The sequence below is a fragment of the Cavia porcellus genome, unplaced genomic scaffold (assembly GCF_034190915.1).
Source record: "Cavia porcellus strain 051 isolate PalLab524CR breed Dunkin Hartley unplaced genomic scaffold, mCavPor4.1 scaffold_22, whole genome shotgun sequence".
Classification (NCBI taxonomy): domain Eukaryota; kingdom Metazoa; phylum Chordata; class Mammalia; order Rodentia; family Caviidae; genus Cavia; species Cavia porcellus.
In genome coordinates, this window is record NW_026947505.1 from 14810494 (window position 1) to 14950764 (window position 140271).

At 49.4% G+C, this 140271-nt stretch overlaps 5 protein-coding genes, 2 long non-coding RNA genes and 2 pseudogenes across 7 annotated transcripts; 2 read left to right on the plus strand and 7 right to left on the minus strand.

The window, feature by feature from the left end:
• Positions 1–21544: 21544 nt before the first annotated feature.
• Positions 21545–32096, minus strand: LOC134472158 (transport and Golgi organization protein 1 homolog). The gene is made up of 8 exons (XM_063233309.1): positions 31953–32096; positions 25719–25790; positions 24540–24662; positions 24326–24440; positions 23053–23102; positions 22876–22939; positions 22621–22759; positions 21545–21887 (listed from the first exon to the last, which is right to left on the minus strand). Exons 1-8 carry the CDS (start codon positions 32094–32096, stop codon positions 21782–21784), a joined length of 813 nt encoding a protein of 270 aa, XP_063089379.1. The 3' UTR covers positions 21545–21781.
• A 16705-nt stretch (positions 32097–48801) lies between these two features.
• On the plus strand, positions 48802–65820 carry LOC100725332 (proline-rich protein 36-like). Its single transcript, XM_063233310.1, has 23 exons — positions 48802–49101; positions 49756–49890; positions 51732–51753; positions 52411–52499; positions 52718–52794; positions 52882–52993; positions 54185–54256; positions 54428–54529; positions 55312–55437; positions 55538–55652; positions 56908–56960; positions 57077–57140; positions 57257–57395; positions 58130–58231; positions 58878–58938; positions 59057–59092; positions 59180–59247; positions 59340–59440; positions 59526–59669; positions 60536–60609; positions 61004–61169; positions 61240–61701; positions 62088–65820. The coding sequence occupies exons 1-23, from the start codon at positions 48991–48993 to the stop codon at positions 65432–65434; spliced, it is 5778 nt and encodes a 1925-aa protein (XP_063089380.1). The 5' UTR covers positions 48802–48990; the 3' UTR covers positions 65435–65820.
• An 825-nt stretch (positions 65821–66645) lies between these two features.
• On the minus strand, positions 66646–68955 carry LOC134472229 (uncharacterized). Its single transcript, XR_010042120.1, has 3 exons — positions 68802–68955; positions 67249–67376; positions 66646–66954 (listed from the first exon to the last, which is right to left on the minus strand). It is a non-coding gene; the product is annotated as an uncharacterized LOC134472229 (long non-coding RNA).
• A 20998-nt stretch (positions 68956–89953) lies between these two features.
• Positions 89954–92134, minus strand: LOC134472230 (acidic proline-rich protein PRP25-like). The gene has a single exon (XM_063233475.1). The coding sequence runs from the start codon at positions 90576–90578 to the stop codon at positions 89970–89972; it is 609 nt and encodes a 202-aa protein (XP_063089545.1). The 5' UTR covers positions 90579–92134; the 3' UTR covers positions 89954–89969.
• A 2103-nt stretch (positions 92135–94237) lies between these two features.
• Positions 94238–99716, minus strand: LOC111755174 (transport and Golgi organization protein 1 homolog). The gene is made up of 8 exons (XM_063233311.1): positions 99699–99716; positions 98413–98484; positions 97234–97356; positions 97020–97134; positions 95746–95795; positions 95569–95659; positions 95314–95452; positions 94238–94580 (listed from the first exon to the last, which is right to left on the minus strand). The coding sequence occupies exons 1-8, from the start codon at positions 99714–99716 to the stop codon at positions 94475–94477; spliced, it is 714 nt and encodes a 237-aa protein (XP_063089381.1). The 3' UTR covers positions 94238–94474.
• Positions 99717–99889: 173 nt separating this feature from the next.
• LOC111755178 (uncharacterized) lies at positions 99890–101045 on the minus strand. The gene is made up of 3 exons (XR_002789764.2): positions 100939–101045; positions 100193–100281; positions 99890–99974 (listed from the first exon to the last, which is right to left on the minus strand). It is a non-coding gene; the product is annotated as an uncharacterized LOC111755178 (long non-coding RNA).
• A 731-nt stretch (positions 101046–101776) lies between these two features.
• On the minus strand, positions 101777–115282 carry LOC100722811 (pre-rRNA-processing protein TSR1 homolog; annotated as a pseudogene).
• Positions 115283–124589: 9307 nt separating this feature from the next.
• LOC134472191 (trace amine-associated receptor 5) lies at positions 124590–125603 on the plus strand. The gene has a single exon (XM_063233355.1). It carries the CDS (start codon positions 124590–124592, stop codon positions 125601–125603), a length of 1014 nt encoding a protein of 337 aa, XP_063089425.1.
• Positions 125604–133781: 8178 nt separating this feature from the next.
• LOC134472192 (trace amine-associated receptor 6-like) lies at positions 133782–134812 on the minus strand (annotated as a pseudogene).
• Between the last annotated feature and the right edge of the window lie 5459 nt (positions 134813–140271).

Consider the following 140271-nt stretch of genomic DNA (forward strand, 5'->3'; position numbering starts at 1 on the left):
AGAAACACGTGCCTTGGGGCCTGGGTGGAACAAAGGGAGGGCTCCGAATGTCACCCCCTTGGTAAGCCTGTGGGAATAGAGCTGCCATAGTTTAGTCAGCAGATAACAGACCCAGGTTTGTACTTGGAACTTTCCAACCATTTTTTTTAATGCTGAAAAAATAAGCTTCTACCTCTACTGCCTTAAAAAACTGATCACCACAGTCTTTTATTATCAGGATAAATGGAAAGGATCCTGTTTCCACAAGCAGTGGACCCTTGTCTTACAAACTCGTTCATTCTGAGGGCTGGTTGTAACTCAAACTGTTTGTAAGTCAAGATTATTTTTCTCATGAGAAAGAATGGAAATACCCATATTGCATTCTGAACCTCCCAAAGCACCCCTTAACAACCCTTTCATAATAAAAATGGTTGTATAATGTGCGTAATGTACCAGAAACACCAATTGTTTTCCCAGTGTATCCACTGGGAAGATATAAAATGTGCCTAGTTTACCAGAAACAACAGCTTCATACTGTACTCACTGAAAAATCTTTCCAAAAGATGAGAAGTATAAAACAAAAAGCGGCCTTTTTTCTTGAGGATATGGAGAGAGATGACCAGCACCTCCCACCACTGGCGTCCGGCAATCGCTCCTGCGGAACACGTGCAGTGAGGCACATAAGCAGCCTCGGTGTGGGGTGGAACCTAAGGGGGGCATTAGGGATGCACAGGTAGCTCTTTGGTCCTAGGACTGGCGCCATAGGTAAATTTCCAGGGTTGGGAAGATGGCATCACAGGTAAATTCCTAGAGGTGGGGGAGATAGGGGTTCCTGCTTTAGGTTGAGGCTTTCCTGACTACAGAGTCCTGTCTGGGCCACAACCCTTTCACTCACCTTCAAGTTGACATCTTTGGCTGGTGGAAAGGGAGGATGAAGTGGGAGGTGGGCATTGTTTGGAAGCAGAGTTCCTCTACAGCCTCAGGAATCTGTTCTCGGGTGTCTTTTCTCTCTTGGGAGAGTCTGCAGCCCACTAGGCCTTGTTTCTGGCTCATTAGGTCTCAGCCTTTTCAGAGCTAAAAACTGGCCTGTGTCTTTCTTTTCTTTTTGGTCTGGAGTATGAAATGACCTTGTCATTAACAAGTAAATAAGCGATTGGCTTTTTCTCTATCTGGTGGGCCTTCTCTACAAATGTTTAAAACTCTGTGCATTTTTTCAGGATTTCCCTTATTTTAGAAGAAGAACTTTGCCAAACTGGTTGTTGATGCCCCCCACCCACCCGTTCAGAAAGCTCCTCACTGCCATTCTCTGCTGGCAGCCAGAAGTTGGTGCAGTTCCTCCATAGGCAGTTCCCCGAGTGTTCCTCCACCAGTTCCTGGACGCGACCACTGTCCACCAGCAAGCCTGCGGGCTCTGCTGTCATGACAGAGTGGTCTATCACAGGGTCACTGGAAGGCTCAGGCTCCTCTGTGTACCCTTCAGAGTCTCTCCTGTGTAATTTTAGGCTACATGTGGTTCCAGGCGGATGTCAGGGTCCTGAGATAAACAGTGGCCCAGGATTTCTCAACTAGCCCCACACCGGAAAGGATGTAATTTTCCTTCCAGAACTCTTTAAAGGTTACACCTGTATCTGAGACCACCTGCAAGCACTGCAGGCACAGCTTCTTGGTGAATCGATACTGAAAGCTCACTATAACCTGCTGCTCCACAGGCTGCAGTGGAGGTGTTATATTAGGTGGGAGGAACTTGACTGAGAGCCACGGGAATTCTTCAGCCAGTTCCTCTTCCAGATCTCATGGGTGAGCAGGAGCATTGTCATGATAAGGAGAGCCTTGAATGGCAAACCTCTGTCCTCTAGATATTGTTTAGCAGGACAGAAAGCCTCCCTGATCTGCTCAAGAGAATGTACTCCTGTTACCCAGGCTTTTGTGTTAGATCTCCACATGACCCCGAGCCAATTCATCATGACTTTTTGTTTTCTGAACAGGCCTGGGGTCTCAGGGTAATCAACCAAGAGAGGCTTTATCCTGAGGCACCTGCATTGGCATCTAGCAATAATCCTAGCCTGTCCTTCACACGCTTATGGCCTGGCATTTTTCTTTTCTTCCTGAATAATGTACTGTATGTTCTCCTGGGCATTCGCTTCCAGAAGAGGCCAGTTTCATCACAGTTGAAAACTTGATGAGAGCAAAAGTCATTTTTCTGTGTTGTCGTTTTGAAGTGGTGCGTGTAGTTTTCAGCCGCCCTTGTATCAGCACTGGCCGCACAACCATGCCTAGTCATGCTCTACACCCCAGTTCTCGTTTTAAAATTGTGAAACCACGTCTTACTGACACAAAAGGTTTCACCATTATCACTCATGAATGGATTATCCTTTGTGAAATCTGCATTTATAGCTAGGTCCAGCTTTTTCACAAATTATAGGCTCAGGCAATATAACTGGCCATCTGCCTTTCATTTATCCACACTGATAGCCTTCTGCCTTGTCTAACACTCTTGATTGTGACTTAATGTAACGCCTTTTTGTGGGTGGGTTGGGGTACGGGGAATTGAACTCAGGGCCTCACACTTGCCAGGTAGGCGCTGCACCACTGAGCTAAGTCCCCAGCCGGAGTGACATTTTTGGCAACACTAGCTTCCTTATACAGATCTTTTCTCTGTAACATTGTGGAGATGGCGAATTTTGACATTCTATGCATATTGGTGAAATTGTTTACACAAAAGCCACTCATATTTCTCCACAATTTCCTTCTTCTTCTCAATTGTGATTGCTTTTTCCCCCTTCCCTTCCTTCCTTAGCTTCTTTTCTTTTGCGGGCTATTTGACAGCAGTACTTGTAGTGATTATACAAAGCACTGACTGAAATCAGCCCCATGAGTCTCTGTCCTTCTGCAGAGCCACCCTCAGAAGGATCCCAGACCTGGTTAATCTCTTTCCGTAAGCCCCATGATGTGCCATGGGAAACTTCCAAAGATCCCAGAGACCTCACCATTAGCCTTAAGAAATGGAAACATTTGACCCGGAGGATCTGAGGAAAAAATAACTTACTTTCTATGGCAGTACTGTATGGCTTCCACATCAACTCAGAAATGGCGAGAGATGAGCACAGAACAGCAGTCTATAAGTTATAATGCTCTTCTTCAGTTAGATCTTCCTCATAAAAGTCAAGGAAAGTGGACTAAAGTCCCGTCTGTCCAGGTTTTCATGGTTCTATCTGGAAGCATCCTCTGCAAAGGCCCAAGAGACCCCTGAAGAAGAGGCTGAGATGGCTGATGATTCCTTAGGTCCTGCCTATCTCTCAGGGAGACGTGGGTCTCCCCTTCATGTTTCATGAAAACAGCCACACTGGAGGAGGGGTCTCCCGAGCCACCTCCTTCCATCCTCAGGCCAGTAAATCAGGGCCACCCTCTCAAGTGACTCAGAAACTCCACCATCTGCCACTCTCTAGAAAGACCCAGGACTCCTCAGACCCCTCCTCCTGCTCCTCACATGGCTCGGAGCCCCACAGGACACATGCGGATTAGAGTTTCCTGCCCTTGCAGCTCACATCCTGCTCCTAAGAGACACCTGGGACTACTCAAGTCCACATTCCTCTTCCGTGGCAGGTTTCTAAAAACGCAAGGAAGAGTCAGGCCGATTTTCAGGAGATCCTAATAGGTTTGGAGATGAGCTTCCATTTTTTTTAAACAAGCTGTAGCAAGTTATATCAATGAAGAATTTTGCGTGGTTTATTTCTCCCCAATGTGTACTTGCATGCTTCAAGTGATAACGGAATGACCTGGATCAGTGATCGCCAGTGTGCGTGCTCTGTAGTACTTTCACATGCTGTGCCCAGATCAATATTATGCCACTGTAGTGATGGACGCCAGCTTTGGCCAACATGGCCTAGTACTCTTCAGAGTCTGCTTTTACCCCACTGTGCACTTTCCACTTTTCATGACAAGCTGGAGCCTGGAGCTGATGGACTCCAGAGGCTCTTTCATCTTCTCTGCAGCCACCATCTTGCTGCTTTATGTGGGTGACTGTCCCAAACAAAGAGCAGCCCCCAAGAGGCCCGGGAAGCAAGAAAGTGGGGCTTCAGACTTCGACCCTTGTCTTTGACCTTGCATAGCAAGATGTCCAATTTGTCCACTTTCTGCACCTAATTAAAAATATGAGGACTCCTAGAGGCGGCTAAGACATATGCAGATTAGCAGTGTGCTGTGGAAAGAGCAGAGTCGCCCCAGAGAGGGCACTGTCCTCCCAGTAGAAGCAAACGGGAAGGACTGAAAATGAGGTCTAAAATAATTACTGCTCTTATGGGAATAAAAACATGCATTAATAAACATGTTAATTAAGAAAGGGTGAGAGGGGTCATGCAGGGCAAAGAGGACAGTCCAGCTGCCTCTCCTGGTCGATTAGTAGAAGCTTTCCATAAATCTATGAACTCAGTTCTGACTCCAGAGGAAGGTCAGGTACCAGTGGGACAGCGTTTCTCACTATCAGTCAGCCCCAGCCATCTGTTCAGCACAAATTTAAAAACTTCAGATGAGTTCCTGGACCCTTGGGACCCCATTGTGAAACTCATCCTTGATCTAGAGGAGGATAAATAGGAGAGGAACCAACAGCAAAGGCAGGCCAAAATTGTACTGTCATGAGTGGCAGTAGCTTAAGCACACCCAGGTTGTCCAAGGGAAACCCAGGGCCAATCAAGGAAAGAGTTCAGGTTTTAAACGCAAGGAATCTGGACACTGGGCATGCAACTATATTAAGCATCCACTGGGGCCCTGCTCCATGTAGCAGGTGGCTGGTGTGAATGAGTTATGGCACTGGAGGATTGACTGTGCCCACAGCTTACATGGGCACCAGTACTGGGACTCCTGCTTTTTACTGGGTAATCTTGCCAGGGCTGCATTCTCAGGCTCTTGGTAGCCTAATATCCCTTCGCAATGCTTTCCTGTCCACAGAACACGTGGAAATAAAACTCCTAGAAAATGTCTCAAATAATACAAGGAAAAACACTGTCTTTTTGCTGGCTCAGTCATAGTACACTTTTCAAGATAGAGACCAAGAAATATTCTGACCTGCTCTTTCTCATACTTGGCTCCTGGCTCTTAAACCTGGTAGTAAGATTTGTCCATTGAAGGTTTCAACAGATCCATCCTCAGATGATGATCCAGTTCATGACTCTCCTACAGCTTTCTCCCACTGGCCAGGCAGTTTGACAGTTCCTGACATGTGGCCACTAATTCTTCTCTTCTTCTCTCTTTCTCTCTTTCTCTCTCTCTCTCTCTCTCTCTCTCTCTCTCTCTCTCTCTCTCTCTGTGTGTGTGATTGAACTCACAACTTGCACTTGCCAGGCAAGCACTTATGCCACAGAGCTAAATCCTCAGCCCTTTCCTTTTCTTCTGGCAAATTCTTGCCAGCCCATCCAGTGAGCCCAACATCCCAGGGTAGTCAGAGAGCACAGGTCCCCCAGCAGCAGGTAGGGCCTGCAGGCCTTTTCAGCAGGAAGCAGCGTTAAGAAGAGGCCAGTGCTGCCTCAGCATCCCATGAAGAACTGGAGATTCTGTTCCTCAGAGGGAACTGAGGTATATTAGGGCTGGGGAAAACCTGCTGGGAGGAAGCTGTCAAAGTCTTGGAGACTCAGGGCACATGCACAGAACACAGGCTCCAGGATGACCCTGAAGCACCTGCGTCCTGCACACTGAACCAATCAGAAAAGCCCTCTTTGCAAGTCTTTATTTACATCCGCAGGAAACCAAGCAAGTCTTCCATAGGGCAGTTTAAACCTGGCTTCAGCCCCAGTGCATTTCTGATAGGACAATGTCCCAAAGGCTTATTTGCATGAGAAAGAAGTCAGTCCAGGAATTGCAGCTCCAAAAGCCCCCTGCCCCTGTGCTGGAGCTGCTAGGAGTCTGACCCGAACTATGCTGTCCCTGCAGAGCATGTGTCACCACCCTTCAGTGAATGTGTACCTCGCTACCTTTTCTGTGTCTCACTCAGTTCTCTGTTCCGGACCCCAAGATCCTGGTGAGTTTCCCCCTGGACGCACCTCCGGTACCAGTCAAATTCTACCTGCAATTTCACCACTTCCCTGACAACTTGTTTTCTTTCTGTTTTAATTGATCACAGACGTCCTGATAGGTGACAGGCTGGTGACTTTTTGTAATTCATGTTCCTTCATTAAAATGAGTTTTTTAAAAACTGACAACGGATTTGTTTGATTTCAAAAAAATGAGAAGCCCAAACTGAATAAATAAGTGTTTCCCTAACAGGATTGGGATATAGAGTCAAAATTCCCCAAAGTCCCTGCTCCAGAGAGGTGAAAACTTCAGTTCCCAGCAACCTGGCTGTTGCTGAGTTGTGTGCCCCAGGAGGCCTGAATGAACTCCAAAGGCCCAGTGCCTGGGCTCAGAGGCGGGCAGGCGCGCCATCTAGTGGTCATTCCTTGCTGGTGTCAGTGAATAAAAAAAGCCCGCCTAGGACACATTTCAGTATTGCAGTCACTGTTGAAGGCCAATCCAGTGCATTGGGGGCTTGGACTGGCTCCCGGCGCGCTCTGTCCTTTGATGTCGGTATGCACTCTGCCTTCCTTCCTTCCCAATCATGCCATTTCCATAGCTGGCTTGCTGTTGTTCAACATTATTTTATTTATTTAAATTTTACATATTTATGGAGTACAGTATGTACTAATGCACAGTAAGAGCCTGGCATGGTGGTGTCTGTCTGTAATCTCAGCTACTGAGGAGGCTGAGGCAGGAAGTTCTTGAGTTCGAGGCCAGTACACATATACAATGTAGAGCCATCAAATTGAAATATTTAGCAGTTGTAGCCCCTTAGTCATTTGTTTGTGCAGGGAACCATCCAACTTCTCCCTTTTAGATGTTTATACAATATATGTGCTGTGAAAGACTAGAAATAGAACTTACTCTTCCTATCCGTGTTATATGTGTTTAAGTGGAGGTCTTGTATGTTGCCAGTCTGCTTTGCAGACTATACCGCAGCGCGTGCAGCTGCAGCTGTATAAACTCCCACCTGCCTGGCCATTTGCTTCCTTGCCGTAGCTCCATGGAAAACGCAGCCCTTAGAGCAGCAGAGCTAAGTCATGAGACGCAGAGGTGTGCTCTGTATGTGGCTGGGGCTGCCGAGTTGAATTAAATCCACTGACTGTATAAAGTTAAATGCAAGTTCAGTTGAGATGTTTGTGCTCTGTATGGTATTTGCTGTTTCATTTTAGAGATACAAGAAGCTCATTGAACCCTTTTAGTGTGAATTTTTTCTCCTCTCAGAGTAAGAAAGAGAATGTGCCGTTTAATTGACTGTACTTGGTTTGGAACCATGCTGTCCTGGGCTGTAAGCCTCACTGGAAAAAACTTGTAAGATTCTAGTCATTGAAAGTGTCATCAGGAGGGAGGGCAGGGAAGACTGAAGAGGAATCAGCTTGTTTGGTATGTGTGCCAGCTCCCACGATGAGTGTACTGTGTATAGCACTGACGTACCTGTAAACATTGAAAAACAGAACAGAAATGACATCGAACAGCAAGAGAACATGTAACCTTTAGCTTAATCAGATAGAGGAAAGGATTCTTTGTTTCTCTGAGGGAGGACCCAGGGTTTCAGTGATGACTAAGCTGTGCCCACATTATTATGCAGTTTGGTTCTAGGATAATGACTTTTTATTGCCTGTATTACCATGAGTTTGAGGCCACCCTGGACTACACAGTGAGACCTTGTCTCAAAAAGCGACAAAAGGAAACAAAACTCGCTAATAATGTTTAAGACTTAATTGAAGACTTTTTTTGCATCTGTTGACAAGATTACAAAAATTTTTCTCCTCGTCTGCTAATGTGAACTACCTTGATACATGTGCTAAGCTAACCACATGTTCTGGAAAGTAGTCCCTGGTTTGTGGAGATTTTCCTGATCCAGTCTGTAATGTTGCTGCATCCCAATTGGCCCAGCCATCCGAAGATCTCAAACACGCAAACTGCTTTTGTGGTGTCGTGTGACATTCTCTGTGGCAGGAACCTCTGTGAGCTTTGTCAGACAGAACAGGACAAAGAGAAGAGAAATGGGACTGAAAAGGCCTAACTAAGTATAACTGGTAAACTTCAAATGACGTTCTTTATCACGGCAACTAAAGGATGTGTTGATCTGACTGAGTCTCTGAGACTTCAGGACAGCAAACTATTTAAAAAGCATCTTCCTCACCCTACCAAATGCTGAGATGTAAAACCTATGGCATGTCCCCAGGTACATGCAAGAGGACACCGTAGCTATTCTGCGGTTATTTATAACTGGCTTCCTTGACCTACTGGAAGTTTTCACCTGAATTTTCCTTGATTGAACTTGAATTGATGTCTGCCTTAGGATGATGAGATGTGGACGTGTACGTCACTGTTGTGTATAAAATACATCTGCAAAGAAGAACAGCGTGCAGGAGGCTTGCAGGCCAGACTGCATCGTGCTTGCCTGGTTACGGGTCGAGAGCGGGTAGAATATTTCCATGTTTGCTGACAGGATTTACTGTGCAACTGTTGGCAGAGCTGGCTTTTCCTGGGGCTTCCTTGTTGCCAGGTACTTTAGTACCATGGTTGCCCTCAGAGCCGGGCACGACACTGTTCACCATCACAATTGAGAAGAGTGGCCTGAAGGATGCCGGGCAGTGCATGGATCCTTACATTACAGTCAGCGTAAAGGGTAACAAGTTGGGTTTTCCCTCTCTCACATTACTCCTAACTTACCGCACTCTTGAGGCATGTCTTGTATCTATGACAGCTCATTTTAATCTACTTTACTAATGAGGCAGAATTTCTGCAAGAAATGTTGCTCCATCACTAACCATTTCTGATGAGTTTACTGAAAATAGTTTGCTTTTCCTTTTTTGTAATTTGCACCCTTGCTTGGGAGATTGTCTGTCTTTTGTTGTCTTCAAATTTACTGTGACAGCCTTTTCTTTGGCATGCACGCTTTCATGAGCCCTGTGTGGGGTATGCGGCAGTTCCCTTCCTTGCCAGGAGTTGGTCTGTGTGTGTGTGTGTGTGTGTGTGTGTGTGTGTCTGTGTGTGACAAGGCCCTGTTCTCTCCGTGTCCCCCATCTGCTCGCCCCAGCCTCTAGCTCGTCTTGCTGTTCTTCTGACTCTGGGGTGCTGACCAGAACCACACAGTCTCCCTGCCAAGGGCTTCTGCCCTGTGAATGTTGTCAAGCCCTTACCTCCTTGGCTGAGCCCTGTGCTCTGTCTTCCCACCCTTCTGTCCCTGAGGCTTCTGATCCCAGGCCCATGGGTGCACCAGGCCTTCAGGGCATCTTTAGTGGGGACAAGGAAGCAGGTGCAGCCCAGCAGCATCCAGCCCTGAGCACTCCTGCCGTACTGAGGAGGTGACAGGCATCTGCTTGGTACTTGCTCTCCCCATCTCTGGTGCAGCAGTGCACTTATCCCAGCAGAGAGAGGCCAGCGCTTACACTCTTTTGTTGCTGCTGAACATATTTGTACATCACTGAAGTTTTTCAAAAAATAGTTACTGGTTGTGAGGTCTGCAATCCCAGCTCCTCAGGCAGCTAAAGCACTCAAGGATCACTTGAGCCCAGGGGTTTGAGACTGGCCTAGGAAAAACAGTGAAACCTGATGCTAAAATTTAAAAAAACAAATCAAGTCATTCCACTATCCAGAAATAACTGTGCAATACAAGTACATTATGTTAATCTGTAGTTGGGGGCAAATCAGAAAACATCGAGGCTAAAGTTAACTGGAGAGAACTTTTATGAGTCCTAGAAATAAGCGCACACCCATAGGAGACAAAAGGAGCCCGAGAGGTGGCGGCAGGTAGTCCTCGGGCCCAGCAGGCGGTGGTGGGTACTCCTGGGGCCCAGCAGGCGGCGGTGGGTAGTGCTGGGCCCCAGCAGGTGGTGGTGGGTAGTCCTGGGGCCCAGCAGGTTGTGGTGGGTAGTCCTGGGGCCCGGCAGGCGGTGGTGGGTAGTCCTGGGGCCCAGCAGGTTGTGGTGGGTAGTCCTGGGGCCCGGCAGGCGGTGCTGGGTAGTCCTGGGGCCCGGCAGGCGGTGCTGGGTGGTCTGGGGCCTGGCAGGAGGCAGTGGGTATTCCTTGGGCCCGGCAGGTGCCGGTGGGTACTCTTGGGGCCCGGCAGGCGTCGGTGGGGACTCTTGGGGCCCGGCAGGCGTCGGTGGGGACTCTTGGGGCCCGGCAGGCAGCAGTGGTTAGTGTTGGGGCCGGGCAGGTAGCGGCAGGTAGTCCTGGAGACCGGAACCTGGTGGTGGGTATTTTGGGGCCCAGCAGGCGGCAGCGGGTGATCCTCAGGCCCTTCCCAGGGTGGTGGGTAGTCCTGGGGCCCGGCATGCGGGGGTCGGTAGTCCTGGGGGCCGGCAGGCGGCGGTGGGTAGTTCTTGGGCCCAGCATCCAGGGGTGGGTATTCCTGGGGCCCGGCAGGCGGCGGTGGGTGGTCTTCGGGCCCATGCCAGGGTGGTGGGTAGTCCTGGGGCTTGGCAGGCGATGGTTGATAGTCCTTCGGTCCGGCAGGCAGTTTTGCGTAGTCCTCGGGTCCAGCAGGCAGCGGTGGGTAGTCCTTGGGCCCGGCAGTTGGCGGTGGATAGTGTTGGGGCCCAGCATGCGGCAGTGGGTAGTCCTGGAGATCGGCAGATGGCGGTGGGTGGTCCTGGGACCCGGCAGGTGACAGTGGCTAATCCTGGGCCCTGGCAGGTAGCGGTGGATAGTCCTGGGTTCTGGCACATGGTGGTGGCTAGTCTAGGGCCTGGCAGGCTGCGGTGGGGAGTCCTAGGCCCTGACAGGCGGAGGTGGGTAATCCTGCGGCCCGGCAAGTAGCAGTGGGTAGTCCTGGGGCCCAGCATGTGGTGGTGGCTAGTCCTAGGGCCTGGCAGGCCGTGTTGGGTAGTCTTCGGGCCCCGGCAGGTGGTGGTGGGTTGTGCTGGGCCCCGGGAGGTGGTGGAGGGTAGTCCTGGGGCTTGGCAGAGGGCGGTGAGTAGTCCTGGGGCCTGGCACGTGGTTCTGCCTAGTCCTGGTCCCGGCAGGCAACAGTGGGTAGTACTGGGGCACGACAAGAGGTAACGGGTAGTCCTGGGGCCCGGCAGGCATCAGTGGGTAGTCCAGGGTCCGGGAGGTGGCGGTGGCTAGTCCTGAGGCCTGGCAGGTTGTGGTGGGGAGCCCTGAGCCCCAGCAGGCTGAGGTGGGTAATCCTGGGACCCGGCAGGCATCGGTGGGCAGTCCTGGGGCCTGGCACGTGGCGGTGCATAGTCATGAGGCCTGGCAGGCGACGATGCATAGTCATGAGGCCTGGCAGGTGGTGGTGCATAGTCCTGGGGCCTGGCACTTGGTGCTGGGTGGTCCTGGGACCTGGCAAGCGGTGGAGGATAGTCCTGGGGCCCGGCAGGGGGCGGTGCATAGTCATGGGGCATGGCAGGCAGAGGTGGATATTTTTGGGGCCCGGAATGTGGTCCTGGGTAGTCCTGGGCCAGGCAGGCGGCGGTGTGTAGTCCTGGGGCCCGGAACGTGGTGCTGGGTAGTCCTGGGGCCCTGCAGGCTGCGGTGCATAGTCCTCGGGCCTGGCAGGCGGTGGTGGGTAGTGCTGGCGCCCGGCACATGGTGGTGGGTAGGTCTGGTACCCCGCAGGCAGTGGTGGGGATTCCTGCGGCCCGGCAGGTAGCGGTGGGTAGTCCGGGGCCTGGCACATGGTGGTGGCTAGTCTAGGGCCTGGCATGCAGTGGTGGGTAGTCTTCAGCCCTGGCAGGTGGTGGTGGGTTGTGCTGGGCCCCGGGAGGCGGTGGAGGGTAGTCCTGGGGCTTGGCAGGGGGCGGCAGTTAGTCCAGGGGCCTGGCACCTGGATCTGCCTAGTCCTGTTCCCGGCAGGCGGCAGTGGGTAGTCCTGGGTCCCAGCAGGCGGTAATGAGTAGTCCTGGGGTCCAGCAGGTGACAATGGGTAGTCCTGGGGCCCAGAACGTGGTGGTGGGTGGCATGGGAACTGGCAGGCAGCGGTGGGTAGTCCTGGGGTCTGGCAGGCAGTGGTGGGCAGTCCTAGGCCCTGGCAGGCGGAGGTTGGTTATCCTGCGGCCTGGCAGGCGGTGGTGGGTAGTCTTCGGCCTCAGCAGGTGGTGGTGGGTTGTGCTGGGCCCTGGGAAGCATTGGAGGGTAGTCCTGGGGCTTGGCAGGGGGTGTTGGATAGTCCTGGGGCCTGGCACATGGTTCTGCCTAGTCCTGGTCCCGGCACGAGGCAGTGGGTAGTCATTGGGCCTGGCACATGGTGGTGACTAATACTGGGGTCTGGCAGGTGGCGGAGGTAGACTTGGGTTCCGGCAGTCGGGGGTGGGTAGTCCTAGAGCCTGGCAGGTGGGGGTTGGTAGTCCTGGGGCCTGGCAGTTGGCGGTGGGTAGTACTAGGGCCCAGCATGCGGCAGTGGGTAGTCCTGGAGCCCAGCAGATGGCGAGGGGTATTCCTAGGGCCTGGCAGGAGGCAGTGGGTAGTCTTGGGTCCCGGCAGGCGGTGTCCGCAGTCCTGGGGACAGGCAGGCAGTTTTGGACAGTTGGGGCCCGGCAGGTGGCTGTGGCTAGTCCTTGGGCCAGGCAGGCGGTGTTGGGTAGTCTTCAGCCCCGGCAGGTGGCAGTGGCTTGTCTTGGGCCCAGCAGATGGTTGTGGGTAGTCCTTGGGCCCGGCAGATGGTGGTGGGACATCCTGGGTCCCAGCAGGTGGCGGTGGGTAGTCTTGGGGCCCGGCAGGTGGTGGTGGGAAGTTTGGGGCCCAGCAGGCTGTGGTGGGTAGTCCTGGGGCCTGGCAGGCGGCAGTGGTTAATGTTGGGGCTTGGTAGGAGGCGGCTGGTAGTCCTGGGGCCCGACATGTGGTGGTTGGCATTCCTGAGACACACCTGGTGGTGGTCGGTAGTCCTGGGGCCAGGAATGTGGTGGTGGGTAGTCCTGGGGCCAGGCATGTGGTGGTGGGTTGTCCTGGGGCCAGGCATGTGGTGGTGGGTAGTCGAAGGGGCCCGGCACGTGTTAGTGGGTAGTCCAGGGGCCCGGCACGTGGTGGTGGGTAGTCCTGGGCCCTGGCAGATGGCGGAAAATAGTCCAGGGACCCAGCAGGCGGCGGTGCGTAGTCATGGTGCCCGGCTGGTGGTGGTGGGGAGTCTTGTGGCCGGCAGGGTAGCAGTGGATAGTCCTGGAGTCCGGCACGTGGTGGTAGCTAGTCCTAGGGCCTGGCAGGCGGTGGTGGGTAGTCTTCGGCCCTGGCAGGTGGTGGTGGGTTGTGCTGGGCCTAAGGAGGCAGGGGAGGGTAGTCCTGCGGCTTGGCAGGGGGCAGTGTGTAGTCCGGGGGCCTGGCACCTGGTTCTGCCTAGTCCTGGTCTGGCAGGTGGCAGGGGTAGTCATTGGGCCTGGCAGTGGTGGTGACTAATACTGGGGCCCAGCAGGCGGCAGAGTTAGACTTGGGTTCCGGCAGGCGGGGGTGGGTAGTCCTGGGGCCCGACAGGTGGTGGTGGGTATTCCTGGGGCCCCCCAGGCAATGGTGGGCAGTCTTGGGGCCCAGCAGGCGGCGGTGGGTAATCCTGGGGCCCGTAACATGGTGGTGGGTAGTTTGGGGTCCTGCAGGCAGCGGTGGGTGGTCCTCAGGCCCCTCCCAGGGTGATGGGGAGTCCTGGGGCTTGGCACGCAGCAGAGGGTAATCCTGGGGCCCGGCAGGTTGCTGTGGCTAGTCTTAGGACCTGGCAGGCGGCGGTGGTTAATCTTCGGCCCTGGCAGGTGGTGGTGGGTGGTCTTGGGGCACGGCAGGCCGCAGTGGCTAGTCCTGGGGCCCAACACATGGTGGTGGCTGGTGGCAGTGGCTAGTCCTGGGGCCCTGCAGGTGGTGGTCGGTAGTCCTGGGGTCTGGAAGGCGACGGTTGGAAGTCCTTCGGTCTGGCAGATGACAGTGGCTAATTCTGGGCCCCGGCACGTGGTGGTCGGTAGTCCTGGGGCCTAGCAAGTGTTGCTCGGTAGTCCTGGGGCCAGGCATGTGGTGGTGGGTAGTCTTGGGGCCAGGCATGTGGTGCTGGGTAGTCCAGAGGGCCCAGCACGTGTTAGTGGGTAGTCCAGGGGTCCGGCATGTGGTGGTGGGTAGTCCTGGGCCCTGGCAGGCATCGGTGGGTAGTCTTGGGGCCTGGCAGGGGGTGGTGGGTAGTCATGGGGCCTGGCAGGTGGCGGTGTATAGTCCTGGGGCCCGGCACGTGGTGCTGGGTGATCCTGGGACCTCGCAGGTGGCGGAGGATAGTCCTGGGGCCTGGCAGGCAGCGGTGCATAGTCCTGGGGCCTGGCAGGCAGTTTTGGACAGTTGGGGCCCGGCAGGTGGCTGTGGCTAGTCCTAGGGCCTGGCAGGCGGAGGTGGGTAGTCTTCGGCCCTGGCAGTAGGCGGTGGGTTGTCACGGGCCTGGCAGATGGTCGTGGGTAGTCCTTGGGTCTGGCAGGTGGTTGTGGGTCGTCCTGGGTCCCAGCAGGTGGCGGTGGGGAGTCCTGGGGCCCAGCAGGTGGTGGTGGGTAGTCCTGGGGCCCGGCAGGCGGCGGTGGTTAATGTTGGGGCCTGGTAGGAGGCGGCAGGTAGACCTGGGATCCGGCATGTGGTAGTTGGCATTCCTGAGGCCCAGCTGGTGGCGGTGGGTAGTCCTGGGGCCAGGCATGTGGTTGTGGGTATTCATGGGGCCCGGCACGTGTTTGTGGGTTGTCCTGGGGCTCAACTCGTGGCAGTTGGTACTCCTGGGACCTGGCAGGCGGCGTTGCATAGTACTGAGGCCTGGCACGTGGTGGTGGGTCTCCCTGGGGCCTGGCAGGCAGCGGTGTGTAGTCATGGGGCCTGGAAGAAGGCGGTGCATAGTCCTGGGGCCCGGCACGTGGTGGTGGGTAGTCCTGGGCCCTGGCAGGTGGCGGAAAATAGTCCAGGGACCCGGCAGGCGGTGGTGCATAGTCATGGGGCCCGGCTGATGGTGGTGGGGAGTCTTGTGGCCCGCAGGGTAGCAGTGGATAGTCCTGGAGCCCGGCACATGGTGGTGGCTAGTCCTAGGGCCTGGCAGGTGGTGGTGGGTAGTCTTTGGCCCCAGCAGGTGGTGGTGGGTTGTGCTGGGCGTAAGGAGGCGGGGGAGGGTAGTCCTGCGGCTTGGCAGGGAGCAGTGTGTAGTCCTGGGGCCTGGCCCCTGGTTCTGCCTAGTCCTGGTCTGGCAGGTGGCAGTGGGTAGTTATTGGGCCCGGCAGTGGTGGTGACTAATACTGGGGCCCAGCAGGCGGCAGAGGTAGACTTCGGTTCCGGCAGTCGGGGGTGGATAGTCCTGGGAACAGCAGGCGGGGGTGGGTAGTCCTGGGGCCCGACAGGTGGTGGTGGGTATTCCTGGGGCCCCCCATTCAGTGGTGGGCAGTCTTGGGGCCCGGCAGGTGGCGGTGGGTAATCCTGGGGCCCGTAACATGGTGGTGGGTAGTTTGGGGCCCTGCAGGCAGCGGTGGGTGGTCCTCAGTCCCCTCCCAGGGTGATGGGGAGACCTGGGGCTTGGCACGCAGCAGAGGGTAATCCTGGGGCCCAGCAGGTTGCTGTGGCTAGTCCTAGGACCTGGCAGGCGACGGTGGTTAGTCTTCGGCCCCGGCAGGTGGAGGTGGGTGGTCTTGGGGCCCGGCAGGCCGCAGTGGCTAGTCCTGGGGCCCAGCACATGGTGGTGGCTGGCGGCAGTGGCTAGTCCTGGGGCCCTGCAGGTGGCGGTCGGTAGTCCTGGGGCCTGGAAGGTGACGGTTGGAAGTCCTTCGGTCTGGCAGATGACAGTGGCTAATCCTGGGCCCCGGCACGTGGTGGTGAATAGTCCTGGTGCCTGGCAGGCAGTGGTCGGGAGTCCTGGGTACGGCAGGCAGTGCTGGGTAGTCCTTGGGCTCGGCAGGCAGTGGTGGGGAGGCCTGCGGCCTGGCAGGTAGCGGTGGGTAGTCCTGGGGTCTGGTACATGTTCGTGGCTAGTCTAGGGCCTGGCAGGCAGTGGTGGGTAGTCTTTGGCCCCGGCAGGTGGTGGTGGGTTGTGCTTGGCCCTGGGATGCGGTGGAGGGTAGTCTTGGGGCATGGCTAGGCGCGGCGGTTAATCCTGGGGCCCGGCACATGGATCTGCCTAGTACTGGTCCTGGCCAGCGGCAGTGGGTAGTCCTGGGTCCCAGCAGGCAGTAATGGGTAGTCCTGGGGCCCAGAACCTGTTGGTGAGTGGCATGGGAACTGGCATGCTGCGGTGGGTAGTCCTGGGGCCCGGCAGGCAGTGGTGGGCAGTCTTGGGGCCCAGCATCGTTGGTGGGCAGTCCTAGGCCCCGGCAGGTAGAGGTGGGTTATCCTGCGGCCCGGCAGTTGGCAGTGGGTAGTGCTGGGGCCCGGCAGATGGCAGTGGGTATTCCTGGGGCCCGGCAGGAGGCGGTGGGTAGTCCTGGGGCCCAGCATGCGGTGGTGGGTAGTCCTGGGGCCTGGCAGGCAGTTTTGGACAGTTAAGACCCGGCAGGTGGCTGTGGCTAGTCCTAGGGCCTGGCAGACGCTGGTGGGTAGTCTTCGGCCCCGGCAGGTAGCGGTGGGTTGTCTTGGGCCCGGCAGATGGTTGTGGGTAATCCTTGGGCCTGGCAGGTGGTGGTGGGTCGTCCTGGGTCCCAGCAGATGGTTGTGGGTAATCCTTGGGCCTGGAAGGTGGTGGTGGGTCGTCCTGGGTCCCAGCAGGTGGTGGTGGGCAGTCCTGGGGCCCGGCAGGCGGTGGTGGGTAGTCCTGGGGCCCGGCAGGCGGCAGTGGTTAATGTTGGTGCCTGGTAGGAGGCGGAAGGTAGTCCTGGGGCCTGGCACATGGTGGTTGGCATTCCTGAGGCCCAGCTGGTGGTGGTGGGTAGTCCTGGGGCCCGGTACATGGTGGCTGGCATTCCTGAGACATGGCTGGTAGTGGTGGGTAGTCCTGGGACCAGGAATGTGGTGGTGGGTAGTCCTGGGGCCCAGCATGTGTTGGTGGGTAGTCCTGGGGCCCGGCACGTGGTGGTGGGTATTCTTGGGGCCTGGCATATGGTTGTGGGTTGTCCTGGGGCCCGGCACATGGTGGTGGGTATTCTTGGGGCCTGGCACATGGTTGTGGGTTGTCCTGGGGCTCAACTCATGGCAGTTGGTACTCCTGGGACCTAGCAGGCGGCGGTGCACAGTCCTGAGGCTCGGCACGTGGTGGTGGGTAGTCCTGGGGCCTGGCAGGTGGCGGAGGATAGTCCTGGGGCCCGTCAGGTGGCAGTGAATAGTCATGGGGCCTGGCAGCCGGCAGTGCATAATACTGCGGCCCGGAACGTGGTGATGGGTGGTCCTGGGACCTGGCAGGCGGGGGGGGGGGGGCTAGTCCTGGGGCCCGGCAGGCGGCGGTGCGTAGTCATGGGGCCTGGCAGGCGGCGGTGGGTATTCCTGGGGCCCGGAACTTGGTGCTGGGTAGTCCTGGGGCCTGGCAGGCGGCAGTTTGTAGTCATGGGGCCTGGCAGGCAGCGGTGGGTATTCCTGGGGCCTGGAACATGGTGCTGGGTCTTCCTGGGGCCTGGCAGGTGGCGGTGCATAGTCATGGGGCCTGGCAGACGGCGGAGGGTAGTCCTGGGGCCTCCATACAGCGGAGGATAGTCTTGGGGCCTGGCAGGCGGCAGTGCATAGTCATGGGGCCTGGCAGGCATCGGTGGGTTGTTCTGGGGCCCGGGAGGCAGCGGTGGGTTGTCCTGGGGCCCGGCAGGCGGTGGTCGGTAGTCTTGGAGTCCAGCCGGTGGTGGTGGCATTCGCGGATCCGAAATGAAATACGCTTGGGCACCGAGCGGGCCTGGAGGCCTGAATGGCACAGGTCCCGGCAAGAACTCGCTGGGATGTAGAGGCAGGTCGGGGCGTCCGGGCAGCATGCCGGGCGCATAGCCTCTTAAGCCCAGTGGTGGGCCCATGCGTGCGACTGGAAAGCAAGAGGGACATGCGGACACGTCCTGAGGAGCAGCCCAGGTCTGCTGAAAGGCTTTCCCTTCCCCTGCGCCAGGAAGTGGAGTGATGCACTGGACTTCACAGATAAGGAAAACTGAGGCTCAGTAAGGCTCAACCACAGCCTGACCCTCCCTTCTCCCACTGCCGGCGGCCTGTGGCATCCCAGGTGACCACCCCGCTGAGACTGGCTTCGGCTCTGCAGAAAAGGCCCTTCTGGTCCAAGCAGCTGTGGAGGCTGCACTGGGCTCAGAGTGCTGGGCTTCGTGCTTCGAGTCAGGCGGGCTGCAGCTGCCAATCAGGACAGGAGAGGAGAGAGGACAGGGTAGGCGGTGGTGCCAGCCCAAGTGTCCTACTGTACCGAATGGTGGCGGTTGCCTAGGAGACATTGGCCGAGGCCCGAAGGGCCTGCAGAGCGGTGATGGCGGCGGCGACCCATAGCCCATGTGGGGCGGCATGGGGCCTCCCAGGAATGGGGGACCTGGATGGGCTGGGGGCCCCTTCACTGCCATGCTCACCTGCGAACAGAAGCAGGCCCAGTTTCGAGCTCGGCAGTGGCACCGGGTGCCCATCCCGAGAGGAGTCAAGGGATCCCCAGACCCTGCTAGGCCCTCGTGAGTAGCACACCACGCAGCGAGCATGGTCACCATGCTGTCCCCACTCGCGTGTGGAGATGAGCTCCAGAGGTGCCAGCGGAGCGCTGCGCCAGCTCACTGTACTCAGCCAGCCTGAGCATTGTCCTGGGCACGACAGGGGCGACACAAGGGCTCCCAGGGTCCCGGGGTATCTGGGGAGAACAGGAAGCTGCCTCGGCCAGTTGACACTGCACAGGGAGGGGCTGGCGGAGGCGCCTGGGCCTGGGCTGCTTGGAAGGCAGTCCATGGAGCTCTGACCATTGCAGGTGGCCCCATGCGGTGCGAAGGCTGCCAAGGCAGCAGCCTCAGGACCCAGGAGGCACAGCAGCCTGGGCCACCCGGGGTCGGATTCAGGGGGCCCTGGAACCGGCTTCCCACTCCCACAAGAGCCCACGCCCACCTCATCCGGATCATTGCAAGGGGTCTGCCTAGCACAGAGCCTGAGGACCCCAACAGCTGCTCCCAAAAATCAAGCGCACGCGAGTGTGGCGATGCACACCGGTCATCCCGCACTCGGGAGGCTGAGGGGGGAGGACTGCTAGGGAACTGCAGGTGGGCTCTGGGTACTGTGAGGTCAAGTCCAGCTTGAGCTGCATAAGGAAACCTTGACTCAAAATAAGTACCAAACCAAACACTCAAGGCAGGGGCATGAGGTGTGCTGTGCTCCAGCACTCAGCACGTGGCCCCAGCCTTAGTGAAGGCCCCAGTCAGATGGTGACCTAGCCAGCGGGGTCGCCACGCCCAGGCCAGCTGGAGAACAGAGGGAAACCGAGGACCCATGGAGCAGCGGGGGCCAAGGCACGGGCTCCAGGTTCACCTTGGCGTTGTCCATGTCCTTCTCTGGGCAGGAGCCACGGGAGCTGCTGTTGGCCACGGGGCCAAGGCCGGGATCTGGGGGCAGAGAAGGCACTCAGAGGACTTTCCCAGGACGAGGACGAGGACTGGGACGAGGGCAGGGATGAGGTCGGGGACGAGGATGAGGATGAGGACGAGGGCAGGGATGAGGTCGGGGACGAGGACGAGGATAAGGACGAGGACGGAAGAGGCCTCGGGCATGCCCTCGGAAGTGCCCTTGGGAACACTGCAGAGCCCTGCGGACTGTCCCTGGAGGGAGCAGAGGCATGGCTGCCTCTGACAAGCAGCTGCAAGGCCCGTGGGAGGCAGGAGGCCAGGGAGCCCTCGAGTGGAGCCAGAGGTACCAGGCTCACTGAGCAGGCGTCAAGTGGGGGTGGGGGTGGGGGTAGGGGGGGGTCGAAGGAGGCCTCAGCCTGGGCGGGCTCCACCTGGTCAGCACTTCGCTGACCTGGGGAGCTGGGAAAGCTGCGCTGTGGCAACCCAAGCCAGAGGCAGAGGCTGCATTAAGTCTCAGGCTGTGGAGGACGAAGACAGGGCCACAGAAGACTGAGCCCACACACAGTGGCCATATGATTTGGGAGCAGCACACAGAACCAGTAACACGCGGACCTGCCTAGCTCAGGAGCCGTCCCTGGTGGCCCAGAGGTGAGTGGTGACGAAAGTGCGCCCACTCATTGAACACTGTGCAGAGACTAAGAGGGCGACACTGTGGCCTCTGCCATGCCACAGCCAGAGAGGGTTGGGAGTGACGGGGTGGGCGACTGCTCCCAGGACCGTGCTCCTGCACTGCAATCCAGGTGGGCCTGCACAGGGCCCAGGGCTAAGTGGAAACCCGAGCCGGGAGTGCCCAGGCTCTGTACCAGAGCTCAGGGAACCATGCCCGGGGCAAGGCAGCATGGTGTCCCTGAGTCCGGGACTAGAGGCCCTGGAGAGGCTCACCCAAGTCGGCTCTCACAATGTCACAGCGTGCCAAGTTCAGGCTCGCAGATGGCGGCCATCCAGGGGGCTCTGTGCCTGGGGGCGGGGAGCACTCACCGCCATTCACAGGGGACTGCCCAAAGGAGCCCTTCTGGCTCAGGGGACCTGAGGAGACAACACATGCGCTGGTTACCACTTCTCTGCAGTGGTTAAGTTCCCCGAGTCCCACTCAGAAGGACAGAGTGCCCACCTCTGTGGGGCACGTTCTGCACTCCAGGACTGTCTGGCATCCACTTAATGATCCCAGGCTCCTCTTTAAGCATATCCAGCTTCTGGGTAATTTCCATCAGCCTGCACACAGACACAGTAGGGCTGGGGGTGACCATAGCCACACTGAGTGGTCTAAAACGTGGGCGCCACGCATCGCATCGCGCCACGCGCTGCTAACCTCTGCCTCAGGTTGGCGGCCTGCCGCTTCTCATCTGCCACCAGGCGCTCTGCATTTCGAGCTTTGAGCTGTGGAGACAGAGAGGCCAGCTCAGCACAGTGGCTGAATGAAGCTGGAGAGGGCGATGCGAGGCAAGGCGAGGAGGAGGCTCTTACCCAGTTCTCATGGGCTTTTTTCTTCTCCGTAGCAAGCTGCAAGAGAACACGGCAAGACTCAGGTTGAGGGACCAGTCACCGGGCTGCAGCCCTCCATGACTCCTGTGTGGGGGATTAACGGATGCTGTCACCACAGCGCACTCTATTCCTTGCCTGGTTTTTAAATGAGCGCTCCGTTTTCTCTAATTCTGCTTCCACCTCACGGATTCGCCGCCTAAAAATAATACTTAGCAGTTAGAATCAAATAAATTCTGAAACAGTCTGACCATGTCTGACCTTTAAAGACTTCATCATACAGAAACATTTCATAACGTGATGAGTGCAGTGTGAACCTCAGTTTCCTGATTTTTCATTTAATACCTAGAGATTATGAGTTGACAACTTGTCAATTTCCTTAACTGTCCTTGAATAACAATCTCAAAATAATCTGGCTAAGGCTACCTTCCCCATAAAGGTTTTCCCCTCAGGGACTGGGGATTTAGCTCAGAGGCATAAGCACCTGCCTTGCAAGCTGGCGGTCGTAAGTTTGATCCCCGGTACAGATAAAAAAAAAAAGGTTTTCCCCTCAAATTATAGCCACAAGAAATGACTCAAAATGCTGCCCCCGGTCTGTCGGAGCACTGAGACTCTGGTGGGTGTAGACGTGTGACAGAAGCAGGCCGACTTCCTAAAAATGGGCACAGGACACATCTGCAAAGGAGCTTCGCTGTTAACAAGCCTTGGTCTGTTAATGTAGAACCCCTCCCCGTGTGAGTTAAATACATTCCATTCTTGGGCTTCTCATGTGCTTCTGTGCCCATCTCTTCTATGTAACAAAGCAACTCAGCCCAGTTCCTCTTTCTCGGACGCCACACTCACTTGTAGATTTTCACCTCCTCTGTGGCCGGCACCACCTTCTCATCCACAGCCCTCAGCGCCTGCTCTCGCTGCTGCTGTGCACATTCCGCCTGACTCAGTATCCTAGGAGAAAGGCAGCTGCCAGGGCTGAACTCAGCCCACAGGCCACTTCCCCACCCAGCAGCAGGCACAGGGTTTCAGGAGGGCAGTCAAGCTCCAGGCTCTGGGCCATTTGCTTGTGTTCTTAAATTCTCTCACCTCTCCTTGTAATTGTCTAATTGGCAAACAGAACAAGCTAAGAGCACAGCATGTGCCAGGCTCTAGCTGCCTGTGTGGCAGATGAGTGTACCCAGAGGGAAGCCAGGATTGTCCAGCAGAGCTGCTGGGAAAGCAATAGGCGGAGTCCACCTCCCCCCCTTCCCCCATACTGTCAGGGAAGAGCTGTTCCTCTACACCTAGGCCATGATAAGCACACAAGATAGGCCGAATGGGAGGACGGGAGCCTTGGCCCCAGCCAGAAGTGAAATGTGGGCCCCAGAGGCCAGTGCTGCCCTCCCTCAACCCACACATTGAGCACAATGCCAAAGATGCTGAACTGAGCCCTCGACAAATCCCTAGGCTTTAAGAAACAAGCAGTGGAGCTGAGGCTACAGAGGCAGGGACACTGGGCCCAACTGCTAGCTGGATGAAGGTGACGGCGGACAGGCAGGAGCAGCCTCAGGTCGCCATCACAGGAAACCAGAAGCACCCTGGGCCCCAAGTTTCCTCTATGATCACTGCACATCAAAGCTGCTAGGCAATCAGAAGTGACAGGAATGGCCAGCATAAGACACTGGGCAAAATCTCTGGGACTCACTTCTGCAGCTCCAGCTCCTTCTGGTGGGACAGCTCCTTCAGGACCTCCACCTTCTGCTGCAGCATGCTAAACTCCTCCTCCAGCCGGGCCTTGTCCGCCTGCAGCCTGCCGCAGTCCTCACCTAGCTTCACGATCTGGTCTGGGAGGTGAGACACGTCACCAAGGGCACCGCCAAAGACACAGAACCAGGCTCCCAGCATCCCTGCCTCATTCATGCTGGCACTCAGCCTGACCACCATGCGGTCAGGGACCTACCTTCCAGATCACATTTGGCAGACAGGGAGGCTCTCAGCTTCAACTCCAGGAGTTGGAGATCTTTCTGAAATACGGATATTGCGGGATGTGTCTGAAAATTGTGAGGGAGAGGCACAGGCTTGAAAGTAAGGCTGAGTCAGGACTCAAGGGCCCTGGGGTCTCTGTGAAGGGACTCACCCGGGAGACATCCATCAGCTGGTGCATGTGAGCCTTCTTATTTTCCCCACCTACAAAGAGAACAAGTGTGGCTGTGCCTTCCTGTGCCGTTTCTAACACTGTTGTCTTGACTTCCACAAAACTAAACTAATGCTCATGACACACTGTAAAGAAAAACAATTCACCAACAGAACTGACACACTGACTTTCAGGACAACTGCACCCTTAGATTTTGTGAGCTCCTGCCAAGACAGCATGCCACATGGTCTAGGGGGAGCTGGCCGGCGTGGGGCCAGACTCGCACCCTGAGCACCCTCTGCAGCTGGGGTGGCACCCTGACCACTTTTCTCATCTCAGACCCTGCTGCTCTCCAGCCTCTGCCCTCACAGCCTGGGCTGTGGCTCCCCATCCCCACACTCTAGGTGACCCTGGCCACGTGCCTGAGAACCACAGAACAGCAGAGGCCGTGAGTACGGACCCCTGTGTCATCTCCAGAAAGCTGAGTGAGTTTCTTCTCTGGCACAGAGGCCGACACAAAGGCAAAGACTCCAGCGTACACATCCAGTTCTTAGGGGTGGAAAAGCAGCTTTCCCCGCTTGCCTGCTGCTACTGCACCCCAGTGACCCAGACATAAGTACGAATTATTCAGATGTTGGGAGCCATTGAAGCTGCAAACCGACCACACATGCAGGGCCAGGGCATGGCTGGCCCAAGAACAAAGAGTCCCTGGGGTTGCCATGTGAAGAAGCTGCCTCAGCCCAGAGATCACCAAGCCCCAAGACAATCTGAACATTGGGCTGCTAGGACAACAGGGTGTCACATGACATTAAGATGCTAAAACGTATAAATGCCCCTGCAGTGAGGGGCCAGTTCCTTTCTTCCCATGAGGAGGGTATGGGCTCCACCTGACCCCAGATTGGTCTGTCTATTTTCTCATCCTCTTGTCGTCCTTCACACTAAGAACCTAAAGAGCTTCATGGGTCAGTCAGGGCAAGAAGAAACTCAGCTGAGAAGCAGTATCCATGTATGGATTTAAAGACAAAAATACTTAGGAGACTGAGGTAGAAATTTTGCTGTGGGTTTGAGGCCAGTGTGGACTACACAGTGAGATCAAGGCCAACCACTACATAGGGACCTTGTCTAAAATAACAATAAAGAGAAGAAGACAAAAAAGGGCCCTTGAAGGGCTGGGGATTTAGCTCAGTGGCACAAGCACCTGCCTGGTGAGTGCATGGTCATGAGTTAGATCCCTGGTTAAAAAAAAAAGGGGCCCTTGGGCTAGGGCCGGTCTTACCTCCCACTTCTCCTTTGGCTAATTCACCTGGCTCACATCTGCCTGGACCTCGACCCTCAGATTCTGATCCCCTCTCCTCCAACCGGTTCAGCTGCATGATGCAGTTGTTCAGAGCCTAGCAGAGAAGGGAGCAGCAGTTAACAGCCTCTCCATCCTCACAGTGGGTTGTTTTCCAAGTGTTCATGATCAGGCTGGGCCGGCTGGGGTAACTTACACCAATGCTATCATCCTTATCATGGAGAGTGGCTTCCAGATCCCTCTGAGACTTTTCCAACGACCTGATTCGCTGGCTGAGTTTAGCGTTCAGCTTCTTCTGGTCTTCAACTTCCTGCTGTAGCTGAAAGTCATATGGAAGGGTCCCTGCGGACTGGGGATTCCACAGAGGCACAGGACCATGCAAGTGGGATGGGGAAGCAGGAGTCCTGTCCCTCCTTTTCCCATCGCAGAGGCTAAGACTTGGTTCGGGACTGCAGAGTGTGACTTCCACCCTGAGCTGTCAACGAAGCTGACCCCATCCATCAAGTCATTCCGAAAAATGCCTGCTGACTCAAATGCCTGACTTCCAGGTGGCACCCGTGGGCATGTATTGCTGGGGCTTAACATATTCCCACTGGCATGAACCGCTGCAGGGCATGCAGGACTGTCCTTACCACCTAATGGGACTATCCTGTGTATCCCCCTAGCAGGAACATAACCCATTCACATGGGAACTGCCGGCAGCTAGCTGTGGGATTTCTGGCCTCAGTGTGTGTGTGTTGATCACAGATCCCTGATCTAACCTTCCTATGGCCAATGTGAGGCAGTAACTGTTAGAGGAGGCTTAGCAAAGCCTTAAATCTGAGGTTTAAAAAGCCAACCCCTGGCCTTGCTGAGGCCAAAGTAATGACTAGTATCTAACAAGACAAGGGCCAAGAACTGCCATCAATTTACAGAATTGAAAATCCACGAGAAACACAAAAGGAGCCTGTGCCCTCAGTAATGTGCAAGCTGGGGAGGACAGACTCGATGCTCCCCAGCTTGCTGCAGGGGCCTGCATAAGCAGCTCCTCATGAGAAAAGATGACAGAGCTAAAGTCGCCGGGGTTTGCACCCACTCTGACCAAACATTTACAAAATCTGCACTTTTTTCTTCTTCTTCAGCCTTGTGTTTTCTTCCTGAACCTGGTGGCACTCAGACTTCACTTTCTCCTCACTCAACTTGCCTTCATTCAGGGCGACCTGAACCTAACGCACAACACGACTGTTCATGAGCCACGCCAGGGAGGGGCCCCAGCCCTGCCCCTCAATCATGCACCGCCTCTGCCTTCCATGGCTCTCAGCACTCATCAGGTCACCACTGCTCCATGCAGCTGAGTCTCGACACTGACACCGGCAGGGAGTGTGGGCAGCCTTACCTTGGAAAATTCTGAGGCATTCATTGAAATAACCTCCTTTAGCTTCCCTACAGATTTCTCATTTTCCAGGACCTGCCAAGGAAGCAAGGAACACACAGAACGCATTAGGACTGTGGGAGAAACACTGATACGTATGCTAAAGAACAAAAACATTACTACAAGGTACCCCAAACTATCCACTATGTTTTAGGTAAAATCGGGATTAAACGTGGTCTGGGGAAAAAATCTGCTTAAAGAGCTGAGAGAAAAAACTGAAGTCAAGAGTTTCATGGCACCCTCAAGCTTTGGGGTTATGTTACTACATATAGCATAAAGAAATGTCCAAGCACACCATGGAAAATGAACAGCTTTTTCTGGTGTCAGGAAAACAAGCCCCAAAAGGTCTGGAGATTTAGCTCAGCAGCATTAAATGCCTGCCCGCCAAGCACTGGGTCATGAGTTCGATCCCTGGCACCAAAAAAAAAAAAAAAAAAAAAAAAAAAAAAAAACAGCTCCAAGATCACTTTAAACATGTTCTTGTCTGAATTAAAAATGGTAAGAATGCTGGGTATGGTGGAGGACGCCTGTAATCCCAGCACTCAGGAAGCTGAGGCAGGAGAGTTTAAGGCCAGCCTAGGCTACAAGGTGAGTTCACAGCCAGCCTGAACTGCATAACAGAACCCAGTCTCAAAAAGACAAAACCAAAATAAAACAATAGAAAAAAAAGTGTTTCTGGGGGAATAGAAAAATCTCATGTGCCAAATTTCTCAATATTTATGACAATACTGGCTCAAGGGGTGACCCTAACCCACCGTTCTTTTAACTGCAGGTTGTATGTCATAACTTCCTGCCAAACAGCATGGTGCACAAAATACTGAAAATGGGCAATTCACCAGGTGTGTGCTGAGCAAAGGACCAGGCCACACAGGAGGTGGGAAGCATGAGAACTCTCCTCACTACATTTCCGCTTAGGGGATTTGCAGACTATTCGAAAGGCACAGAGTTCACTGTGAAATAAAACCAGTTTACACAGACTACTCAACTGGACCAATTTTTGAGTGACTGTGTGTTCTGGAGGACACAACTATGAAATTATCCAAGATTCAGGATCAAAACACTTCCCGTGCCTATAAAAACATTCTACTGAATCAGTACTAAAAATCCCACAAAATGGGTACAGGCATGTTCAGTTCTGTTATTCCTAGTCTCATGGAGTTAACAGCATGGGAACAGCTCAACTGATTTACCAAATACCTAATAATACACCTGTAGTAACATGCAGCAGCAAAACTCACCAAATCCTGATTTTTCATGTTGCATTTCCGCTCACATTCTAACATATCACCAAGAGTTCGGGCCGTATCATCCAGAAATTCCTTGCTTCCTTCAAGCACTTTTATTTTATCCAGAAGAAAAGAGATTAAAAGTAACAGTATGCATTAATGCTTGCTTTTGTTTTTAGACTATAATCCCCCAAAGAGAAGGACTTTTACCTTGTATTTAATTGCTTCCTCAGAGAGAATCCTATTCTGATTCTTGGTCTCCTGAAGAAGCCTCTGCGATTCATTGATCTATGTAAAAAACACATTCAGAACTAAGTAACAGAAGTCACTGTGCTAGTAAAACCTTGTTCCAAAGAAGCAAGCAGAGCGTTCCTTTTACACATGATGGTGCATAAGATCTGGAGGGCTCAGAGGAAATGATGAAGCGAGAACACAGGCCTTCAAAATACCGTAATAACTGAGCTACACCACAGACGCGCTAGAGGAGGGCCCGTGAGAGGTTCTACCTTCTGTTCATAACTTGACAATTTTTCTGCAAGTTGTGCATTGTCCTTTGTGGTAGTCTTCACCTTTTCGGCAGTCTGCTGTTCAGTGACTAAAAAGAGGAAATAGCCAGGTTATTAGGAGCATTAAATGGAACTGAGCTGCACAGTGTCTCAGCAGCAAGGACACCTGTGAGGCTCTGTGAGAGACAGGGCTTAGCACAGCTACCTGCCTGTCCAGAGAGACCCGAAGCTAACAGCAGCAGTGCACAGGACACTGTTAAACTTTAAGAAAACTATAGTAACACTTGTTTTGAGGAGATATCAATTACTGCAAAGGCAGGAGATACAGTAAAATGTCACACAGTTGGAGAGGCTCCTTTCACAAAAGGCACTTGTTCTCTGAAAACGGATCACTTCAAATGAATGTCATTTGCTACGAGAAAAAGAAACTTTAGGCTACAGATCTGCACTGCTGTCTCGAGCTCCTGTGCCGATAAACCTATAGGGGCCGAGGTGTCCCTAGCACAGACACACTGTCCTCTCTCCACACCTGTGTGGTCCAGCCACGCTCTGTCTGCTCCAAGTAAGCAGTCACCCCTGCCCCCACATCTCCTAGCTCAGCCGGTACCATCACCCTCCCCACTATACCATGGTTAGTAGCAACAGTAAAATGTGGAGCAGTTAGTGAGTCAAATCAGACACCAAAGTCACTGTCGCTCCTAGCCTGCCTAAAAGTCCTCCCAAACACCAACAGGAAGAGATTTACCTTGGTATATTCTCTCCTTTACCTAGAAGAGAAAGAGAGAAATTAGATGTCAAACATTTGATTAAAAGGAATGCATAGTTCCTAACACAAGTCAGGATCATAACCAAGTGAAAATTTAGTAACTTTAGTTCAGAATAAACCCATACAATTAAAAATGTATTATAAATAGCCTCTGATACAGAGGAACAGTAAGGAGCGTGTCTTACTTCACAGCTACACACGGGCTTGTGTGCCAGGACCAAGTGAACACCAGGCTTCTGAGATGAGCATTTGGCTTCAACAGTGAAATGCTTGTTTTTATAATACACACATTATTGATTTACTTACTCAAAATTACTTGACAATCCCAAAGGCAAGCATGCAGTCTAGAAATGGGTGACCATATGGAAGACTTGTGAGCGAGATTACCAGCATAACCTTTGCACTAAGATACGCCTCTCTCACCCACTGGAAGATACCTCAGAAACCCTATTTCAAGTGATCTGTTGACTCAATTAAGAAATAATCTAATACACCTCATCATCTGATTTCCCCAGACCACAAAAACAGTAATAAATCTAAGCAGAAGGGAAGACACCAGAAGAACACAGAGAAATGACAGCTAAAGGCTTCCAGGAAGAGCACAGACCCAGTTCTTCCTCCCAGTGCCTTCTGGGGTCATAAATCCTAAACTGCAACTAATTAAATACCACAGCAGCGATCACTGCACTTCTCTGTAACGCAGACTCTGTCTTCTCCTTCCGAGTGCTATAAACAGTATAGGACAGCAGAGCGCAGTGGCCAGCTGAGGGGAATGTGGGGGGAGGGCGACTGTGCTCTCCAGGATCAGGAGTGTCCCCTCAGAGCCATGTGACCTCAGGGAGTGGGAGGAAGTGAGCCCAGGGGCAGGGTGTGAAGCTGCAGGGCTGAGCCTGAGAGCCCTGCTGGGTAGCAGCTGCAGGGGAACCAAAGGAGAGGAGCAGGGGAAACAGCACCTTTTCACCCCCAAACACTCTGCGTACCCTTCCAGGCGTGCTTTCATCCAAGAAGCTGTTCGGTGAGATTCCAGAAGTCCTCACAGGAATCTTTCATAGGGTGCTGTTTTGGGCTTGTTTTTGGTGGTACCTGGGACAGGGCCTTCACAATGAACTACATTCTCAGCCTTCCCATTTTTCTTGAGACAGGCTCTTGCTAAGTGACCAAGTTGCCCAGGCTGGGCTCAAACTTGCACTTCTCCTGTCTCAGCCTCCCTCTCCTCCAGGGCTGCAGGAATGCACACACCACTCTGCCTGATCTTGCCTGGACGTTTCTACCATCTTACTGTATTTCTTGCCCTGTATGTTTCTACAGCACAGTTCATCAGTACCTCACGGTCTGTTTCCCCTTTTCCCACTTCACATTAAATCGTGAACACCTTCTTTGCCCCCTGCCTTTGAAATACATACAGCAGCCTAATATTCTGTTCTGTGGATATAAATAAGGTGAAACATGATATTCCCTAATATAGATCATTTAGGTTTCACCAAGTTATTACTCTATTAAATACTACATCTAATACCTTTGTATAAAATCTTAACATGTAATGTATTTCTTTAAGATCACTTACTGATGTTATCATACCATATAAAAGCAATTTATATTTCTTATCCTGTTTTGTATCCCATTTTAAAGGCTTATGATATATAGAATTATTAAACTGCTTTTCAGGATGGCTTTACGAGTCACCAATTCTACTAACAAGTGGATATGGTTAGCTTTGCTCTTAAATCTTTGCTAGTACCAAGATTAAATTATTTCAGAAAACTAACTTGAATTATAACCACTGATTTGTTTATGTTTGTAACTGAAAGGGCCAATGATAATAGAATCCTCAATATATTCAGAAGTCAAAGAACAAGTTAATTCACTCACTGGAAAAACATTCCTCCACAAGAAAATCGCAAGCACAAGGATTCCAACACAGGTAGTGAGCAATACAGGCTCCCAGGGGAGCCCATAAAAGTCTCCAGGCCCGGGCTGGAGATTCTCAGGTAACACTGCAACCAGCTGAAAAGGAAGGGCACAAATAATGGAAACCCGTTAACAGAACTGGCGGAGCAATCACAAAGGATCATCACAGATACTCTGGATCTACTCTCCATAGTCTAAACCAACTTCCAGGTGCCCTGTAGAAACTTCCGGAAAGAGGATACAGTCAGGCTCACGTTCTTGTCGCGTATGTGGAGTCTCTGAACTTAGGGAGTGAGCTGAGCCAATTTCCCAGTTGGCCAACAGCCCTTCTTCATCACAGTGTCTCACGCATGGCCCAGATCACGCTTAGGTGAGCTGTTTTCTATTACTGCACACGCAGACAGAAAGCCAGACTGCAGCAGTCAGGGGTGCTGATTCTCTCTCTCCTTGTTGTCAGAATAAAGGCCTCTTTTGTTTTATACTTCTCATCTTTTGGAAATAATCCTATCAGTTCTGCTGAGAGAAAACTCAGGTAATCTAGAAACACGTGCCTTGGGGCCTGGGTGGAAAAAGGGAGGGCTCCGAATGTCACCCCCTTGGTAAGCCTGTGGGAATAGAGCTGCCATATTTTAGTCAGCAGATAACAGACCCAGGTTTGTACTTGGAACTTTCCAAGCATTTTTTTAATGCTGAAAAAATAAGCTTCTACCTCTACTGCCTTAACAAACTGATCAGCACAGTCTTTAATTATCAGCATAAATGGAAAGGATCCTGTTTCCACAAGCAGTGGACCCTTGACTTACAAACTCGTTCATTCTGAGGGCTGGTTGTAACTCAAACTGTTTGTAAGTCAAGATTATTTTTCCCATGAGAAAGAATGGAAATACCCATATTGCATTCTGAACCTCCCAAAGCACCCCTTAACAACCCTTTCATAATAAAAATGGTTGTATAATGTGCATAATGTACCAGAAACACCAACTGTTTTCCCAGTGTATCCACTGGGAAGATATAAAATGTGCCTAGTTTACCAGAAACAACAGTTTCATACTGTACTCACTGAAAAATCTTTCCAAAAGATGAGAAGTATAAAACAAAAGGCGGCCTTTTTTCTGAGGATATGGAGAGAGATGACCAGCACCTCCCACCACTGGCGTCCGGCAATCGCTCCTGCGGAACACGTGCAGTGAGGCACATAAGCAGCCTCGTTGTGGGGTGGAACCTAAGGGGGGCATTAGGGATGCACAGGTAGCTCTTTGGTCCTAGGTTTGGTGCCATAGGTAAATTTCCAGGGTCGGGAAGATGACATCACAGGTAAATTCCTAGAGGTGGGGGAGATAGGGGCTCCTGCTTTAGGTTGAGGCTTTCCTGACTACAGAGTCCTGTCTGGGCCACAACCCTTTCACTCACCTTCAAGTTGACATCTTTGGCTGGTGGAAAGGGAGGATGAAGTGGGAGGTGGGCATTGTTTGGAAGCAGAGTTCCTCCACAGCATCAGGAATGTGTTCTCGGGTGTCTTTTCTCTCTTGGGAGAGTCTGCAGCCCACTAGGCCTTGCTTCTGGCTCATTAGGTCTCAGCCTTTTCAGAGCTAAAAACTGGCCTGTGTCTTTCTTTCCTTTTTGGTCTGGAGTGTGAAATGACCTTGTCATTAACAAGTAAATAAGCGATTGGCTTTTTCTCTGTCTGGTGGGCCGTCTCTACAAATGTTTAAAACTCTGTGCATTTTTTCAGGATTTCCCTTATTTTAGAAGAAGAACTTTGCCGAACTGGTTGTTGATGCCCCCCACCCACCCGTTCAGAAAGCTCCTCACTGCCATTCTCTGCTGGCAGCCAGAAGTTGGTGCAGTTCCTCCATAGGCAGTTCCCCAAGTGTTCCTCCACCAGTTCCTGGACTCGACCACTGTCCACCAGCAAGCCTGCAGGCTCTGCTGTCATGACAGTGTGGTCTAGCACAGGGTCACTGGAAGGCTGAGGCTCCTCTGTGTACCCTTCAGAGTCTCTCCTGTGTAATTTTAGGCTACATGTGGTTCCAGGTGGATGTCAGGGTCCTTAGATAAACAGTGGCCCAGGATTTCTCAACTAACCCACACCGGAAAGGATGTAATTTTCCTTCCAGAACTCTTTAAAGGTTACACCTGTATCTGAGACCACCTGCAAGCACTGCAGGAGCAGCTTCTTGGTGGATCGCTTCTGAAAACTCAGTATAACCTGCTGCTCCACAGGCTGCAGTGCAGGAGTTGTATTAGGTGGGAGGAACTTGACTGAGAGAATTCTTCAGCCAGTTCCTCTTCCAGATCTCATGGGTGAGCAGGAGCATTGTCATGATAAGGAGAGCCTTGAATGGTAAACATCTGTCCTCTAGATAGTGTTTAGCAGGACAGAAAGCCTCCTTGATCTGCTCAAGAGAATGTACTCCTGTTACCCAGGCTTTTGTGTTAGATCTCCACATGACCCTGAGCCAATTCATCATGACTTTATGTTTTCTGAAGAGGCCTGGGGTCTCAGGGCAATCAACCAAGAGAGGCTTTATCCTGAGGCACCTGCATTGGCATCTAGCAATAAGGCTAGCCTGTCCTTCACAGGCTTATGGCCTGGCATTTTTCTTCTCTTCCTGAATAATGTACTGTATGTTCTCCTGGGCATTCCCTTCCAGAAGAGGCCAGTTTCATCACAGTTGAAAACTTGATGAGAGCAAAAGTCATTTTTCTGTGTTGTCGTTTTGAAGTGGTGTGTGTAGTTTTCAACCACCCTTGTATCAGCACTGGCCGCACAACCATGCCTAGACATGCTCTAGACCACAGTTCTCGTTTTGAAATTGTGAAACCACGCCTTACTGACACAAAAGGTTTCACCATTATCACTCATGAATGGATTATCCTTTGTGAAATCTGCATTTATAGCTAGCCCCAGCTTTTTCACAAATTATAGGCTCAGGCAATATAACTGGCCATCTGCCTTTCATTTATCCACACCGATAGCCTTCTGCCTTGTCTAACACTCTTGATTGTGACTTAATGTAACACCTTTTTGGGGGTGGGTTGGGGTACGGGGAATTGAACTCAGGGCCTCACACTTGACAGGTAGGCGCTGCACCACTGAACTAAGTCCCCAACCAGAGTGACATTTTTAGCAACACTAGCTTCCTTATACAGATCTTTTCTCTGTAAGATTGTGGAGATGGCGAATTTTGACATGCTGTGCATATTGGTGAAATTGTTTACACAAAAGCCACTCATATTTCTCCACAATTTCCTTCTTCTTCTCAATTGTGATTGCTTTGTTCCCTTTCCCTTCCTTCCTTAGCTTCTTTTCTTTTGTGGGCTATTTGACAGCAGTACTTGTAGTGATTATACAAATCACTGACTGAAATCAGCCCCATGAGTCTCTGTCCTTCTGCAGAGCCACCCTCAGAAGGATCCCAGACCTGGTTAATCTCTTTCCGTAAGCCCCATGATGTGCCATGGGAAACTTCCAAAGATCCCAGAGACCTCACCATTAGCGTTAAGAAATGGCAACATTTGACCCGGAGGATCTGAGGAAAAAAAACTTACTTTCTATGGCAGTACTGTTTGGCTTCCACATCAACTCAGAAATGGCCAGAGATGAGCACAGAACAGCAGTCTATAAGTTATAATGCTCTTCTTCAGTTAGATCTTCCTCATAAAAGTCAAGGAAAGTGGACTAAAGTCCCGTCTGTCCAGGTTTTCATGGTTCTATCTGGAAGCATCCTCTGCAAAGGCCCAAGAGACCCCTGAAGAGGAGGCTGAGATGGCTGATGATTCCTTAGGTCCTGCCTATCTCTCAGGGAGACGTGGGGCTCCCCTTCATGTTTCATGAAAACAGCCACACTGGAGGAGGGGTCTCCTGAGCCACCTCCTTCCATCCTCAGGCCAGTAAATCAGGGCCACCCTCTCAAGTGACTCAGAAACTCCACCATCTGCCACTCCCTAGAAAGACCCAGGACTCCTCAGACCCCTCCTCCTGCTCCTCACATGGCTCGGAGCCCCACAGGACACATGTGGAATAGAGTTTCCTGCCCTTGCAGCTCACATCCTGCTCCTAACAGACACCTGGGACTACTCAAGTCCACATTCCTCTTCCGTGGCAGGTTTCTAAAAATGCAAGGAAGACTCAGGCCGATTTTCAGGAGATCCTAATAGGTTTGGAGATGAGCTTCCATTTTTTTTTTAAACAAGCTGTAGCAAGTTATATCAATGAAGAATTTTGCATGGTTTATTTCTCCCCAATGTGTACTTGCATGCTTCAAGTGATATCGGAATGACCTGGATCAGTGATCGCCAGTGTGCATGCTCTGTAGTACTTTTCACATGCTGTGCCCAGATCAATATTATGCCACTGTAGTGATGGACGCCAGCTTTGGCCAACATGGCATAGTACTCTTCAGAGTCTGCTTTTACCCCACTGTGCACTTTCCACTTTTCATGACAAGCTGGAGCCTGGAGCTGATGGACTCCAGAGGCTCTTTCATCTTCTCTGCAGCCACCATCTTGCTGCTTTAGGTGGGTGACTGTCCCAAACAAAGAGCAGCCCCCAAGAGGCCCGGGAAGCAAGAAAGTGGGGCTTCAGACTTCGACCCTTGTCTTTGACCTTGCATAGCAAGATGTCCAATTTGTCCACTTTCTGCACCCTAAATAAAAACATGAGGACTCCTAGAGGCGGCTAAGACATACGCAGATGAGCAGTGTGCTGTGGAAAGAGCAGAGTCGCCCCAGAGAAGGCACTGTCCTCCCAGTAGAAGCAAACGGGAAGGACTGAAAATGAGGTCTAAAATAATTACTGCTCTTATGGGAATAAAAAGATGCATTAATAAACATGTTAATTATGAAAGGGTGAGAGAGGTCATGCAGGGCAAAGAGGACAGTCCAGCTGCCTCTCCTAGTCGATTAGTAGAAGCTTTCCATAAATCTATGAACTCAGTTCTGACTCCAGAGGAAGGTCAGGTACCAGTGGGACAGCGTTTCTCACTATCAGTCAGCCCCAGCCAGCTGTTCAGCACAAATTAAAAAACTTCAGATGAGATCCTAGACCCCTGGGACCGCATTGTGAAACTCATCCTTTTCAATCGTGATCTAGAGGAGGATAAATAGGAGAGGAACCAACAGCAAAGGCAGACCAAAATTGTACTGTCATGAGTGGCAGTAGCTTAAGCACACCCAGGTTGTCCAAGGGAAACCCAGGGCCAATCAAAGAAAGAGTTCAGGTTTTAAACGCAAGGAATCTGGACACTGGGCATGCAACTATATTAGGCATCTACTGGGGCCCTGCTCCATGTAGCAGGTGGCTGGTGTGAATGAGTTATGGCACTGGAGGATTGACTGTGCCCACAGCTTATATGGGCACTGGTACTGGGACTCCTGCTTTTTACTGGGTAATCTTGCCAGGGCTGCATTCTCAGGCTCTTGGTAGCCTAATATCCCTTCACAATGCTTTCCTGTCCACAGAAACGTGGAAATAAAACTGCTAGAAAATGTCTCAAATAATAGCAAGAAAAAACACTGTCTTTTTGCTGGCTCAGTCATAGTACTCTTTTCAAGAGAGAGACCAAGAATTATTCCGACCTGTTCCTTCTCATACTTGGCTGCTGGTTCTTAAACCTGGTAGTAAGATTTGTCCATTGAAGGCTTCAACAGATCCATCCTCAGATGATGATCCAGTCCATGACTCTCCTACAGCTTTCTCCCACTGGCCAGGCAGTTTGACAGTTCCTGACATGTGGGCACTAATTCTTCTCTCCTTGTCTCTCTCTCTCTCTCATTCTCTCACTCTGTGTGTGTGTGTGTGTGTGTGTGTGTGTGTGTGTGATTGAACTCACAACTTGCACTTGCCAGGCAAGCACTTATGCCACAGAGCTAAATCCTCAGCCCTTTCCTTGTCTTCTGGCAAATTCTTGCCAGCCCAGCCAGTGAGCCCAACATCCCAGGGTAGTCAGAGAGCACAGGCCCCCAGCAGCAGGTAGGGCCTGCAGGCCTTTTCAGCAGGAATCAGCTGTCAGAAGAGGCCAGTGCTGCCTCAGCATCCCATGAAGAACTGGAGATTCTGTCCCTCAGAGGGAACTGAGGTAGATTAGGGCTGGGGAAAACCTGCTGGGAGGAAGCTGTCAAAGTCTTGGAGACTCAGGGCACATGCACAGAACACAGGCTCCAGGATGACCCTGAAGCACCCGGGTCCTGCCGGGTCACACTGAACCAATCAGAAAAGCCCTCTTTGCAAGTCTTTATTTACATCCGCAGGAAACCAAGCAAGTCTTCCATAGGGCAGTTTAAACCTGGCTTCAGCCCCAGTGCATTTCTGATAGGACAATGTCCCAAAGGCTTATTTGCATGAGAAAGAAGTCAGTCCAGGAATTGCAGCTCCAAAAGCCCCCTGCCCCTGTGCTGGAGCTGCTAGGAGTCTGACCCGAACTATGCTGTCCCTGCAGAGCATGTGTCACCACCCTTCAGTGAATGTGTACCTCGCTACCTTTTCTGTGTCTCACTCAGTTCTCTGTTCCGGACCCCAAGATCCTGGTGAGTTTCCCCCTGGACGCACCTCCGGTACCAGTCAAATTCTACCTGCAATTTCACCACTTCCCTGACAACTTGTTTTCTTTCTGTTTTAATTGATCACAGACGTCCTGATAGGTGACAGGCTGGTGACTTTTTGTAATTCATGTTCCTTCATTAAAATGAGTTTTTTAAAAACTGACAACGGATTTGTTTGATTTCAAAAAAATGAGAAGCCCAAACTGAATAAATAAGTGTTTCCCTAACAGGATTGGGATATAGAGTCAAAATTCCCCAAAGTCCCTGCTCCAGAGAGGTGAAAACTTGAGTTCCCAGCAACCTGGCTGTTGCTGAGTTGTGTGCCCCAGGAGGCCTGAATGGACTCAAAAGGCACAGTGCCTGGGCTCAGAGGCGGGCAGGCGCGCCGTCTAGTGGCCATTCCTTGCTGGTGTCAGTGAATAAAAAAAGCCCGCCTAGGACACATTTCAGTATTGCAGTCACTGTTGAAGGCCAATCCAGTGCACTGGGGGCTTGGACTGGCTCCCGGCGCGGCGCTGTCCTTTGATGTCGGCATGCACTCTGCCTTCCTTCCTTCCCAATCATGCCGTTTCCATAGCTGGCTTGCTGTTGTTCAACATTATTTTATTTATTTAAATTTTACATATTTATGGAGTACAGTACGTACTAATGCATAGTAAGAGCCTGGCATGGTGGTGTCTGTCTGTAATCTCAGCTACTGAGGAGGCTGAGGCAGGAAGATCTTGAGTTCGAGGCCAGTACACATATACAATGTAGAGCCATCAAATTGAAATATTTAGCAGTTGTAGCCCCTTAGTCATTTGTTTGTGCAGGGAACCTTCCAACTTCTCCCTTTTAGATGTTTATACAATATATGTGCTGTGAAAGACTAGAACTAGAACTTACTCTTCCTATCCGTGTTATATGTGTTTAAGTGGAGGTCTTGTATGTTGCCAGTCTGCTTTGCAGACTATACCGCAGCGCGTGCAGCTGCAGCTGTATAAACTCCCACCTGCCTGGCCATTTGCTTCCTTGCCGTAGCTCCATGGAAAACGCAGCCCTTAGAGCAGCAGAGCTAAGTCATGAGACGCAGAGGTGTGCTCTGTATGTGGCTGGGGCTGCCGAGTTGAATGAAATCCACTGACTGTATAAAGTTAAATGCAAGTTCAGTTGAGATGTTTGTGCTCTGTATGGTATTTGCTGTTTCATTTTAGAGATACAAGAAGCTCACTGAACCTTTTTAGTGTGAATTTTTTCTCCTCTCAGAGTAAGAAAGAGAACGTGTCATTTAATTGACTGTACTTGGTTTGGAACCATGCTGTCCTGGGATGTAAGCCTCACTGGAAAAAAGACTTGTAAAATTCTAGTCATTGAAAGTGCCATCAGGAGGGAGGGCAGGGAAGACTGAAGAGGAATCAGCTTGTTTGGTATGTGTGCCAGCTCCCACGATGAGTGTACTGTGTACAGCACTGACGTTATCTGTAAACATTGAAAAACAGAACAGAAATGACATCGAACAGCAAGAGAACATGTAACCTTTAGCTTAATCATATAGAGGAAAGGATTCTTTGTTTCTCTGAGGGAGGACTCAGGGTTTCAGTGATGACTAACCTGTGCCCACATTATTATGCAGTTTGGTTCTAGGATAATGACTTTTTATTGCCTGTATTACCATGAGTTTCAGGCCAGCCTGGACTACACAGTGAGACCTTGTCTCAAAAAGCAACAAAGCGAAACAAAACTTGCTAATAATGTTTAAGACTTAATTGAAGACTTTTTTTTTTTTGCATCTGTTGACAAGATTACAAAAGTTTTTCTCCTCACCTGCTAATGTGAACTACCTTGATACATGTGCTAAGCTAACCACATGTTCTGGAAAGTAGTCCCTGGTTTGTGGAGATTTTCCTGATCCAGTCTGTAATGTTGCTGGCATCCCAATTGGCCCAGCCATCCGAAGATCTCAAACACGCAAACTGTTTTTGTGGTGTCGTGTGACATTCTCTGTGGCAGGAACCTCTGTGAGCTTCGTCAGACAGAACAGGACAAAGAGAAGAGAAATGGGACTGAAAAGGCCTAACTAAGTATAACTGGTAAACTTCAAATGACGTTCTTTATCACGGCAACTAAAGGATGTGTTGATCTGACTGAATCTCTGAGACTGCAGGACAGCAAACTATTTAAAAAGCATCTTCCACACCCTACCAAATGCTGAGATGTAAAACCTATCGCATGTCCCCAGGTACATGCAAGAGGACACCGTAGCTATTCTGCGGTTATTTATAACTGGCTTCCTTGACCTACTGGAAGTTTTCACCTGACTTTTCCTTGATTGAACTTGAATTGATGTCTGCTTTAGGGTGATGAGATGTGGAAGTGTACGTCACTGTTGTGTATAAAATACATCTGTAAAGAGCAGCGTGTAGAAGGCTTGCAGGCCAGACTGCATCGTGCTTGCCTGGTTATGGGTTGAGAGCGGGTAGAATATTTCCATGTTTGCTGACAGGATTTACTGTGAAACTGTTTGCAGAGCTGGCTGTTACTGGGCCTTCCTTGTTGCCAGATACTTTAGTATCACGGCCGCCCTCAGGCTGGGCATGACACTGTTCACCATCACAATCGAGAAGATTGGCCTGAAGGATGCCGGGCAGTGCATGGATCCTTACATTACAGTCAGCGTAAAGGGTAACGAGTTGGGTTTTCCCTCTCACATTACTCTTAACTTACCACACTTTTTTGAGGCATGTCTTGTATCTATGACAACTCATTTTAATCCACTTTACAATGAGGCAGAATTTCTGCAAGAAATGTTGCTCCATCACTAACCATTCTGACGCGTTTACTGAAAAGAGTTTCCTTTTCCTTTTTTTGTAACTTGCACCCTTGCTTGGGAGATTGTCTGTCTTTTGTTCTCTTCAGATTTACTGTGACAGCCTTTTCTTTGGCATGCACGCTTACATGAGCCCTGTGTGGGGTATGCCTCAGTTCCCTTCCTTGCCAGGAGTTGGTCTGTGTCTGTGTGTGTGTGTGTCTGTGTGTGACAAGGCCCTGTTCTCTCCGTGTCCCCCATCTGCTCGCCCCAGCCTCTAGCTCGTCTTGCTGTTCTGACTCTGGGGTGCTGACCAGAACCACACAGTCTCCCTGCCAAGGGCTCCTGCCCTGTGAAGGTTGTCAAGCCCTTACCTCCTTGGCTGAGCCCTGTGCTCTGTCTTCCCACCCTCCTGTCCCTGAGGCTTCTGGGCGGCCAGGTGGGCGCAAAGGGAGCCGGCAGAGGGCGCGAGGTCGGGGAGCCCACCGCGTGGGGGGGGGGGGGCGTAGGGCGCGGGGCGGGGCGGGAAGGACAGTGCCAGCTGCAGCCAGAGCCCAGCGTGGGGAAGTGAGCTGCGCCAGGCCAAAGCTTGCAGCCTGCTGCTGGGGGGTGGCAGGGTTGCCGAGCGCTTCCAGTGCCCTGCGCCCACGCGGGGGCTGATGGCCCAGGGCCGGGGGCGGGGCGCGGGGGGCACTGCGACAGTGGCCGCGCAGGCCTTGTGGCCAAGGGGTGGGGACCGTGGTGGCCGCCTGTCCGCTCCACGCCACCTTATCTCGCTGGAGCCTGAGCTCCTGACCCAGGACCCTCCCAACTTTGAGTGGGGGTTGGCAGTCACCTCTCCGGAGGACCCTGCACGGAGAGCCCGGCCCTTCCATGCCCCTTCCCGGACCCTTTCCGGCCGGATGCCCAGCTCGCGCCTGTCCACTCCGGGACACACCCTCTTCCTGGCGGGTTGGCCCCACATCCTCTCTCAAGCAGGCTTTGGCCACTACCCTCTCTGGCCCTGTGCCTTCGGCCTGGCTCCCCTCACCCCACGTGCTAGGCCGGTCGGCCTTGCCAGGCGGTGGCACTTTGGGCATCGGGGGTTTCCGGGTTGGGGCCTGGACTGGGAATTTGGCATCTGCAAACAATTTCAGAGGCAGCGTTTAATTCCATGCCTCTGAGTTTAGATCTGTGCCTTCCATTGCAGCTAGTGGAGAGCGATCTAAAGGAGCCCACCTGCCAAGTGGTGGGCACCGCCACACCTCCTGTTTGTTAGCCGCCCTGCTGCCTGGTTGTGGAGCTCTGGAGACTCCCCAGGCTCTGGCACTCCTGCGGTGCAGCTGGGCAGGCGCTGGGTATCTGCAGGCCCTCACTGCTTTCTTCACACCCGCTGTGCAGGAAGGTGTGACTGGGACAGTTTGCTTCAACAGGTATTGGAGGTCTTGGGACCCTTTCCCGGGGTGTTGTGTAAACAGAGCCTGAGGCTCTGTAAACAGAGACAGAGTAGTTATGTTGGACTCCACAGGTCCTTCTGGGAGCTGCTGTGTTCTCAGCAGGACCCCCGGCTTCCTGGGAGATGTCAAGAGGTACCCAAGAAATCTGAGGCCCTATGAAGCCTATTCTGCTAGGTGGAAATGACTTTAAGAGCTCAACTTCAGATGCATGAGCCATGGCTTCCCGAGTTGGTGAAGGCCAGGAGCCACAGCAGAGAGAGGAAAAGTCCGAGTTGGGGAAGGCTCACTTCTTTTGGAGGAAGGTGTGCCTATGGCAGAACCCAGAGTCCACAGGAGTAGCAGGTAGAAAGGGCCAAGAAAGGAGGATCAGAGGAGCAGTTATGGAGGAGGGAGGATACAGAAGATAATGAAGCTGGCATGTAGCACAGCAGTGGTGCCATACATGCCTGGCATGTGCAAAGCCTGGGTTTGATCCTTGGCCTTGGGACTTGTCATCTTGTGCGAAGCATGGGAAGACAGGTAGGTGGGAAGTAAGACCTCCAGATAGGACACATGAACGGTGTGGTGGGCAGGTGCAGACACAGGTGCTGTTGCAGGTCAGAGGAGGGCGCTCTCGGAGACCCTCGAGATGGCGACAGAGTGACCATGAGCATGGCCTTGGCCAACTTGCCTGTTTCCTGAAGATGGAGAGAACAGTGGTTGAGATTGTGCAAGTCCTAGAAAATCAGACTGGGGAATTGCTGTTCTGTCTGTATGTCCCGGCAGACATTAAAAGTTTTAGGGTCAGGGAGGACTGCAAGGAAGGGGTGTTTGGAAAGGATTTTGAAAGTAACCTTAGGAGACACATCAGCTAGTAAGCTGCCTCACTCCAGGTGTGCCCAGGGTTTGCACTGGATTTAACTGGAAATGAAAAAAGGGTGAGACATTACCTTGACAGGGCCAGGGTGAAGGAAAGAGATGAATGGAAATTAATTCTTTGTGGAAATTGATTACATGCCAGGGGCTTAGAGCCACTGTAGCTGGCAACTCGAGAAATCAGAAATGTTTGTTTTGCAGAGAAGTAACTGACACTCGGGCTGTGTGGAAGTTTCTGTGTTTGCCAGGATATCCAAGTGTAAGTGGGCTGCCAGCAAGTGCTGCACCGGGTTTGTTGGGAACCCCAGGGATAGAGTGTTAGAGAGAGCAGGCATTCAGTGGTCAGAGAGGTAGCTGAGGATGTCCGGCCTGGGAGGTCTGTTTGTGGGGGTTGGGATCCTGCAGTTCAGGCTGGCCTGGAACTCACTGTGTAGCCCAGGCTGGCCTTGAACTCATGGCAATCCTCCCGCCTCTGCCTTCCAAGTGCTGGGATTACAGGCATGTACCACCTGTCATTTTCACCTCTTTGTGCTGCCATTTACATGACACTGCCTGGTCTTGACCTTGAAGTTGGAGAAACAAGTCTGAAGACTCGGGGCTTCTGGGAAACTGGGGCCATTTATTCTTCTAGGCATGAGGGTGCATGCAGTTGGAGGTTGGAGAGAAGCAGCATAGGATTTGCTAAAGGTATATATTGTTGGACTTTGAAGTGTGTTGAACTTTGGACTCTACCAGGATCTTCAGCCTAGTCCCATGTTTCATTTCTGCAGGAGAGAGGGGGTGGGTGGAGATTTGTTGCTGGGGGTATTGACTTCTCTAGGGCTTGGCTCTTCCAAGCCCGTGCAGTCTCCCATTCCCAGGAGTCTGAGGACCTGCACATGGAAGGGATGGGGTGCTTTTTTGCTGAGTACTGAATTCTGCTGTCTTGTTGCAAGGCTGACTTAGGGTGATTTGCGGAACAAATTCCCCAAGCCTCGACTTGCAACATCTGAATTTGGAGGATGGTTGCAGAAGTCTGCAGAATGAGCCGAGAATGTAACTAGTGACTTAGCCTCCTTGTTTCTCTGAGCTGCAGGATCGGTGCACTGGTAGGGGAACAGAACTTAGGGGAGGAGACCTGCAGGGGTGTGGATCAGAATTTTTTTAATGGCAAATATCTGACTGCGTGAAAAATAATTGCAGTGAGTGAGCAGTGGTTGAGCTCACTCATTCTAGAGCAATGTTTTCTGTACTGTTCTGGCTGTGACCTACATTAAAAAATAAAATTTACATTATGACCCTGAACATACAGCATGTATGTTACAATCTAATTTCAGTTCATGCAGGACTACCTCCCTTTGCATGGTCCCATCTTCTTTAACATTTTTTGGGGGGGTCTGTCTTAGTGTTTTTCTTTAGAAGAGCAGTTGTTAGCTGGGCATGGTAATACATGCTTGGGAGGGAGGTTAAGACAGGAGGATTGAAAGTTCAAGGCCATCCTGAGCAACTTAGGGAGACCCTGTCTAAAAATCAAAACAGCTGTTGTTCCTAAATTCATGGAGTTATTCTCTGATGAAACAGTGGGTCACAATGCATGAACCATTTGAAAAGCGCAGAATTTTCACATTCAGTAAACATTTATTAAGTCGTGTGTGTGCGAACATACCGTTCGCAGTACTGAAGGTAGAAAGATACAAATGAGAGATAGAAACTGTTCGGTCTTTTTGGAGGTTTAAGGTGCAGCTTGGATTAAGGAGCAGGGCAAGATGATTAAATGCCAGCAATGAAAAACAAATGCCTGCAGTGCATGAAAACGGGGTGGTAGCCAGGGATTTAGTTCAGTAGCATAAGCACCTGCCTGGCAAGTGCGAGGTTGTGAGTTCAATCCCTGGTACCAAAAAAAAAAAAAAAAAAAAAAAAAAAAAAAGGAAAAAGGGATCATGATACGTGCAGTGTAGATAGAGAAAACTCTTGGGATGAAGGAAGTCTGGGGTGAACAGTTTGGGTGTCTCAGATGTCGCATGGGAGAGACTCGTGTGCAAGTTAGAGGAGTTAGGAGTGACATAGCATGTGCGTGTGGGTGTGAAGAACATGGGACTCTTGTGATAGAGCAGGGGCAAATTAGATTGGAGAGGTAGGAAGTATATATGTCTGTATTAAGGAGGGATTTGTAGACATTTTCAAGCCTATATGCTGTTACAGTTTGGATAGCATAAAGGCTTGTAAACATTAGGAATAAACAAGAAAACCTGTGGGCTTTTTGAAAAGAGTCAGATCTGACTGTCATTTCCAGCAGAGGGGTGGCCATTGCCTATGGAAAGGGTCAGGCCTGCTGCTCCCAAGCATCATGATCCCAGCGTCCTCTCTTGCCTGCCTGGGTCCAGTTGCTTGGCATTTCTCGCTGTGTCCCATCGGCATTTGGCTTTGTGACCTCAGTTTTCAAGTCTTGGATGCCATGCTGGAGAATGTGTGCTGCTGTCACAGGCCATGGGTGCCCCCCTCCCTGCCCCAAGGATTCTGGCAGGAGCCAGAGACTGTGGAATCCGAGGATTCCAGCACCATGCTTTGCTTTAGGCCAGTGAGCAGCTCTTGCTGGGGAGCTGCTGGCTGGGCCTTGGAAATATTTTCATGATGAACAGCATGGGATTTACTAGAGAGGGCTTTGCCTTGTCATCTAGAAATCGAGGCAGACTTCTAGGGATCTGAAGTTCTCTCCTGCCTCTACTTCTGGCTGGCGTGAATAGATTGTGGCTCCTGGCATGTCGCTCTGAAAGGGATGTTGGGGTTATGAGTTGGTGAGTTGTGAGTCACAGCTGTCAGTTGCCTTGTGACATTAGATTCTGAGATGCTTTGGTTCTGTGGGCCCATGAAAGAAGACCAAGGAGAAGCGGGAGCCCCAGCGGGGAAGGGTGCATAGTCTGGAGAGGTTCATAGTGGCTGCAGAGTAGCTGGCTCAAGCCCAGGTATTAATGCATATGGCTACAGAAGAGTAGGTGTGTTTGGGGCAGCTGGTGTGGGAAGTCTTTATGGCTGAGGACACTCTGGCTTTTCCCGGAGTCCTAACTACCCACCATTCAGAGCTCCTCCCAGGTGAGCTGCAGGTGATAGGGCCTGACCAATCGTTTCCCTGCTTTTTACAGGTAGGACAAAATTTACCTAAAAGTATTGCTTTTTTTTTTTTTTTAACACACAGATACAAGTTAGGAATTTTCTTAAAAGCATATGGCCATAGGATGCAAGGGTACCTAGAAGTCAGCTGAATTACATCAAGTTGAATCTATTTCCTGTTTTATGTGATGTTTTGCTTACTAAACCAGAAGGGAATGATGCAGCAGCTTTAGTAAAGTAGTTCACAGTTTCTTAAGATACACTTGTCTGTATTAAATCATAAGTAGTATGATTTAATAGTAGGGGCTGGGTGGTGGTATTGGTTTAATTTAGGGATCCTATGCAAACGCTGTTAGTTACTGGTGCAGAGTCAGCCTGGGAGGAGGTCAGAAAGTGAGCACCACAGGGCTCTGATTTTGGCTTGGGTTGGGTTGAGTATAAGGAAGATGTGTTTGTCTGATTTGGAGGCCCAGAGCTGGGAAGGACTGCTTAGTCTGTAGATAAATCAGAGTCATCTAGGATGAAGACCTCAAATTAAGAAGAAAAAGAGCTTATTACTTTCTTTGGGGGGGGGAAGAATACAGTCAAATATGGCAAAACAAAGCTGTCAGTCAATACCAAGGATAGACATAGCACATGGTGTAGAACAGAGTACAAGTTTATCAACAATGGTTATCAACGTTGTCCCTTGTTTCCTTAAGAAGAATTGTCTATCTTATTAGATATTATAAAGTTGGACAAAACAGTAGAGAACAAGACCAATAAAACTTAGGCATTGTAAACATTACAGGACTTCCAAAGAAGACAATAGTCAAACCAGAATGGGTATCTTAGTGAATCTTATTGTCTTCAAAGTAGTTGCCTATGTCTTCAAACTTGATACTATCATATAGAATGGAACAGAGTCTAATCAGTCAAAACAAGATCGTGGGAGTACTACAGGACTTCAAAACAAGTTAATAGGAAATCGAAAAGAGTTACTATTTATATATCCTAATTTTTTTGAATTTTTTCTTTAATTAAGACAAACATAAGAAATGACTAAATAATTTTTTTTTGAAACAATAAGGGGGAGATTGAGATAAAACAGGACATAACAATATAACAATAGAGGTCACAGCATGACTGTTTCAATAACCTAGTACTTCACCACCTTCCAAGATGTGTAAATTTTGTTGTAAAAAAGAGAGGGAAAAAAAAAAAGAAAAAGAGCTTTAACGGATATAACAGCAAGTGTGTTTGGGGGTGTTAAATAGCTGACTTTATCAATGTTTTTGGAACATTGAACACAGCTGTTTGCAGTCTCCCTGTTTGAATGTCCACCTTGTGTTCTTTGATACTGTGATTTGAGGAACTATTTTCAAGAAAATAGTGTGTAATCTACTAGCAGGTAATTTCTTACTGTTATGGTTTTTTGTTTTGTTTTGTTTTGTTTTGTTTTGTTTTGTAGTTCTGTATTGCGTGTACCCTTACGCCGCTTTGGTTTGTTTTGTGTTTTTCTCTTTTTCTTCTTAAATAAAAAAAAAAAAAAAAAAGAAGAAGAAAAACAGCCGGTGTGGCGGTGCACGTGTGTGATTCCAGCTAATTGGGAGACTGAGGCAGGAGGATTGCAAGATCCGGCCCTGCTTGGGTAACTGTGAGCATCTTTCTCTAAATAAATAAACAAATGGGGCTAACTAGGGTTGTAGCTCACAGCCCCTTCCCTCATTTCTGTAAAGAATAAATATAAAGCGTGGTTTAGTTTTACAGATTTGGGCCAAAATCTCAAGATGGCCAAATAGTCTAATAAGATAATTATTCTTCTGGGGATGTAGCTGAGACAAAACATGAAATATAAATGATATTTTTATGCACCCATCATTCAGATTTTTTAAAAACTCTAGTAGTAGCAACCTATATTTCCACTGGTGTGGGCTGGAGATAGTGGATAGGTGAATTCCAGTGGATGTGTCTTTAAAATGGAGGTTTATGAAGTTATGCAAAATAATATTTAGGAGCAATTTAAAAGATAACCAGGGAGGATGTTTCTGGTAAAAGTTACAGTGTGCCTACCATCTAATTCCAAAGGTTTAAAAAACATGCCTAGAAAATAACTGGAAGGAAGCGTCCTAATAATACCAAACCTCCTTGTTTCTAGATGGGTTGAGCTAAGTGACTTTCTCTTTTTCATGCTTTTAAATTTATTATTTGCCAGTGGGGGGGGGAACCGCTACTTTAAACACATCTTGTTGTTTGAGGACAGGATGGAGTAGATGATTCATGTGGAGATTATTGTTGAGTACCTACCTGCCCCGTGTCAAGTGTTGGCTTAGATACCACTCTCACAAAATAACACCCAGCACCTGACTCTGGCACAGGCCACTGTGGAAGGCCAGGCTGTCTGGTGGAAAGTCTTGTGTTTTTTTTTTCTCTGTCATTTATGAGTTCAGCGTGGAGTCCTCAGTGGGTTGAGGCTTTCCAAATATCAAAGCCAGTGGAGAATCCCAGGATCCAGTCTTAATGACCTTGGTCATATGACCTTTGGACTCCTGGGGTGATTTTAAAGGAACCTGAGCATCAGGACTTGATCCACAAAGGGAGAATAGGGTGATGGAGACTCAGGAGTGACCTGTATGGGCTTGTGGAGGGGGTCTGCAGTAGTGCCTATAAAATGCTTTCATGGTTGTCGGGGGTAGGCAGGACCACTAGTGTTCATTTTTTTGTTTTTGGTACCGGGAATTGAACTCATGACCTTGTACTTGCCAGGCAAGTGCTTGAGCCGCTGAGCCAAATCCCTGGTCCTAGGTTTGGCGCCATAGGTAAATTCCCAGGGGCGGGGAAGATGACGTCACGGTAAATTCCTAGGGGTGGGGGAGATAGGAGCTTCCTGGTCCCTATTGAGGCTTTTCTGGCTAGAGTCCCGTCTGGGCCAAAACCCTTTCAAATTTAATTTGACATAATCTCTTTAAATGGTTGGCAGCGGTCATTTAGGGCCCTTGTCATTCCATACAGCGAGGCACCTTGGGAGAGTGCCGCACCCCATCTCTCCCCAGTGCTGTTCAGTTCAGGGCTCTGGCCAGCCACCTCAGCAAGCTTTTGTGCAGTTAGGAGCCATGCAGCCGTGTTCCCGTGGCACAGCTACTTACACATCTTTTCTGAGCCTCACTAGCTTATTCTCCGTGTGTTTTGTTTCTGTAGGCAGGGGCTGAACAAGCGTTGTGTGTTTTCACTTCAGTTAGATTTTATTGGTACATTTGGGACATACCCAATGATCATCATAGAGGATTTGTACCTCTACATGGTACTGTTTACTTTCCCATTCCCCTACCCTCCCTTCAAGGTTCCTCCCCTTATCCATTTACAAACTTTCCTTTCCACATTTTCTGTTTTGTGTTAAGTAATCAGATTTACAGTCTTTTCCCTTTTTGCTTCTTGATTTTTGAGACATAATCAGGAAAGACCTGTTGAGTACATGGAAAAAAAATCACCCAACGCTTTTTTGATATAGTGGTTTGTTTCTGCCATCAGTTGCTGATCCTTTCAATCCACACTGTGAATAACTAGGGGAGGCTCCATCACCTACAATGCCAGCCACCTGCGACTGGGCCCTGGCTCTGAGGTGAGCCGCAGCGCCAGGGGTCTGCACCCTGAACTTTGACGCGTGGCCCCGCCCCACCCAGGCGAAGGTGCCAACCAGGCCAGCAGCCACGTAGCGGCGTGCCAGGCCTAGTGCCCAGGTCCAGCGGTGAAGGCGCCTGAGCTCGGTGCCCTAGCGCGGCTACTGGCCAGCCTTGCTCTATGGCCAGGGGACCCCGGGACCCCGCCCCCGGCTGCGCTCACTGGACGCTCCGCCCACTGGCCTCGTTCATTGGACGCTCCCGCCCCGCCCCCGCGCGGTGTCCAGCTTTCGCCCCGCCCCCTCTGTGAAGCCCTGCCCCTTTGTGGTCTTCCTGGAGACCCTCTGTTACCTAAGTTTAGGGTTCACAGCGCAGCACAAAGCCGAAGGTGTAGCTGTGCAGTTCCGCCCTCTGCTGCCGCTGCCACTGGGAAAGACTTCTTTGCCACTGCCGGGTCCGGCCCGATCGGGCCAGGTCCTGCCCGGTCCTGCCCGGTCCGGCCGGGTCCGCAGCGAGCGGTCCTTCGCTATGGACACGGTATCAGCCACTGTAGCCGGGGTCTTCGCGTCCCCGGGTACCCCCGAGCTGCTGAGGCGCCTGTCGAAGCTGTATTCGGCCTTTGTAACCCTGCTACTGAAGGTGAGGCGGGGGAACCAGGGTTGGGCAAGGGGCGCTGGTCGCCCGCTGGTGGGACGGTCCCTTCGGAAGAGCCGTACCCGACGGGCAGGAGCCGGCAGGAGCGTGGTGTGGGCTGCAGAGGGCCGGGCTGAGGGAGCGGCATGGTCTGAAGCCAGCCATCGCCTTGGGAGCCACGTTCACGCCCCACCTGTTTCCTCGCACGGATTGTTTCATGAGGGTGCAGCAAATTGACATGCAGCCTCCTGGAGGAGTGATGCCTGACTTGTGGCGATCATTGTCATAGTGCCTTTGTTTGCAGACGCACAAACCTATCATGTATTTACAATGTGGGGTGTGTGTGTGTGTGTGTGTGTGTGTGTGTGTGAGTGTGTGTATGTGCCTGCGTGTGCAGTAATAGAAAACCGCTCAGACACTGCGATGAAGAAGGGCTGTTGGCCAACTGGGAAGTAGGTTCAACTCACTCCCTAAGTTTAGAGACTCCACATACGGGACAACAACGCGAGCCTGCCTGTATCCCCTTTCCGGAAGTTTCTTCAGGGCACCTGGAAGTTGGTTTAGACTATGGAGAGTAGATTGAGAGTATCTGTGATGATCCTTTGTGATTGCTCCGCCAGTTCTGTTAACGTTTCCGTTATTTGTGCCCTTCCTTTTCAGCTGGTTGCAGTGTTACCTGAGAATTTCCAGCCCGGGCCTGGAGACTTTTATGGGCTCCCCTGGGAGCCTGTATTGTTCACTACCTGTGTTGGAATCCTTATGATTGCGATTTTCTTGTGGAGGAATGTTTTTCCAGTGAGTGAATTAACTTGCTCTTTGACTTCTGAATATATTGAGGATTCTATTATCATTGGCCCTTTCAGTTATTAACATAAACAAATCAGTGGTTATAATTCAAGTTAGTTTTCTGAAATAATTTAATCTTGGTACTGGCAAAGACTTAAGAGCAAGCTAACCATATCCACTTATTAGTAGAGTTGGTGACTCGTACAGCCATCCTGAAAAGCAGTTTAATAATTCTATATATCATAAGCCTTTAAAATGGGATACAAAACAGGATAAGAAATATAAATTGCTTTTATATGGTATGATAACGTCAGTAAATGATCTTAAAGAAATAAATTACATGTTAAGATTTTATACAAAGGTATTAGATGTAGTATTTAATAGACTAATAACTTGGTGAAACCTAAATGATCTATATTAGGGAATATCATGTTTCATCTTATTTATATCCACAGAACAGAATATTAGGCTGCTGTATGTATTTCAAAGGCAGGGGACAAAGAAGGTGTTCACGATTTAATGTGAAGTGGGAAAAGGGGAAACAGACCGTGAGGTACTGATGAACTGTGCTGTAGAAACATACAGGGCAAGAAATACAGTAAGATGGTAGAAACATCCAGGCAAGATCAGGCAGAGTGGTGTGTGCATTCCTGTGGCCCTGGAGGAGAGGGAGGCTGAGACAGGAGAAGTGCAAGTTTGAGCCCAGCCTGGGCAACTTGGTCACTTAGCAAGAGCCTGTCTCAAGAATAATGGGAAGGCTGAGAATGTAGTTCATTGTGAAAGCCCTGTCCCAGGTACCACCAAAAAACAACCCCAAAACAGCACCCTATGAAAGATTCCTGTGAGGACTTCTGGAATCTCACCGAACAGCTTCTTGGATGAAAGCACGCCTGGAAGGGTACGCAGAGTGTTTGGGGGTGAAAAGGTGCTGTTTCCCCTGCTCCTCTCCTTTGGTTCCCCTGCAGCTGCTACCCAGCAGGGCTCTCAGGCTCAGCCCTGCAGCTTCACACCCTGCCCCTGGGCTCACTTCCTCCCACTCCCTGAGGTCACATGGCTCTGAGGCGCCACTCCTGATCCTGGAGAGCACAGTCGCCCTCCCCCAGCCAGACGCCCCTCAGCTGGCTACTGCGCTCTGCTGTCCTATACTGTTTATAGCACTCGGAAGGAGAAGACAGCTGCTGTGGTATTTAATTAGTTACAGTTTAGGATTTATGACCCCAGAAGGCACTGGGAGTAAGAACTGGGTCTGTGCTCTTCCTGGAAGCCGTTAGCTGTCATTTCTCTGTGTTCTTCTGGTGTCTTCCCTTCCACTTAGATTTATTACTGTTTTTGTGGTCTGGGGAAATCAGATGATGAGGTGTATTAGATTATTTCTTAATTGAGTCAATAGATCACTTGAAATAGGGTTTCTGAGGTATCTTCCAGTGAGTGAGAGAGGCGTATCTTAGTGCAAAGGTCATGCTGGTAATCTCGCTCGCCAGTCCTCCATATGGTCACCCATTTCTAGACTGCATGCTTGCCTTTGGGATTGTCAAGTAATTTTGAGTAAGTAAATCAATAATATGTGTATTATAAAAACAAGCATTTCACTGTTGAAGCCAAATGCTCATCTCAGAAGCCTGGTGTTCACTTGGTCCTGGCACACAAGCCCGTGTGTAGCTGTGAAGTAAGACACGCTCCTTACTGTTCCTCTGTATCAGAGGCTATTTATAATACATTTTTAATTGTATGGGTTTATTCTGAACTAAAGTTACTAAATTTTCACTTGGTTATGATCCTGACTTGTGTTAGGAACTATGTATTCCTTTTAATCAAATGTTTGACATCTAATTTCTCTCTTTCTCTTCTAGGTAAAGGAGAGAATATACCAAGGTAAATCTCTTCCTGTTGGTGTTTGGGAGGACTTTTAGGCAGGCTAGGAGCGACAGTGACTTTGGTGTCTGATTTGACTCACTAACTGCTCCACATTTTACTGTTGCTACTAACCATGGTATAATGGGTAGGGTGGTGGTACTGGCTGAGCTAGGAGATGTGGTGCAGGGGTGACTGCTTACTTGGAGCAGACAGAGCGTGGCTGGGCCACACAGGCGTGGAGAGAGGACAGTGTGTCTGTGCTAGGGACACCTCGGCCCCTATAGGTTTATCGGCACAGGAGCTCGAGAGACAGGAGTGCAGATCTGTAGCCTAAAGTTTCTTTTTCTCGTAGCAAATGACATTCATTTGAAGTGATCCGTTTTCAGAGAACAAGTGCCTTTTGTGAAAGGAGCCTCTCCAACTGTGTAACATTTTACTGTATCTCCTGCCTTTGCAGTAATTGATATCTCCTCAAAACAAGTGTTACTATAGTTTTCTTAAAGTTTAACAGTGTCCTGTGCACTGTTGCTGTTAGCTTCGGGTCTCTCTGGACAGGCAGGTAGCTGTGCTAAGCCCTGTCTCTCACAGAGCCTCACAGGTGTCCTTGCTGCTGAGACACTGTGCAGCTCAGTTCCATTTAATGCTCCTAATAACCTGGCTATTTCCTCTTTTTAGTCACTGAACAGCAGATTGCCGAAAAGGTGAAGACTACCACAAAGGACAATGCACAACTTGCAGAAAAATTGTCAAGTTATGAACAGAAGGTAGAACCTCTCACGGGCCCTCCTCTAGCGCGTCTGTGGTGTAGCTCAGTTATTACGGTATTTTGAAGGCCTGTGTTCTCGCTTCATCATTTCCTCTGAGCCCTCCAGATCTTATGCACCATCATGTGTAAAAGGAACGCTCTGCTTGCTTCTTTGGAACAAGGTTTTACTAGCACAGTGACTTCTGTTACTTAGTTCTGAATGTGTTTTTTACATAGATCAATCAATCGCAGAGGCTTCTTCAGGAGACCAAGAATCAGAATAGGATTCTCTCTGAGGAAGCAATTAAATACAAGGTAAAAGTCCTTCTCTTTGGGGGATTATAGTCTAAAAACAAAAGCAAGCATTAATGCGTACTGTTACTTTTAATCTCTTTTCTTCTGGATAAAATCAAGGTGCTTGAAGAAAGCAAGGAATTTCTGGATGATATGGCCAGAACTCTTGGTGATATGTTAGAATGTGAGCGGCAACGCAACATGAAAAATCAGGATTTGGTGAGTTCTGCCACTGCGTGTTACTAAAGGTGTATTTTTAGCTATTTCGTAAATCAGTTGAGCTGTTTCCATGCTATTAACTTCATAAGACTAGGAATAACAGAACTGAACATGCCTGTACCCATTTTGTGGGATTTTTAGTACTAGTTCAGTAGAATGTTTTTATAGGCACGGGAAGTGTTTTGATCCTGAATCTTGGATAATTTCATAGTTGTGTCCTCCAGAACACACAGTCACTAAAAAATTGGTCCAGCTGAGTAGTCTATGTAAACTGGTTTTATTTCACAGTGAACTCTGTGCCTTTCGAATAGTCTGCAAATCCCCTAAGCGGAAATGTAGTGAGGAGAGTTCTCATGCTTCCCACCTCCTGTGTGGCCTGGTCCTTTGCTCAGCACATACCTGGTGAATTGCCCATTTTCAGTCCTTTGTGCACCATGCTGTTTGGCAGGAAGTTATGACATACAACCTGCAGTTAAAAGAACGGTGGGTTAGGGTCACCCCTTGAGCCAGTATTGTCATAAATATTGAGAAATTTGGCACATGAGATTTTTCTATTCCCCCAGAAACACATTTTTTTCTATTGGTTTATTTTGGTTTTGTCTTTTTGAGACTGGGTTCTGTTATGCAGTTCAGGCTGGCTGTGAACTCACCTTGTAGCCTAGGCTGGCCTTAAACTCTCCTGCCTCAGCTTCCTGAGTGCTGGGATTACAGGCGTCCTCCACCATACCCAGCATTCTTACCATTTTTAATTCAGACAAGAACATGTTTAAAGTGATCTTGGAGCTTTTTTTTTTTTTTTTTTTTTTTTTTGGTGCCAGGGATCGAACTCATGACCCAGTGCTTGGCGGGCAGGCATTTAATGCTGCTGAGCTAAATCTCCAGACCTTTTGGCGCTTGTTTTCCTGACACCAGAAAAAGCTGTTCATTTTCCGTGGTTTGCTTAAACATTTCTTTATACTATGTCATGTGGTTACCCCAAAACTTGAGGGTGCCATGAAACTCTTGACTTCAGTTTTTTCTCTCAGCTCTTTAAGCAGATTTTTTCCCCAGACCATGTTTAATCCCGATTTTACCTAAAACATAGTGGATAGTTTGGGGTACCTTGTAGTAACGTTTTTGTTCTTTAGCATATGTATCAGTGTTTCTCCCACAGTCCTAATGCGTTCTGTGTGTTCCTTGCTTCCGTGGCAGGTCCTGGAAAATGAGAAATCTGTGGAGAAGCTAAAGGAGGTTATTTCAATGAATGCCTCAGAATTTTCCAAGGTAAGGCTGCCCACACTCCCTGCCGGTGTCAGTGTCGAGACTCAGCTGCATGGAGCAGTGGTGACCTGATGAGTGCTGAGAGCCGTGGAAGGCAGAGGCCGTGCATGATTGAGGGGCAGGGCTGGGGGCCCCTCCCTGGCGTGGCTCATGAACAGTCGTGTTGTGCGTTAGGTTCAGGTCACCCTGAATGAAGGCAAGTTGAGTGAGGAGAAGGTGAAGTCTGAGTGCCACCAGGTTCAGGAAGAAAACACAAGGCTGAAGAAGAGAAGAAAGTGCAGATTTTGTAAATGTTTGGTCAGAGTGGGTGCAAAACCCATCGACTTTAGCTCTGTCATCTTCTCTCATGAGGAGCTGCTTATGCAGGCCCCTGCAGCAAGCTGGGGAGCATCGAGTCTGTCCTCCCCAGCTTGCACCTTACTGAGGGCACAGGCTCCTTTTGTGTTTCTCGTGGATTTTCAATTCTGTAAATTGATGAGAGTTCTTGGCCCTTGTCTTGTTAGATACTAGTCATTACTTTGGCCTCAGCAAGGCCAGGGGTTGGCTTTTTAAACCTCAGATTTAAGGCTTTGCTAAGCCTCCTCTAATAGTTACTGCCTCACATTGGCCATAGGAAGGTTAGATCAGGGATCTGTGATCAACACACACACACACTGAGGCCAGAAATCCCACAGCTAGCTGCCGGTAGTTCCCATTTGAATGGGTTATGTTCCTGCTAGGGGGATACACAGGATAGTCCCATTAGGTGGTAAGGACAGTCCTGCATGCCCTGCAGCAGTTCATGCCAGTGGGAATATGTTAAGCCCCAGCAATACATGCCCACGGGTGCCACCTGGAAGTCAGGCATTTGAGTCAGCAGGCATTTTTCAGAAGGACTTGATGGCTGGGGTCAGCTTCGTTGACAGCTCAGGGTAGAAGTCACACTCTGCAGGCCTGAACCAAGTCTTAGCCTCTGCGATGGGACAAGGAGGGACAGGACTCCTGCTTCCCCATCCCACTTGCATGGTCCTGTGCCTCTGTGGAATCCCCAGTCCGCAGGGACCCTTCCATGTGACTTTCAGCTAGAGCAGGAAGTTGAAGACCAGAAGAAGCTGAACGCTGAACTCAGCCAGCGAGTAAGGACGTTGGAAAAGTCTCAGAGGGATCTGGAAGCCACTCTCCATGATAAGGATGATAGCATTGGTGTAAGTTACCCCAGCCGGCCCAGCCTGATCATGAACACTTGGAAAACAAACCCACTGTGAGGATGGAGAGGCTCTTAACTGCTGCTCGCTTCTCTGCTAGACTCTGAACAACTGCATCATGCGGCTGAACCGGATGGAGGAGAGGAGATCGGAATCTGAGGGTCCAGGTCCAGGCAGATGTGAGCCAGGTGAATTAGCCAATGGAGAAGTGGGAGGTAAGACCAGCCCTAGCCCAAGGGCCTTTTTTTTTTAAACCAGGGATCTAACTCATGACCATGCACTCACCAGGCAGGTGCTTGTGCCACTGAGCTAAATCCCCAGCCCTTCAAGGGCCCTTTTTTGTCTTCTTCTCTTTATTGTTATTTTAGACAAGGTCTCTATGTAGTGGCTGGCCTTGAACTCACTGTGTAGCCCATCCCGGCCTCAAACCCACAGCAAAATTTCTACCTCAGTCTCCTAAGCATTTTTGTCTTTAATTCCATACATGGATACTGCTTCTCAGCTGAGTTTCTTCTTGCCCCAACTGACCCATGCAGCTCTTTAGGTTCTTAGTGTAAAGGACCACAAGAGGATGAGAAAATAGACAAATCTGGGGTCAGGTGGAGCCCTTACCCTCCTCATGGGAAGAAAGGAACTGGCCCCTCACTGCAGGGGCGTTTATACGTTTTAGCAACTTAATGTCATGTGATGCCCTGTTGTCCTAGCAGCCCACTGTTCAGATTGTCTTGGGGTTTGGTGATCTCTGGGCTGAGGCAGCTTCTTCACATGGCAGTCCCAGGGGCTCTTTGTTCTTGGGCCAGCCATGCCCTGGCCCTGCACATGTGGTCGGTTTCCAGCTTCAATGGCTCCCAACATCTGAATAATTTGTACTTATGTCTGGGTCACTGGGGTGCAGTAGCAGCAGGCAAGTGGGGAAAGCTGCTTTTCCACCCCTTGAGAACTGGATGTGTACGCTGGAGCCTTTGCCTTTGTGTCGGCCTCTGTGCCAGAGAAGACACTCACTCAGCTTTCTGGAGATGACACACGGGTCCGTACTCACGGCCTCTGCTGTTCTGTGGTTCTCAGGCACTTGGCCAGGGTCACCTAGAGTGTGGGGATGGGGAGCCACAGCCCAGGCTGTGAGGGCAGAGGCTGGAGAGCAGCAGGGTCTGAGATGAGGAAAGTGGTCAGGGTGCCGCCCAGCTGCAGAGGGTGCTCAGAGTGCGAGTCTGGACCCACGCCGGCCAGCTCCCCCTAGACCATCATGTGGCAGAGCTAGGCTTGCTCAGCCACAGGCCAGGTGGCATGCTGTCTTGGCAGGAGCTTACAAAATCTAAGGGTGCAGTTGTCATGAAAGTCAGTGTGTCAGTTCTGTTGGTGAATTGTTTTTCTTTACAGTGTTTGATGAGCATTAGTTTAGTTTTGTGGAAGTCAAGACAACAGTGTTAGAAACGGCACAGGAAGACACAGCCACACTTGTTCTCTTTGTAGGTGGGGAGAGTAAGATCAAGGCTCACATGCACCGGCTGATGGATGTCTCCCAGGTGAGTCCCTTCACAGAGTCCCCCCAGGGGCCCATGAGTCCTGACTGAGCCTTACTTTCAAGCCTGTGCCCCTCCCTCACAATTTTCAGACACATTCCACAATATCCGTATTTCAGAAAGATCTCCAACTCCTGCAGTTGAAGCTGAGAGCCTCCCTGTCTGCCAAATGTGATCTGGAAGGTAGGTCCCTGACCACATGGTGGTCAGGCTGAGTGCCGGCATGAATGAGGCAGGGATGCTGGGAGCCTGGTTCTGTGTCTTTGGCGGTGCCCTTGGTGACGTGTCTCACCTCCCAGACCAGATCGTGAAGCTAGGTGAGGACTGCGGCAGGCTGCAGGCGGACAAGGCCCGGCTGGAGGAGGAGTTTAGCATGCTGCAGCAGAAGGTGGAGATCCTGAAGGAGCTGTCCCACCAGAAGGAGCTGGAGCTGCAGAAGTGAGTCCCAGAGATTTTGTCCAGTGTCTCATGCTGGCCATTCCTGTCACTTCTGATTGCCTAGCAGCTTGGATGTGCAGTGATCATAGAGGAAACTTGGGGCCCAGGGTGCTGCTGGTTTCCTGTGATGGCGACCTGAGGCTGCTCCTGCCTGTCCGCCGTCACCATCATCCAGCTAGCAGTTGGGCCCAGTGTCCTTGCCTCTGTAGCCTCAGCTCCACTGCTTATTTCTTAAAGCCTAGGGATTTGTCGAGGGCTCAGTTCAGCATCTTTGGCATTGTCCTCCATGTGTGGGTTGAAGGAGGGCAGCACTGGCCTCTGGGGCCCACATTTCGCTTTCTGGCTGGGGCCAAGTCTCCCATCCACCCATTTGGCCTATCTTGTGTGCTTATCATGGCCTAGGTCTAGAGAAACAGCTCTTCCCAGACAGTATGTGGGGATGGGGGGAGGTGGACTCCGCCTATTGCTTTCCCAGCAGCTCTGCTGGACAATCCTGGCTTCCCTCGGGGAACACTCATCTCCCACACAGGCAGCTAGAGCCTGGTGCATGCTGTGCTCTTAACTTGTTCTGTTTGCTGATTAGACAATTACAAGGAGAGGTGAGAGAATATAAGAACACAAGCAAATGGCCCAGAGCCTGGAGCTTGACTGCCCTCCTGAAACCCTGTGCCTGCTGCTGGGTGGGGAAGTGGCCTGTGGGCCGAGTTCAGCCCTGGCAGCTGCCTTTCTCCTAGGATACTGAGTCAGGCGGAATGTGCACAGCAGCAGCGAGAGCAGGCGCTGTTGGCTGTGGATGAGAAGGTGGTGCCGGCCACAGAGGAGGTGAAAATCTACAAGTGAGTGTGGCGTCCGAGAAAGAGGAACTGGGCTGAGTTGCTTTGTTACATAGAAGAGATGGGCACAGAAGCACATGAGCAGTCCAAGAATGGAATGTATTTAACTCACACAGGGAGGGGTTCTACATTAACAGACAGAAGCTTGTTAACAGCGAAGCTCCTTTGCAGATGTGTCCTGTGCCCATTTTTAGGAAATCGGCCTGCTTCTGTCACACATCCACACCCACCAGAGTCTCAGTGCTCCGACAGACCGGGGGCAGCATTTTGAGTCATTTCTTGTGGCTATAATTTGAGGGGAAAACCTTTTAATTTTTAATCAGTACCGGGGATCAAACTTACGACCGCCCGCTTTGCAAGGCAGGTGCTTATGCCGCTGAGCTAAATCCCCATCCCCTGAGGGGAAAACCTTTATGGGGAAGGTAGCCTTAGCCAGATTATTTTGAGAATGTTATTCAAGGACAGTTAAGGAAATTGACAAGTTGTCAACTCATAATCTCTAGGCATTAAATGAAAAATCAGGAAACTGAGGTTCACACTGCACTCATCACGTTATGAAATGTTTCTGTATGATGAAGTCTTTAAAGGTCAGACATGGTCAGATTGTTGCAGAATTTATTTGATTCTAACTGCTAATTATTATTTTTAGGCGGCGAATCCATGAAGTGGAAGCAGAATTAGAGAAAACGGAGCGCTCATTTAAAAACCAGGCAAGGAATAGAGTGCGCTGTGGTGACAGCACCCGTTAATCCCCCACACAGGAGTCATGGAGGGCTGCAGCCCCGGTGACTGTTCCCTCAACCTGCGTCTTGCCCTGTTCTCTTGCAGCTTGCTACTGAGAAGAAAAAAGCCCATGAGAACTGGGTAAGAGCCTCCTCCTCGCCTCGCCTCGCCTCGCCCTCTCCAGCTTCACTCAGCCACTGTGCTGAGCTGGCCTCTCTGTCTCCACAGCTCAAAGCCCGAAACGCAGAGCGCCTGGTGGCAGATGAGAAGCGGCAGGCCGCCAACCTGCGGCAGAGGTTAGCAGCGCATGGCGCTATGCGTGGCGCCCACGTTTCAGCCCACTCAGGGTGGCTATGGTCACCCCCAGCCCTACTGTGTCTGTGTGCAGGCTGGTGGAAATTACCCAGAAGCTGGATATGCTTAAAGAGGAGCCTGGGATCATCAATCGGATGCCAGACTGTCCTGGAGTGCAGAACGCGCCCCACAGAGGTGGGCACTCTGTCCTTCTGAGTGGGACTCGGGGAACTTAGCCACTGCAGAGAACTGGTAACCAGCGCGTGTGTTGTCTCCTCAGGTCCCCTGAGCCAGAAGGGCTCCTTTGGCCCGTCCCCTGTGAGTGGCGGTGAATGCTCCCCGCCCCCAGGCGCACAGCCCCCTGGATGGCCGCCATCTGCAAGCCTGAACTTGGCACGCCATGACATTGCAAGAGCCGACTTCGGTGAGCCTCTCCAGGGCCTCTAGTCCCGGACTCCGGGACACCATGCTGCCTTGCCCCGGGCATGGTTCCCTGAGCTCTGGTACAGAGCCCGGGCAGTCCCGGCTCGGGTTTCCACTTATCCCTGGGCCCTGTGCAGGCCCACCTCGATTGCAGTGCAGGAGCAGGGTCCTGGGAGCAGTCGCCCACCCCGTCACTCCCAACCCTCTCTGGCTGTGGCATGGCAGAGGCCGCAGTGTCGCCCTCTCCCTTTCTGCACAGTGTTCAATGAGTGGGCGCACTTTCGTCACCACTCATCCCACTCCGGGCCACCGGGGAAGGCTCCTGAGCTGGCAGGTCCGCGTGTTACAGGTCTGTGTGCTGCTCCCAAAGCACGTGGCCACTGTGTGCGGGCTCAGTCTTCCGAGGCCCTGTCTTCCTCCTCCACAGCCTGAGACCTAAAGCAGCCTCCGCCTCTGGCTTGGGCTGCCACAGCGCAGCTTTCCCAGCTCCCCAGGTCCACGAAGTGCTGACCAGGTGGAGCCCGCGCAGGCTCAGAGGCCTCCTTCGACCCCCCCCTACCCCCACCCCCACCCCCACTTGACGCCTGCTCAGTGAGCCTGGTACCTCTGGCTCCACTCGAGGGCTCCCTGGCCTCCTGCCTCCCAGGGGCCTTGCAGCTGCCTCTCAGAGGCAGCCATGACTCTGCTCCCTCCAGGGACTGTCCTTGGGGCTCTGGAGTGTTCTCGAGGGCACTTCCGAGGGCGTGCCTGTGGCCTCTTCCGGTCCTCGTCCTCATCCTCGTCCTCGTCCCCGACCTCGTCCCTGCCCTCGTCCCCGTCCTCGTCCTCGTCCTGGGAAAGTCCTCTGAATGCCTTGTCTGCCCCCAGATCCCGGCCCTGGCCCCGTGGCCAACAGCAGCTCCCGCGGCTCCTCTCCAGTGAAGGACATGGACAACGCCAAGGTGAGCCTGGAGCCCGTGCCTTGGCCCACGCTGCTCCATGGGCCCTCCGTTTCCCCTCTGTTCTCCAGCTGGCCTGGGCTTGGCGACCCTGCTGACTAGGTCACCATCTGACTGGGGCCTTCACTAAGGCTGGGGCCACGTGCTGAGTGCTGCAGCACAGCACACCTCATGCCCCTGACTTGAGTGTTTGGTTTGGTACTTATTTTGAGTCAGGGTTTCCTTATGCAGCTCAAGCTGAACTTGACCTCACAGTACCCAGAGCCGACCTGCAGTTCCCTAGCAGTCCTCCCGCCTCAGCCTCCCGAGTTCGGGATGACTGGTGTGCATCGCCACACTCGAGTGCCCTTGATTTTTGGGAGCAGCTGTTGCGGTCCTCATGGTCTGTGCTAGGCAGACCCCTTGCAGTGATGGGGATGAGGTGGGCGTGGGCTCTTCCAGGAGTGGGAAGCCGGTTCCAGGGCCCCCTGAATCCGACCCTGGGCGGCCCAGGCTGCTGTGCCTCCTGGGTCCTGAGGCTGCTGCCTTGGCAGCCTTCGCACCGCATGGGGCCGCCTGCAATGGTCAGAGCTCCATGGACTGCCTTCCAAGCAGCCCAGGCACAGGCGCCTCCGCCAACCCCTCCCTGTGCAGTGTCAACTGGCCGAGGCAGCTTCCTGTTCTCCCCAGCGACCCCGGGTCCCTGGGAGCCCTTGTGTCTGCCTGTCGTGCCCAGGGACTCGCTCATGCTGGCAAGAGTGCAGCGAGCTGGCGCAGCGCCCCGCTGGCACCTCTGGAGCTCATCTCCACACCCGAGTGGGGACAGCGTGGTGACCATGCTCGCTGTGTGGCGTGCTGCTCACGAGGGCCCGGCAGGGTCCGGGGATCCCTTGACTCCTCTCGGGACGGGCACCCAGTGTCACTGCCGAGCTCGAAACTGGGCCTGCTTCTGTTCGCAGGTGAGCATGGCCGTGAAGGGGCCCCCAGCCCATCCAGGGCCCCCGTTCCTGGGAGGCCCCATGCCGCCCCACATGGGCTATGGGTCGCCACCGCCACCACTGCTCTGCAGGCCCTTCGGGCCTCGGCCGATGCCTCCTAGGCCACCGCCACCATTCGGTACAGTAGGACACTTGGGCTGGCACCACCGCCTACCCTGTCCTCTCTCCTCTCCTGTCCTGATCGGCAGCTGCAGCCCGCCAGACTCTAAGCATGAGGCTCAGCACTCTGAGCCCAGTGCAGCCTCCACAGCTGCTTGGACCAGAAGGGCCCTTTCGGCAGAGCCGAAGTGCCAGTCTCAGCGGGGTGGTCACCTGGGATGCCACAGGCCACCGGCAGTGGGAGAAGGGAGGGTCAGGCTGTGGTTGAGCCTTACTGAGCCTCAGTTTTCCTTATCTGTGAAGTCCAGTGCATCACTCGACTTCCTGGTGCAGGGGAAGGGAAACCCTTGCAGCAGAGCTGGGCTGCTCCTCAGGACGTGTACGCATGTCCCTCTTGCTTTCCAGTCACACGCATGGGCCCACCACTGGGCTTAAGAGACTATGCGCCCGGCATGCTGCCCGGTCGCCACGACCTGCCGCTACATCCTGGCGAGTTCTTGCCGGGACCTGTGCCATTCAGGCCTCCAGGCCCGCTCGGCGCCCGAGCGTATTTCATTTCAGATCCACGAATGCCACCACCACCCACTGGACTCCAGGACTACCGACCACCGCCTGCCGGGCCCGAGGAATACCCACCGCCACCTGCTGGGCCCCAGGACAACCCACTGACGCCTGCCGGGCTCCAGGACTACCCACCACTGCCTGCCGGGCCCCAGGACTTCCCACCACCGCCTGCCGGGCCCCAGGACTTCCCACCGCCACCTGCCGGGCACCAGGCCTACCCACCACCACGTGCCAGGTGCCAGCACTACGCACCATCGCCTGCCAGGCCCCAGGACTACCCACCGCCGCCTGCCGGGCCCCAGGACTTCCCACCGCCACCTGCCGGGCACCAGGCCTACCCACCACCACGTGCCGGGCGCCAGCGCTACCCACCACCGGCTGCCAGGCCCCAAGACTACCAACCACCACGTGCCGGGCGCCAGGCCTACCCACCACCGCCAATCAACCTATTACTACTAATTATCCCAATCCTCCTAGCCATAGCATTCTTAACCTTAACAGAACGCAAAACTACCCATCGCCAACTGCCGGGCCCCAGGACTGTCCACCGCCACCTGCTGGGCCCCAGGACAACCCACGACCACCTGCCGGGCCCAAGGACTACCCACGACCATCTGCCGGGCCCAAGACAACCCACCGCCACCTGCCGGGGCCAAAGACTACCCACCACCACCTGCCGGGCCCCAGGACTACCCATCTCCTCCTGCCGGGCCCCAGGACTACCCATCTCCTCCTGCCGGGCCCCAGGAATACCCACCGCCACCTGCCGGGCCCCAGGATTACCCATCGCCTTCTGCCGGGCACCAGGCCTACCCACCACCACGTGCCAGGTGCCAGCACTAGGCACCATCGCCTGCCAGGCCCCAGGACTACCCACCACCACCTGCCGGGCCCCAGGACAACCCACCACCACCTGCCGGGCGCCAGGCCTACCCACCACCACGTGCCGGGCGCCAGCACTACGCACCATCGCCTGCCAGGCCCCAGGACTACCCACTGCCGCCTGCCGGGCACCAGGCCTACCCACCACCACGTGCTGGGCGCCAGCGCTACCCACCACCAGCTGCCAGGCCCCAAGACTACCAACCACCACGTGCCGGGCCACAGGACTACCCACCACCGCCTGCTGGGCCCCAGGACTACCCACCGCCGCCTGCCGGGCACCAGGCCTACCCACCACCACGTGCCGGGCGCCAGCGCTACCCACCACCGGCTGCCAGGCCCCAAGACTACCAACCACCATGTGCCGGGCGCCAGGCCTACCCACCACCGCCAATCAACCTATTACTACTAATTATCCCAATCCTCCTAGCCATAGCATTCTTAACCTTAACAGAACGCAAAACTACCCATCGCCAACTGCCGGGCCCCAGGACTGCCCACTGCCACCTGCTGGGCCCCAGGACAACCCACTGACGCCTGCCGGGCCCCAGGACTACCCACCACCGCCTGCCGGGCCCCAGGACTTCCCACCACCACCTGCCGGGCGCCAGGCCTACCCACCACCACGTGCCGGGCGCCAGCGCTACCCACCACCGGCTGCCAGGCCCCAAGACTACCAACTACCATGTGCCGGGCCCCAGGACAACCCACCACCGCCAATCAACCTATTACTACTAATTATCCCAATCCTCCTAGCCATAGCATTCTTAACCTTAACAGAACGCAAAACTACCCATCGCCAACTGCCGGGCCCCAGGACAACCCACGACCACCTGCCGGGCCCAAGGACTACCCACGACCACCTGCCGGGCCCAAGGACTACCCACGACCATCTGCCGGGCCCAAGACAACCCACCGCCTCCTGCCGGGGCCGAAGACTACCCACCACCACCTGCCGGGCCCCAGGACTACCCATCTCCTCCTGCCGGGCCCCAGGACTACCCATCTCCTCCTGCCGGGCCCCAGGAATACCCACCGCCACCTGCCGGGCCCCAGGACTACCCATCTCCTCCTGCCGGGCCCCAGGAATACCCACCGCCACCTGCCGGGCCCCAGGACTACCCACCGCCACCTGCCGGGCCCCAGGACTGCCCATCTCCTCCTGCCGGGCCCCAGGACTACCCATCTCCTCCTGCCGGGCTCCAGGACTACCCATCTCTTCCTGCCGGGCCCCAGGAATACCCATCTCCTCCTGCCGGGCCCCAGGAATACCCACCACCACCTGCCGGGCCCCAGGACTACCCATCTCCTCCTGCCGGGCCCCAGGAATACCCACCGCCACCTGCCGGGCTCCAGGACTACCCATCTCCTCCTGTCGGGCCCCAGGAATACCCACCGCCACCTGCCGGGCCCCAGGACTACCCATCTCCTCCTGCCAGGCCCCAGGAATACCCACCACCACCTGCTGGGCCCCAGGACTACCCATCTCCTCCTGCCGGGCCCCAGGAATACCCACCGCCACCTGCCGGGCCCCAGGACTACCCATCTCCTCCTGCCGGGCTCCAGGACTACCCATCTCCTCCTGCCGGGCCCCAGGAATACCCACCGCCACCTGCCGGGCCCCAGGATTACCCACCGCCTTCTGCCGGGCTCCAGGCCTACCCACTGCCGCATGCTGGACCCCAGCACTACCCACCGCCAACTGCCAGGCCCCAGGACAACACAGCACAGCCTGCCGGGCCCCAGGACAACTCACCGCCGACTGCCGGCCCCAGACTACCCACCACCATGTGATGGGCCCCAAGACTACCCACTGCCGCCTGCCGGGCACCTGGCCACCCACCACCAAGTTCCGGACCCCAGGACTACCCATTACCCCCTGCAGGGACCAAGAGTACCCACCGCCGCCTGCCGGGCCCCAGGAATATCCACGGCCACCTGTCAGGCCCCAGGACAACCCACCGCCCTCTGCTGGGCTCCAGAACTATCCATTGCCCCATGTTGGGCCCCAGGACTACCCACCGCCAAGTGCTGGTCCCCAGGACTACCCACCGCCAAGTGCCGGTCCCCAGGACTACCCACCGCCAAGTGCCGGTCCCCAGGACAACACACCACCACCTGCCGGACCCCAGGACAACCCACGACTGCCCAGGACTAGCCACTGCCACCTACTGGGCCCCAGGATAACACACCGCCACCTGCCGTGGCCGAAGACTAACCACAGCCACCTGCCGGGCCCCAGGACTCCCCCACCATCTGCCGGGCCCCAGGACTACCCACCATCACCTGCCAGGCCCCAGGACTAGCCACCGATGCCTGCCGGGCCCCAGGACTACCCACCACCACCTGCCGGGCCCGAGACTACCCACCACCATGTACCGGGCCCCAGGACTACCCACCACCACCTGCTGGGCCCCAGACTACCCACCACCATGTACCAGGCCCCAGGACTACCCACCTCCACCTGCCGGGCCCCAGACTACCCACCACCGCCTGCTGGGCCCCGGAATACCCACCCCCGCCTGCTGGGCCCCAGGACTACCCATTGCCGCCTATTGGGCGCCTTTTTCTCCTATGGGTCTGCGCTTATTTCTAGGACTGATAAAAGTTCTCTCCAGTTAACTGCAGCCTTGATGTTTCCTGATTTGCCCCCAACTACAGATTAAAGTAATGTACTTGTATTGCACAGTTATTTCTGGATAGTGGAATGACTTGTTTTGTTTTTTTACATTTTAGCATCAGGTTTCACTCTCTTTCCTAGGCCAGTCTCAAACCCCTGGGCTCAAGTGATCCTTGAGTGCTTTAGCTGCCTGAGCAGCTAGGATTGCAGACCTCACAACCAGTAACTATTTTTTGAAAAACTTCAGTGAGGTACAAATATGTTCAGCAGCAACAAAAGAGTGTAAGCACTGGCCTCTCTCTGCTGGGATAAGTGCACTGCTGCACCAGAGACAGGGAGGGCAAGTACCAAGCAGATGCCTGTCACCTTCTCAGTACGGCAGGAGTGCCCAGGGCCCACGTGGGCTGGATGCTGCTGGGCTGCACCTGCTTCCCTGTCCCCACTAAAGATGCCCTGAAGGCCTGGTGCTCCCTCTCTACCCAGAACACAGCGCTCACATAGGCTGCTGCCTACCCAGAACACAGTGCTCCCATACACAGCCACGGCCACAACCTGGCCTGAATCCCGGGCCTGCTTGCCGGCCAGCCCCTATCAGGGACACGCCCCGTTCCTGGCTTTCTCCCTCCCTCCCTCACTCCTCCTCCGTCTCTTTCCCCCACCTCTTCCCTTCCTCCACCGCCCCAGGCACATGCCCACCCCGACCCCGCACCCCACCTCCTCGCACAGGAGAAGCACACCCCACGTAGACAGTTGGCGCTCAATAAGTGCCCAGGCCCCTCTGTGCACATGCACACTTGAACCTGACCTAGTGGTGACCCCCCCTCGACTCCGCCCCCAAATCCGAACTGCCAGCTGCAGCCCCGAACCAAACTTTTTTTTTTTTTTTTTTTTGTACTGAGCTGCTGCAAACCCTGCCACAGTTTCTCGCTGTTGTCTTTCCAGGCCTGGCTCTGGGACAGGCTTCTCCAAGAGAGGCCCAGCTTGCCCCAGGTCTAGAGAGGAAGCCAGAAAACTGCGGGCCGCGGAGGGGGGGGGGTGTGCAGAGCTTGGAGCGGGCCACAGGGACTAGAGGCCCTGGTATCAGCGCGGGATGGCACAGCGCAAGAGAGGAAAACCAACCTTTCCATTTGCTTCTGAGTGTTCTCCTGCTCACTTTAGGACAACTCCCTGGTTTGTAGTTGTAAGGCAAGGTGTTTTTTACCGATTCTGGAATTCAATGGGAGAAAGTTAACTGTTAGCATTCAACCCTCATGTAAACAATACTGGCTGCTTTTGGTACCATCAGGCCCTGGCTTTTGTATAATTTGTAACAAGTAGAATTGAAGCCGTTCCATTGTGTTGCTCTGTGTTTGTTCTAGATAAGACCAGAGCCTCAAGTGTAGTACAGGGACCAGGGTGTCTATTTTGAGGGCACACTGTATATATTTATATTGTGAATTTAATGCATACAAGAGGAATCATACCTCCCCACCCAAAAAAAGTTTAAAAATATTTTCCGACCTGATTTATGAAACCACAGGACAATTTCAGGCCTGCTGCTTCTTCAGCAAAGGCAAACCTGCTTGAACTGCTAACCTGGCTGCGTGACCTTCAGCAGGGCCTTGAAGTTGTGACATCAGCCTCTTTACCTGGAAGATGAAATAAAATCCTGCAGAGATGGTGGCTCGCAAATCAGCACCAACAGTGCTTCCCCTGTTGCCCACAATGTGCCAAATAAGAAAATTACACAAACCAAAATTCCTAGAGGATGCAGGTTTTCAACTGGGGCTGATTTTGCTCTCAGGGCACATTTAGCAATGTTTGGGGACATTTTTGATTGTCACAACTGGGAGGAAGTGCCGCCTACTGGATTTAGGGTGACAGAGCCTAGGATGCTACTAAACTTCCTTAGGGAACAAGGCAGCCCCCAAGGCCAAAGAGTGGCCCTGTCTAAAATGTCAATAGCGCCCCCCTCTGACTTGTCCTGCCCAAGGAAGACACTGCTCTGGAGTCATTCCTGAAAACCTCCTGCTACCTTTCAACTGTCCTCCTAAAGGAAAGAGCTCTGTTTTTCATTAAGAGGAACGAGGTGTGGGACTGCACCAGTTCCATTAATACACAAAGCTCCTCCTTCCCAGAAATGGCAGGTTGGGATTCTAGATTTTATTATGAAAGGAACAAATCCAATCCATTCAATTTCATGTCCATGTTTCCATTTGTTCTCAAACACTGCTGCATAGCCCCTGTCCTGAGGGTCACACACCCACCCAGGAGGGGAATTACTGCCCTTGCAACAATTAAGGAACAATAGAAATAACACAGAACTGAGCTTTAACTGCAGCACCCAGGTTAAGGTGGCTCAGAGGGAAGGGAACCGAGTCCCTACAGCAAAGCCCAGGTCTTGCCTGTGGGCTGAGATGTTCAGGAAATGTTTAAAGTTTTAGACTTTGAAGTAGGGCTCCGGCTCAGCTCCATCACAGGATATAAACCCCTTGATTTTCTAAACAGATATTGGTGTCTGACTGTGAATTTATTTTTCTTAAAACGTCTAGTGCAAACTTTTAACCAAAGCTATGGGTTTCCTAAAATGATTAATAAAACCAAAATGTTTACATGCGTGCCTGCCCTGTGCCGAATAAGCCCAGAGCCTCTCCCGTCCCCAGCAGAACCAGTAGCTTGTTCACTCTGAGATGCAGTCTGGGCAACCCCAGCCACGCAAGGCATATGCTCACAGCATAGGCTGGATGCAAATCCCTTTCCTGCAGGTAGGTACTTGCATGGTGTGCCTTCCAGAGCTCTACACATCCACACCGAGTCAGGGAGAACATCGCATCACACACATCCTGCCACACAAGCACACTCGGCCAGCAATCAGCTCCGTGACGTGGAATCCGGGCCCTTCCTGAACTCACACTGCTCAGTACACACCTTACACCCTTCAGAGCCTCACTTCTGGCTTCCACTCCTGTGCCTGATACATCCCTCCCCCACAACTACCATTTGCTCTACCCCAGGTGCATCCCGTTCAGAGCCACCCCCACCCTGCTTTTTCCCACATCCTACCCCACACTCACCATTAAGGTCTTGGCGGCTTTTTCCTCATCTCCATCAAGGGAACTGGCTCTCTGGGGAGTATCTGCCACTAGTGGAGGTTAAGCAAAACAGACAGGGCCCTGCCTCATATTATGTGGACACATCCCTAGCTCACTAGTAGGGTGCTGAGTCTGAGACTGCCCCTCCCTCTGTCCTTCCCCGGTGCAGACTCCCTGCGCTCCCGTGCTGCTGCCTCCCCTAGAAACGCCCCATGCACCCTTTCACCCCTTTACCCAGCTCCCTTAGTCACCCGTAGCATGTTCTCAGGGAAGCTCTTTCTGGCCCCACAAAAAGTAGCCATGCCCCTCCTTTGTGTCCAACAGCATCCACATCTTACCCCTGAATCATTGTACTAACATCTCCATTCTCTTGGCCTTATCTGCTAGGAGACATTTTGTGAAGACAGCCACTGTGGCTTGTTCTTCACTGTATGTGTATCCAACGCTCGCTGTCTGGCAGGGCTTGCAGGAGGCCCTTCACAAGGGTTTCTTAAGGATGAGTCTCTGGCTGGACCTAGGGACAGAGTAGACATATTCCATAGTTCTGGTGATCCCTGACTCAAAGCACGTCCTGATGTTCCACAGCTCCCAGGACTCCTGAAGATCATCTCCGCAGAGCAAGATGAAACTTAAAAATGAATGGTGTCTCTGGGTTCCACCCGAGCCCCCACTGATAAACGTCTCCTGTTTTCCTGAACTGCAGGTTCTTATAACCAGTTACCACTTTGGCACCTCCACTTGGATGTCTAATCAGATCTCAAGTGAGTCGTGAGCCAGATGTGGTAGCACGTGCCTTTAATCTCAGCACTTGACAGGCTGAGGCAGGAGGCTCACCTGTTTCAGGCCAACCTGGGCTCCATAGTGAAATTCTAACTCAAACAAATCAAAAACTACCATCTCCAAATCCATTTCTCTTGCCCTTCCAAAATCTGCTCCCTTTCTTCTAAGCAAATAAGAGCCTATTCTCCTACTTGCTCAGAAAAGAGGTTGAAATCATCTCTAGTTCTCTTTTCGTTCTCACACACCGCAATTCATCAAGAAATTCTGTTGGCTCACCTATGCACTACCTGAGCAATGCCCCACCATTGCCTAATTCAGCCCCCGTCTGGCCTACCCGGCCTCCTGCAGCAGGCTCCTGTTTCCTGCTGTTGCTGGCACCCAGCTGTAAACTGTTCAACCTTCAGCAGCCAGAGCAATTTTTTTTAAAACCTGCATTACACGACACACTCCTCTGCTCAAAAATTCCAGCAGCTTCCCTTCTACTTGATCTTGGCCTAAACAACTCTCGGGTTCCCCCAGCTGCCACTCCTCCCTGGAGCCTGCTGCTCCAGGCTGACGGGCCCCTGCCTGGCCCACAGATCCGCTCCCAACTCTGTCTTCCAAGACCACTGCTTTGGGCCACAAGACCTGCTCCCGCACTCACTGCATCACTCGCTGCAGGTCCCTCCTCAAATGCACCTAGGAGAGACACAGTCCCTGTCCAATGTGTCCACAGTAGCGTCCCCCAACTGCACCTTCATCCACCTTTTCTTCCTTACACTTAGCACCAGACAATCTTTCCCTTGTCAGGAATTTTGATTCTTCCATGCTTATTTGGCTGTAAGTTCAATGAGAACAGGGACTTAGTTGTCCCTTACTGTTATATAGTCAGCTTCTAGAACATTGTCTGGGCCCGGGGGTATACCTCAGTGGCACAGTTATCTGTCTGCAAGCGCAAGGTTCTGAGTTCAATTCCCAGTACCAAGAAAGAAAGAAAGAAAGAAAGAAAGAAAGAAAAAAGAGCATTGCCATTGTCTAGCTGCTAGCATACATATAGGATCACAGGCCCTACACAAACTCTTAGCCCCAATAGTCACACACCTTCCTCTAAAAGCTATCATTCTTAAGATTACTCACAAATGTGACCTCTGTGCCAGGACCTCTCCTCAGGAATGTATGGCACCCCCTTCCTTTCCTACCCATCAGTTTCGAGGACACACCCATGGTCAGGACTGGCAGATAGGTTTTACACACATGCCCCGCCACAGCACTCTCAATTATCTTCTCACCTTTGTTTGTACCTTTTCAGGATGGATAGAAGCCTTTCCCACAACCAGGGAAACTGCTGATGTAGTTACCAAAGTCATATTACAAGAAATCATTCCAAGGTTTGGTCTACCTCAGAGTATTCAATCAGATAATGGTCCGGCCTTATTTCTCAGATCACTTCACAGGTATTCTCGAGCTTACACATCACCTGGCACCTACACATCCCATACCACCCACAATCCTCAGGAAAAGTAGAAAAGGCAAGTGGCCTCATAAGACACACCTTACAAAACTCACTTTAGAACTACATCAACCTTGGCCTCAACTTTTGCCCTTAGCCTTAGCCATGCTCAGGGCACTCCCCCGGGCTCCTACTTTCCTAAGTCCTTTTGAACTTAGGTACGGCAGGCCATTCTTACTCCACAATCTTCCTACTCCCCAAAATCTCCCTCCCCTGGCTGACTATGTCCCAGTCCTCTCCTTCCTCTGACACCTGTTGTGACAACATGCTGATCTCTGCCTTCCACAACCCTCTGGAGAAGCCAAGCCAGATCCTCCCCTATCCCCAGGAGATCTAATTTATCTCAAATGTTCTAAATCCACAGGACTACCACCAAGGTGGAGTGGCCCCCATCTGGTCTACTTGGCTACCCCTACAGTGGTCAAAGTTGCTGGACTCCCATCCTGGTTTCACATCACTCAGGTTAAGAGGTGCCCTCCCAGCCCTAAATCTGATCATTCTGAGTGGTCATCTCATCTTCTGTCGCTCACCTGTCTCTGTTTCACGAAGGCCTCGCAGCCACAGTTAACAGGCTAAGTCATGTTTTGTTATCCACTTTGGTTCCTAATTTCTTCCGTTCTATTCATGATCATTTCTACAGCAGGACTCTTGACAGTCTTTCCCAAAGACTCCCACATCATGCATAAGATCATCTTCATGATGCTCTATGCAATGACTGTGGTAGTTCTGTCTACCCTCAGCTGTCTGGTTAAGCGTGACATCCCTGAAAGCCTAAACTCTTCCCTTCCCTATACTGGTACAGCCACCCCCTTCCCTACTCCTCCTATTTTTTCCAGTTCATTCCTTGGACAGGCGACAGGTTTTACACACCTACCCTCTTAAGTTTATGCTTTCAGATGGGGGAGTAATCACCTCTCATAACATCACTCCTCCTAACCTCACACTTAATTTTCAGAATTCTACCTCACTGTGACAATGATCCTACCTCAATGTCATGCTGATATAATGACATGTCTAAATCAAAAGCACGTTTCCCTCTACCTCACCTGGCTCCTTAAATATGACAGTGCCATGTCTCCTCATAACATCATGTCTCTTTGTTTTTCCAGTCTAACATCCGTGCATTCACCAGTGATTTGTCCTGGCTAAACCACCTGGCACCAGAATCTACCTGGGCATCCACCACCACCCCATGGACTCCCCTAGACTCCAGTACAGCGCCACCTGCCAGCAGGAAATAGTTTTTAAAAATCTTCCCTCCTTTTCATAATAATAATCATAAGATGGCATATGAATGGGTTTTGGCCCAGACAGGACTCTGTAGCTAGAAAAGCCTCAAGGGGAACCAGGAAGCTCCTGTCTCCCCCACCCCTAGGAATTTACCTGTGATGTCCTCTTTCCCGCCCCTGGGAACTTACCTGTGCTGCCAAACCTACCACCAATGGGCTACCCGTGCATCCCTGATGCCGCCTTAGGTTCCACCCCAAACCGAGGCTACTTACACACCCCCGACACCTCGCGTCCGCCAGACAGAAAGCCAGACTCCAGCAGTGGGGTGCTGGTTCTCTCTCTCCCTGTTCTTAGAATAAAGGCCTCTTTTGTTTTATACTTCTCATTGTTTGGAAATAATCCTATCAGTTCTGCTGAGAGAAACTCAGGTAATCTAGAAACACGTGCCTTGGGGCCTGGGTGGAACAAAGGGAGGGCTCCGAATGTCACCCCCTTGGTAAGCCTGTGGGAATAGAGCTGCCATAGTTTAGTCAGCAGATAACAGACCCAGGTTTGTACTTGGAACTTTCCAACCATTTTTTTTAATGCTGAAAAAATAAGCTTCTACCTCTACTGCCTTAAAAAACTGATCACCACAGTCTTTTATTATCAGGATAAATGGAAAGGATCCTGTTTCCACAAGCAGTGGACCCTTGTCTTACAAACTCGTTCATTCTGAGGGCTGGTTGTAACTCAAACTGTTTGTAAGTCAAGATTATTTTTCTCATGAGAAAGAATGGAAATACCCATATTGCATTCTGAACCTCCCAAAGCACCCCTTAACAACCCTTTCATAATAAAAATGGTTGTATAATGTGCGTAATGTACCAGAAACACCAATTGTTTTCCCAGTGTATCCACTGGGAAGATATAAAATGTGCCTAGTTTACCAGAAACAACAGCTTCATACTGTACTCACTGAAAAATCTTTCCAAAAGATGAGAAGTATAAAACAAAAAGCGGCCTTTTTTCTTGAGGATATGGAGAGAGATGACCAGCACCTCCCACCACTGGCGTCCGGCAATCGCTCCTGCGGAACACGTGCAGTGAGGCACATAAGCAGCCTCGGTGTGGGGTGGAACCTAAGGGGGGCATTAGGGATGCACAGGTAGCTCTTTGGTCCTAGGACTGGCGCCATAGGTAAATTTCCAGGGTTGGGAAGATGGCATCACAGGTAAATTCCTAGAGGTGGGGGAGATAGGGGTTCCTGCTTTAGGTTGAGGCTTTCCTGACTACAGAGTCCTGTCTGGGCCACAACCCTTTCACTCACCTTCAAGTTGACATCTTTGGCTGGTGGAAAGGGAGGATGAAGTGGGAGGTGGGCATTGTTTGGAAGCAGAGTTCCTCCACAGCATCAGGAATCTGTTCTCGGGTGTCTTTTCTCTCTTGGGAGAGTCTGCAGCCCACTAGGCCTTGTTTCTGGCTCATTAGGTCTCAGCCTTTTCAGAGCTAAAAACTGGCCTGTGTCTTTCTTTTCTTTTTGGTCTGGAGTATGAAATGACCTTGTCATTAACAAGTAAATAAGCGATTGGCTTTTTCTCTATCTGGTGGGCCTTCTCTACAAATGTTTAAAACTCTGTGCATTTTTTCAGGATTTCCCTTATTTTAGAAGAAGAACTTTGCCAAACTGGTTGTTGATGCCCCCCACCCACCCGTTCAGAAAGCTCCTCACTGCCATTCTCTGCTGGCAGCCAGAAGTTGGTGCAGTTCCTCCATAGGCAGTTCCCCGAGTGTTCCTCCACCAGTTCCTGGACTCGACCACTGTCCACCAGCAAGCCTGCGGGCTCTGCTGTCATGACAGAGTGGTCTATCACAGGGTCACTGGAAGGCTCAGGCTCCTCTGTGTACCCTTCAGAGTCTCTCCTGTGTAATTTTAGGCTACATGTGGTTCCAGGCGGATGTCAGGGTCCTGAGATAAACAGTGGCCCAGGATTTCTCAACTAGCCCCACACCGGAAAGGATGTAATTTTCCTTCCAGAACTCTTTAAAGGTTACACCTGTATCTGAGACCACCTGCAAGCACTGCAGGCACAGCTTCTTGGTGAATCGATACTGAAAGCTCACTATAACCTGCTGCTCCACAGGCTGCAGTGGAGGTGTTATATTAGGTGGGAGGAACTTGACTGAGAGCCACGGGAATTCTTCAGCCAGTTCCTCTTCCAGATCTCATGGGTGAGCAGGAGCATTGTCATGATAAGGAGAGCCTTGAATGGCAAACCTCTGTCCTCTAGATATTGTTTAGCAGGACAGAAAGCCTCCCTGATCTGCTCAAGAGAATGTACTCCTGTTACCCAGGCTTTTGTGTTAGATCTCCACATGACCCCGAGCCAATTCATCATGACTTTTTGTTTTCTGAACAGGCCTGGGGTCTCAGGGTAATCAACCAAGAGAGGCTTTATCCTGAGGCACCTGCATTGGCATCTAGCAATAATCCTAGCCTGTCCTTCACACGCTTATGGCCTGGCATTTTTCTTTTCTTCCTGAATAATGTACTGTATGTTCTCCTGGGCATTCGCTTCCAGAAGAGGCCAGTTTCATCACAGTTGAAAACTTGATGAGAGCAAAAGTCATTTTTCTGTGTTGTCGTTTTGAAGTGGTGCGTGTAGTTTTCAGCCGCCCTTGTATCAGCACTGGCCGCACAACCATGCCTAGTCATGCTCTACACCCCAGTTCTCGTTTTAAAATTGTGAAACCACGTCTTACTGACACAAAAGGTTTCACCATTATCACTCATGAATGGATTATCCTTTGTGAAATCTGCATTTATAGCTAGGTCCAGCTTTTTCACAAATTATAGGCTCAGGCAATATAACTGGCCATCTGCCTTTCATTTATCCACACTGATAGCCTTCTGCCTTGTCTAACACTCTTGATTGTGACTTAATGTAACGCCTTTTTGGGGGTGGGTTGGGGTACTAATTGAACTCAGGGCCTCACACTTGCCAGGTAGGCGCTGCACCACTGAGCTAAGTCCCCAGCCGGAGTGACATTTTTGGCAACACTAGCTTCCTTATACAGATCTTTTCTCTGTAACATTGTGGAGATGGCGAATTTTGACATTCTATGCATATTGGTGAAATTGTTTACACAAAAGCCACTCATATTTCTCCACAATTTCCTTCTTCTTCTCAATTGTGATTGCTTTTTCCCCCTTCCCTTCCTTCCTTAGCTTCTTTTCTTTTGCGGGCTATTTGACAGCAGTACTTGTAGTGATTATACAAAGCACTGACTGAAATCAGCCCCATGAGTCTCTGTCCTTCTGCAGAGCCACCCTCAGAAGGATCCCAGACCTGGTTAATCTCTTTCCGTAAGCCCCATGATGTGCCATGGGAAACTTCCAAAGATCCCAGAGACCTCACCATTAGCCTTAAGAAATGGAAACATTTGACCTGGAGGATCTGAGGAAAAAATAACTTACTTTCTATGGCAGTACTGTATGGCTTCCACATCAACTCAGAAATGGCGAGAGATGAGCACAGAACAGCAGTCTATAAGTTATAATGCTCTTCTTCAGTTAGATCTTCCTCATAAAAGTCAAGGAAAGTGGACTAAAGTCCCGTCTGTCCAGGTTTTCATGGTTCTATCTGGAAGCATCCTCTGCAAAGGCCCAAGAGACCCCTGAAGAAGAGGCTGAGATGGCTGATGATTCCTTAGGTCCTTCCTATCTCTCAGGGAGACGTGGGTCTCCCCTTCATGTTTCATGAAAACAGCCACACTGGAGGAGGGGTCTCCCGAGCCACCTCCTTCCATCCTCAGGCCAGTAAATCAGGGCCACCCTCTCAAGTGACTCAGAAACTCCACCATCTGCCACTCTCTAGAAAGACCCAGGACTCCTCAGACCCCTCCTCCTGCTCCTCACATGGCTCGGAGCCCCACAGGACACATGCGGATTAGAGTTTCCTGCCCTTGCAGCTCACATCCTGCTCCTTAGAGACACCTGGGACTACTCAAGTCCACATTCCTCTTCCGTGGCAGGTTTCTAAAAATGCAAGGAAGAGTCAGGCCGATTTTCAGGAGATCCTAATAGGTTTGGAGATGAGCTTCCATTTTTTTTAAACAAGCTGTAGCAAGTTATATCAATGAAGAATTTTGCGTGGTTTATTTCTCCCCAATGTGTACTTGCATGCTTCAAGTGATAACGGAATGACCTGGATCAGTGATCGCCAGTGTGCGTGCTCTGTAGTACTTTCACATGCTGTGCCCAGATCAATATTATGCCACTGTAGTGATGGACGCCAGCTTTGGCCAACATGGCCTAGTACTCTTCAGAGTCTGCTTTTACCCCACTGTGCACTTTCCACTTTTCATGACAAGCTGGAGCCTGGAGCTGATGGACTCCAGAGGCTCTTTCATCTTCTCTGCAGCCACCATCTTGCTGCTTTATGTGGGTGACTGTCCCAAACAAAGAGCAGCCCCCAAGAGGCCCGGGAAGCAAGAAAGTGGGGCTTCAGACTTCGACCCTTGTCTTTGACCTTGCATAGCAAGATGTCCAATTTGTCCACTTTCTGCACCTAATTAAAAATATGAGGACTCCTAGAGGCGGCTAAGACATATGCAGATTAGCAGTGTGCTGTGGAAAGAGCAGAGTCGCCCCAGAGAGGGCACTGTCCTCCCGGTAGAAGCAAACGGGAAGGACTGAAAATGAGGTCTAAAATAATTACTGCTCTTATGGGAATAAAAACATGCATTAATAAACATGTTAATTAAGAAAGGGTGAGAGGGGTCATGCAGGGCAAAGAGGACAGTCCAGCTGCCTCTCCTGGTCGATTAGTAGAAGCTTTCCATATATCTATGAACTCAGTTCTGACTCCAGAGGAAGGTCAGGTACCAGTGGGACAGCATTTCTCACTATCAGTCAGCCCCAGCCATCTGTTCAGCACAAATTTAAAAACTTCAGATGAGTTCCTGGACCCTTGGGACCCCATTGTGAAACTCATCCTTGATCTAGAGGAGGATAAATAGGAGAGGAACCAACAGCAAAGGCAGGCCAAAATTGTACTGTCATGAGTGGCAGTAGCTTAAGCACACCCAGGTTGTCCAAGGGAAACCCAGGGCCAATCAAGGAAAGAGTTCAGGTTTTAAACGCAAGGAATCTGGACACTGGGCATGCAACTATATTAAGCATCCACTGGGGCCCTGCTCCATGTAGCAGGTGGCTGGTGTGAATGAGTTATGGCACTGGAGGATTGACTGTGCCCACAGCTTACATGGGCACCAGTACTGGGACTCCTGCTTTTTACTGGGTAATCTTGCCAGGGCTGCATTCTCAGGCTCTTGGTAGCCTAATATCCCTTCGCAATGCTTTCCTGTCCACAGAACACGTGGAAATAAAACTCCTAGAAAATGTCTCAAATAATACAAGGAAAAACACTGTCTTTTTGCTGGCTCAGTCATAGTACACTTTTCAAGATAGAGACCAAGAAATATTCTGACCTGCTCTTTCTCATACTTGGCTCCTGGCTCTTAAACCTGGTAGTAAGATTTGTCCATTGAAGGTTTCAACAGATCCATCCTCAGATGATGATCCAGTTCATGACTCTCCTACAGCTTTCTCCCACTGGCCAGGCAGTTTGACAGTTCCTGACATGTGGCCACTAATTCTTCTCTTCTTCTCTCTTTCTCTCTTTCTCTCTCTCTCTTTCACTCTCTCTCTCTCTCTCTCTCTCTCTCTCTCTGTGTGATTGAACTCACAACTTGCACTTGCCAGGCAAGCACTTATGCCACAGAGCTAAATCCTCAGCCCTTTCCTTTTCTTCTGGCAAATTCTTGCTAGCCCATCCAGTGAGCCCAACATCCCAGGGTAGTCAGAGAGCACAGGTCCCCCAGCAGCAGGTAGGGCCTGCAGGCCTTTTCAGCAGGAAGCAGCGTTAAGAAGAGGCCAGTGCTGCCTCAGCATCCCATGAAGAACTGGAGATTCTGTCCCTCAGAGGGAACTGAGGTAGATTAGGGCTGGGGAAAACCTGCTGGGAGGAAGCTGTCAAAGTCTTGGAGACTCAGGGCACATGCACAGAACACAGGCTCCAGGATGACCCTGAAGCACCTGCGTCCTGCACACTGAACCAATCAGAAAAGCCCTCTTTGCAAGTCTTTATTTACATCCGCAGGAAACCAAGCAAGTCTTCCATAGGGCAGTTTAAACCTGGCTTCAGCCCCAGTGCATTTCTGATAGGACAATGTCCCAAAGGCTTATTTGCATGAGAAAGAAGTCAGTCCAGGAATTGCAGCTCCAAAAGCCCCCTGCCCCTGTGCTGGAGCTGCTAGGAGTCTGACCCGAACTATGCTGTCCCTGCAGAGCATGTGTCACCACCCTTCAGTGAATGTGTACCTCGCTACCTTTTCTGTGTCTCACTCAGTTCTCTGTTCCGGACCCCAAGATCCTGGTGAGTTTCCCCCTGGACGCACCTCCGGTACCAGTCAAATTCTACCTGCAATTTCACCACTTCCCTGACAACTTGTTTTCTTTCTGTTTTAATTGATCACAGACGTCCTGATAGGTGACAGGCTGGTGACTTTTTGTAATTCATGTTCCTTCATTAAAATGAGTTTTTTAAAAACTGACAACGGATTTGTTTGATTTCAAAAAAATGAGAAGCCCAAACTGAATAAATAAGTGTTTCCCTAACAGGATTGGGATATAGAGTCAAAATTCCCCAAAGTCCCTGCTCCAGAGAGGTGAAAACTTGAGTTCCCAGCAACCTGGCTGTTGCTGAGTTGTGTGCCCCAGGAGGCCTGAATGAACTCCAAAGGCCCAGTGCCTGGGCTCAGAGGCGGGCAGGCGCGCCATCTAGTGGTCATTCCTTGCTGGTGTCAGTGAATAAAAAAAGCCCGCCTAGGACACATTTCAGTATTGCAGTCACTGTTGAAGGCCAATCCAGTGCATTGGGGGCTTGGACTGGCTCCCGGCGCGCTCTGTCCTTTGATGTCGGTATGCACTCTGCCTTCCTTCCTTCCCAATCATGCCATTTCCATAGCTGGCTTGCTGTTGTTCAACATTATTTTATTTATTTAAATTTTACATATTTATGGAGTACAGTATGTACTAATGCACAGTAAGAGCCTGGCATGGTGGTGTCTGTCTGTAATCTCAGCTACTGAGGAGGCTGAGGCAGGAAGTTCTTGAGTTCGAGGCCAGTACACATATACAATGTAGAGCCATCAAATTGAAATATTTAGCAGTTGTAGCCCCTTAGTCATTTGTGCAGGGAACCATCCAACTTCTCCCTTTTAGATGTTTATACAATATATGTGCTGTGAAAGACTAGAAATAGAACTTACTCTTCCTATCCGTGTTATATGTGTTTAAGTGGAGGTCTTGTATGTTGCCAGTCTGCTTTGCAGACTATACCGCAGCGCGTGCAGCTGCAGCTGTATAAACTCCCACCTGCCTGGCCATTTGCTTCCTTGCCGTAGCTCCATGGAAAACGCAGCCCTTAGAGCAGCAGAGCTAAGTCATGAGACGCAGAGGTGTGCTCTGTATGTGGCTGGGGCTGCCGAGTTGAATTAAATCCACTGACTGTATAAAGTTAAATGCAAGTTCAGTTGAGATGTTTGTGCTCTGTATGGTATTTGCTGTTTCATTTTAGAGATACAAGAAGCTCATTGAACCCTTTTAGTGTGAATTTTTTCTCCTCTCAGAGTAAGAAAGAGAATGTGCCGTTTAATTGACTGTACTTGGTTTGGAACCATGCTGTCCTGGGCTGTAAGCCTCACTGGAAAAAAACTTGTAAGATTCTAGTCATTGAAAGTGTCATCAGGAGGGAGGGCAGGGTAGACTGAAGAGGAATCAGCTTGTTTGGTATGTGTGCCAGCTCCCACGATGAGTGTACTGTGTATAGCACTGATGTACCTGTAAACATTGAAAAACAGAACAGAAATGACATCGAACAGCAAGAGAACATGTAACCTTTAGCTTAATCAGATAGAGGAAAGGATTCTTTGTTTCTCTGAGGGAGGACCCAGGGTTTCAGTGATGACTAAGCTGTGCCCACATTATTATGCAGTTTGGTTCTAGGATAATGACTTTTTATTGCCTGTATTACCATGAGTTTGAGGCCACCCTGGACTACACAGTGAGACCTTGTCTCAAAAAGCGACAAAAGGAAACAAAACTCGCTAATAATGTTTAAGACTTAATTGAAGACTTTTTTTGCATCTGTTGACAAGATTACAAAAATTTTTCTCCTCGTCTGCTAATGTGAACTACCTTGATACATGTGCTAAGCTAACCACATGTTCTGGAAAGTAGTCCCTGGTTTGTGGAGATTTTCCTGATCCAGTCTGTAATGTTGCTGCATCCCAATTGGCCCAGCCATCCGAAGATCTCAAACACGCAAACTGCTTTTGTGGTGTCGTGTGACATTCTCTGTGGCAGGAACCTCTGTGAGCTTTGTCAGACAGAACAGGACAAAGAGAAGAGAAATGGGACTGAAAAGGCCTAACTAAGTATAACTGGTAAACTTCAAATGACGTTCTTTATCACGGCAACTAAAGGATGTGTTGATCTGACTGAGTCTCTGAGACTTCAGGACAGCAAACTATTTAAAAAGCATCTTCCTCACCCTACCAAATGCTGAGATGTAAAACCTATGGCATGTCCCCAGGTACATGCAAGAGGACACCGTAGCTATTCTGCGGTTATTTATAACTGGCTTCCTTGACCTACTGGAAGTTTTCACCTGAATTTTCCTTGATTGAACTTGAATTGATGTCTGCCTTAGGGTGATGAGATGTGGACGTGTACGTCACTGTTGTGTATAAAATACATCTGCAAAGAAGAACAGCGTGCAGGAGGCTTGCAGGCCAGACTGCATCGTGCTTGCCTGGTTACGGGTCGAGAGCGGGTAGAATATTTCCATGTTTGCTGACAGGATTTACTGTGCAACTGTTGGCAGAGCTGGCTTTTCCTGGGGCTTCCTTGTTGCCAGGTACTTTAGTACCATGGTTGCCCTCAGAGCCGGGCACGACACTGTTCACCATCACAATTGAGAAGAGTGGCCTGAAGGATGCCGGGCAGTGCATGGATCCTTACATTACAGTCAGCGTAAAGGGTAACAAGTTGGGTTTTCCCTCTCTCACATTACTCCTAACTTACCGCACTCTTGAGGCATGTCTTGTATCTATGACAGCTCATTTTAATCTACTTTACTAATGAGGCAGAATTTCTGCAAGAAATGTTGCTCCATCACTAACCATTTCTGATGAGTTTACTGAAAATAGTTTGCTTTTCCTTTTTTGTAATTTGCACCCTTGCTTGGGAGATTGTCTGTCTTTTGTTGTCTTCAAATTTACTGTGACAGCCTTTTCTTTGGCATGCACGCTTTCATGAGCCCTGTGTGGGGTATGCGGCAGTTCCCTTCCTTGCCAGGAGTTGGTCTGTGTGTGTGTGTGTGTGTGTGTGTGTGTGTGTGTGTGTGTGTCTGTGTGTGACAAGGCCCTGTTCTCTCCGTGTCCCCCATCTGCTCGCCCCAGCCTCTAGCTCGTCTTGCTGTTCTTCTGACTCTGGGGTGCTGACCAGAACCACACAGTCTCCCTGCCAAGGGCTTCTGCCCTGTGAATGTTGTCAAGCCCTTACCTCCTTGGCTGAGCCCTGTGCTCTGTCTTCCCACCCTTCTGTCCCTGAGGCTTCTGATCCCAGGCCCATGGGTGCACCAGGCCTTCAGGGCATCTTTAATGGGGACAAGGAAGCAGGTGCAGCCCAGCAGCATCCAGCCCTGAGCACTCCTGCCATACTGAGGAGGTGACAGGCATCTGCTTGGTACTTGCCCTCCCCATCTCTGGTGCAGCAGTGCACTTATCCCAGCAGAGAGAGGCCAGCGCTTACACTCTTTTGTTGCTGCTGAACATATTTGTACATCACTGAAGTTTTTCAAAAAATAGTTACTGGTTGTGAGGTCTGCAATCCCAGCTCCTCAGGCAGCTAAAGCACTCAAGGATCACTTGAGCCCAGGGGTTTGAGACTGGCCTAGGAAAAACAGTGAAACCTGATGCTAAAATTTAAAAAAACAAAACAAGTCATTCCACTATCCAGAAATAACTGTGCAATACAAGTACATTACGTTAATCTGTAGTTGGGGGCAAATCAGAAAACATCGAGGCTAAAGTTAACTGGAGAGAACTTTTATGAGTCCTAGAAATAAGCGCACACCCATAGGAGACAAAAGGAGCCCGAGAGGTGGTGGCAGGTAGTCCTCGGGCCCAGCACGCGGTGGTGGGTACTCCTGGGGCCCAGCAGGCGGTGGTGGGTAGTGCTGGGCCCCAGCAGGTGGTGGTGGGTAGTCCTGGGGCCCAGCAGGTTGTGGTGGGTAGTCCTGGGGCCCGGCAGGCGGTGGTGGGTAGTCCTGGGGCCCAGCAGGTTGTGGTGGGTAGTCCTGGGGCCCGGCAGGCGGTGCTGGGTGGTCTGGGGCCTGGCAGGAGGCAGTGGGTATTCCTTGGGCCTGGCAGGTGCCGGTGGGTACTCTTGGGGCCCGGCAGGCGTCGGTGGGTACTCTTGGGGCCCGGCAGGCGTCGGTGGGGACTCTTGGGGCCCGGCAGGCGTCGGTGGGGACTCTTGGGGCCCGGCAGGCAGCAGTGGTTAGTGTTGGGGCCGGGCAGGTAGCGGCAGGTAGTCCTGGAGACCGGAACCTGGTGCTGGGTATTTTGGGGCCCAGCAGGCGGCAGCGGGTGATCCTCAGGCCCTTCCCAGGGTGGTGGGTAGTCCTGGGGCCCGGCATGCGGGGGTCGGTAGTCCTGGGGGCCGGCAGGCGGCGGTGGGTAGTTCTTAGGCCCAGCATCCAGGGGTGGGTATTCCTGGGGCCCGGCAGGCGGCGGTGGGTGGTCTTCGGGCCCATGCCAGGGTGGTGGGTAGTCCTGGGGCTTGGCAGGCGATGGTTGATAGTCCTTCAGTCCGGCAGGCAGTTTTGCGTAGTCCTCGGTTCCAGCAGGCAGCGGTGGGTAGTCCTTGGGCCCGGCAGTTGGCGGTGGATAGTGTTGGGGCCCAGCATGCGGCAGTGGGTAGTCCTGGAGATCGGCAGATGGCGGTGGGTGGTCCTGGGACCCGGCAGGTGACAGTGGCTAATCCTGGGCCCTGGCAGGTAGCGGTGGATAGTCCTGGGTTCTGGCACATGGTGGTGGCTAGTCTAGGGCCTGGCAGGCTGCGGTGGGGAGTCCTAGGCCCTGACAGGCGGAGGTGGGTAATCCTGCGGCCCGGCAAGTAGCAGTGGGTAGTCCTGGGGCCCAGCATGTGGTGGTGGCTAGTCCTAGGGCCTGGCAGGCCGTGTTGGGTAGTCTTCGGCCCCGGCAGGTGGTGGTGGGTTGTGCTGGGCCCCGGGAGGTGGTGGAGGGTAGTCCTGGGGCTTGGCAGAGGGCGGTGAGTAGTCCTGGGGCCTGGCACGTGGTTCTGCCTAGTCCTGGTCCCGGCAGGCAACAGTGGGTAGTACTGGGGCACGACAAGAGGTAACGGGTAGTCCTGGGGCCCGGCAGGCATCAGTGGGTAGTCCAGGGTCCGGGAGGTGGCGGTGGCTAGTCCTGAGGCCTGGCAGGTTGTGGTGGGGAGCCCTGAGCCCCAGCAGGCTGAGGTGGGTAATCCTGGGACCCGGCAGGCATCGGTGGGCAGTCCTGGGGCCTGGCACGTGGCGGTGCATAGTCATGAGGCCTGGCAGGCGACGATGCATAGTCATGAGGCCTGGCAGGCGGTGGTGCATAGTCCTGGGGCCTGGCACTTGGTGCTGGGTGGTCCTGGGACCTGGCAAGCGGTGGAGGATAGTCCTGGGGCCCGGCAGGGGGCGGTGCATAGTCATGGGGCATGGCAGGCAGAGGTGGATATTTTTGGGGCCCGGAATGTGGTCCTGGGTAGTCCTGGGCCAGGCAGGCGGCGGTGTGTAGTCCTGGGGCCCGGAACGTGGTGCTGGGTAGTCCTGGGGCCCTGCAGGCTGCGGTGCATAGTCCTCGGGCCTGGCAGGCGGTGGTGGGTAGTGCTGGCGCCCAGCACATGGTGGTGGGTAGGTCTGGTGCCCCGCAGGCAGTGGTGGGGATTCCTGCGGCCCGGCAGGTAGCAGTGGGTAGTCCGGGGCCTGGCACATGGTGGTGGCTAGTCTAGGGCCTGGCATGCAGTGGTGGGTAGTCTTCAGCCCTGGCAGGTGGTGGTGGGTTGTGCTGGGCCCCGGGAGGCGGTGGAGGGTAGTCCTGGGGCTTGGCAGGGGGCGGCAGTTAGTCCAGGGGCCTGGCACCTGGATCTGCCTAGTCCTGTTCCCGGCAGGCGGCAGTGGGTAGTCCTGGGTCCCAGCAGGCGGTAATGTGTAGTCCTGGGGTCCAGCAGGTGACAATGGGTAGTCCTGGGGCCCAGAACGTGGTGGTGGGTGGCATGGGAACTGGCAGGCAGCGGTGGGTAGTCCTGGGGTCTGGCAGGCAGTGGTGGGCAGTCCTAGGCCCTGGCAGGCGGAGGTTGGTTATCCTGCGGCCTGGCAGGCGGTGGTGGGTAGTCTTCGGCCTCAGCAGGTGGTGGTGGGTTGTGCTGGGCCCTGGGAAGCATTGGAGGGTAGTCCTGGGGCTTGGCAGGGGGTGTTGGATAGTCCTGGGGCCTGGCACATGGTTCTGCCTAGTCCTGGTCCCGGCACGAGGCAGTGGGTAGTCATTGGGCCTGGCACATGGTGGTGACTAATACTGGGGTCTGGCAGGTGGCGGAGGTAGACTTGGGTTCCGGCAGTCGGGGGTGGGTAGTCCTAGAGCCTGGCAGGTGGGGGTTGGTAGTCCTGGGGCCTGGCAGTTGGCGGTGGGTAGTACTAGGGCCCAGCATGCGGCAGTGGGTAGTCCTGGAGCCCAGCAGATGGCGAGGGGTATTCCTAGGGCCTGGCAGGAGGCAGTGGGTAGTCTTGGGTCCCGGCAGGCGGTGTCCGCAGTCCTGGGGACAGGCAGGCAGTTTTGGACAGTTGGGGCCCGGCAGGTGGCTGTGGCTAGTCCTAGGGCCAGGCAGGCGGTGTTGGGTAGTCTTCAGCCCCGGCAGGTGGCAGTGGCTTGTCTTGGGCCCGGCAGATGGTTGTGGGTAGTCTTTGGGCCCGGCAGATGGTGGTGGGACATCCTGGGTCCCAGAAGGTGGCGGTGGGTAGTCTTGGGGCCGGGCAGGTGGTGGTGGGAAGTTTGGGGCCCAGCAGGCTGTGGTGGGTAGTCCTGGGGCCTGGCAGGCGGCAGTGGTTAATGTTGGGGCTTGGTAGGAGGCGGCTGGTAGTCCTGGGGCCCGACATGTGGTGGTTGGCATTCCTGAGACACACCTGGTGGTGGTCGGTAGTCCTGGGGCCAGGAATGTGGTGGTGGGTAGTCCTGGGGCCAGGCACGTGTTAGTGGGTAGTCCAGGGGCCCGGCACGTGGTGGTGGGTAGTCCTGGGCCCTGGCAGATGGCGGAAAATAGTCCAGGGACCCAGCAGGCAGCGGTGCGTAGTCATGGTGCCCGGCTGGTGGTGGTGGGGAGTCTTGTGGCCGGCAGGGTAGCAGTGGATAGTCCTGGAGTCCGGCACGTGGTGGTAGCTAGTCCTAGGGCCTGGCAGGCGGTGGTGGGTAGTCTTCGGCCCTGGCAGGTGGTGGTGGGTTGTGCTGGGCCTAAGGAGGCAGGGGAGGGTAGTCCTGCGGCTTGGCAGGGGGCAGTGTGTAGTCCGGGGGCCTGGCACCTGGTTCTGCCTAGTCCTGGTCTGGCAGGTGGCAGGGGTAGTCATTGGGCCTGGCAGTGGTGGTGACTAATACTGGGGCCCAGCAGGCGGCAGAGTTAGACTTGGGTTCCGGCAGGCGGGGGTGGGTAGTCCTGGGGCCCGACAGGTGGTGGTGGGTATTCCTGGGGCCCCCCAGGCAATGGTGGGCAGTCTTGGGGCCCAGCAGGCGGCGGTGGGTAATCCTGGGGCCCGTAACATGGTGGTGGGTAGTTTGGGGTCCTGCAGGCAGCGGTGGGTGGTCCTCAGGCCCCTCCCAGGGTGATGGGGAGTCCTGGGGCTTGGCACGCAGCAGAGGGTAATCCTGGGGCCCGGCAGGTTGCTGTGGCTAGTCTTAGGACCTGGCAGGCGGCGGTGGTTAATCTTCGGCCCTGGCAGGTGGTGGTGGGTGGTCTTGGGGCACGGCAGGCCGCAGTGGCTAGTCCTGGGGCCCAACACATGGTGGTGGCTGGTGGCAGTGGCTAGTCCTGGGGCCCTGCAGGTGGTGGTCGGTAGTCCTGGGGTCTGGAAGGCGACGGTTGGAAGTCCTTCGGTCTGGCAGATGACAGTGGCTAATTCTGGGCCCCGGCACGTGGTGGTCGGTAGTCCTGGGGCCTAGCAAGTGTTGCTCGGTAGTCCTGGGGCCAGGCATGTGGTGGTGGGTAGTCTTGGGGCCAGGCATGTGGTGCTGGGTAGTCCAGAGGGCCCAGCACGTGTTAGTGGGTAGTCCAGGGGTCCGGCATGTGGTGGTGGGTAGTCCTGGGCCCTGGCAGGCATCGGTGGGTAGTCTTGGGGCCTGGCAGGGGGTGGTGGGTAGTCATGGGGCCTGGCAGGTGGCGGTGTATAGTCCTGGGGCCCGGCACGTGGTGCTGGGTGATCCTGGGACCTCGCAGGTGGCGGAGGATAGTCCTGGGGCCTGGCAGGCAGCGGTGCATAGTCCTGGGGCCTGGCAGGCAGTTTTGGACAGTTGGGGCCCGGCAGGTGGCTGTGGCTAGTCCTAGGGCCTGGCAGGCGGAGGTGGGTAGTCTTTGGCCCTGGCAGTAGGCGGTGGGTTGTCACGGGCCTGGCAGATGGTCGTGGGTAGTCCTTGGGTCTGGCAGGTGGTTGTGGGTCGTCCTGGGTCCCAGCAGGTGGCGGTGGGGAGTCCTGGGGCCCAGCAGGTGGTGGTGGGTAGTCCTGGGGCCCGGCAGGCGGCGGTGGTTAATGTTGGGGCCTGGTAGGAGGCGGCAGGTAGACCTGGGATCCGGCATGTGGTAGTTGGCATTCCTGAGGCCCAGCTGGTGGCGGTGGGTAGTCCTGGGGCCAGGCATGTGGTTGTGGGTATTCATGGGGCCCGGCACGTGTTTGTGGGTTGTCCTGGGGCTCAACTCGTGGCAGTTGGTACTCCTGGGACCTGGCAGGCGGCGTTGCATAGTACTGAGGCCTGGCACGTGGTGGTGGGTCTCCCTGGGGCCTGGCAGGCAGCGGTGTGTAGTCATGGGGCCTGGAAGAAGGCGGTGCATAGTCCTGGGGCCCGGCACGTGGTGGTGGGTAGTCCTGGGCCCTGGCAGGTGGCGGAAAATAGTCCAGGGACCCGGCAGGCGGTGGTGCATAGTCATGGGGCCCGGCTGATGGTGGTGGGGAGTCTTGTGGCCCGCAGGGTAGCAGTGGATAGTCCTGGAGCCCGGCACATGGTGGTGGCTAGTCCTAGGGCCTGGCAGGTGGTGGTGGGTAGTCTTTGGCCCCAGCAGGTGGTGGTGGGTTGTGCTGGGCGTAAGGAGGCGGGGGAGGGTAGTCCTGCGGCTTGGCAGGGAGCAGTGTGTAGTCCTGGGGCCTGGCCCCTGGTTCTGCCTAGTCCTGGTCTGGCAGGTGGCAGTGGGTAGTTATTGGGCCCGGCAGTGGTGGTGACTAATACTGGGGCCCAGCAGGCGGCAGAGGTAGACTTCGGTTCCGGCAGTCGGGGGTGGATAGTCCTGGGAACAGCAGGCGGGGGTGGGTAGTCCTGGGGCCCGACAGGTGGTGGTGGGTATTCCTGGGGCCCCCCATTCAGTGGTGGGCAGTCTTGGGGCCCGGCAGGTGGCGGTGGGTAATCCTGGGGCCCGTAACATGGTGGTGGGTAGTTTGGGGCCCTGCAGGCAGCGGTGGGTGGTCCTCAGTCCCCTCCCAGGGTGATGGGGAGACCTGGGGCTTGGCACGCAGCAGAGGGTAATCCTGGGGCCCAGCAGGTTGCTGTGGCTAGTCCTAGGACCTGGCAGGCGACGGTGGTTAGTCTTCGGCCCCGGCAGGTGGAGGTGGGTGGTCTTGGGGCCCGGCAGGCCGCAGTGGCTAGTCCTGGGGCCCAGCACATGGTGGTGGCTGGCGGCAGTGGCTAGTCCTGGGGCCCTGCAGGTGGCGGTCGGTAGTCCTGGGGCCTGGAAGGTGACGGTTGGAAGTCCTTCGGTCTGGCAGATGACAGTGGCTAATCCTGGGCCCCGGCACGTGGTGGTGAATAGTCCTGGTGCCTGGCAGGCAGTGGTCGGGAGTCCTGGGTACGGCAGGCAGTGCTGGGTAGTCCTTGGGCTCGGCAGGCAGTGGTGGGGAGGCCTGCGGCCTGGCAGGTAGCGGTGGGTAGTCCTGGGGTCTGGTACATGTTCGTGGCTAGTCTAGGGCCTGGCAGGCAGTGGTGGGTAGTCTTTGGCCCCGGCAGGTGGTGGTGGGTTGTGCTTGGCCCTGGGATGCGGTGGAGGGTAGTCTTGGGGCATGGCTAGGCGCGGCGGTTAATCCTGGGGCCCGGCACATGGATCTGCCTAGTACTGGTCCTGGCCAGCGGCAGTGGGTAGTCCTGGGTCCCAGCAGGCAGTAATGGGTAGTCCTGGGGCCCAGAACCTGTTGGTGAGTGGCATGGGAACTGGCATGCTGCGGTGGGTAGTCCTGGGGCCCGGCAGGCAGTGGTGGGCAGTCTTGGGGCCCAGCATCGTTGGTGGGCAGTCCTAGGCCCCGGCAGGTAGAGGTGGGTTATCCTGCGGCCCGGCAGTTGGCAGTGGGTAGTGCTGGGGCCCGGCAGATGGCAGTGGGTATTCCTGGGGCCCGGCAGGAGGCGGTGGGTAGTCCTGGGGCCCAGCATGCGGTGGTGGGTAGTCCTGGGGCCTGGCAGGCAGTTTTGGACAGTTAAGACCCGGCAGGTGGCTGTGGCTAGTCCTAGGGCCTGGCAGACGCTGGTGGGTAGTCTTCGGCCCCGGCAGGTAGCGGTGGGTTGTCTTGGGCCCGGCAGATGGTTGTGGGTAATCCTTGGGCCTGGCAGGTGGTGGTGGGTCGTCCTGGGTCCCAGCAGATGGTTGTGGGTAATCCTTGGGCCTGGCAGGTGGTGGTGGGTCGTCCTGGGTCCCAGCAGGTGGTGGTGGGCAGTCCTGGGGCCCGGCAGGCGGTGGTGGGTAGTCCTGGGGCCCGGCAGGCGGCAGTGGTTAATGTTGGTGCCTGGTAGGAGGCGGAAGGTAGTCCTGGGGCCTGGCACATGGTGGTTGGCATTCCTGAGGCCCAGCTGGTGGTGGTGGGTAGTCCTGGGGCCCGGTACATGGTGGCTGGCATTCCTGAGACATGGCTGGTAGTGGTGGGTAGTCCTGGGACCAGGAATGTGGTGGTGGGTAGTCCTGGGGCCCAGCATGTGTTGGTGGGTAGTCCTGGGGCCCGGCACGTGGTGGTGGGTATTCTTGGGGCCTGGCATATGGTTGTGGGTTGTCCTGGGGCCCGGCACATGGTGGTGGGTATTCTTGGGGCCTGGCACATGGTTGTGGGTTGTCCTGGGGCTCAACTCATGGCAGTTGGTACTCCTGGGACCTAGCAGGCGGCGGTGCACAGTCCTGAGGCTCGGCACGTGGTGGTGGGTAGTCCTGGGGCCTGGCAGGTGGCGGAGGATAGTCCTGGGGCCCGTCAGGTGGCAGTGAATAGTCATGGGGCCTGGCAGCCGGCAGTGCATAATACTGCGGCCCGGAACGTGGTGATGGGTGGTCATGGGACCTGGCAGGCGGGGGGGGGGGGGCTAGTCCTGGGGCCCGGCAGGCGGCGGTGCGTAGTCATGGGGCCTGGCAGGCGGCGGTGGGTATTCCTGGGGCCCGGAACTTGGTGCTGGGTAGTCCTGGGGCCTGGCAGGCGGCAGTTTGTAGTCATGGGGCCTGGCAGGCAGCGGTGGGTATTCCTGGGGCCCGGAACATGGTGCTGGGTCTTCCTGGGGCCTGGCAGGTGGCGGTGCATAGTCATGGGGCCTGGCAGACGGCGGAGGGTAGTCCTGGGGCCTCCATACAGCGGAGGATAGTCTTGGGGCCTGGCAGGCGGCAGTGCATAGTCATGGGGCCTGGCAGGCATCGGTGGGTTGTTCTGGGGCCCGGGAGGCAGCGGTGGGTTGTCCTGGGGCCCGGCAGGCGGTGGTCGGTAGTCTTGGAGTCCAGCCGGTGGTGGTGGCATTCGCGGATCCGAAATGAAATACGCTTGGGCACCGAGCGGGCCTGGAGGCCTGAATGGCACAGGTCCCGGCAAGAACTCGCTGGGATGTAGAGGCAGGTCGGGGCGTCCGGGCAGCATGCCGGGCGCATAGTCTCTTAAGCCCAGTGGTGGGCCCATGCGTGCGACTGGAAAGCAAGAGGGACATGCGGACACGTCCTGAGGAGCAGCCCAGGTCTGCTGAAAGGCTTTCCCTTCCCCTGCGCCAGGAAGTGGAGTGATGCACTGGACTTCACAGATAAGGAAAACTGAGGCTCAGTAAGGCTCAACCACAGCCTGACCCTCCCTTCTCCCACTGCCGGCGGCCTGTGGCATCCCAGGTGACCACCCCGCTGAGACTGGCTTCGGCTCTGCAGAAAAGGCCCTTCTGGTCCAAGCAGCTGTGGAGGCTGCACTGGGCTCAGAGTGCTGGGCTTCGTGCTTCGAGTCAGGCGGGCTGCAGCTGCCAATCAGGACAGGAGAGGAGAGAGGACAGGGTAGGCGGTGGTGCCGGCCCAAGTGTCCTACTGTACCGAATGGTGGCGGTTGCCTAGGAGACATTGGCCGAGGCCCGAAGGGCCTGCAGAGCGGTGATGGCGGCGGCGACCCATAGCCCATGTGGGGCGGCATGGGGCCTCCCAGGAATGGGGGACCTGGATGGGCTGGGGGCCCCTTCACTGCCATGCTCACCTGCGAACAGAAGCAGGCCCAGTTTCGAGCTCGGCAGTGGCACCGGGTGCCCATCCCGAGAGGAGTCAAGGGATCCCCAGACCCTGCTAGGCCCTCGTGAGTAGCACACCACGCAGCGAGCATGGTCACCATGCTGTCCCCACTCGCGTGTGGAGATGAGCTCCAGAGGTGCCAGCGGGGCGCTGCGCCAGCTCACTGTACTCAGCCAGCCTGAGCATTGTCCTGGGCACGACAGGGGCGACACAAGGGCTCCCAGGGTCCCGGGGTATCTGGGGAGAACAGGAAGCTGCCTCGGCCAGTTGACACTGCACAGGGAGGGGCTGGCGGAGGCGCCTGGGCCTGGGCTGCTTGGAAGGCAGTCCATGGAGCTCTGACCATTGCAGGTGGCCCCATGCGGTGCGAAGGCTGCCAAGGCAGCAGCCTCAGGACCCAGGAGGCACAGCAGCCTGGGCCACCCGGGGTCGGATTCAGGGGGCCCTGGAACCGGCTTCCCACTCCCACAAGAGCCCACGCCCACCTCATCCGGATCATTGCAAGGGGTCTGCCTAGCACAGAGCCTGAGGACCCCAACAGCTGCTCCCAAAAATCAAGCGCACGCGAGTGTGGCGATGCACACCGGTCATCCCGCACTCGGGAGGCTGAGGGGGGAGGACTGCTAGGGAACTGCAGGTGGGCTCTGGGTACTGTGAGGTCAAGTCCAGCTTGAGCTGCATAAGGAAACCTTGACTCAAAATAAGTACCAAACCAAACACTCAAGGCAGGGGCATGAGGTGTGCTGTGCTCCAGCACTCAGCACGTGGCCCCAGCCTTAGTGAAGGCCCCAGTCAGATGGTGACCTAGCCAGCGGGGTCGCCACGCCCAGGCCAGCTGGAGAACAGAGGGAAACCGAGGACCCATGGAGCAGCGGGGGCCAAGGCACGGGCTCCAGGTTCACCTTGGCGTTGTCCATGTCCTTCTCTGGGCAGGAGCCACGGGAGCTGCTGTTGGCCACGGGGCCAAGGCCGGGATCTGGGGGCAGAGAAGGCACTCAGAGGACTTTCCCAGGACGAGGACGAGGACTGGGACGAGGGCAGGGATGAGGTCGGGGACGAGGATGAGGATGAGGACGAGGGCAGGGATGAGGTCGGGGACGAGGACGAGGATAAGGACGAGGACGGAAGAGGCCTCGGGCATGCCCTCGGAAGTGCCCTTGGGAACACTGCAGAGCCCCGCGGACTGTCCCTGGAGGGAGCAGAGGCATGGCTGCCTCTGACAAGCAGCTGCAAGGCCCGTGGGAGGCAGGAGGCCAGGGAGCCCTCGAGTGGAGCCAGAGGTACCAGGCTCACTGAGCAGGCGTCAAGTGGGGGTGGGGGTGGGGGTAGGGGGGGGTCGAAGGAGGCCTCAGCCTGGGCGGGCTCCACCTGGTCAGCACTTCGCTGACCTGGGGAGCTGGGAAAGCTGCGCTGTGGCAACCCAAGCCAGAGGCAGAGGCTGCATTAAGTCTCAGGCTGTGGAGGACGAAGACAGGGCCACAGAAGACTGAGCCCACACACAGTGGCCATATGATTTGGGAGCAGCACACAGAACCAGTAACACGCGGACCTGCCTAGCTCAGGAGCCGTCCCTGGTGGCCCAGAGGTGAGTGGTGACGAAAGTGCGCCCACTCATTGAACACTGTGCAGAGACTAAGAGGGCGACACTGTGGCCTCTGCCATGCCACAGCCAGAGAGGGTTGGGAGTGACGGGGTGGGCGACTGCTCCCAGGACCGTGCTCCTGCACTGCAATCCAGGTGGGCCTGCACAGGGCCCAGGGCTAAGTGGAAACCCGAGCCGGGAGTGCCCAGGCTCTGTACCAGAGCTCAGGGAACCATGCCCGGGGCAAGGCAGCATGGTGTCCCTGAGTCCGGGACTAGAGGCCCTGGAGAGGCTCACCCAAGTCGGCTCTCACAATGTCACAGCGTGCCAAGTTCAGGCTCGCAGATGGCGGCCATCCAGGGGGCTCTGTGCCTGGGGGCGGGGAGCACTCACCGCCATTCACAGGGGACTGCCCAAAGGAGCCCTTCTGGCTCAGGGGACCTGAGGAGACAACACATGCGCTGGTTACCACTTCTCTGCAGTGGTTAAGTTCCCCGAGTCCCACTCAGAAGGACAGAGTGCCCACCTCTGTGGGGCACGTTCTGCACTCCAGGACTGTCTGGCATCCACTTAATGATCCCAGGCTCCTCTTTAAGCATATCCAGCTTCTGGGTAATTTCCATCAGCCTGCACACAGACACAGTAGGGCTGGGGGTGACCATAGCCACACTGAGTGGTCTAAAACGTGGGCGCCACGCATCGCATCGCGCCACGCGCTGCTAACCTCTGCCGCAGGTTGGCGGCCTGCCGCTTCTCATCTGCCACCAGGCGCTCTGCATTTCGAGCTTTGAGCTGTGGAGACAGAGAGGCCAGCTCAGCACAGTGGCTGAATGAAGCTGGAGAGGGCGATGCGAGGCAAGGCGAGGAGGAGGCTCTTACCCAGTTCTCATGGGCTTTTTTCTTCTCAGTAGCAAGCTGCAAGAGAACACGGCAAGACTCAGGTTGAGGGACCAGTCACCGGGCTGCAGCCCTCCATGACTCCTGTGTGGGGGATTAACGGATGCTGTCACCACAGCGCACTCTATTCCTTGCCTGGTTTTTAAATGAGCGCTCCGTTTTCTCTAATTCTGCTTCCACCTCACGGATTCGCCGCCTAAAAATAATACTTAGCAGTTAGAATCAAATAAATTCTGAAACAGTCTGACCATGTCTGACCTTTAAAGACTTCATCATACAGAAACATTTCATAACGTGATGAGTGCAGTGTGAACCTCAGTTTCCTGATTTTTCATTTAATACCTAGAGATTATGAGTTGACAACTTGTCAATTTCCTTAACTGTCCTTGAATAACAATCTCAAAATAATCTGGCTAAGGCTACCTTCCCCATAAAGGTTTTCCCCTCAGGGACTGGGGATTTAGCTCAGAGGCATAAGCACCTGCCTTGCAAGCTGGCGGTCGTAAGTTTGATCCCCGGTACAGATAAAAAAAAAAAGGTTTTCCCCTCAAATTATAGCCACAAGAAATGACTCAAAATGCTGCCCCCGGTCTGTCGGAGCACTGAGACTCTGGTGGGTGTAGACGTGTGACAGAAGCAGGCCGACTTCCTAAAAATGGGCACAGGACACATCTGCAAAGGAGCTTCGCTGTTAACAAGCCTTGGTCTGTTAATGTAGAACCCCTCCCCGTGTGAGTTAAATACATTCCATTCTTGGGCTTCTCATGTGCTTCTGTGCCCATCTCTTCTATGTAACAAAGCAACTCAGCCCAGTTCCTCTTTCTCGGACGCCACACTCACTTGTAGATTTTCACCTCCTCTGTGGCCGGCACCACCTTCTCATCCACAGCCCTCAGCGCCTGCTCTCGCTGCTGCTGTGCACATTCCGCCTGACTCAGTATCCTAGGAGAAAGGCAGCTGCCAGGGCTGAACTCAGCCCACAGGCCACTTCCCCACCCAGCAGCAGGCACAGGGTTTCAGGAGGGCAGTCAAGCTCCAGGCTCTGGGCCATTTGCTTGTGTTCTTAAATTCTCTCACCTCTCCTTGTAATTGTCTAATTGGCAAACAGAACAAGCTAAGAGCACAGCATGTGCCAGGCTCTAGCTGCCTGTGTGGCAGATGAGTGTACCCAGAGGGAAGCCAGGATTGTCCAGCAGAGCTGCTGGGAAAGCAATAGGCGGAGTCCACCTCCCCCCCTTCCCCCATACTGTCAGGGAAGAGCTGTTCCTCTACACCTAGGCCATGATAAGCACACAAGATAGGCCGAATGGGAGGACGGGAGCCTTGGCCCCAGCCAGAAGTGAAATGTGGGCCCCAGAGGCCAGTGCTGCCCTCCCTCAACCCACACATTGAGCACAATGCCAAAGATGCTGAACTGAGCCCTCGACAAATCCCTAGGCTTTAAGAAACAAGCAGTGGAGCTGAGGCTACAGAGGCAGGGACACTGGGCCCAACTGCTAGCTGGATGAAGGTGACGGCGGACAGGCAGGAGCAGCCTCAGGTCGCCATCACAGGAAACCAGAAGCACCCTGGGCCCCAAGTTTCCTCTATGATCACTGCACATCAAAGCTGCTAGGCAATCAGAAGTGACAGGAATGGCCAGCATAAGACACTGGGCAAAATCTCTGGGACTCACTTCTGCAGCTCCAGCTCCTTCTGGTGGGACAGCTCCTTCAGGACCTCCACCTTCTGCTGCAGCATGCTAAACTCCTCCTCCAGCCGGGCCTTGTCCGCCTGCAGCCTGCCGCAGTCCTCACCTAGCTTCACGATCTGGTCTGGGAGGTGAGACACGTCACCAAGGGCACCGCCAAAGACACAGAACCAGGCTCCCAGCATCCCTGCCTCATTCATGCCGGCACTCAGCCTGACCACCATGCGGTCAGGGACCTACCTTCCAGATCACATTTGGCAGACAGGGAGGCTCTCAGCTTCAACTCCAGGAGTTGGAGATCTTTCTGAAATACGGATATTGCGGGATGTGTCTGAAAATTGTGAGGGAGAGGCACAGGCTTGAAAGTAAGGCTGAGTCAGGACTCAAGGGCCCTGGGGTCTCTGTGAAGGGACTCACCCGGGAGACATCCATCAGCTGGTGCATGTGAGCCTTCTTATTTTCCCCACCTACAAAGAGAACAAGTGTGGCTGTGCCTTCCTGTGCCGTTTCTAACACTGTTGTCTTGACTTCCACAAAACTAAACTAATGCTCATGACACACTGTAAAGAAAAACAATTCACCAACAGAACTGACACACTGACTTTCAGGACAACTGCACCCTTAGATTTTGTGAGCTCCTGCCAAGACAGCATGCCACATGGTCTAGGGGGAGCTGGCCGGCGTGGGGCCAGACTCGCACCCTGAGCACCCTCTGCAGCTGGGGTGGCACCCTGACCACTTTTCTCATCTCAGACCCTGCTGCTCTCCAGCCTCTGCCCTCACAGCCTGGGCTGTGGCTCCCCATCCCCACACTCTAGGTGACCCTGGCCACGTGCCTGAGAACCACAGAACAGCAGAGGCCGTGAGTACGGACCCCTGTGTCATCTCCAGAAAGCTGAGTGAGTTTCTTCTCTGGCACAGAGGCCGACACAAAGGCAAAGACTCCAGCGTACACATCCAGTTCTTAGGGGTGGAAAAGCAGCTTTCCCCGCTTGCCTGCTGCTACTGCACCCCAGTGACCCAGACATAAGTACGAATTATTCAGATGTTGGGAGCCATTGAAGCTGCAAACCGACCACACATGCAGGGCCAGGGCATGGCTGGCCCAAGAACAAAGAGTCCCTGGGGTTGCCATGTGAAGAAGCTGCCTCAGCCCAGAGATCACCAAGCCCCAAGACAATCTGAACATTGGGCTGCTAGGACAACAGGGTGTCACATGACATTAAGATGCTAAAACGTATAAATGCCCCTGCAGTGAGGGGCCAGTTCCTTTCTTCCCATGAGGAGGGTATGGGCTCCACCTGACCCCAGATTGGTCTGTCTATTTTCTCATCCTCTTGTCGTCCTTCACACTAAGAACCTAAAGAGCTTCATGGGTCAGTCAGGGCAAGAAGAAACTCAGCTGAGAAGCAGTATCCATGTATGGATTTAAAGACAAAAATACTTAGGAGACTGAGGTAGAAATTTTGCTGTGGGTTTGAGGCCAGTGTGGACTACACAGTGAGATCAAGGCCAACCACTACATAGGGACCTTGTCTAAAATAACAATAAAGAGAAGAAGACAAAAAAGGGCCCTTGAAGGGCTGGGGATTTAGCTCAGTGGCACAAGCACCTGCCTGGTGAGTGCATGGTCATGAGTTAGATCCCTGGTTAAAAAAAAAAAGGGGCCCTTGGGCTAGGGCCGGTCTTACCTCCCACTTCTCCTTTGGCTAATTCACCTGGCTCACATCTGCCTGGACCTCGACCCTCAGATTCCGATCCCCTCTCCTCCAACCGGTTCAGCTGCATGATGCAGTTGTTCAGAGCCTAGCAGAGAAGGGAGCAGCAGTTAACAGCCTCTCCATCCTCACAGTGGGTTGTTTTCCAAGTGTTCATGATCAGGCTGGGCCGGCTGGGGTAACTTACACCAATGCTATCATCCTTATCATGGAGAGTGGCTTCCAGATCCCTCTGAGACTTTTCCAACGACCTGATTCGCTGGCTGAGTTTAGCGTTCAGCTTCTTCTGGTCTTCAACTTCCTGCTGTAGCTGAAAGTCATATGGAAGGGTCCCTGCGGACTGGGGATTCCACAGAGGCACAGGACCATGCAAGTGGGATGGGGAAGCAGGAGTCCTGTCCCTCCTTGTCCCATCGCAGAGGCTAAGACTTGGTTCGGGACTGCAGAGTGTGACTTCCACCCTGAGCTGTCAACGAAGCTGACCCCATCCATCAAGTCCTTCTGAAAAATGCCTGCTGACTCAAATGCCTGACTTCCAGGTGGCACCCGTGGGCATGTATTGCTGGGGCTTAACATATTCCCACTGGCATGAACCGCTGCAGGGCATGCAGGACTGTCCTTACCACCTAATGGGACTATCCTGTGTATCCCCCTAGCAGGAACATAACCCATTCACATGGGAACTGCCGGCAGCTAGCTGTGGGATTTCTGGCCTCAGTGTGTGTGTGTTGATCACAGATCCCTGATCTAACCTTCCTATGGCCAATGTGAGGCAGTAACTGTTAGAGGAGGCTTAGCAAAGCCTTAAATCTGAGGTTTAAAAAGCCAACCCCTGGCCTTGCTGAGGCCAAAGTAATGACTAGTATCTAACAAGACAAGGGCCAAGAACTGCCATCAATTTACAGAATTGAAAATCCACGAGAAACACAAAAGGAGCCTGTGCCCTCAGTAATGTGCAAGCTGGGGAGGACAGACTCGATGCTCCCCAGCTTGCTGCAGGGGCCTGCATAAGCAGCTCCTCATGAGAAAAGATGACAGAGCTAAAGTCGCCGGGGTTTGCACCCACTCTGACCAAACATTTACAAAATCTGCACTTTTTTCTTCTTCTTCAGCCTTGTGTTTTCTTCCTGAACCTGGTGGCACTCAGACTTCACCTTCTCCTCACTCAACTTGCCTTCATTCAGGGCGACCTGAACCTAACGCACAACACGACTGTTCACGAGCCGCGCCAGGGAGGGGCCCCAGCCCTGCCCCTCAATCATGCACGGCCTCTGCCTTCCATGGCTCTCAGCACTCATCAGGTCACCACTGCTCCATGCAGCTGAGTCTCGACACTGACACCGGCAGGGAGTGTGGGCAGCCTTACCTTGGAAAATTCTGAGGCATTCATTGAAATAACCTCCTTTAGCTTCCCTACAGATTTCTCATTTTCCAGGACCTGCCAAGGAAGCAAGGAACACACAGAACGCATTAGGACTGTGGGAGAAACACTGATACGTATGCTAAAGAACAAAAACATTACTACAAGGTACCCCAAACTATCCACTATGTTTTAGGTAAAATCGGGATTAAACGTGGTCTGGGGAAAAAATCTGCTTAAAGAGCTGAGAGAAAAAACTGAAGTCAAGAGTTTCATGGCACCCTCAAGCTTTGGGGTTATGTTACTACATATAGCATAAAGAAATGTCCAAGCACACCATGGAAAATGAACAGCTTTTTCTGGTGTCCGGAAAACAAGCCCCAAAAGGTCTGGAGATTTAGCTCAGCAGCATTAAATGCCTGCCCGCCAAGCACTGGGTCATGAGTTCCATCCCTGGCACCAAAAAAAAAAAAAAAAAAAAAAAAAAAAAAAAAAAAAAAAAAAACCAGCTCCAAGATCACTTTAAACATGTTCTTGTCTGAATTAAAAATGGTAAGAATGCTGGGTATGGTCGAGGACGCCTGTAATCCCAGCACTCAGGAAGCTGAGGCAGGAGAGTTTAAGGCCAGCCTAGGCTACAAGGTGAGTTCACAGCCAGCCTGAACTGCATAACAGAACCCAGTCTCAAAAAGACAAAACCAAAATAAACCAATAGAAAAAAAAGTGTTTCTGGGGGAATAGAAAAATCTCATGTGCCAAATTTCTCAATATTTATGACAATACTGGCTCAAGGGGTGACCCTAACCCACCGTTCTTTTAACTGCAGGTTGTATGTCATAACTTCCTGCCAAACAGCATGGTGCACAAAATACTGAAAATGGGCAATTCACCAGGTGTGTGCTGAGCAAAGGACCAGGCCACACAGGAGGTGGGAAGCATGAGAACTCTCCTCACTACATTTCCGCTTAGGGGATTTGCAGACTATTCGAAAGGCACAGAGTTCACTGTGAAATAAAACCAGTTTACACAGACTACTCAACTGGACCAATTTTTGAGTGACTGTGTGTTCTGGAGGACACAACTATGAAATTATCCAAGATTCAGGATCAAAACACTTCCCGTGCCTATAAAAACATTCTACTGAATCAGTACTAAAAATCCCACAAAATGGGTACAGGCATGTTCAGTTCTGTTATTCCTAGTCTCATGGAGTTAACAGCATGGGAACAGCTCAACTGATTTACCAAATACCTAATAATACACCTGTAGTAACATGCAGCAGCAAAACTCACCAAATCCTGATTTTTCATGTTGCGTTTCCGCTCACATTCTAACATATCACCAAGAGTTCGGGCCGTATCATCCAGAAATTCCTTGCTTCCTTCAAGCACTTTTATTTTATCCAGAAGAAAAGAGATTAAAAGTAACAGTATGCATTAATGCTTGCTTTTGTTTTTAGACTATAATCCCCAAAAGAGAAGGACTTTTACCTTGTATTTAATTGCTTCCTCAGAGAGAATCCTATTCTGATTCTTGGTCTCCTGAAGAAGCCTCTGCGATTGATTGATCTATGTAAAAAACACATTCAGAACTAAGTAACAGAAGTCACTGTGCTAGTAAAACCTTGTTCCAAAGAAGCAAGCAGAGCGTTCCCTTTACACATGATGGTGCATAAGATCTGGAGGGCTCAGAGGAAATGATGAAGCGAGAACACAGGCCTTCAAAATACCGTAATAACTGAGCTACACCACAGACGCGCTAGAGGAGGGCCCGTGAGAGGTTCTACCTTCTGTTCATAACTTGACAATTTTTCTGCAAGTTGTGCATTGTCCTTTGTGGTAGTCTTCACCTTTTCGGCAATCTGCTGTTCAGTGACTAAAAAGAGGAAATAGCCAGGTTATTAGGAGCATTAAATGGAACTGAGCTGCACAGTGTCTCAGCAGCAAGGACACCTGTGAGGCTCTGTGAGAGACAGGGCTTAGCACAGCTACCTGCCTGTCCAGAGAGACCCGAAGCTAACAGCAGCAGTGCACAGGACACTGTTAAACTTTAAGAAAACTATAGTAATACTTGTTTTGAGGAGATATCAATTACTGCAAAGGCAGGAGATACAGTAAAATGTCACACAGTTGGAGAGGCTCCTTTCACAAAAGGCACTTGTTCTCTGAAAACGGATCACTTCAAATGAATGTCATTTGCTACGAGAAAAAGAAACTTTAGGCTACAGATCTGCACTGCTGTCTCTCGAGCTCCTGTGCCGATAAACCTATAGGGGCCGAGGTGTCCCTAGCACAGACACACTGTCCTCTCTCCACACCTGTGTGGTCCAGCCACGCTCTGTGTGCTCCAAGTAAGCAGTCACCCCTGCACCACATCTCCTACCTCAGCCGGTACCATCACCCTCCCCACTATACCATGGTTAGTAGCAACAGTAAAATGTGGAGCAGTTAGTGAGTCAAATCAGACACCAAAGTCACTGTCGCTCCTAGCCTGCCTAAAAGTCCTCCCAAACACCAACAGGAAGAGATTTACCTTGGTATATTCTCTCCTTTATCTAGAAGAAAGAGAGAGAAATTTGATGTCAAACATTTGATTAAAAGGAATGCATAGTTCCTAACACAAGTCAGAATCATAACCAAGTGAAAATTTAGTAACTTTAGTTCAGAAAAAACCCATACAATTAAAAATGTATTATAAATAGCCTCTGATACAGAGGAACAGTAAGGAGCGTGTCTTACTTCACAGCTACACACAGGCTTGTGTGCCAGGACCAAGTGAACACCAGGCTTCTGAGATGAGCATTTGGCTTCAACAGTGAAATGCTTGTTTTTATAATACACACATTATTGATTTACTTACTCAAAATTACTTGACAATCCCAAAAGCAAGCATGCAGTCTAGAAATGGGTGACCATATGGAAGACTGGTGAGCGAGATTACCAGCATAACCTTTGCACTAAGATACGCCTCTCTCACCCACTGGAAGATACCTCAGAAACCCTATTTCAAGTAATCTATTGACTCAATTAAGAAATAATCTAATACACCTCATCATCTGATTTCCCCAGACCACAAAAACAGTAATAAATCTAAGCAGAAGGGAAGACACCAGAAGAACACAGAGAAATGACAGCTAAAGGCTTCCAGGAAGAGCACAGACCCAGTTCTTCCTCCCAGTGCCTTCTGGGGTCATAAATCCTAAACTGCAACTAATTAAATACCACAGCAACGATCACTGCACTTCTCTGTAATGCAGACTCTGTCTTCTCCTTCCGAGTGCTATAAACAGTATAGGACAGCAGAGCGCAGTGGCCAGCTGAGGGGCGTGGGGGGGAGGGCGACTGTGCTCTCCAGGATCAGGAGTGTCCCCTCAGAGCCATGTGACCTCAGGGAGTGGGAGGAAGTGAGCCCAGGGGCAGGGTGTGAAGCTGCAGGGCTGAGCCTGAGAGCCCTGCTGGGTAGCAGCTGCAGGGGAACCAAAGGAGAGGAGCAGGGGAAACAGCACCTTTTCACCCCCAAACACTCTGCGTACCCTTCCAGGCGTGCTTTCATCCAAGAAGCTGTTCAGTGAGATTCCAGAAGTCCTCACAGGAATCTTTCATAGGGTGCTGTTTTGGGGTTGTTTGTGGTGGTACCTGGGACAGGGCCTTCACAATGAACTACATTCTCAGCCTTCCCATTTTTCTTGAGACAGGCTCTTGCTAAGTGACCAAGTTGCCCAGGCTGGGCTCAAACTTGCACTTCTCCTGTCTCAGCCTCCCTCTCCTCCAGGGCTGCAGGAATGCACACACCACTCTGCCTGATCTTGCCTGGACGTTTCTACCATCTTACTGTATTTCTTGCCCTGTATGTTTCTACAGCACAGTTCATCAGTACCTCACGGTCTGTTTCCCCTTTTCCCACTTCACATTAAATCGTGAACACCTTCTTTGTCCCCTGCCTTTGAAATACATACAGCAGCCTAATACTCTGTTCTGTGGATATAAATAAGGTGAAACATGATATTCCCTAATATAGATCATTTAGGTTTCACCAAGTTATTACTCTATTAAATACTACATCTAATACCTTTGTATAAAATCTTAACAGACAACAGCAACTACTTACAGGACTGCCCGAGCCCAGAAAAACCTCCGCTGGAGTCAAACTGTGGTAGGGAGTCAGTTTCTCGCTCACCTCGCCACCAGTCAGTTTTCCTCCTTGTCCGTCCTGTTTCCGACTCCGTTCGCAGACTCCCGTTCCCAGAGCTCTGCGCGTCTCTCCTTGCCGAGCCGCCGTGGAGGCAGCCAGCCGCCGGGCGGCGGGAAATCCAAATCGTGGTTTCCAATGGCGCGGGGTCGAGCCTCCACACCGAGATTTTTCTGTTCCTATTTTAGCGCCAGGACTGTATTCTAAGTTGGATTCTCTCAGCCCAGTTCGTTCCTGAGTCAGCAGAGCATATCTCTACTGGTTCGTATCTCCTTAGTCCGCATCATTCCTGGCCTCTGAGCCGAGCCTTTAGAGAGCCTTCAGTAGTTGCTGTTGTCTGTCCGCCATGTTCTCCAGACTCCCCAGTAAGGACCATTTTTAAAACCAGGATCTCTGCTGCCTGTGTACCTGTTCTTGACCACAGCTTTGGATGCAATCTAAGTCCATGTTCAGAGGGTTTTGAGCACAGGGATATTCAGAGAAGAAAAAAGATTCCAGTACTGAGGAAGCATGGAGATGGTTTTGTTGAATACAAATAGCAGGTTCAAACCATTTTGAATAAAACAATGAGCTACAAACAGTAAAATAGTATTCTAGGACATCCTAGTGCAAGTTTAGGAAGACACGAGTATCAATACAAACTGCTCTAGCTCCGATTCTCAAAGAATCCCCACTGTGTTCATAGGTGAGGATTCAGGCTGTGTGTAGCCTGTGCTGAGGATGGAAGGTAGAAGAGCATGGTGTGGACAAGCTTGTAAGATAAAGGATGAGGACCTTCTGATGATAAGCCAAACACAATGTCGTTTTAAGACTGTCAGTTCCTCGTGTATCTGGAACAGAGGTCTAAGAAGTAGCTGAAGTTTATCTTAAAGGAAAAACCTGAGGTTATTGCTCTAAAATGAACTGAAAATCTTACACAAAAATTCTTTACTTAGATATAGGAGACATAGCTTATAAGGCTGTGTTCATTTTATTGTTGGTGCCGGATTTTTTCTATTGGCCATTCAAATACTATAATTATAAATGGAATTCTGATCATCTTATCTTATCCAGTCTTTGATAAGAAGGCCTGTGTTAAAATTTTTATCTAGTGTACTACCTGAGAATTAAAATGTTTCTGAAAACTTGGGAGAAGAGAAATTTCCATGTATGTATCCTGCTAACAAATACCCATCAAAACTAGTTGCAAGCCTATTCAGTGTCTTATTGACAACTCAGTTTAGTGGGAGTTTAACGAACTAATCAGTGTCATTCTCTTCCTTCTGGAAATCAGCCAACCAAGGATACACTCACTGCAATACCTCCTCCTCTGACTGCCAGCCGATCTACAGCTGCCTCAACTGACACTGCTCCTACCAATGATGTTAATCACTTGCACCTCTGAGAGTCCCTCAGTCCCTTAGCCTCAGGGTTCTGAAAAAATAGTGTATGAGAGCTGGTCTCTAGGGCTGACAAGGAACATTCATTAAATATTTAGGAGTTACTGGGCCATTTGTTAAATCTTCAGTAGCTTGCAGTTAGGCCATGATGGGATTCAATATTTCTTCTCATGGATATTGGTAAGTGCTCTTCCTCCCCCAAAGCGCTGATTTGCCAGCCCACCACTGCCAAAAAATTTCAAGATCAGGTTCTGCCCTGCTGAGGCTCTGAGCTTGACCAGCACGGTTCTTTATTATCAGGAGCAAGACGCTCAACTCTGTCTTAGCTTTTCGCCATGCTTTGACATACCCACCCGCTAGTGCTTTTATGTGGCTGATTTAAAAGGTTGGCGAAGGGGCTGGGGATCTAGCTCAGTGGCATAAGCACCTGCCTTGCAAGCAGGCGGTCGTGAGTTCAATCCCCAGTACCCATAAAAATGAAAAAGACAAAATAAATAAATAAATAAATAAAAAATAGAAGGTTGACAAGTGAAGACCCCACCCCCACCCAAAGACCTTGAAGTTTCAGCATAAAGTAAGCGTAGCTGAGGGACTAGGAAAGGGAAAGAACTTGAAGGAAGATATTGTCCTTGAGATCCAGCCTGCCTGGGCTCCTGAGAAGGGAGACTGAAGATAAACACAGAGAACGGAAGGGGTTTGGGGACAAACTCTGTCAGCTTCACTTCATTGTTTGGAGGGGCAGACTAGTATCTTTTTCTCTACCCACCCCACTTTGTGGCCAAGACCCATTAATAAAGGCAGATTAATAGGAGAAAAGCACACATTTATTTCATGTCAATGTAACACAGCACAGCAGCTTTTGTAATTCAAAGAATGTCAAAGAAATGCTTCCACTTGTGTGTTTTTTGGCTAGATCTGTCAGACAGTGGACAGCTGTTGGGACACATGATAGAAAAATGAAGACATAATCTAATGAACAAGCCAGGGGAGACTTTGCCGGGCCTGTTTGTTGAGACTCTTCTGTGCGTCCTTTTTGCTGCAGACATGAGAATATTCTTTTCTCTGGGTATCAGGAGGCCATCTGTTGAATGGGGAGCTGATGATCTACTTTTGGGGAAGATTGAAGTATTTGTAGATTTTATGACTCACCTCAGGGAAGAATGGGAGTGGGGAAAGTCAGAACTGTTGCTGCTCCTACCATTCTCCATCACGCCAAGGATGAACCCCACCAGCTTTAGAATAGCCTTGTTCTATTCAAGGCCTGACCATCAGGGCAAACCCAGCCTCCTCAGCGCCACCCACATTGGTGCTGCTAGCGAAATAATCACACAATACCCAGTTAGGGACTCAATGGCAAGAGGCCAAGCCAGAAGCAGCTCTGTGCTGAGGCAGCTGGCAAAGAGGATCTCTGAGGGCTGGGTGAACCCTGAAGTTGCTCCCCACCACTTTTGGCTTCTGGCTGTGGAGACAGGTGTGTCACCTGCATCCTCAATTGCAGGAAGGGAGCAAGGGTGATGTGACCCAAACTGCCTTTACTCATTATTAGAAAATATTTAATTGCTTTGCAAAGATTTGTAAAAACACCAATGTGATTTATTTAGAAGTGTAGATGGAAAAACATCTCCACATTAGCTGGGAAAGGTAGAAATGACCTAGAATTTCTCAGCCACCTAACCTTAATTAGCAATTTAGAGGCCCCTTGGTGTGTTAAAGTAATGGAACAAGATGAATTGCTGTTGGCAGCAATAACGAACCTCAAATGTGCCAGCAAAGCATTTCTTCTGACAAGCAGGTCATGATGACACCCAGTTGCTTTGGAACCTGGACTTCTTGGAGCTTGAATAAATTTGTCATCGGCACTCTGATTGCTGTAGGGTGGAGGTAGAAAAACAGGAGTTTAAACAGCTGTTTTCTTTCCACTCTGGGCTGCAGTCTTGGGGCAAGTCAGGAGTTCAAGAGCTGATGGGGAGGAGTGCTACCTTTAGTTTTCACCCAGTGCCCTGCAATTTCTGTTTCCTTCAGCTCGTCTGATTCTGTCTTACTGCCAGAGCTCACTGGGCTTCCAGCCTGGCATCCAGGCCACCTGCTCTCTGTGATTCTCCAGTCCTCAGGAAAAGGGAGACTTTCTGCCCTCTGAGAGGCTAAAGGAATGGTAGCTCTACTGTGTAGGCATTGGGGACCTACTCAGGACAAACCTACCCACCGGTGACAAGAATTTGTTATTTATTTCCAGGGAAATCACTTTTGTGCTATCAGCAATTGACACTAACATTCTGGAATGACTTTAACCTAGGGCCAAGTCCTGCGGTTCCCTAGATCACTCAGAGGTTATTGTGTTAGGCTGCAAATACATATCAAGGCTGCTTTACTCAAAATTATTTCTTACTATGGAATATAGACCTTCAGGGTTGCATCTTAAAGCATGGGAAGTGTCAGACTCCCAGCGTGGGGTGAATTGCCGGTCTGACTTTCGTCACCATCCTTTATATAGGCTCAGCCTCACTTTTTTCTTAGTAATTGGAAAATATTCTGTAAACACTTGAGTGCTTGTGTATCTCTATGAGTGTTAACCTTTACCTAGATTTCAGCTGTTATTAGCTCTTCCATGCATAGAAGAAAATATTGCAAAATATATCTCTCCAAGAATTTTAGTTTCTTCAACTGAAAGATTTTGCTACAAATTCCCAAATTAACCATTTCTGCAAGTTGAAATTCTCCAATAAATGATGTTACAACCATAACATCAGCTAATCAGAGGGATCAGAGTCAATTGATCCTACTCAAAGAAGAGAGTGGCAAATAGTCGTCTTGTATCCCACAAATCGGGGGGTGGGGGACACATACATCATATTGGGCAGTCATACATTGGGTTCTAGGAAAGTTGTCAATAAGGACCATACACACAACACTAGATGCATTTTTCCAAAGAAACAGTTTGTTAATATAATAATGATTCCGCCAACACATATCCACTCACACACACAAAATGTAGTGGTTGGACAGTTTCCTATTTGTTTCTTTAAGATGGAAATTGCTGAGCATTTTCATGAAAGATTCTGATAATAATATTATTGGTATATATTATGTTATAATATTTACTTAAGTAGGTATTGCTTTCTATGGTGACATGGTCCTCTGCACAGATTTCCATCAGACTGAAAAAAAAATGAAGGGCAGATTTGGTAGAATTATGTAAACTGACCATCTACTGATTGGATCCTGATGACATTTTCAGTCTGTACTGTCTGGGCAGCCTTCACAATGAAGCTTTCTTTGTCTTATTCAAAGTTCCCTGTAAAAATCCAACTCATATCAATTCATTCTGATATAAAGTATGTTCTTTGCAATGGTCTCCTTTTGGTACCGTTTGCCTTCTAGATTCTAGGAGTTGATAAAGTCCAACAACAAACAGAAGCCCAAGGTCAAATTAAGGAAAGTAAGGTGTGTGTGCGTGTGTGTGTGTGTGTGTGTGTGTGTGTGTTACTCCATCCAAGTACTTTTCTCTTTTCAATCATTTTAATTGATTGAAGTCAGCATCATTTCTGCTGAAATCTTTGTAGTGTGGTTCAAAACTGTGTCTATCCAGGGATTTGAAAAACATTGTCAGAGGAAGAGTTGCCCAAGTTTGGATACATAGCCAACAATTCTGAAAATATTGGGAAGAGACATCTGGGGAGTTAACAGTAAGGTCTCCTGAGTTTGTAAAGCCTCTCAGGGAGTTTACAATGTTATTTGGTGGGATTCTCCCACTATAAGATAATTGAGCCTGTCCTTGATGAGTGTGCTAGACAGGCATTCCTTTTTATCTTCTGCAGTGCCTGCCTGTGGATTCACTTTGTTCCTCCACATTTTTGCCATTTTTAAGTATCATGTCCCTATGATCCAGTCACTTCCCCAAAACCTATCCTATGAACACATGAGTGTTTGGGGGGCATCTAGATATAAACCATAACCTCTGTATTCTGCGGGGCTTTTTTCTCCAAGTTATTCTGTCATTGACGTGTTAAAATCATCCCTTGTAACTATAGCTTTCTTCTTGGAAGCCTATGTTGAGGTCCTTTATTATAAGTGCAATTTCAGTATTTCTACTATGTTTTTATTATAAAATGACATTATCAAGAATACTTTAATTTCTCTTTCATCTGATATTAATATATTCATGTGGTGCATGAACTAATTTTCATTCTTTGTATTTTTTAGATGTATCTCATTAGTAATAGGAGTATTTGGTCCATTTGTATTAAGTATAATTATTCTTGCTTGCTGTTAAGAGTTTAGTTATTTTTGTTCTTTCAGAGTAAATTTTTCCTTGTTGTTTTAATGTTTGATATTTCATTATTAAAAGGTGTATATCATTTTTTTTAATGTTGCTTAGAATTTCCTGGCCTCTTAAATCTGTAGGTTCTGGGAAAATTCCAGATGTTATTTTTTCCTTTTTTCTTAGTAAATCTTTGCAATATATAATGAATGCATTCATTGTGAATAGTTGGTACGTGTACATGACAGATACTAATTCTTTTTACAACCTCTTCTCCTCCTGACTCCTTCCATATTTTGACACCCTTTCCATTTGCAAAAGATATATCTCCCTCTTAACCATGCCTTTAACCAAATTAAAATTATATCTTTTAATTTGCTTTTTCATTTATTTAAACTTAGAATGTCTCATTCAAAATAAACCATGCAATATTTAAGCCTGTATATCTGATTTAGTTCATTTGACATTGTGTATTCAAAGTGAATCCATTTTTCTGCAAATGACTCAAATATATGCCTTCTTACAGCTGAGTGACACTGTACTCAACTGTGGTTTCAAGACCATATTGTCTTTTCATTCCTCTATTGCTGAACCTAAAGGGTGCTTTCCAAGATGTAGTTATTATGAATTGTGCTTATATAAACATGAGTATACATATATCATTATCACTGATGTCTTTAACTCTTATGGACAGATGCCTAGTAGGGGAATAGCTGAGTTAAATGGAATCTCTAGTTTTAGTGCACATAGTAGTATCCTAGCTTACATTCCCACCACAGTGTAGAAGGGTTCCTTTTCCCCTGCGGCCTCACCAGCACTTACCATTTGATTTCCTGATGATAGCCTTCTGCAGTAAGATAGAATCTTGATATTAGTTTAATTTGCATTTCTTTAATGTTGAACTTCTTTCATGCATTTGTATTTCTTCTGAGAAATGATTATTTCAGAAGCTCATTTTTCAGCTTGGTTTTTATTTGGGGGAATCTAACATTTTTAAGTTCTTTACATATTCTTATTAATACTGTCAGTAGTATAGCTAGCAAAATATTTTCCTCATCATGTAGGTTGTTTCTTCACTCTGTTTGTTGTTTCATTTGCAGTGCAAAGGTCTTAAAATTTGACATCATCCCATTTGTTAATCCTTTTTTGAAAAAAAGTGTTGATTCTTGATGTTATTTCTTGTTCATTTGGCCTAAGCCTATGATGTCAAGAAATTTTATTTGTCTTCTAGCAGGTTAAATGTTTCTGTTTTAACATTTAGATATTTGAGTTATTTTAATTTTAATTTAGTATATGATGAGAAATAGCTGCTGTGTGTGATGGCCAGTTTCCCAGTACCATTTGCCAAATTGGCTATCTTTTTTCCAGCAAATATTATTGGACCCTTTGTCAAACATCAGATGGCTGAATGTGTCTGGGGTTGTTTCAGTATCCTTTATTCTGTTCCATAGATTCACATGTCTGATTTGTGTTGGTATCATGTTGTGTCTTATCACTGTAGGTTTGTAATATAACTTGAAGTCTGGGATTGTGATGCTTCCTGCTTTGCTCTTGATTTCTTTTAGTATTCTAGGTCTCTTCCAGTTCCCTATGAATTTTTAGATTATTTTCTCATTCTGTAAAGAACGTTGTTAGGATTTCCTTAAATCTATGGGATTGCATTCAATCCAGGATTTAGCTCAGTGGCATAAGCACCTGCCTGGCAAGTGTGAGGTTGTGAGTTTGATCCCCTGTACCAAAAGACAAAAAAAAAGTAGCTTTCTCAATCCAGTTTTTGAAGTATGACCATTCTGATAATGATGGTCCTGTCTATTTAGGATATGAGAATGTCCTTTCATTTTGCAATACCTTCTTTGATCTCCTTTTTGGATACTGTAGTTTTCATTGTAGAGGTCGTTCACATCCTTGGTTAGGTTAATTTCTAAGTATTTATTTTTTCTTAATGCTATTGTAAATGGTATTATTCTCCCAATTTCTTTATTAATGGATTCTTTATTGGTTACAGAAATGCTATTGATTTTTGTGTGTTTTTGTATCCTGCTATATTGCTGAATTTTACTATTAGTTCTAAGAGTTTTTTGGTGGAAATTTTTGAATCTTCTATGTAAAAAATTATGGAATCTAAAAATAATGATAATTTGAATTCTTTCATTCTTTCTTCTACATATCCATTTTATTTCTCCCTTGAATGATTGCTCTAACTAATGGTATGAATACTATATTGAATAGGAGTTGTGATAGTGGACATCTTTGTCTTGTTTCTGATTTTAGATGGAAAGCTTTTGACCATTCTTTATTCAATATGATATTGGCCATTGGTTTGTCATGAATAGCTTTTATTAGATTGAAATAAGGTCCTTCTATGCTTACATTCTTTAGTGCTTTTTATCATGAGTGAATGTGAATTTTATGAAAAGTTTTTATGTATCTACTAATATGATCTTTTCTTATATCTTCATACTTTTGTTTTTGCTCCTCTACCCAAATTCCCCCAAAGTCTTCAAAGATTACACTTAACTGAATGTTAGCTCCTTTAAGAATTATTTGCTAAATTAACCTTAGTAGTTCTCTTTCATTAGAGTCCTGTAACATTATACCAGTCTAGATCATGATTATGTATGCATTTCCCATAAGCATGTCACTTTCCCATGTAATATGTTAGCCTTTAGGAGCAAGGACAATGTGCTTTTCTTCTTTTCCATCACACTGACAGAGTTCTGACTCACAGAAGTTTGCAATAAATGTTTGCTTGAACTTAAACTTGTTGACTTACTAAGTATAGCAGGCACATCCTGGGGTGTGTCCATTTCTTCTGGAAACATCTCTTCCACCCTTTCTTTTTTTTCCACACTTTTTTTATTTTGAAGATAATAGCACCAAATGAGACAAAACAAAATAGAGTCAAGCACAAAAGGATCAACATAGTACATGACTTAAAAACAAATATAAGGAAATCAATAATGGCTACCATAATGCCTCTTGTTATCATCAAAAGAGTTGCCTGGCATCAGGCATTATAAAATTGAACAAAACAGTACAGAACAAAACCAATAAAAACAAAACATTGGAGACATTATAGGACTTCAAAAGAAGATAATAGTCCAACCAGAATGAGTATTGCAGTGTATCTTATTGTCTTCAAAGTAGTTGACTTTATCACCAGATCTGATACTAGCAAACAAAACAGAATAGAATAAAATCAGTCAAAACAAAATAGTGAAATAAATACAGGGCTCCATATCAATCCAATAGGAAATAAAAAATGGTTACCATAATACATTCTGCCATCTTTGGAATAGCTGTCCATGCCATCAAATCTAATACAAGTAGACAAATTGAAACAGGATAAAACCAAACGAAACAGAACAATGAAAACAGCATGGGTTTCAAATTAAGATAATAAATTAACAATGGCCACTGCCTTCCCTTTTTAGACAGTTCCTCCCCTTTCACTTTCATGGGATGTACTGTACACTTTGGATCCCACTAACTCCTTTAGTTTTATATTAGGGAGGCAACCCACTATTCACCTAAGTGATTCTGAACATTATTACCCCTGAGCATGATCTCAAGCTGTATCCACTTGTCTACAAGTGCCTCAAGGTTTTCTTTCTTTATAGCTGAGTAGTTTCCCATTGTATAAAAATGTCATGGATTTCTAGCCAGTCTGTGGCTGATGGGTAAGCTACCCTCGCTTTGTTTTGGTTTTTTGTCACATAGAGCATTGTTTTCTCATCTTTGACTTTCAGGCTATAAACCCCTTTTTGGGTTAAATGTATTTCTTATATGAAGCATATTGATAAACCCTATCTCCTGACTCACTTTGCCTTTGTTTCCTTTTATGAATGAATCAAGGCCATCTATATTAGTGATTATGGCTAACCTTCTCTGCTTCATCTCTGCCATGCTATTTTTCTGCCATTGGTTGTGTACTTTTCCCCTTCATTCCACTTTCTGCTTCATTCAATGAGCCTCCTCTGCCACTGTTGCTGAAACCATGGTCTTTCTCTCTCTCTCTCTCTCTCTCTCTCTCTCTCTCTCTCTCTCTCCCTCTCTCTCATGTCCTTCCATATTTTTTGTAGGGTTGGTTTGAGGGTCATGAACTCCTCTAGTTCCTCTTTGTCATGGAAGTATCTTGTTTCCCCATTAATTTTGAGAGATACTTTTTCAGGGTACATCAATCTGGGTTGGAGGTTATTTTCTTTTAGAACTTGGAATACTTCACTCCAAGCTCTTCTTGATTTGAAGGTTTGTGTTGAGAAGTCTGTCGTGATTCTGATGGGTTTTCCTTTATAGATCATCTGTTTCTTTTCTCTGACAGCTTTTAATATTCTGTTCTTGTGATGAATTTCTGAGATCTTGATTATTATATGTCTGGGTGTAGATCTATTTTGGTTATAGCTGGCTGAAGTTCTGCACGTCTCATTTATCTGAATATTATTTCCTTTTCCTATGCTTGGGAAGTTTTCTTTAATTATTTCTGTAAATAGCCTGTGTATTTCATTTGTATTTACCCTTGCTTCTTCACTCACATTTTTCATTCTTAAGTTATAGTTCCTTTAGTCATCTTCTAGCCTTCGTATTGTTACTTCCTGATTCCTTGTTATTTTTAAGAGATCTTTCCTTTCATGATCGCAAGCTGAAAACCTGTCTTCAAGATTTGGTAGTTTATCTTTAGTTTGTTTCAAGCAGTTTTGCCAGCTTTCAATAAAATTTTTAATATCCTGAAAATCTCTTTGAATCTGCTTCATGTACTCTAAATTTTTTATATTCCTCATTGAAGGTTTCCTTCCTTTTTCTATGCTCCTCTATTCTTCCATCTGTGTCTTCTATAGAGGTGCTTAGCAATTCTTTGATTATGTTTCTCATTTCTTCTTTAACCTATAATAGTATTTCTGTTCTATGTTTTTTAATAGCTTCTTGAAGTTGTTTCTTTATTTCAGTTGCTGTTGCTTCAGAAATTGCAGGAGTGTGGCTCCCAATCTCTTCCAGGTTTACATCTCCTGGACCAGTACTGCTTGGGTTGGAGACCAGAGGCTGCATTTTGCTTCTTCCTCTTGTCATATTCCTGTCTTCTAACAGACAAGTGGGTGGTAGAGTCCCCAGACCTTCCTGTATTGGTTATAATTACTCCAAAGCATACTGGCTAGGGGTTTCTGCTGTTTGCTGCTTTTCCCAGCAGCTCCTGGAGTGTAAGCAGGGGTGGAACAGGCACTCACCACCAGCCGGTGAAGTTCTCTGGTCTGCTGCTCCCCTCTGCTACCACATCACCCCAGAGAGGCCTTTGGGCTTGCCAGCCACCAGCTTCACTATGACTGTGTGTCTCCAAGTTCCAGCAGTGCTTCTGGCATGGTGGTTCCAGCTCTGGTGAAAGTGCTGCCAACTCCTGCTTTCTTCTGTTTATGTTTTTCTTTCTTTGTTTTTCTATTCTCTCTGTGGGTTTTAATTCTCACTTAAGTTTCTTTCAACAGGTTGAGGAGACCCGTTTCCTTCCTTTTTGTCTTCTCCAGAATGCTATATTCCAGCGTCTGGACTGTTTTTCCCAGAGATGCTGTGTACTCTGCTGCTTACTGTTCCACCCTCTTTGTGACCCTCCCTTTCTTACTTATATTTCTCCAACATTTTTTCCTCAGCCTTTTCATCCATTTTCTCATCATACAGATCATCATAGTTTCACATTTCTCCACTTCTTCTTCTTCCCTACTTTCATACTGAGATTCCTCTTCCTTAAAATCCTCATGTTCTATATCATCAGTCACCTCCTTCCCCACCACTTTTACCGCCTTCATCCAAAATCCACTAAGCTTGGTAACTGGATGTTCCTTTGGGAACCTTCTTTACCACCTTGAAACTTTCCTTCAACAAGACATTTGCCTCATTCAGCTCCTCCTCAGTGGGCCAGGATTGCTCCCCTTCCACTGGTTCTGGGATAACTTCTGTTTGCAAAGACTCTTGTCTGTCAGAGACTGCCTTTGTCATGACCTTAAGGTGTTTCATATCAGCTACAGCATCTGTAGCACAAACCTCCTTTGTCATGCCTGGATCCTTCTGAGAGTTAATCACTCTAGGATTTAAAAGGAAAGGGTCCACAGGGGTATCAATCTGTTTCTTTTGAAAATCACCATCTCCAGTGATATGCAGCAAGCTATTTATATTGAAAGTCTGCCTGTGCACATAGCCTGAGATTTTCAAGGTGCCCACCAAGTTATTCTCTTCATTAGGCACAAAATCCGCAGCATAGGCAAACAAGTAGGCTTGCCAATCTCCAAAAGCAAGATGTCTTTGCTTTTGGTTAGCCAGCTGCCTAAGCAGCATCCCTGCCTCCTGCTGAATGTCTAACAGGAAGAGTTCATCATCAGGAAAATACTTCTCCACTACTTTACTTAGCTTCTTTCTGGAATCTACCAGCCTCTTAGGTGGGAGGTCAGAAACCCCTTGAACAGCTAGTGTATAGGTAGGGAGGCCCTGAGCAGAGGCAGAAAAGAGATAATCCCAAGTGCTTTCCCAGTCTTCTAGTGGGTCAAAGAGGAATAAGATGGTATCAACCACTTTAGCCACGTCTAACACAGTATGCAGATGCCCTGGCTTTGCAGATGTAAAAAAAAAAAAAAAAAAAAAAAAAAAAAAAAAAACCAAACAAAAAAAACCACCAATGTTTCAATTAGGCACAGCAGCATAAAGCACTGAGTGTTCTCCCATTTCTGCAGGAGCACTGTTCTCATGTTCCTATGCTGAAGCAAGTGAGGGGCTTCAGACAAAGAAATTCTGTTCTACGAAGGCACCACCAGCACGTGATGAGTTGCCGCTAGCTGTCTCTTCTCTGCCAGAACTGCCTCCTTGTTATGGTTTCAGAGCTGGCTGGCACAATGCTTCTGTTCTACTCTGCTGAGTTCTTTTCTCACCTTCACAGGACTTGCAGTTCTACATGGTCTTTGCCATCCCCCTCTGCAGATCCTGGACTCCCCATAGCCACCCTCACCCCCATCCCATGCTGCATGCCTTTATGAGCTTTACTATGTTGCTTGTGGCGGTCAGATGGGTGCGCTGCCATGCTGCAGCTCATGTGCACCAAGTCCATTCATACAATTTTTGTTCTTGCTTCTATTTATACGATATATTACGTTTACTCATTTGTGGATGTTGAACCATCTTTTCATCCTTGGGATAAAACCTACTTGGTCATGCTGCATCGTCTTTTTGATGATTTGCTGCATTCCATTTGCTAGTACCTTAAGGATTTTCTTTTTACCTTTACGATCATTAAAGAGATTGTCCTTTAGCTTTTTTAGTTGGGTCCACATTTGATTTTGGAATTACAGTAATTCTTGCCTCTGTGGATGAGATGGAGGTATTTTTCCCTTTCAGTTTCACTGATGAGTTTAGGCATACTGGTGTTACACTGTCCCTGAAGGTCTTGTAGAATTCAGCAGTGAATCCTGTAGATCCTGGGCTTTTCTTAGTAGGGTTTTGTTGTTTTATTTGCTTCAATTTCATTTTTGCCTGTTATTGTATTGTTCAGATTTTTTTTTTTGTCTTCTTGGTTCAGTTTTGGTAATTCATATGTGTTTAGAAATCTATCCACTATTTCAGTGGATAGATTGTCCAAGTACAATCTTTCATGGTAGTTACTAATGATCTGGATTTTGGTGCTGTCCACTGTGAATTCAAATACTGCCTCTGCTACATTCTCCTTTTTACCTCTTGATTATGAAAAAATTATATTAGACATCCTTACTATGCTCCTTTTTTTCCTGTTTTCTATTTCATCTTTCAACTCATTCATATTTTCTTTTTATTACCCAGTTCATTAATTTTTCTTTTAAGTAATTTACTGCTAATAAATTTATCCATTAAACTCTTAATTCTGTTATTGGTCAGTTCTAAATATTCTATTTTTTCTTATTTCCTCATCACATTTTATTCTTTCATGTACCCTATAGATTTGTGTTTGTCTTCTCCTCCCACTCTGAATACAATAACATAATTGTTTTATCTTCTGAACCTAACAATTCTAGTATTTGGAATCTTTAGCCATCTGATTTTATATATTTTATTGATTCTGCTACTTCTTGTTCAAAATTTTTTGTTTCTTTAGGTGCCTGATTACATTTGGTGCTAGTAAGTGTACTTGAGTTTATTTGTATATTTGCATTTTATTCTGCTAATCAGTTGGGGCATTTTCAACCAAGACCACTTTACTCTAAGTTCAAATTTGAGGCAGGACATACCAAAATGATATAGGCCATTGAGGGCTTGCATTTTAATAATTCTTACTTTTCTGAAGGATAGAGTCTCGGGGTCCATATTGTTAGCTTTCCCATTGTGTGTAGGCCTGAACTATGATTTTGGGTTCCCTTGATCACTGAAAATACAAAAACGGAAATTCAAATTATAAGGATTAGCAGAAACAATCAGGGACAATGTAACTTCTATGCTTGCCTCTATAGGTTTATATTTTCCCTTCAATTTGAATCTGTTAATTTTTTTACTAGTTTGTCAGTTCAACTGTTTAAAAAAGAAAGCTTCCAAAAACACATTTGGTGATCTGAGTGACTTTCATCAGGTAGAGAATTGTCTCAAATAACCTAATCCACCATTAGGGGAAATTTGAAAGCCTCATCTTTTTGTAGGTAAAGATTGTTTTTTCTGGATTTATAACAAGTCTAGAGTTAACGAATAGTCAAGATCAGTGGTCAGGATTCTGTAGATCTACTTCATTTTTGTTTCCTTCTTCCCCTTCGTCCTCCTCCTCCTCTTCTTTATCTCTGTCTCTGTTCCCTCCTCCTGCCTTCCTTTCTCCTCTCTTCTCTTTTTCTTTGTGCTATTGACCTTTTTTGAGCTTATATAAGCTTACAGACATTTTCAGGAACTTTCCTTTGCCTGGTGACCACCTTATAATGGATTGACTGCTGAACTTGTGACTCAGCTGATTCTTATCTGCAGATGCTGATGAGTGGCAGGAGTCAGAGGAACACGTTGAACACATCCCATTCTCCCACACCCAGTACCCTGAGGAGGAAATGGTTAAGAGAGCTCAGGAATTTTATGAACTTCTCAATAAGAGACGCTCAGTCCGGTTCATAAGCAATGAGCAAGTTCCAATGGAGGTCATTGACAGTGTCATCAAAACAGCAGGTTAGTGAACACATGTTGGGTCTTTGAGGATTTCAGCTGCCCTCCTGGAGTGACACTACTGGAATAATATTGAAATTCAAACATGTGAGTGCAGGTGAGAGTGATAAATTTACCTATAAAGCTTACTGTGCTAGAAGTTTACTTTGCTATAGAATAGTAATGAAGTAGCAAAGTTAATCTGTGTGAATTTGCAAAGTAAACCAAAGCAAGACCAACTCATTTTCAGTGAAAATTAATTGGGGCAGGAGGTGAGGATACAGAAACAGGAGAGAAGTTAAAAGAATAAGAGTCCTGAGTATTCCCTCTAGTCAATCGTACTCTTATGTAAATCTAAATTTAGGCTCATTTGTTGAAATTATTGTATAGTCATTGTGATGCTATTGTCTAACTTAAAATGAATATAAAATATTTTTTGTCCTGGTTAAGAATATAACAGTGTAAAATTGTTGAGTGATTTCACTTTTTCTTTCTTTTTTTTTTTTGTACTGAGGATTAAACTCAGGGCCTTGTGCATGCTAGGCAAGCACTCTACCACTATGCTAACCCCTCAGCCCTTGTCGAGTGCTTTAAATAGCAACATTCATGAAATTTCTTGTTTATCTATATATTTGTGTATGAACATGTGATATTAAGGTAAATTTGCCTAATTTAGACAGACAATTCCTTTTTTTCATTTTTTCATTTTATTTTAAAGAGAATAAAACAGAATAAAACCAATCACAACAAACCAGTATAAAAGACACAGGACTTCAAAACATTACAATATCAATGGTAGTAACCATAAGGCCTTTTGATGTCTTCAAAATAGCTACAGACAACTTTGCACATAGTGAAAATCAAACAGAACAGACCAAAACAGGAACAATAAAAACAAAAAAAGAATGCAATAAAGCATTTCAAAACAAGCTTTAAGTAAGTCCAAAATGGCTACCATAATATATCTCGCTATCTTTGAAATAGTTGCTCCTGCCATCAGATTTAACACAATCAAACAAAATAAAGAGAATAAAACCCAATAAAACATTGGAAATGATATAGGACTTCCAAAACAAGGCCATAGGGAACCAACAATGGCTGCAACCATGAGAAGGAACTCCCCGCTAGATGTCACACCATGTACTGCTATCCTCTGAACCAATGATCAGACCACTGACCCTAGACCTGCAAGGTCAGTGAAACACCAAAGCACCACAGGCATCCAATTGCATTTCACCTATCATCACGGCCTGAGTTTATCCAGATGCAGGTTGCTTATGGGGATGGGGACGGGGGTGGGGTATATGTGTGTGTTGGTACTTCTTGTTGGCCAGTCTGCATGCCAGAAGGAGCTGGGGTCTGACTGTTCCTACTTTGGCGGCCACCCACGCATGGCACTGGTTCCCAGACTGGATTTGCCTGCTGGTGTGGCCTTGCTCTCTCTCCCTCCAGTCCAAATGGCTGAGAAATGATTCTTTTACTATGTTTAGAGATACAAATGTTTAGTAAAATGGCTACAAAATTAACTGAAATCACTTTGTAGAAATTTAGGTCTCCTGCTTAGCTTTTGACTTTTATTGCACAACCAAGGATGACTTTTACCACCCTTGAGGGTTTGTATAATGTCTTCCTCTGGATTGGTTATTTCAATTCTACTTTAAATCCCATTATTTATGATATGTTTTATCCTTGGTTTCACAAGGCTTTGAGCATGATTGTCACAGGGAAGATCTTTAACTCTAATTCTTCTGCTCTGAGCTTTTTTCCTGTTCATTCTTAGGCAACATTCCTAGGCATCACTTGCAAAGATTCTTTTCTACTGGGAAACCTTCACTGCTTTCTCCTTACATACATTGGCATGTGCTCCCTGGAGTAGGATATTTCTTCAGATGCTGTAATGGACACCGACATATGAACAATAGATGTAATCCTAATGATGAATTTAAGCTGCCAAAATGATCCATGTCTGGGCCTCTGAGGAAGGGCTCTCCAACAAAATACACTAATATTGCTATTTTTCCAAACTTTAAAAAATAAAGTTTGAAAAACTCACTGCTTTGGTTTAATTCAATGACTGATTTTCTCACTCTCACTTATAAACCTTAGAGGGAAGCCGCCTTTGTTCTGCTCAGTCATGGACCGCCAAATCCTATGTCTGTTATTCCCTGTCTGACTGAGGTTGCTGCTGATTCAGAGAGTTAGAGGTGCTCTGCTCTGGGAGCATCTGAGTGACAGGGGAGGCGAGGAAGAAGAAGGCAGTTATAGTTAATTCCAGTTTCATCGTTTCTGACTTGGACCTGTTTTCATGAAGAATTATGTGAAGTTGCAATGTTTGATAAAATTGGAATGTAATGTGTATACTTGTAAAAAGTGTCTTCTGGAATTCTGTGTGTGTGTGTGTGTGTGTGTGTGTGTGTGTAAGTGCAGGTATATGCAAACATCACTTATAAAACTGAAGTCCATTCTGTGCCAGAGCCTTAGGAGAGTATCTATTGCTCCATGTTGTGTCTTTCTCTTCTTCCTCCGACCCTATACGCAAATTTTTATATTCATCTTTTATATGAAAATAAGATAAAAATTTCGAAGAAAAGTTGTCTAGACTTTCTCTATCCCCTAGCCTGACCAAAGGATATCATATTTCTTTGTAGACAGCTTGTTCTTGAGGTTTTTGGTTACCATGCCTGTAAATTCTAAATGCATGAACTTGTTTGCTTTTTCAGGTCTGCCTTTGCTCCGATATCTCTACTTGGAAACAACTCATTTCTCCGAAACACCTTGAATAGAACATCTCTATGCAGTCGGGATTTCCCCAAGCCTCCCTGGATCTCCATGCTCAGCTGAGCATTTTAACTTCCAGATCAGTATTGATCATTTTATAATTTGAATATAGCACATTTAGCTATGATAAAACTTCAGTTAATTACTGTAATTAATCACAAGACAGTATTTGAGAATCACTGGGTTTTGAGATGTTTACCAGCTGGTTTATTCTCCCAGGAGATTTATCTTTGCTTTGCTCCTTAGCACTCAGGCTAAGGTAATCTTTCCACAAGAAGAATCAAGGAGCAGGAGGGGAACCTTAGGCTTTGGCCCAAGTTCTACACCTTCACAGGTCTTGAAGGGACAATGGATCACCCAGAGTTGGCAGGAGCATTTTCCTGTCCACTTTCCATGAGGATGTTCAATAAGGACATTTGTACTCAATACACTGAATAATTACAAGAGTCATCATGGCAGCCTGTGTTGGTTTCCTATTGTCTTGTTTTGAAATCCTGTATCACTTCCATTGTTTTGTTTTGACTGCCTTTTTTTTCCTGTTTTATGTTGTTTGATTTTATTCTCCTAAAAATAAAAAAAAAAAATAAAAAAGAACGAAAGTCATTCATTCAGCACATACTCATTTTCTCAACTGATCCTCAAAATAGCATGAAATACATGAGAATATCCAGGAACTGGAATCTGAGACCCTGGTGTGGCATTTCTCCCAGACCAGCATGTTCTTTTAGTCAGCAATGACAAAGCTAACTAAAAGGAATCAAGGAAAACGTAGAAACTTCTGTTATAGACTAAATTATTGCTTATTTTAATAAAAATTTCAACTCTACAAGCTGTCAGTGAAAATCATCTCAGCTGTGGTCTCCCTGGGCTGTTCCCAGGAGAAATGAAGCATCTCATCACAGTTCCTCAAGTCTCCTCTTTCCAGGACTCACCTAGCTTGAACAGAGGAGACGTTGTCCCAGGAGGATGAACTGCTACGGGTACTGTGGCTATGTATCGAAAGCCTCAATAAACATGTATTGAGAACCTACTATGTGCCAATTCCTATTCTGAGGACTCGTGGTTCAGAGATGAACAGAATTCAAACCCTGCCCTCAAAGGACTTTGGCTTAACAACAGCAGTCAAAGCCGCTTATTTTCACTGAGGGTAATATGGGGATGACAGAGCCAACACAGCAAGCTATGAGGATGTGGAGGAGGAAACATAGCTTGACTTGGAGGTTAGAGAAGACTACATGAAACTCAAGCCAAAGCACTGTATATCAACAACTCAATAAAGAAACCAGAGCTTTCATGAGATTTGTGGGGAAAGTTGAGAAAAGGGAATTAGGGCATCAGTGGAGCAGCACTAAGGCAACTTCCTCAAGATTTACATGGAAAGACAATTGAAGTAGGCACTTCTCATTCATTGGGTGGAAGCCTGAAGTTGGAGCTGGTGCAGAAGCCTGAGGAGGGAGCCGCTTCTGCTCAGCTCCTCTCTAAGGCCTTGCCTGGGATGTTGGTAGTGGGCTTGGAGCACTACTGCTCAGCAGCATCAGCAGTCAGAAAGACAAGCTGGGCACAGTGTAGAGCCAAATAGGTCCAGCTGCAGCCTGCCTGGTACCTCTGTCTGCTCAGCTTGGCATCCGCCTACAACACAGTACGACAGCCATAAGTTCACTTTCCAAATCTTGCTCACCTTTGGGAAAATCCAGTTTCCAACCTAAGCTGACATGGTACTGTCACAGGAAATGAAATGAGAAGAAGGGAACAACAGTCTGTCTATGTGGGAATGCTATCATCTCCTCCACCCCATCCAGAGAAGAGGAGGTGAAGATGTGGGGTGTAGGCAGAGGAGCCTTTATGTGCCCTGCTGTGAGGTTCAGTGAGTGGGAAACATTGAAATAGGTTGAAACTTTTAAAAACTCTTTTCTCCTGCTTCATTATGATATTTTGGTTCTAATAGACAGGCATATGAGACAACTCAGTGTAAATATAATATATAACACTGTCTCTCAAGAGCAAGCACTACGGGGCCAAGCTAGGAACCGGCTCCATATAACCTGTGTGGTTATATGTCCTATCACACTGAGAAAAATGGCCCAGCTGGACTCTGGAGTGGCCTTTAGGACACCAGCCATTGTTTGCTACCTGAAAGAAAACAGAAGAGAAAACTGTGGGACAGGACCTGGCATTGGGCCGTGCGTCTCCTGGCGTCATCAGGAGCTGCTGCGGGGCCTCCTCGTGGAGCTGCCAGCCTTGGCCTGAAGTCTGTGCTGCTCTGAAAAAGCTTATTTCAGTCTCCACTATTTTTGATAACAGTGAATAAAAAGTGAGATCTGAGTCTTCTATCAGGGAAAAGGGACTGTTTTCCTCTTCAATCCCGGCTCTCAAAAGCACAGTCCTCAAAAGCAATCAGCTTGCAAAGCAAGTCCTGCTTCTTCTCAAAGATGCCTGTTTCCGTTTTTCTTCACTGAACAGAATCTGACTTGGTTGGCCTGTGGAGAAGAGGGAACAGAGTTCTTGGGGAGATGAAAAGGTTCAAGATTTACAAGGTCACTGGAATGAAACATGAATTCCTTAAAAATTTTAGTAATCAAATATCCCTTATACAGCACACATACAGATAGGACACAAAGTAATGGAGATAGAAGAAACTGATAATTTGATTGCCCACTATGCTCCAAGTGAGCAGCACACCGTGTTTTACTTAATATTTGGGACATTTTCACACTCCTTAGTGCTTGTACATTAGAATGCCTAATTCTCTGAGATGTTAAGCAACTGTTCCAAGATCCTATAGCTCATTTGTTATAAGTAATATTTGAAATGAGTTCCATTGCTTTGCAAAGCCATAATATTTGCATTGTCTAACGCTTGCCAAGTTACATCCTTTGTAAATGTTTAATATGTCCTGACAGATTACAGAAGTGATGCTACGCAGTTTTATATTCCACAAACAAGTTCTGAAATTTCTTCTTTTTTGTGCCCTTAAGTGACTTGCTTTTACTAAAACATGTTCGCATTATTGTAATAATCATGATGGTAATTGCTCTGCTTGATCACAAATGCAAACAGAAGTATTTCTTGGAAAGTTATTAACTGGCTGTACCAAGCTGGGTAAATACAGGTTTCTTGGGAATTGATTGCTAGTGAATTTTTCCCTCTAGAATTTCTCCTCACAACTTCTTCCTCCCCATAATAACTAGAGTTCCTTCCTCAAATAATAATTTATTTTAAAAAATTAATTCTTATTTCTAATGGTGATAGAAATGTATGAAAAGAATACAACTATCCACTAAAAGAATACCGTTTTTGTATTTCCCTAACTTTGGAGCAAAAATGAAAAGTGTTATGTAAATCCACCGTTCTTCATTTTCACCTGTAATTAACTGTCAGGTTAAATAATCCCATATTGAGAAGGAAACTTAAATAACTGAGCTTGCGAGTGGTACAAACTAGGTCCCTTGACACTGTCCCACCACTCCTGTGGGTCACACCCCACGGAGAAGTGGATTCTACGGAAAGTATAAAACCGTTAACTGATTGCCCGTCTGCTACATTTGCTGATGGAGAAGAACATGACAGTCTGTTTGTCTATTTGCTACAAGATCGATTTCTTCTCATGAAGTCACTGGCTCCCACTTGTGTGAGTAGTTTGGAAACTATGCATTTGTTAGTAAGAATTGGCTTTTAGTTTAATAAACAAGATGCTTTCTCATATCAGATAGTCTTCCCAAGATGTATAAATATTGTTCATTATTTTTAGAAATGATGAACTGGGTGCAGCTCAGTGACAGAGTGTTTACCCAGCAGGAATGAGGTTACAGCACCAGAAAAAATAAATCGCAGCCCAACAACTCCAGAACTCATTCATGAAGTACAAATGTGCTGCATGCAAACCCAACATTAGACAATTTAAAATTTTATTCTTTGAATTCTGCTGAATTTTTTGAAAAGAGAAGAAAAAAACAGAATATTTTGATTTTCTGGCTTTATTATCAATTTACTTAATTATTAAAGAAAGGACCTTGGTTAAGTATTGTGGCAGAAAATTACTAGTTACTCCTCCTTCAAGCAATGATTTATTAATAAGAATTATAGTTGGTTACTTGGATCACTCATAACTTTAAGTCTCTCTGTATACGTGATAACAACATTACCAAGGTGGTAATGGCCTCTCTCAGTCATGTTATACTAATCACTAGGACATGGTTACTTTTTTCCTTGAGGAAGCATTTGGCTTATGTCTTTCTTTTTCCTTGAGGGTATTATTTATGCTGGTTTAAGAAGAGCCCAGTCAGACAAACCAGGAAATTTGAATTCCATGCCCTATTTTATTTTCAGAGCATGTTTGATTTCCCACCCAGTGAGATTGCCCCAGGTTCAATTGCTCTTTATTGCCTTCTCTGGGTCTCACTTTCTGATGAGAATTTTTTCCTTTTAAAAAAGGTGGCCAAATCTCCAAGAGGGAAGTGTGGAAGCCCTACATGGGAGCTGTCCTCGACTTCAGTGCTGGAGAACACCCTGCAGCACTGTGCTACCAGGTGAATGGGTCTTGCCCCAGAACAGCCCACCCTCTGGGCATCCGCTTGGCCATCTACCTGGCCTGTGCAGCAGGCATGCTGATCACAGTCCTGGGGAATCTGTTTGTGGTGTTTTCCGTGTCCTACTTTAAAGCTCTGCACACTCCCACCAACTTCTTGCTGCTGTCCCTGGCCCTGGCTGACATGCTGCTGGGTGTGCTGGTCCTGCCGTTAAGCACCATTCGCTCTGTGGAGAGCTGCTGGTTCTTTGGGGACTTCCTCTGCCGGCTGCACACCTACCTGGACACGCTCTTCTGCCTCACATCCATCTTCCATCTCTGTTTCATTTCCGTTGACCGTTACTGCGCCGTCTGTGACCCCCTGCTCTACCCCTCCAAGTTTACGGCCACAGTGGCTCTCAGGTACATCTTGGCTGGGTGGGGGGTGCCAGCAGCCTACACTGCCTTCTTTCTCTATACAGATGTGCTGGACAGGGGACTGAGAGAGTGGCTGGTGGAAATACCTTGTGTGGGTAGTTGCCAGCTGCTGTTCAATAAGTTTTGGGGCTGGCTAAACTTCCCTGTGTTCTTCGTTCCCTGTGTCATCATGATCAGCTTGTATGCAAGGATCTTTGTGGTTGCAAGCAGGCAGGCTCAGCAGATCAGCACCTTGAACAAAAGCCTGGCTGGGGCTGCCAAGCGAGAGAGGAAAGCCGCCAAGACCCTAGGCATTGCTGTGGGCATCTACCTCTTGTGTTGGCTTCCCTTCACTGTGGACACGATGGTGGACAGCCTGCTTAACTTCATCACACCACCTCTGGTGTTTGACATCTTCATCTGGTTTGCTTACTTTAACTCCGCCTGCAACCCGATCATCTATGTCTTTTCCTACCGGTGGTTCAGGAAGGCACTGAAACTCATCCTGAGCCTGGAAATCTTCTCCCTGCAGAAATCCACTGTTGATCTGTACCAAGAATGATTCAACATAGGCAGGAAATCGGTAGTGGAAGTGAGACCTTGAAGTAAGGATGAGAGGTACTGGGTGAGGTGGTATGAGATTGTGGGCAGCTTCTACAGTTCAAGAGGAGGAGAAAAACAAGCTTATCACTCTGGGAGACAGGAGCACTCCTGCCATGCAATATTCTCACACGAGATGTAGGAAAAGGAGATGAGTGATCTAAGTAGTCACCAGGTAAACCAGAGCACTGGAGAAGTACTTAGGTTTAATGTCATTGCTTCCTCCGATCAACTCACCTGCAGAGGTGGACAGAGCTGAGCTTGGGGTCAGGGTTTCTGAGTTCTCCCCTTGGCTTTGCTACATGTCACAGTCGGGTAAGACTGTGCTGAATTTGAATTATCTGTTTCCTTGCCATAAAATCTCCTCAATTAGAAAAGTTAGGATTTCATACTCTTTTCTCTCTAAGATGACCTGAAGGTACAGTATTGTATAATGTCACTCTGGGAAACTTTATTTGAATAATTTTACTTTACACTTTATAATTATAGCCATGTCTGTGAAGTATCTTGTTTTCAAAATGTTTGCTTTAGAATCTTTGTCTTGCAATCCAGCCTCCAAATAGATTGGTCTTTGCACTTTATTCTGATGAACTATTTCTATGATCTCTGTGTCTGATATTCTTGAAGGAATGTTTTCTTTTTAAAAAATAACCAGATCCTCAATATCTGTGGAGGATTTGGTTAAGTGATTGGTATCCAGATCTGGTCATTTTTATACATCTTTCTTTAGACTTTTATCATACCAGTGAGACCCACCGTCTCTCCACCAGCGGAAACAAGGTGTTTCCTCAGAATTCAACCAGGTGCCTCACAGCCGTTGTTACTCATAACAACAACAAATCTACAAGCAGGGCTGACATTGAAAAGCAAGTAGGAAAACTGATCATCTTCAGAATCTTAGAAATAAAGGAACACATTGTCCTGATACAATGTTTACATCAGCAACGAAACCAAGAAAGGGAACAAGATGCTCCCTGTGGTGGGTACCACAAAGGGAAGCAAAGCTGGTGAGTGGCAGGGGAGGAACCTGATGTAAGGATTGAAAATCCAGCTCGTCATCATTTTTGATCAACAACAGGAATAAGAAGCCAGTCTGATGTACCCAGAAAATCTGCATACGTCCTGGACAAATGAAAAACTGCTTTGAATATCAATTCCTCAAGTTCTAACTCCAATGTCTGCAGTAATGCTTTACTACAGGCATTACTATATTGTTCCTTAGAGAAAATTACACTTCAGGTAAACATTCTTAACTTTTTGTGCTAGAGATTCTTGGCACCCTTGGAAAGACCAGGCACATCATCTCAGAGTAAGACTTACAAGGGAATAAAATTGTTCTACAATTGTTCTACAAACACAATTGCAACCGGAAATATTATTGTCAAAATACCTTAGAAATAACCAATTCTGTTATATAATCATACATGTGCTTCTTTCTGACAACTTTAACATCTGCTTGCAGGTACAATATAACTTTTTATTCTTAGCATTTGGAATCCTAAATGAAATTTTGCAATATCTGCAACAAATATACTATGATACAAAGTTACCTATTTCTAATGGTAAAAAAAATCAGGGGTAGTAGTAACACTGTTGTTTTTTGCATATATTCAAAATGGAACACAGTGCTATAATTTCAAGCAGATATTAGTAAAAATAAAGATAAAATGTTTTTCCCGCATGGCTCACTATCCAGACACCTGCTGTAGGAATGTTGATTAAATTCCAACACCAAGACACTCTTTTCAGAATAATAGTTTTGTGATCACATTGGCAAGAAGCCAGGCAGACTGTATCATAACTGCTGAGAGGTTGGTTCTTGAAAAACACATCAATAATCTGATAATCTTCTTCATTAGGAGCATGATACTAGAAAATAAATCAACAAGCACAGTTATTTTATAACAGAAAATGGCCCCCAGCCAGCACACTTCAGTTTCCGGTAGTCACTGTTGCCCAGGTAGCCTCTAGTTCACTTCAGTTCCTGTCAGTAGTTCTGTTACTTCTGATTTCCAGAAAAGGCTGGTCACTGCTATGCACATTGTAAGAACCAATCCCCTAGTGACAAACTCTCAGTCTGCCTCTGTACTTCCACTTGGCCACCCCATAAAATCCTCCCTCCCTGAGCATCTCACCCAACATCTCTGGGAACTATTCCCATCCAGATCATTGTAGAAAATAAAGCTGATTCTTGTCTCCAAACCTTGGTGCCGCTTCATGCATGGTCACAGCTTTGCTGTTACAATTTCTTGCTGTATTTGTGCTGGCTTTGAATTTCTTTGTCTTTAAAAAACTTCCTGTTCCACAAAATGTATCAGCATAGTTTCAAATTCTATGATGGACTCTTCTTGTTTTGTAGAAACCTAACCATTATCTCTTTCTCTCAATTTATCATTTTCTTATGACTTACTTAAACCCATGATAGCTCATCCCAGCCTGCAGCATGAGTGAATATGTCACACACTTATTACATGTGTGTACATTTATGAGTGTAAATAGTATGAGTGAGCACACGTGTGTCACCTATATGCTATATGCTGTTTAAGGTCATTTTTAGAAAAAGACTCCTTTTGTATTGTGTTTGAATATTTCTATTCCATAAACTTAGCCCTTTAGTGAGTTTCAAAAATTGAGGTCACACCACTCTCAGTTGAGCAAAAAACTAAGATCCCCTCTCTTACACAGAGTTTCCCATATTACAGGTTTTTTTTTTCTGTAACCATGATAGCTGCAAACTTGAAATCGTATGAAGAACTTCCAATAACCAAAAAGAAGGGACTCACTATCCTTAGTGCCAGGTCCGGGTACCTGTCACCTGTTGCCACTGAGAGTTTCCTCTCCTATTTTATGCTCTTCTTTCTCTGCAGTTCTGTGACCCAGCAAATGTCTCAGTCATTGAGGTTCAGCTTGGCTCTGTGACCTGCTTTGATCAATTCTGTAGGACCTGGCATGATGGTTGTCGTGTTCAGATAGAAAATTTAGTATAATTTTATGTTTGAGCCCAGCTCTTGCACATCAGCCCTCTGTCACAAGAACATATATTCTCTGTTGGAGCCTCTCCTTCAGCTGGATCCCGAGAATGAGAAGGGGGAGAGAGCTTCAGTTTACCCACAGCCTGAACCAGTGGTGGTGCATCTGTAGCCCTTACTATCAGTATGCCAGGTAAGTGTATGAGCTGTTTTATCTAAACTAAATCTTCCCTATTCCTGTATAATTGCAGCGATGGCCCTTTGTGATAAATAACTGGATCTTGGGTTTCAGTTCTGGCACTCAGTCTCTAAAGGGATCACCATCACTGGCCTAAGCGGAGTTACCATCACAGAAAAAGAGCAAAACATACATGTTTGCTTATGGGAAGTTTGTTACACTCACATTTCAAATAAAACTCTTACACTCTCTTTATCAGCTTACTAGGAGTGCTTATCTCCATCAGCAACCAGACACTCAGGTAAAAGAACACTTTCAGAGGATTCAACTGCATGGGTCTTTTCAGGGTGACCACATGGAGGGCATGGGTTCAGTAACACAAGCACAGTATGGAAGCTCAATAGATTTCAGTATGTATAGATGCAGTAGGTGTATGACATGCCTGGAGGCTCCTACACGGGCAGGGAAACAGAGGAATCATGCACCAATACCTTCGTTAGGGCCCAGGCTACCCTGGCAACAGATTTTCTACAGCATGTTTTAATGGTGAGGTTAACTGAAGTAGGCATAAATTGAGAAGGTCACGTGGTAACTGAGAAGTGGTTACTATGGCTTATGTGCAAAGTCCATGCAGGGCGGGGGCATCTGCTGGGCCAGCCAAGCAGTCCATGTCTCACTGTCCTATAGAGAGGTAGTTACGAGGAGCAGTTGTAGAAGAAACAATCTGGATCCACCACTCAGAAGAACAGGTGACCCTGTGTACACCTGGAAATGGAGGCAAACATGACTGGGCCCTGCTTCTGGCCTGCGAAAGTCCAATTTCTATTAAGATGGTTGCTGGCAGGTGTAAAGTAGTGAAGATTCAGTCTAGCTGGGAAGCCAGTGAATAGAGGCAAAGGGCCAGGCTGACTCAGGCTGTGCTCTGGCTGTTCAGAGTTATGACTGTTCTAATATTCTCAGCATCAAAGACCTGCCAAGGTCCAAAGTGACTGTTCTCTGTTTTTACAATAGACCCCAGCTAAGTGTAATGTGATGTACAGCATTGTTCCTGTGGAATAGTTCAGATGCACGGGCAAACTTGCCTAAAATCAAGTATATATATATATATATATATATATATATATATATATATATATCCGGTTCTTTCTTCTGCTTGATGGATTTCACCAAGGTGCAAGAATGCCTAGGAGAATACCTCTTCCATTTCTCCCAGGCCCAGGTTTCAGACGAATTCTACCCTCCTTCAGATAGTTACAGTTTAAATGTAAAACCTCCCTGCAAATGCACACGCACTGGAGACCTGTAGCACTGCTACAAGTGGAGTCTTGGGAAGGTGATTCAACCACTGCTACTTTCATTCTTTGATGAATTAATAACTTGATGGCATTTTTCTTTTATTTTTTTAGAATATCCTGCAGTATTCTCTGTACAAAAGAGAGGAAAAGAAAGTGCTCTAAATGGTATAACTGCATGTAAATTTAAGTGTATAAGATAGACAATGATATTACTGAGTTTTGTTGGGTCATTGAACAGAACTGTTTGCAGTCTCACTGTTTGAATGTCCACTTTATATGCTTTAATCTTGTAACTTGAACAATTATTTCTAAGATGACAATATGTAATCCATTAACTAGTGATTTCCTACTGTTTATTATTTTTCTGAAATTCTGTATAACTTGTACCCTTTTTCTGCTTTTTTTCCTTTTTCTCCTTAAATTAAAAAAAAATAAGTTAAAAAAAATAACTTGATGGCATTATTGGGAGAAGATCAAAGCTGAGGGCCTAGCCGAAGAGTGTTGTCTGGCAGTGTGCCCTGAACACTCTGCCTTGCCTCTTGCTGTTTCCTCTGTGGCCTGGGCTCACCCTCTTTCTGTTTGTTTGTTTGTTTTTCTTTCCATCAGGTCAGAATCTCACCCCTGCAGTGCCCTTCTTCCGTGGTGCTTCTGCCTCATCACAGGCCCAGATACAATGGAGTCAGCTGATCATGGACTGAAACCTCTGAAAGTATAAACCAAAATAAAATTTAACCTGCTATTCTTCCTCTAATTCTCAGGGTTTTTTGTCACAGGGGCAGTAAACTGTGGAGCACACACTTCAAATGTGACAGTTTTATTTTGCCAGGTAACATTTCTTGAGAAGTTATTATGTGCATGGTATGAGGATAAAATGTTGGATGCGAAAGTTCTGAAACATCAGTGCTGCAACCAAAAGCTTCCAGTCCAAAGTGACATAAAAAACTACAAATAAGAACATGGTGGTGTAAGATCAGTTCTCCAGAAAGATACAAAAAAGAGCTGTGATATCCAGAAGAAGTCATAGTCGAATATTTCTCAGTGAATCAGTATTCAAGAGCAAGGTCTGAAAGCTAGACCCGGACAATTTAAGATGTAATTCTTCTGTTTTCTTGCATTCCTGGGCACATGCCTCATCTTCTCTGCAGTCCAGCTTTCTCACCTATAAAAAGGAGCTAATGATAGCCCTACCCATGTAACAATCGAAGAGGATAACCATATGATCAAAGCACCTGCCATAACATTCGGAAGGAGCTCTGTCAGTGTGACAATTGCGAAGACTTAAAAGAGAAGTGGCACTGACACTGTTTTAAAGGTTTAAAAAGGTAGAAAAGGAAAAGAAATACATTTTTAACTGACAGATCAGTTTAAAACCTAATATCTACTATTAAAAAATGAAAATTACCTGCACTGAACTTGAACGTTTACTGAAAATATCCCTAAAAAGGTTCAACAAGTGAAGGATGTTGACCTACAAATATCTCATGTTCTCTCATGTGTGCAAGCTCAAAGCACACAGACTAGAACCAAGTAGTATAAAAATTACTAGAGCATAAGCAGTGTAGGAAGGAAGGGGCATAAGGAAGTTGTGTGACAACTATCAAAACACAGTTAAGTAAAGGGAGTTCCAGTGTCTGCAGCACTGCGGGATGATCGTGATTTACAACAACCAAGTACCTGCTTTAGGAAGACCTGCAAGAGCATTCAAAGAAGAAATGATGAAGAGGTTGCTATGTCACGGACTGCAAGAACAAGACAATACAGGACACATAATTTATAGGATAATTTTATAGTAATCATCCAAAGAGTCAAACACAAAATGTGCAGGAAACCTATCCACACACTAACGACCTCAAAATCCAGCAAGGGCATGTATCCCATGGCAATGTCCTAAGTAGGTCAGTTTCATGAATCTGTGCTGGGAAGGCCCAAAGGTCAATGATGGAAATATAAAGTCTATGTCAGCAGGGTGAAGCATCTGTGCCAGCAGGCCAAGGGTGCTGCACTGGAGTCAGGAAGCCACATGCAAAGGAAGGAGCAGAACTCCCCTGAAAAGTACCACAGCCGTTCTCAGCGACAATGCGGTCCCAGTCTTCTCTGACAATGAGAACAGCCAAGTTCATATGAGAAAGCCGCACTGACAAGCTTCTCCTGGAGATTAAACAGCAAACATCTTCCTTCCCCTTTGGAGCTAGGAAGCAATGTGCAAAGTAAGCTCTCCCAAAGTGAACTTCAGCCATTCTCAGCAACAAGGTCCCAAGCTCCTCTGGTGATGAGAAGAGCCAGGTTTGTATAAGGGAAAGGGCTTGACAAGCTCTTCCAGGAGAACCAACAGCAATAGGAGAATCAACAATAACCAGGAGAACTAACAACCAAAAGAATCTCCCTCTCTGGATCTCATTTTTATCTTGGCAACAGTCTTCAGGTGGGCCAACCATACTCAGCACCACGCTAATTCAGTTCTGCCAGTTATTACAAGTTTACGACCAATTAGTTATCAATCCACCATAGAGGAGGACATGTTCATTACCTTACTTTGATCATAAGTATTAGTTACTTTTCTTGCTCATTGTTAAGACAAAACACCCAAAGGTAGGGCAGCTATTTACAATTTCCCACAATTTCAAGAAAAGCAGTCACATAATCACTTTAATGTCATTCTGAAAAGTAGAGGGAACTCTGTCTAGAATCCACTATAGAAAAGGAAATGGTGACATTAAATTCAGTAACATAACAGTTTGGTCAGCATGGTATCGAGATGCCATCAGGATGACACACTAAGATCTACAAGATGGAATAGATTTAACTGTTACCCAACAGAATCCTTTGGTAAACTACTATATTTATTTTTATTCGTAATATCTGTGCTACATAATAACTTCATTCATTTTGAGGAATTGATACATATACATATTATATCTTGATCTGTTTTCCTTTTGGTAGGAGGATGAGACAAGTGTTTGCCATATAGTTCAAGCTGACTTGAACTAACTATGTAGACCAGGCTGGCCTCAAACTTGCAGCCATCCTCCTGCCTCAGCTTCATGATTGCTAGGACTACAAGTATGCACCAAGGAGTCAGCCTATCTTGATCTTTTATAATCTACCTCCTCTTGCATCATGTTCTCTGCCTCCTCCAGATCCCCTTTCTATAATCCCCTCTTTGCTTCCCACCATCTCTCTTTTGTTTTTGCTCTATACATTATTTATATTTTGGGTTTCTCTGATTTCAGAAAGCATACAATATTGAACCTTGCTGGATTTATTCTACTTGGAATAAAACACAGAGGAAGTAAGAACCCAGTCAAGGACATCCATGCATAAAATTTTTAGCAGGCTACAATAAAATCTTTGCAAAGAAAGAGGAAAAGGAATTAATGGAGAACAAACATACTCCCCAGGAACATATCACAACAACTGGAAAGTCAGAGGATTAAAAAGGGAGAGAAGGAAACCTCTGCAGGGAGTGGGGTGTCCACAGATATGAAGCAATTAACAAATGAGAATCTAATAATCATTCCTCTAGTTCATAATTTTGGACAGCAAAGTGCAAATCTTAACAAGACTGAAAACACTAATTTTTCCTGTCTAATCTGAAGAACAGTTTAGTCTTCCTTATTCTTCTTCCTTGATTTTTAAAATTGTACTTCTTTTGGAACCTTTACAGGTCTCATCAACTTTTTCAACCCAATTGCTTGCATTTATTCTGATGATAAATTCATGGTTGCTGAACGGTTCTTGAAAACCTACCCACTGAGAATAACTGCAAGAGCTTTCTTAAACCATGGGTAAAACAGAGCATGGATCAAAGAATTCATCGCTGAGTTATAATAAGCACACCAAACACAGATCTCATAAATGTAGGTGCGAGTGATGAAGCCCATGAAAGCATCAATTAATGAATTGATGCTGTAAGGTAACCAGGAGACCATAAAGGCTACCACCGCGATGCCCAAGGTTTTAGCTGCTTTTTCTTTCTCTCTTGTCCACTCTGGCTTTGTAACTTTCGGAGGATGAGTCCCCTTTGTTACCCGTGTTCTCAATCTTTTTAGCTTGCTGTCTAGCCACAAGGAAAATATGACTATACAGAGTCATCATAACTAGGGTAGGTATAAAGAAGACAGAAAATCAATCAACACCCAGTTCTGATTTACATCTACCTGGCAGCGTCCTACGCAGTCGAGGGCACTGGTTAATTCCTCCAGCCCATCGTCATAGACCCCGGTGTAGAACACAGCACCGCTGTACACCAGCGGCAGAGTCCAGGAGACAGCGATGCAAATGCCTGACACAGACACCGTGAACTTGGTGGGGTAGACCAGGGGGTCGGTAACGGCCATGCACCTGTCCACGGAGATGAAGCACAGGTGGAAGAGAGAGGAGTAGCAAAATGCCACATCACAGCACGTGTGGAAAGTGCAGAAACTCGTCCCGAAGTACCAGCAGCTCTCCACGGACCTGAGCATGCTGAAGGGCATCACGGTGACTCCCACCAAGAAGTCAGCGCAGGCCAGAGAGGCGATGAGGAAGTTGGTGGGTGAGTGCAGCTGCTTGAAGTGCAGGATGGAAGCCACGACCAGGAGTTTCCTAAGACGGCCAGCACAGCCCCACAGCCGAACACCGCGTAGAGGAGCGCCCGGGGGCCAGGCGTGTAGGGGGTTTTCACGCAGGACCCGTTCACAGTGGGGAAGCAGAGCTGCGGGGCTACCGGTGGGGACCCGTGGGTGCTCATGGTGCCGTAGTGTGCGGGTGCCTCTGACACCGAAAGAGCCTAGGCCTGCAGTTTCTCAGTACTCTTGGGAAAGGAAGTCCACATCAGTCCATCCCAATGAGGAAGGAATGATCAGACTTTAACACCAATCAAAGATTTCAGGCTTTCATTTGTATGTAAATTCTCTTGGAAATGTCTTCTAGAAAAATAAAATCCTAAGTGCTTTCTATTTTCTACAAGGTTAATGGAGATGAACTTCAAATAATAAGTATCTTGGTAATTTGATTGCAAAAATTCCCTTTCACTCATAAATATGGTTTTGTCTGAGCCATTATCACCGGTTTGGGATCATTTCTGCAGGGGACACATTGCTTCCCATGGATTTAAGCCTTTTGTAAGATTGCCTGAAGGATTCAGCCCATGCAGCTGTCCAGAAGCCAGGCATGGGAATATCCCGGGGTGCAGTCCCTGTAGGGCAAGGTGTGAGTTTGTAAGATTGTCTTTTTATTGTGATTGTTAGGATATTTATTAAGCAAAACTAATTTGCTATTTTACAATACATTCAGTTACATTTGTGGATTCCAGGTAAAGATTTCTTTCTCTTCCTGTGTAGACTATAATCCCTCCCATGTCCCCTAAGGTTATATGACTTAATGACCTTACTGGATTCTTAGTAGGGAGATACGATAGGGTGCAAGCTTTCGAGGATAACTGGGATGTTCCTTTCCTGTTAAGAAACAAATCTGCATCTGCAATAGCTACCACAAGAAGGAGAGGTCAAATGCAGGGTTGGGGGACTGGAGATTGGTGAAATATATTGTACAAAACCATTAAGAAACTACATAGTGTTTTTAAAAATTTTAATATTTTTATTAGTACATTTGACTACATAATGTTTACATTTTCTTTGGAAAATTGGTACAGTACATAATACAGCTTCATTTCTCTTTTTAAATCCCCTCTTCTTTCCCTTCTTCATCTCTCTGTTTATCCTTGTTTCTCTCTCTCTCTCTCTCTCTCTCTGGTGCATGTTCATAATATCTCATATTTACATTCCTTTTATTGAGTTGTTACGTGTACGTAACGTGTCTCCATTTCTTTCTTTATCTTCTTACTTTCCTCTCACTTGCTGCTCTCTGCATCTCTTGAGTCACTTACCCTATGAGGACTAGCTGCCTCCCTCCTTCCCATGAGAGGCATTAACCCTGATGAGTTGCCCATAGGGAGGACATCGGTTCTTCTCTAAGGAAGATGTCACTTTGAGCACCCCTGAAACCTTTCTCTTTCCTGTGAAAAATGAACATTGAACTCTCTGATTACACAATTGTTTGTGTTCCTTAGTGATTGGACTTGCTGCTCCTAATGTGAAAGGACTAAAAAAAAAAAATGAGCAGAAAGTAGAAATATTAAAAGTACTTGAAGTACTCACAGCCCCGGAATAGTGGAGCACTGCAGAGCAGGAAAAAGCATCTCCAGCCTTCCTGAAAATGAATGTGAGGCTCTGAGTGTGCAAGGCCTCAGTTTAGAGAGACTCATGAACTTTCTTTCTGTAAAGACTGTGAAGCCCAATCACTAATTAATAAAATTAACACTTTTACCCAAATGTTTTTTCCTATCCCTCCTAGTATTTTCTGAGCACCTGATTCTGTGAAGTGATATCAGTTGCTCACGTAGGCAAAACCCTATGCCAGCCTCTCTTGACTTGAGTGCTATGGACATCTGAGGATGATAGCCCTTGGGAACAGGTAGCACTGACGAGCATCCACGTTACTACTCACAGATGCCAATAAAATGCCCCTTATGCCAGTCATTAATGTTGACAGACATTGACAAATAAACTCAGAGTGAACAATTAATCTTCACTGAGTCTGTTATTATACGTATTTACTGTAAAAAAAAGACACAGAGATAACGATTACCTTGGGTAGAGAAATAATTTTATACCTCCCTTCCCATCATTCTAAGATTTGGTAATTAGTTTATTTCTCTATTCTAAACATGCTAAGCGCACACCTCTGGTGAGTACTAAGTAATGAGAGAAACATGATATTCATTTTCTTGAAGGTTGAGATCTTAAGATGGAAATATGGGTATTAGTGCAGAGGTTGAGCTAGACTGGATTTTAGACGTGTCCCTGGGATGGGTAGAGCACTTCTGTGTGTGCCTGGCCATGGAGGCATGGTCTTGGGTATGTCTGGGCCTCTCACCCCTTTTGCAGGGGCACTGTTCCCCTGCTCTGCTTCCCAGGTGCCATTAAGTAAGAGCTTTGCCTGCCATGTCCTGTGCCATGATGCATCTGCAAGGAGCCAGTTGACCATGGGCTGAAATCACAAGCAAATTAAACCTCTTCTTCTTTATGGTATTTACATTGGGTGTTATATTTTACTTATGGGAAAACTGACTAATACAAAAATGGTAGCAAAGAAGTGGGGTCATGGCTGTGACCATACCTGACCAAGTGGTCCAGAGCCCATTGGAGCTGGATTGCAGGGTAGAATTTAGAATGGTTTGAAGATGTTGGGTAGGAAAGCCTTAGAATACTATAAGCAGAGCCTGATAGGTGGTTCTGATCAGAGCTCAGAAGACCAGAAATTTGATAGCAATCCACACATTAAAGACCAAGCAGAGGAGGATTCAATGTGAACAGGACTCAACTGAGAGCCAGACTACAGGCCATGTGCGTTTTTGCCAACAGAAATTTTGTATGTATTTTCCCATGTCTTAAAAGCTTGCAGGCAACTGAGGTTAAAAGCATTAGATTAAATAATCTGGCAGAAAAATTACAGACCAGCCTGACTGTTAGGCTGTGTCATGGGTGCTGCCGGCTTATTTTATATCAATTTATAGTGAGAATAAAGGACAGAAGACAGCATTAAAAAATGAAAAAAATTATTTTGGCTTCACTTAGGTGAAGTTGGGGCCAGAGAAAGTATGAGTAATAAAGAGATTAGTTTCATTAAATAGATACCATACATTTGTACAGGGTCAAGAAAAAGATGCTTTGAGGGCAACTTAGAAATGATGGAGCCCCCCACCCATTGCAGGCTGAAGGGTACAGAAATGTCGGCATTTGACTGGGGGAAAAAGAACCAGTGGGACTCCTGCTCAGGAAGACTCTCCAAACTATCAGTTCAAGGGCTTCATTTCATGAGGCTCAGGGATCCAGGCACACAGTGACCCCTGCACCATTTCTTCAGGGATCCTCAATATTGTTTCTGTTGACAACACACCTTGGTATCTTTCACACGATGTTGGTTTAACTGGCATGCAGAATGGAAGAGTTGCAGGGTGAGTGCCACCTGGATGTTAAAGGAGGGCCTTGGAGGCCAGGCAAGGGGTCCTGGAGAGGGCAGTGCATCAAGGTGTGGGAAGGAAGCCAGAGGTACAGTGGAGATTCCAGGAAATTTGACATCCCACAAATGTGGAACACAGCTGAGGAAAGCTGCTGGCCTTGAAATCTACTAGTGCAAGACAGGTCATGTGGGCTGTAACTGTCCACGCCACAATATTTAGGTCTCCCAGATTCTTTGAGACTCACATTTTATCTCCATGTGCCCCAAATATGAGATATGAAGTTACAGGAAGTAATTTTTTCTTCATTTGGTCCAATCCTTTTCTATTCTTCCTTGCTGCCTTTCAGAATGGGAATATCTGCACTCTGCTGTTGTACTTTGGGTTTATGAAACTTCTTTTTATTTTTACAAAGGTTCACATATAAGAATTTTCTTGAAATGCTGGAACTGCTGCATCTTTGAGGAAGGGAAGTTGGTTTACTTGTTATTCATGTGTTAATTGTATTGTTGAGCAAAATCAGCAAAATTATGAACTTGCTACTGTGTTTATTTGGAGATTAATAAGAGTGTACAGAGATAAGTTTCAGTATCAAGCTGACAAAGGTTGGGATGTTGTGGTTGATTTGATTGACTGTAGAGTCTGCCCCAGGCCTTGGCAGACACATATGTAGGTCTGTCTGGGTGGGTTATCGCCTTGGGGTCCACATCTGGCCCCTCGCACTTTCTGCTCTGGCCTTCTTCCCTGGCTTTATTTCTCAATCACCATGAATGGCGAAACTTTGCCTTTCATAGCGACCTTCTTCCCCATGATGTTGCCTTCAACCTGGTGAGAGAAACCAGTGACCCTGGTGAGAGAAACAGTGAAATTGTGAGAAAATTAAACTTCTTGTCTTTTAAGTTGCGGGTGTCAAGTACTGTGTTTCAGTGATGAGGCAGCTGACAAATACAAGAAACAAACCTGAAACAAGCGAGTCGAGAAACAGATGCACAAACTCAAATGTAGATCAGCTTGGAAACACGAAATGCAGTACTTGCAAGATCAGTAAGTACAGTGATGGAGTTCCAGACAAAGAAGCTCCCAGACCGGGTTAAACAAAAATGCTGCTCCGATATTATAAGTGTAATAATTTCGAAGTAAAATTTTAAGTGCTCTATTTTTCACTCTACCCTTTGAAATTTATGGAGCAATCTAAGTTAATTTACATTTTAATATTTATACTTAGTCAATAGAGAGCACCTTGTCCAGTGCTGAGTGGAATATAAATAGAGATTCCTACCAACGCTCTAATCCTCTTGGACAGGTACCACTCTTCCAACATTCTCCATGCGACCATACTCAGTAACTGATTTTGCAGCACATCACCACAGAAATTAGGCAGAGGTTGTGTGCCCAGAGGTTGACGAAGCTATCATCTAGAGGAGGTTCACTGGTAAACTTCTGGTTCTTGCATCAGAGAAAGTTTTGCCTTATTTCTACACTTAAGCTTAAATTTGCAAGTTGATGTAACTCCCAAAGATATTTCTAAAGTAAAAGCCCACTAACTAGACCATCTCCCCAGTGACTGAGAGTGTGAACCACTTCTCATTATGACCAAGAGAAGAAAGATGCGATAATGACACCCATGCAGTTAATGAGAAGTAGGGGAGAGAAGGGTTTCTTTCTCTTAGCTCTAAGGACTGGAAGCTAACTGGTAACTCAAAAAGTAGTGCCAAAGTATTAAATGGTAATGATGGGCAGTGAGCACTGATTATACATGATCAACTTTTCTGCGCAATGATCTGAGCAGTTCAACAATTAATGTCTCCTGAATCAACTTGATTCTCTACTTAACCCATCTGGGTGTGAAAGTATTTTCACAAGCAGTGCATGAACTGCTTATCTCCATAAGGAGTGCTTCGAGTATGATGAGACACACTGAGAAATCATCTTTCTCCAATTCTCACCTCTAGCAAATCTTTATATATTCTTTCATCTTCTAGTTATACATCATGAAAAATTCACAATTGTCCAGGAAGTAGAAAGATGCAAGTTTATGAATTGAAAAGTTCAAAATTTCAATCACAGAGTCCTCTAGTTAAAACTTCAATCTTTTCCTATGTGAATATTCTTGTCTTTTCTGCCTGTGGGAGGAGAAGTAATTATAATCTTGAAAGATTTAATTTTAAGTAAATAAACATGCTGTATAT

What these genes read in the sequence shown, in the direction of transcription:
- LOC111755174 (XM_063233311.1), bottom strand. An exon ending in ATAAGGATGATAGCATTGGT is followed by an intron (nt 97,135 to 97,233) that starts GTAAGTTACCCC and finishes CTTCTCTGCTAG; the next exon opens with GCTCTGAACAACTGCATCAT. An exon ending in AGCTGATGGATGTCTCCCGG is followed by an intron (nt 95,660 to 95,745) that starts GTGAGTCCCTTC and finishes CACAATTTTCAG; the next exon opens with ACACATCCCGCAATATCCGT.
- LOC134472158 (XM_063233309.1), bottom strand. Translation starts at nt 32,096, where the DNA reads ATGACAGCAGAGCCTGCAGGCTTGCTGGTGGACAGTGGTCGAGTCCAG. An exon ending in ATGCCTCAGAATTTTCCAAG is followed by an intron (nt 24,663 to 25,718) that starts GTAAGGCTGCCC and finishes TATGACTTTCAG; the next exon opens with CTACAGCAGGAAGTTGAAGA. An exon ending in TGCCAAATGTGATCTGGAAG is followed by an intron (nt 22,760 to 22,875) that starts GTAGGTCCCTGA and finishes CTCACCTCCCAG; the next exon opens with ACCAGATCGTGAAGCTAGGT.
- LOC134472230 (XM_063233475.1), bottom strand. Translation starts at nt 90,578, where the DNA reads ATGGGCCCACCACTGGGCTTAAGAGACTATGCGCCCGGCATGCTGCCC.
- LOC100725332 (XM_063233310.1), top strand. Translation starts at nt 48,991, where the DNA reads ATGGACACGGTATCAGCCACTGTAGCCGGGGTCTTCGCGTCCCCGGGT. An exon ending in CATTGCAAGAGCCGACTTCG is followed by an intron (nt 59,670 to 60,535) that starts GTGAGCCTCTCC and finishes GTCTGCCCCCAG; the next exon opens with ATCCCGGCCCTGGCCCCGTG. An exon ending in GCATGGGGCCGCCTGCAATG is followed by an intron (nt 61,170 to 61,239) that starts GTCAGAGCTCCA and finishes CTCCCTGTGCAG; the next exon opens with TGTCAACTGGCCGAGGCAGC.
- LOC134472191 (XM_063233355.1), top strand. Translation starts at nt 124,590, where the DNA reads ATGGGAGCTGTCCTCGACTTCAGTGCTGGAGAACACCCTGCAGCACTG.